The 123,300-nt window shown below is 35.0% G+C and overlaps 5 protein-coding genes across 7 annotated transcripts in view; 2 read left to right on the forward strand and 3 right to left on the reverse strand.

Annotated features, from left to right (window-relative positions):
- Positions 1-4,575, reverse strand: part of LOC138319127 (serine/threonine-protein kinase Nek9-like) — a 44,366-nt gene extending 39,791 nt beyond the window's left edge. For both annotated transcript variants that reach the window (XM_069262056.1, XM_069262055.1), the window contains exons 1-6: positions 4,416-4,575; positions 2,086-2,263; positions 1,533-1,585; positions 1,286-1,356; positions 866-971; positions 256-305 (exon numbers count right to left, since the gene is read on the reverse strand). In XM_069262056.1, coding sequence (XP_069118157.1) covers positions 256-305; positions 866-971; positions 1,286-1,356; positions 1,533-1,585; positions 2,086-2,263; positions 4,416-4,556 — 599 coding nt within the window. In that variant the 5' untranslated portion in view covers positions 4,557-4,575. The remainder of the gene's footprint in view (positions 1-255; positions 306-865; positions 972-1,285; positions 1,357-1,532; positions 1,586-2,085; positions 2,264-4,415) is intronic.
- Positions 4,576-21,220: 16,645 nt separating this feature from the next.
- LOC138319128 (lysophosphatidylserine lipase ABHD12-like) lies at positions 21,221-56,226 on the reverse strand. 2 transcript variants are annotated; one of them, XM_069262059.1, is made up of 12 exons: positions 56,162-56,226; positions 49,036-49,145; positions 47,751-47,862; positions 47,279-47,389; positions 38,131-38,207; positions 37,681-37,810; positions 36,611-36,648; positions 35,817-35,881; positions 32,318-32,400; positions 29,416-29,494; positions 22,422-22,540; positions 21,221-21,959 (listed from the first exon to the last, which is right to left on the reverse strand). In XM_069262059.1, the coding sequence occupies exons 1-12, from the start codon at positions 56,173-56,175 to the stop codon at positions 21,851-21,853; spliced, it is 1,047 nt and encodes a 348-aa protein (XP_069118160.1). In that variant the 5' UTR covers positions 56,176-56,226; the 3' UTR covers positions 21,221-21,850. The 2 variants fall into 2 exon arrangements, with proteins under 2 accessions (XP_069118160.1, XP_069118158.1); XM_069262057.1 differs by having other exon boundaries at positions 35,817-35,896.
- Positions 56,227-56,554: 328 nt separating this feature from the next.
- LOC138319130 (lysophosphatidylserine lipase ABHD12-like) lies at positions 56,555-70,847 on the forward strand. Its single transcript, XM_069262061.1, has 13 exons — positions 56,555-56,734; positions 58,179-58,309; positions 58,993-59,101; positions 61,454-61,561; positions 61,869-61,945; positions 62,358-62,472; positions 62,525-62,566; positions 63,220-63,257; positions 63,536-63,615; positions 64,010-64,092; positions 64,306-64,384; positions 64,820-64,947; positions 66,007-70,847. Exons 1-13 carry the CDS (start codon positions 56,604-56,606, stop codon positions 66,047-66,049), a joined length of 1,164 nt encoding a protein of 387 aa, XP_069118162.1. The 5' UTR covers positions 56,555-56,603; the 3' UTR covers positions 66,050-70,847.
- A 990-nt stretch (positions 70,848-71,837) lies between these two features.
- On the reverse strand, positions 71,838-96,287 carry LOC138319129 (uncharacterized). Its single transcript, XM_069262060.1, has 6 exons — positions 96,152-96,287; positions 80,652-82,059; positions 78,984-79,432; positions 78,441-78,603; positions 77,960-78,128; positions 71,838-77,578 (listed from the first exon to the last, which is right to left on the reverse strand). The coding sequence occupies exons 1-6, from the start codon at positions 96,215-96,217 to the stop codon at positions 77,392-77,394; spliced, it is 2,442 nt and encodes an 813-aa protein (XP_069118161.1). The 5' UTR covers positions 96,218-96,287; the 3' UTR covers positions 71,838-77,391.
- A 2,648-nt stretch (positions 96,288-98,935) lies between these two features.
- Positions 98,936-120,745, forward strand: LOC138319743 (exocyst complex component 5-like). Its single transcript, XM_069262877.1, has 18 exons — positions 98,936-99,103; positions 101,387-101,629; positions 102,026-102,223; positions 103,321-103,388; positions 103,843-103,871; positions 109,329-109,423; positions 109,628-109,672; positions 113,153-113,293; positions 113,574-113,650; positions 113,982-114,092; positions 114,349-114,444; positions 114,800-114,968; positions 115,433-115,541; positions 115,965-116,088; positions 116,331-116,523; positions 117,011-117,167; positions 118,285-118,445; positions 118,851-120,745. The coding sequence occupies exons 1-18, from the start codon at positions 99,080-99,082 to the stop codon at positions 118,935-118,937; spliced, it is 2,127 nt and encodes a 708-aa protein (XP_069118978.1). The 5' UTR covers positions 98,936-99,079; the 3' UTR covers positions 118,938-120,745.
- The last annotated feature ends 2,555 nt before the right edge of the window (positions 120,746-123,300 follow it).

The raw sequence follows: 123,300 nt of genomic DNA on the forward strand, positions 1-123,300 counted from the left end.
TCCAGTTTTGGTCTTTAATGACAAAAAAGTCTGTTAACATCCTCCAGAAAATCATATTTTATCTGAATATTATCAAGAGTTTTAGATATTTTTTCCTATAATTAAGTTATGACCAAGAAGAGCAGCTTCAACAATCTTCCATGTATTACCAATCAGCCAAAAAAATGCCTTAATCATCCTGGACAATGCACTGATTCAGAGATGTTATTGCATGTTTTAAAGTTGAAGTGACTATTATAAGGAAAGTCAGAATACCTTGCGCCCTGTACTATCTCTGGAGAAAGGTAATAAGGAGTCCCCACCACCTGTTACAGAAAACAATCTTTATCAATAATTCAGGAGAAAAAAATTACCTGGACCGTTTTAGATGATACAGTTTGACTGATTGGACCAAGTGGTTCATTTAAGAATTAAAGGCGGACCTGGTGATTTTATATTGTTTTCAGACGAGCCTTGACAAAGCCCTCACAGGCCTGTATCAAAAACTGCAGGTCCGTCAGGATTCACACTTGAAATGATGACTTTAACAAACTCAATTTCAGGTAATGAAAATGTTTAAGTTACATCAACATTGTTTAGTATATAGAATACTTTTGCTGGCTTTTATTGAAGAGGACAGGGGGTCTCAATGCCAGAGGAAATAAGAATACCATGTCTATTCATGTATGTTACTACTGTACTTCTATATGACTGTATCTTATATGTTTTTATCTAAAACAAAAATCTTATTTGATATCAATAGTTACTAAACTTTATTTCATCATAGTGAACACTTTTGAAACGCAAGTCGTAATTACTTCATCATCCATTTAGGAACACTTACTATGGGTTAAAAAGACATCCTCAAGAGCAATATGATACTTACAGTATCAGCCAGCTGTCCTTTGGATTCTAGAAGTTTTGAAATTCCAAAGTCACCCAATTTCAATAAATCTGTTTTTGTCATAAATATATTCATAGCTTTAACGTCTCTGAAAAAAAGAATGTTTTTAGTATGAAGCATTGACATATTGTAACAGAATGAATATCTTTATATCTCAATAAGAGCTATCTTACCTCATTCTCCAGGGCCCAGTTTCATGAAAATTCTATAACTCTAAGGAAATTCCTCAACTTCAAACTTTTCATAGGTTAAGGAAAACTCATTTAATACCTAAGATGTTTTATTTGAACATTCATTAAAATATTTGTACAAAAAGAACATTCTCTACAAGTAGATAATTTTTAATCACATGAATATTTTCCATTGATAGTTAATGATTTTTAAACTAGTAAATATACCCACCTGTGTATTATGCCATAGTTATGAATATGCATAAGGGCAGATGCAATCTGGAAAAGATACCATCTCACTAGCTGTAAAGATAAAACAAGCATAGATAAATATAGGTTACAATTAACATCAGAATAAAGATACAATAAAGTTTGTTAGGAGAATTAATGTGACCCTTTCCCATTGTCTTGTATAAATTATGATTGGGTTAAGTGGAAACATTTGTAACTTAGTACTAATAAAAATATAGGATACTTACATGTTCTTCAAATAGTTCTGTTTGAGTTGCAATTTTCTCATAGAGACTTCCTCCTGAAATTTTAAATATTAAAGTCCAATTTACAGACATTGTCAGTCATTTTATTAAACTATATTTTTTTATTTACTCTGTCAGCAATTTATCAGTAAAATTAAAGATATTAGAAATTGAGAAAATTATACTATGTTAAAAAATCCTTTTTTTTTTGTGATCTCATTAATTGTTTGTGTATACAGTTACAAAATATGTAATTATCATCAAATAATATTAACAATGAAACTATCTTATTTAATACTGCATGCATACATTTTTAAAAATGAACAATGTTGTATAATATTATATTTCCATAAAGTACTTATGAAAAGCACCTTACCCTTACCAACAAAAGAAGATGAAAATTACTTTTATGCTAAACTTTACTGGCACTGGCATATAAAGCTATTGTCAGAATGCATCGCAACTAGTACATGTAGTCGCATATAATTCCGTTATATTTGGTGGTGAATATTACAAGTGCATGATTTACATGATAAAACAATAAATGTTATCTGACCGTTTGCATACTCCATCTCTATGAAGAGAGTTTCCTGGTCCAGGAAATGATTGTAGTAGGTAATCACATTGGTGTTGTTCAGTAAAGATAAGATGTCAACCTCTTTCATGGCATCCCTTCGCTCCTTTTCTCCAAGTCGAGCAAGGTTCACCTCCTTCCATACCACAAGACTGTTGTCCTGCAACCAAGTGTCTGTTAACTTTCTTCTAAACTGCTATGATTGCAGTGTATCGGATAAATTTACAAATATAGACATAAAGGTTAAGTATTATGCAACCAAACCATCACTAGTCTATCATACAAGTTGCTTATTTTAGTTACTGTGTGGTTAATTTTTTTTTTATAGAAAGTTTGCATTCAAAAGGGTTGTTTGTGTAAATGCCTAACAGAAGAGGAGAATTAGAACAAATATACATACCCGGCCTACTATGCCTTTCAGCCGGGTACGAAATGGTCCCTACATGTCGTAGTGGAGCACCGCCTCAGAAAATCACTAAGGCACAGATTTCTAATTGTTGTTGGTTTCCAAATTATTTTTAGCGTATACATGCATTTATACATGCATTTATATATTATTTTTGTCCAAAAGAAACATAATGACCATTCTTAATATCACTCATAAGACGTCAAATTCCTAATTTGTAGACTTGCCATATAATTTTCCTTCGAAAAGACCATCATATTCATATGTGAAAAAAAAATAATGTCTCATTGTGAATTTGATATTTTAAATGATTCAGTTTTATTGCCAAGTAGGTAAATGGTATCAAACAAGTAAGATAAAATGCATACAGACGTTATGATAATGGTTTGCAGAATCATTTCTTTGCTCCATTTGTTGTAATAGACACCAATTGTAGCTCTAAAGACGACATCATTATCTGTCTAATAGTCTTTTGAGCTACAATATTGTAGCTAGAGGAGAATATGTGCTGGCCAGACAAGAGTTTGAACCCACGACCTCTGAACATGAGCCGAATGCTCGACTGACCTGGTCAACTTTGTGAAGTTTTAGACTAGCGACTGGCAAGCGACCATGCAGTTCTTGCCGAGTAGCAATTCTTGCCATTGCATATGTACTTGTATGATCACAGACGAATTTTGAGACATTTTTTGTGGAAATCAGCATGGTAGTGTCTTCTATCAGAAGAAGGCTTAATTGACTAAATTTGCTTAAAATCCATACAGATGCGATGGCGAGAATTGGTATTCGGCGAGAACTGGTCGCTGCTAGTACCATTGTAGCGGAGTAGTGCTATGTTAGTGTGCACAGTATTGTAAATTTATCCTGCAACTGTCCCACATACTGACCGATAACTACTGCCGGATAAATTTGTGCTTTATACATCAATACGAAATGCTTTATCCGTCAATACAACCGCGTAAATTTGTTCCACATCTGGTGAAATTTTTTCTTATTTGACCCAGAACTTTAACCTTCCGGTGAATGAAATGTCATTCAGTCCCTTTAAAAAGTGAAGTCACTGATGTCATTTTTACGATATCGAAAATCTCAAATGGCGGCGGCTTCCTTTTTTTTGGCTCATGGCAAAGGTATGTATTCTTAAGTAAGAAGCATTTCTTTGGGAAGAGACAGTGACTCGGAGTACAGCAGTGAATGAATGTGGTGATATATTAAAAGCAGTCGAACTTATTTTGCTGTCTTTGTTATTATTTTCAATGGTAAATCAGGTCTATACATATCTGATTTACGTTCGTCGAATGCAGTTACAAAATGACGTTGGATCAATGTCTAGCAACATTATTGAAACGTCGGGATCTGACGTCTGGACAACGTAAAACAGCTGGACAAAAATACGTCGATCCAATGTCATCATCTAACGTTGGGCCCACCTAGTGTCATGCATTAGGCCAACGTCTGTCCGACGTGTTGCTGCTAGCTGGGGAAGTAAATAACTGGCAATTTACTTTCGTTTTCAACTTTTGAATGTCATAATGGTTGCAGGATAAACAGAATACACGGGTAGTATCTTACAACACAAGTTTTATTTTGGTGCTCGACATGAAAATCCGGGATGACTCGGCACAGCATTGTCATCTCGGCTTTCCTGAGTCTCGCACCAAAAAAATACCCTTGTATTGTAAGATACTTAACCATGTAATGGATAGATGAAATAATTAATGCACTAAAAATACTTGACAAGACATAATTACATTCATAATCATCTGTCTGCAGGCTTTAAACTACAAACGACCACCATTGTGAAGCAGTATATGCGTTATAAGCCAGAGGCTTTCCGTTGCTGTGCACGTCTTCCTCGCAATACAAACTCCGTCGATATTGCACGCTGCACATCTGTGATACTCACCTCGGTCTTTCTGTACAAAACAGCTTCCCCAAATGCTCCCCTGCCTAAAACTTTAACAAAGAGATATGATGTCTCCTGACAAGGATCGTGCAGACCCGTAGACACAGTCTGCACGTCCGATGCCTCTAGTTCGGTCGCCATTTGTAAACAATCTACAGAAGGGAGGTAACTCTGTGATAAAATTTGATATTAGTCGAACGCACCTGTCAAGAGTGTGCTGACATTGAAAAATATCTAAAGAGCCAAACGCCTGTGGCTCTATTAAACGCTTCAACATTAATATCTTTTAAAGAGGATTGCCACGTTATACCGGTTTTTTTGTCACGCATACATTAAAAGCAAATATCGTCTCAATTACATAAGTCAACGGGTTTAGATAAAGAATTAATAAATTGTAACAGGAGAGGAGAAAATGTAGCGGCCAGACCGGGATTCGAACCCGGGACCCTCCGAATACTAGCCGAGTGCTCTACCGACTGAGCTACCTGGTCACCGATGATCGACCCAGTCCAATCCCGCTACACTCCTCCCTCCTTTCTCGAAGTCTTCGCCCTCGAAGACACACGAGACCCTTCCAAACACCACCACCGTGGGTTATTTAGTTGGGCGCCAATTCTGTAACAGGAGAGGAGAAAATGTAGCGGCCAGACCGGGATTCGAACCCGGGACCCTCAGAATACTAGCCGAGTGCTCTACCGACTGAGCTACCTGGTCACCGATGATCGACCCAGTCCAATCCCGCTACAAAATAAAGATAATTTCATCATTTTCACTTTGTACTTGTTGCATTCATATTTCTATTGCCCTACTTTTTCGGAATAATCTAGACATATGTTAATTAGTTTGACATTGTAAAATCGATCTTTTTTAACTAGAACAGTGGTCCAGGAGCTAGACCAATTTTACATCCCCTCCTTTGGTTCTTTGGATAAAGTCAGTTAAAAAAGGGGAGGTTACTCTAAATGTTCTGATATTACTTGTAAATCATGCGCATCTATACTCTGTAAGGGTTATTGTCACCAAGCCTGTTGAAATCCCTCCAATAGTTTAGGGGGAGTAGCCATTTAATTTTTTGTAATAAAGGCTGTATTTTTCTGAAGAAAAAAAAATATAGATTACTGGTATGCACATCTACACTGTATTCAGATTATTGCCACAAAATTTCTAGTATATAGTAGTCCGTTGATTATTGTGTCTACAGATGGACAACCTGAATCCAGTATAATCAGCTCCCCCGTCTACCAATCCCCCAAACACACCCCGGCTAACTTCATTGCAGGGGAAGGGGGGGTTACAAATACGAACAACAGGTTTTGATCTGTGGGTAGACACGCATATATCCGGTAATAACAAATTGTTTACTCCTCGATTTGTAATATCAGCTGTGTTTGTGGATTGATTCTCCTTTGTTGTTATAGCACTGATTAATTAAAAGGCCCACTACCTTTCGGGAGCAAAGCATAAAGGTTTCTTAAAAACATTAAAAACACCAGAAAATATATATCATTATTATATGACTGGTGCTTTTGCTATCTTTTGATTGGCCAATACGCTTCTCATAAGTATTCATCAACTGCGATATCAACCCCGAAATCAGCGGCGAAAAGCATGCAAGGTTACTGGACTCAGACCAGATACCTCTCGAGAGTCCAATAACCTGTGTCAAAAATAGATCGAGAAAAACTCCCTTGAGATGTGACGTCATAATCACTTTTGACGTCGAGTCGTATCCAAATATAACGTAATGGGAGTTTCCCTCATTCAATGACGTCGGGATAGTCTATTGTGACGTCATTATTATAGTCGGCAACATTTATGTCGGAAGGCAGCAAGTTACTGCGATCAACGGTGATTAACTGAACTGCAAACTACAATTTATGGAAAACGTTCAAGAATGCCAGAAGGGCTGCAGTTGATACAATATTACGGTTCTAATAGTCTACACTGTTACAGTAGCAAGGAGCATTTGGATATTTAACATTAATACCACATGTAACTACTGTATTAAATGCTGAGTTTGCAAATATCATCATGGTTTTTTGTTTTTTTTTGTAGTTAAGTCTTTTTGAAGAGCCGGATTAATATCATGTAACTGTCATATAATAAAACAGTTATCGACCTATTTTCAGGTGGATACGGTGAGTTATCAACCCTCGAAAATTATATACCCCTCGGCCTCAGGATATATCACTTACTCGGGTTGATATCTCCTCGTATCCACCTGAAATTAGGTCGATAATTGTATAATATATGATAACAGTGGAGTCATTTCACTGTTTGCCGTCTGGCACAGTGAGAGTCAACAACCGCGCAGTATTTCGGACGACGCCGGAAACATACTACGACCTGCACTTTCACATTTAACTTTTATTTATTTTAATTGAATTGTTTAAAAGGTGATGATAAGTGTAGTATTAACAGTAAGTTGATAACTTTTGCAACTCTACAAAATTATCAGTCTCGTTTTACATTCCCTTTTTAAAAATTAAAAGTAGTTTCGGAAAGAAAGTGGCCCTTTAATAACTAGAAATCAAGATACTTAATATTAATCAGGTCATTGCAATTTGGAGTTTACTGAAATACGTCAGTCTCGATACTCCTGGGGTTACTATTACTGACATTATATCCACCCATGGACTATATCTCATATTAAAACTAGAGGCAGTTCAGGAGAAAGAAAATGGCCAATCAATCACAGGCCTGCAGACACTTCATTTGAAGATTACAAAGAGAGCGACGCCCAACTTCAAAGCAACAGTGTACAGTTATACAATTTCTTTGATGTACATTGAAGGATCAAATTACCTATGTCATCTGTTGCTGTCAGTTTTACTATGAGATAGTTCATGGGTGGCTAGGACATCAGTGATAGTAACCCCCGGAGTATTGAGGATGGCAATACATGTACTCAATACAGAATGCAGTGTATTGAATCTGTAGCTCACACGTTATCTGACACAATGTTACAAACAAAGAACATTACTATATTCCTTAAGTAAAAGTCTGGTACACAAATAAATAAGACTTTTGATTACACTATAAGGCATTTCAGTCTTTATTATAATAAAAAAAAAATTATACTGAATGATAATACAAATGAAGACTGATTGTCAAACAGATACTTTGAACCCACATGGTACCAAAGGGACCAGGCACGATTTTTTTACCAACAGTACATGTATATGTATTTAGTACATCACATGATAATTACTAGGAATGCGATTGGATAACAGTCATGGTCTATTTTGCGACAGTTCCCTGTCCTTCTTGACTACCGGAACTGTACCAAATTATATTTCCCCGGGAATGAGCATGTGACCAAATATATGACATCATACATTATATGAGGGTTTGAAAAAGGCAATAACTAAATTATTTCTTGTCCTTAAAGAAGGTTTGAATATGACTTATTGTATCCAAAGTTTATTGATATGATTTTAACAGATAAACCTGGTAATAGAACTATGTACAAAACTTTAGTAAGCTCATGTACGCCCTCTGTCACAAGAAAATATATTTTAAAATGGAACTGTGTCTTTGAACTTGAGAAAGATGATATATGGTGGAGGAAAATAAATATGGATTATTTTAAGGTCACACAAGATACAAAGTTACAATGGCTGCAGTACAGAATTCTACATCATATATTGCCAACTAATGTATTTTTATATGGAAATATTTGCTCGAGTAAGAAAATCATAACATGAGTTAGAATCCTAGATACAAGAAAAAACTCCTTTATCTGTCAATTTGTCTCCAATTTCAATTCTACTTGGGCTGCCAGGTAAACAGTATATTGCTTTAAACATGGTTCTACTTTGTTTTAAACAATATGTATACAAATGTAGACTAAATAAAATGTATTTTAACTTTAAAGATGCTCCACCGCCGACACAGCACGAATGGTACCAAACATTTGAAGAATAATTGGTGTTAAATCGTGTATATATATGTCTTATTAATTAAAAACCATAATATAATTGATTTTCCTTCAGTGCATGCGCAATCAGTACTGCATTCCATATGGGACATAGTGCCACAGAATTTTTTCGGGATGCAATTAATTATTTTTAATATTTTTATCTTGAAGTAAAATAAGAAGCTCAGACTTTTCAATGGTGGTACTGGTGTAAAGTAAGTAACTTTTATAACTGAAGAAAAATACTAAATCGTCTGCTCCTGTTTTTGACAGAGAAAAATTATCATAATAGTTTGTTTTGCTTAATATTTCAATATTTTGAACTTTTATAATATCAAAAATAAATTCTTTCTACCACATGTTGAAACATATTACCGTATTGTAATAAATGTATCTCAATTTATTCGGTTAGCAACACACAATACAATGTTTGTAATAATCAGTCATCGGTGTGTACGTACGTCAAACATCATATCCTCCATGCTTTAATCAAGGATTTCTTTACTTGTTACGTAAAATTTCATTTTACAGTCACAAACTTTACAATTCACAATGTATAAAAGATACAGACTACAGGAAAATATTATCTAATTAAAGCTTATTCATTGCTGAACTCCTCTACAAAAAAAATCTGAAACTTTTATTTCTCTGCGGATTTTCTTTCATAATTACACGAAGATACCTGCTATTAGAGCATAAATTAGAGTATTTGAAACATAAAATTTCACTCTTTTAGTTATTTACATTCCAGCCAAATTATTATTATACAATTAACTACACTCAAAAGTAATCATAAAAAAATCTTTGATCGGCTTTTCCTGTGACCGTCGATGTAAGTGATAGCACATCAGTTATAGTACAGCTATAAGCCACGGACTATTATGACGTCACACTGTTTAGAGCTAGAAAATATGCATAATCAGGTGGTCAGAAAATTTGACCTCGATATCGACGGCTTACAGGTTATTCCGGGCACGGAGAGGTTTCTACTCGTGCTAATAAAGCCATTTCCAGCATAAACTGAAATTATCATTTTTGACTGCACAAATCCTTTAATGTACTAAAATCCCATATCATTTGTTATTATAAGGTGAAAAAGAATTTATACAATGAAAGAAATAATTACTCTGCCTTTCTTCATAGATGGGGTGGATGGCATGAACTGATGGATGATACACAAGTAACTAAAGGATAAGCTTCTTTTCCAAATACTTTAATTATAATTCATGTACATGCATAAGTACACTGAAAATAGTAATGGTGCATGTTGTGTTGTTTTTTCTGTTTCTGTTTATTGTAATGCTGTTCCTGTGGTAACATACATAGATGCATACGTACATTTCAAGGTTTAAATTGGAAAAAATATATTAAAACATTTGATCAGTAGCCCAATATATAAGCAATGTAACGGCAATTGATTATCTTGTATTTTCCTGAAACATTGTCATAAATAGTTGATATTAGACCAAATTAAAGTTACTATAATTGATTATCTTGTATTTTCTTGATACATTGACATAAATAGTTGATATTAGACTTATTCTTTACTTATTCCTGTCAGAGCTACAAGTATGTAAATTCCAATGTACCAATAAGAATTGTCCATTGTATGTACTGTACTCATTGTTATTATACTGTAAATTGTATTATTATGCTGAAAACTAATAACAAAATTTCATGAGAAAATTTTTTTATATGATGTCATAATCTAATCCAAGTAACAAGTACTCATTGTAATGGACACCATTACATAGTCCCCAAAACGCATCCCCAATTGCAACAAATCAAGAATGCAGTTCACAGTGTATATGAACATCTTGGGAGAATTTTGATGTACTTTTAAATAGGAATTCAGGTTCTCCTAAAATGTACATAACTACATAACTCGGTGATCATGACCCAGGACCTGGCCATGCCTTGTACCTGAGTATAGTGCACACCCCAATTTTTCTCTTGATAATTTATGAAAAAAAGTGCGCACTATACACACAAAAATACGGTAATACAAGGCTATTTTCAGAGGAATTGATTTGGCAGTTATCATGACTGTATGGCATCCCTTAAAATTTATTTTAAGTTAAAACCCCCATTTACCAATTTTCAATGAATTGCTGACAAAAAATTGAAAACAGGAAGTTGGCCCAGCGACAATCTTTTAAATTCTTTATCTTCTTGATCAGTATCCCTTAATACCCCTATATTCTAATTTTTATTGAAATCAGACCAAAATGTAAAAACAGGAAGTAAGCCCAGCGGGCATCTTGAAATATCAAAAATATTTACGAAAATGTTTTTATGTTGATCGTCATCCCTTAAAACCCCTGTACACCAATTTTCATTGAGATCAGAGATCGAAACCTGATGAACAGGAAGTGAGCCAGCGGTCATCTTGGAATAGCAAAATCTTTAAGAAAACGTTTGCATGTTGTTTGCCATCCCTAAATAATCCTATAGACCAATTTTCATTGAGATCGGGGACCGAAACCTGAAAAAAGGAAGTGGGCCAGCGGCCATCTTGGAATACCAAAATCTTTGCAAAAATGTTTGCATGTTGTTCGCCATCCCTTAAAACCCCTATATACCGATTTTCATTGAGATAGAAGACCGAAACCTGAAAACAGGAAGTGGGCCAGCGGCCATCTTGGAATACTAAAATCTTTATGAAAATGTTTGCATGTTGTTCGCCATCCCTTAAAACCCCTGTAGACCAATTTTCATTGAGATCAGAGATCAAAACCTGATGAACAGGAAGTGAGCCAGCGGTCATTTTGGAATAGCAAAATCTTTAAGAAAACGTTTGCATGTTGTTTGCCATCCCTAAATAATCCTATAGACCAATTTTCATTGAGATCGGGGACCGAAACCTGAAAAAAGGAAGTGGGCCAGCGGCCATCTTGGAATACCAAAATCTTTGCAAAAATGTTTGCATGTTGTTCGCCATCCCTTAAAACCCCTATATACCAATTTTCATTGAGATAGAAGACAGAAACCTGAAAACAGGAAGTGGGCCAGCGGCCATCCCTTAATACCCCTACATACCAATTTTCATTGAGATCGGGGACCGAAACCTGAAAAAAGGAAGTGGGCCAGCGGCCATCTTGGAATACCAAAATCTTTGCAAAAATGTTTGCATGATGTTCGCCATCCCCTAAAACACCCATAGACCAATTTTCATTGAGATCGGAGATCGAAACCTGAAAACAGGAAATGGGCCCTGGCAGCCATCTTGGACTTTCAGTTGGGAAAAAAAACTTTATGCACAATCCCACACCCTAATGAGTATGTATGTGAAGTTTCGTGATAATCGGCCCAGTAGTTTCTGAGAAAAGCTGCGGAAACCCGTGCGGCGGAAGAAAGTGTAAGAAATAAGAATAAAAATAATTAACTTACATAATACATAATAATAATAATAAAAATACTGTTAGAGGTATCTTCATAATTCCAGCTGTTTCGAAATCAGAATGATTTTTTTAGTGTTCCAGCAAAATTTATGTATTTTATTTATCTCACTTTTTGAGAAAATCAACTTTTTATGTATCTGTTCCCCCGATGCAAAAATTCACTTGGAAGGTTTTTATCACTACAGTGTTGATTCCTGTTGAAAACAAGCGTTCTGATGCCCTTCAAATTCGCGAATTCAAACTCAACAAAAGTAGCAGAACAATATCAATAAACCAGACATTTTCAGCACTAATATCGAGATAATCAGGCATAGAACTCAATACCAGGTAATAAGAATTTCCTGTAACAGTTAGCGATAGGAAAATATTGCGATTTGAGTAAATAAATGTTTAATTTCTTTATTCTGATTACCATTTCTAAATTTGACGATTTGATCCCCAACATTCCAATGACGTCACTTTTTAGTCCTCTATGAGCCCGGGTGATTCGACCTTGCAAGCTGGCATTTTGAAGGAATAAGCATTCATTTGTGGTATTATGGTGGCAATTTGCACTCATATACAGCATAACATAGTTCAAAATAAGTAAGATCTTAAAACATTTCATTATTTAAACATCATTTTGACAAAAAGAAAAAACAGTAGCCTATAGGCTACAATGTAAATCTTACAGCATTTGTGGATACAATGCTTCATTTAGTAGTTTTCTCCGTACCAACGTAACACGAGCCTGTGCTTCGTCTCGGCAAATTCTAACTCATTCCTCTCAGGGGTGTCTTCACCGACGTTCGAGCATTTCGGCAAAAAAACAAACAAAGATTATCGTATACCAGGTATATTAAAGAACAACAAAAAACTTTGTGATTTGTGATCAATGTGTTATTACCATTTTTTTCACTTATCTTCATGTTGAAACAACAGCTACACGCACATTACATTTACAAAAGTTTTTTCCTATTAGGAAATACTAAATCATACATCTTCAAATATTTGCTATTAAAGATAGGTGATTAAAATAACAATGTTATCTGCTATTATAAAAAAAATCACTGCATATAAAAAAGCAGAAATCTGGCTTAGTGTTCAAGTGCAGATCTTCTGATCTTTCGATTCTTACCACCGGCGGCAATTTTTTTTTTTTTCTTTTTTTTTTAATATATCATGCAAACATGCCTATTAAATCTATTCACAAAATCTGGTGAGGGCTACATGTACATGTAGCTATTACTACAAAATAAATAATTATATATATGAGGATTTACATCGGATACACGGTCAGTATCTTACAGTAGGCCAAGGATGTATCCTTGAATAGCCCTGTCAGTTTTATTTTGGTGTCGACATGGAAAGACGAGATGACTCCTGTCTCCTGGACATTAAAACAAATCATTTATTTCATCTAGGCAAATAATCATTTGAAAATTCCATATACCGCCTACAAGGAGACGTCCTAGGCCTATCGCTACCCACAATGCACTCGATCGTGGTCTTATACATATGTACATGTATTATGTAACTTTTTATCAATAATTTGATCAAGATATATCTGTCTTCGACAGTTATATTTAGAATTATGAATATGTGGAATGAACGTGTGTACAAGATAAAAAAAACCCATCTCAACTGCTATTCCGGGACCGTGAAATGTAATATTGGTCACCTCAGCCCAAGCACAGGGGCACACAAATTATTCATCATGTAAAATAATTGCTATGTATGTCATGTCCACATGACTGAAAATTGCTAAAAATGAATTATATATTTTGTAAATATTGGTTAGCTTGTAATAATAATGATAACAATAATAAGAAGAAGAAACGGAGCAAAATCAATATGTCCCCCCACTTCGTTTGGGGGACATAATTACCATATTTAATGATATAACCATTTATAGATGAAATTAATTTATCTTTCATCCCCTTGAATCCAATTTACTTTTAACAGAGTAACTAATTAATCTCTCACCATCTTACACACTAGAACTCATTTAATTTGACGTATGATAGTATCTGCATAAATATATATATATACATGTACAGTAAAATACAGTTATAGCAAATCTCTTGGGACCACCAAAATAACTTTAAGTATAGTATAGTAACATTGACAGGGAATGAAAATTACTGCTGCATGTTCATAGAATTACTGTACCTATATACGTCAAGCATGTACTTGTCAATCTATACATTCTACTAACCCATAATAGTTAATACAGTGCTCTTCACAAACCGAAAAACATATTGGAGTTTAAATCAATCTTATACCGGTAGTCATTGTATTTCTCCACATTATTTTTTTTTTTTTATATTTAAATGTATAATACTAATAAACTCAAACAAGAGGCCCATGGGCCTTAACGGTCACCTGAGTTAGAATATATAATGAAACAAATAATGAAATAAATTAAAGACATACAAACACTATATACTGGGCCTTGAAGTTGGTCAGTGATTGATAAATTTGACTTGTTAGACTATGAAGAGTATTTGCTTCCATCAAGCTGTGAACTTAGAGGTATTTTTTGAAATTTTAATCATTTTGACCCTGTTTGGTCCTGCCCCTCTGGTCCCCCAAGGCGTCATTGAGGACGGATATGGATGTTAAAATGCTATATCTTAGGCTAATAATTCTAATCAAATTTGACTATTTTCCTACGAAAATTGGGCAAATAATGTTCACAAATATGTTAAATGTGTTTTCCCTATATAAACTATAGTAAACTTGACCCCCTCCCAAGGGGGAAACGCGAGACCCCAGGGTCATATAATTCACAATTTTTGTAAAGGACCTTAAGACCTTTCTATTTATGAAAAGTATTTGATTCTACCATTTCCAGAATTTCAGAAGAAGATTTGTGAAGTTTTAGCCTATTTGACCCTTTTTTAGCCCCGCCCCTCTGCCCCCAGGGGGTCGGCCAGGACCAATGTGGATATGATATTAAAATGCTATCTTAGGCTAATAATTCTAACCAAGTTTGACTCGTTTCCAATGAAAATTGAGCGAAACATGCCCATAAATGTGTTTTCCCTATATAAACTATAGTAAACTTTACCCCCTCCCCAGGGGGAAACGTGAGACCCCAGGGTCATATATTTCACAATTTTTGTAAAGGACCTTAAGACCTTTCTATTTATGAAAAGTATTTGATTCTACCATTTCCAGAATTTCAGAAGAAGATTTTTGAAGTTTTAGCCTATTTGACCCTTTTTTAGCCCCACCCCTCTGCCCCCAGGGGGTTCGGCCAGGACCAATGTGTATATGATATTAAAATGCTATCTCAGACTAATAATTCTAACCAAGTTTGACTTGTTTCCAATGAAAATTGAGCAATACATGCTCATAAATGTGTTTTTCCCTATATAAACTATAGTAAACTTGACCCCTCCCCAGGGGGGAAACGTGAGACCCCAGGGTCATATGATTCACAATTTTTGTAAAGGACCTTAAGACCTTTCTATTTATGAAAAGTATTTGATTCTACCATTTCCAGAATTTCAGAAGAAGATTTTTGAAGTTTTAGCCTATTTGACCCCTTTTGACCCCGCCCCTAAGACCCCTGGGGGTCAGTCATAGAAAATTTGTTAATAGGATTAAATGGCCTTCTCATACTGATAATTCTGACAACATTTGACTCATTTCCTATTACAAATGACCAAATAATGCACAAAAATGTGTTTTCCCAATATAAACTATAGTAAACTTAACCCCCTCCCCAGGGGGAAACTAAAGACCCCAGGGTCATATAATTCACAATTTTTGTAAAGGACCTTAAGACCTTTCTATCTATGAAGAGTATTTGATTCTACCACATCTGTGAGTAGAGAAGAAGATTTTTGAAATTTTACTCAATTTTACCCCTTTTTGGCACCTCCCATAGCCCCCTGGGGGGTGGGGACCATATAATTCACAATTTTGATTGGCCTTATGCCTTAGAAGGTTTGTGCAAAATTTCATTGAAATTGCTTCAGCAGTTTTGGAGAAGAAGTCGAAAATGTAAATTGTTTACGGACATACGACGGACGACGCACGACGCACGAGGGACGACGGACGACGACGGACAAAAAGGCAAAACTTGAGACTTCGTCTCAGGTCCTAAAAAGTCATAAAATAACATCAAACAACCAAAACAACTGTGTAAGATATAAACAATATAAGTAAACATCTATAAAGCACAGATATATCTGCACATTAACTACATTGGACCAAATAAATGCTGAAAGTGGGAAACTTGAAGTGGTCCAAAATTACTGGAAACTTTCAAAAACTGATCACATGCCATGAATCAATTCTAAACAGGCCTAAAAAGGATAAAATATTTTACTAGGAGGTCTATTGGATAAAAATTGATAACAAAACAGTAAAACAATATTGTTATTATCATAGGTGATACCATTCAATCTTACATGGACACCTCCATATGTGTAATACAGACTCAATACTGAATATTAGAAGGTGTATAAGATATATTTTTTTTGTATGTAAGTGCATAAGAAACAAATTTGCAGTGAATTATTTCATGAGTTATCACTTAAGGAGAATTTTTTTTCTAAATCAAACTTGCGCTGTTTTTTTTATTGTTTTGGCGATTTCATTCTGATTTTGAAATCAAATAGCATGAAAAGAGATGGTTTACAGTTTTGTACATTTGTATTTACACGATGCTCATAATTATAATGCTCAACTGTCATCTACCATCTTGTATCTTTAATAATCGCATATTGTATTAATATTAATGTACATGTACTATCAATGCGTGGTTGTATTAAATATGAAGGTTTTATTTAAATGATTAAATTAATGTGTTAGTAATATAGAATGCAATGTTACATTTATATGTGAAAATACTAATAATATAATTTGAGTAACGTAAATGTAATATTATGCGAACAAGATCATGTATACGTAATGTAACGTAAGAATAAGATAACATGAAATAATATTAATGTAATGTGCTAGTAACGTTTAATCTTTTATAATATATAGTTAATACAATATAATGTATCAATGTAATGTGCGCTGGTTAATGAATATAAGATGAGTAACATGTAGATGTAATGTAAGAACATTATTGGATATAAATCGAGTAACATTCAAATGTAACATAGGATTATAAATGAATGTATTGTGAGTAAAATAGAGATATAATATGAGAACAATAATAAACAAGAGGCCCATGGGCCTTAATGGTCATCTGACTCATGGCACAAAACAACAAAGTAACAGTATAAAGTAGTGGTTAATAATTAATATAAGCAATACAAGGAACTCCTTTGATGAATATGTAAGTTTCTGAAATAGGTAAAGGTCATTTGTTGAACAAACTTGGTAGCCTTTCATCCATATAAAGTTGTAACCCATTCAAGGATTAAGGAGGAGTAAGATTTTAAAGCCAAATTTCAGCAAAGCTCCCATTTTGGACCTCCGCCATTCCATTCCCATGTTTGCATGTTGTTTGCCATCCCTTGAAACCCCTATAGATCAATTTTCGTTGAGATCAGAGACCGAAACCTGAAAACAGGAAGTGGAAAACAGGAACAGAAATACCAAAATCTTAACGAAAATGTTTGCATGTTGTTCACCATCCTTTAAAACCCCTATAGACCCATTTTCAGTGAGATCGGAGACCGAAACCTGAAAACATGAATGGGGCCAGTGGCCATCTTGGATTACCAAAATCTTTATATAAAATATGATTGTCCTTCCCTAATGATGTTTTACACCAAATATGGAAAAAAGCCACTCAAGGAGGAGTAAGGTTTTAAAGATAAATTTAATTGAAGTTCCCCCTTCTGAGCCCCACCCCTCTGTCCCAAGGGGTCAGACCTAACTCGTTCATATAGAATATGATTGTCCTTCCCCAATGATGTTTCACACAAAATATGGATGAAATCAATCCAAGGATGAAGGAGGAGTAGGATTTTAAAGCTTAAAATAAGAAAATTTGCCCTTTTGGGGCCCCACCCCTCAGCCCCTAGGGGTCGGACCAGGCTCATTTATAAAATTTATGATTGTCCTTCCCCACTGATGTTTCACACCAAATATGAATGAAATCAATCCAAGGATGAAGGAAGAGTAGGATTTTAAAGCTTAAAATAAGAAAATTTGCCCTTTTGGGGCCCCACCCCTCAGCCCCTAGGGGTCGGACCAGGCTCATTTATAAAATTTATGATTGTCCTTCCCCACTGATGTTTCACACCTAATATGAATGAAATCAATCCAAGGATGAAGGAAGAGTAGGATTTTAAAGCATAAATAAGAAAATTTGCCCTTTTGGGGCCTCACCCCTCAGCCCCTAGGGGTCGGACCAGGCTCATTTATATAAACAAGAGGCCCCAGAGGGCCTATATCGCTCACCTGGTTTGTAGTGCCAAGTAATGTTCTGCATACAGGTTCATTGTTTCTATTTTGAAGGAATTTGAATATTTACCTCTAATTCCCCTGTTGGGTCCCACCCCTCCTGTCCCCAGGGGGCTCAGAACCAAAATTTATACAAATTCTATTCCCCTTCTCCCAAGGATGTTTGTGGCTAAATTTGGTCACAATCCATGCAGAACTCTAGGACAAGTAGCGATTTATAGGATTTACCTTTATTTCCCTTATTGGGCCCAGCCCCTCCTGCCCCCGGGGGCTCAGAGCCAAAATTTATACAAGTTTTATTCCCCTTCCCCCTAGAATGTTTGTAGCCAAATTTGGTTCCAATCCATGCAGAACTCTAGGATAAGTAGCGATTTATAGGAATTACCTCTATTTCCCCTATTGCGCCCCGCCCCTCCTGCCCCCGGGGGGTCTGAGCCAAAATTTATACAAGCTCTGTCTCCTTCCCTCAAGGATGTTTGTGGCCAAATTTGGTCACAATCCATGCAGAAACTCTTAAGACAAGTAGCGATTTATAGGATTTACCTTTATTTCCCCTATTGGGCCCTGCCCCTCCTGCCCCCGGAGGCTCAGAGCCAAAATTTATACAAGTTCTGTTCCCCTTCCCTCAAGGATTGTTTGTGGCCAAATTTGGTCACAATCCATGCAGAACTCTAGGACAAGTAGCGATTTATAGGATTTACCTTTATTTCCCCTATTGGGCCCCGCCCCTCCTGCCCCGGGGGCTCAGAGCCAAAATTTGTACAAGTTCTATTCCCCTTCCCCCTAGAATATTTGTGGCCAAATTTGGTTGTAATCCATGCAGAACTCTATGACTAGTAGCGATTTAAAGGAAATGTTGACGGACGGAAGGACGACGGACGCCGCGCCATGACATAAGCTCGGGCCAGGTGAGCTAAAAATGATTGTCTTTCCCCAATGATGTTTCAAACCAAATATGAATGAAATCCATCCAAGGAAGAAGGAGGAGTAGGATTTTAAAGCTAAAATTACAAAAATTTGCACTTTTGGGGCCCCGCCCCTCTGCCCCTCAGGGGTCGGACCTATCTCATTTTTAAAAAATATGATTGTCCTTCCCCAATGATGTTTCATACCAAATATGGATGAAATCAATCCAAGGATGAAGGAAGAGTAGGATTTTAAAGCTTAAATTAAGAAAATTTGCCCTTTTGGGGCCCCACCCCTCAGCCCCTAGGGGTCGGACCAGGCTCATTTATATAAAATATGATTGTCCTTCCCCAATGATGTTTCACACCAAATATGGATGTAATACACTTAAGGGGTAAGGAGGAGTAGGCTTTGTATAAATAGTCTTACGCACGAAGCACGGCGGACGGCGGACGACGCACGACGACGGACAAAACATGATGACAATAGGTCATCCTGACCTTCGGTCAGATGACCTAAAAATAGAACGTCATATTTTATTTTTGGAACACAAAATGAAAGCTGGCCGAAAGCGAGGTTATAATGAACAACAAACGTGCTGACATGACAAGGAATATCAGTTTTCCACATTTTAAGATTATTTTTCTAGTTTACGATGGTTGACAAATGAAGTTTAAGCCATATTTGTTATAAAACAATTTGTATTTAGCGTAAGAATGATAAGTCAAAAGTCAAATGAGACTTTTCATTCGACAGGGCACTGCGAAGGGAGGTTCCTGACTCATTGCACATATATGTACATCATGCAAGTATAAAGTGGGAAGTTGCTCTCGTCTCTTGCATTTCAGTGATCCATTTATATTCACCTACTTTCCCAATCGTGCACAGTTACTGTCTCTTGATGTACACTGTTTTCTATCGGAATTCGTTTGTGTTCGCTTGACCCACGTTTTTGATCCACCATTTTGTTTACATATGCAGTGCATTGTGGGAGGTCACGTAAGTTCAACACTACTATACTATCGTTACAAAATTCGACCGGGCCGGTTCAAAATACAGAAAGATGGAATATCCATTATAATTATTTCATTTGACAAATTTGCACAATAACTGATATATATCATTAGTATGTATAAATATGTATTTTACTCAAATTTACATGGTTTATTTAGGTTCATGTCCCTTTAATGGTAAATGTTAATAATGGATGAAAATATAATATGAAAGTTTGAAAATAAATGTGACGAATGTAAATATATTGTAATGTGAGATGTCTCTACACTACATACGTGTACACTGCAAGTGTGTTGTGTATCTGTACATATTGTATTGTTTTTCCTGTCTGCACTGTATATATATATGCACTGTACTGATAAACCAATTGGTTTAAAGTAATAAAGAACTGAACTGAACTGAACACAGTCCAAATACAAAACAGATCTCTTAAGTAAATATAAAACTTTAAGTCCCAATATCCGTATCTGTCTGATTTTTTTCCTATTCAAAGATTTTAGACTATTTGACCCCATGTGACCATAAAAGTAGGTCAATGTCATTTATTTTACAACAACTTAATAGTGGCCTTATAATCCCAGCATGTCTTACAGGCCAAATATGGATACCCTGACCTTTGATTTAGGTTAGAAGAAGTCTATCAAAAGATTTTAGCCTAGTTGACCTCACGGTGAACCTTGACATTACGTCAAAAGTCATTATTTTTCACAACTGTTTGTAGCCCTTTCATACCCAGGCATGCTACAGGCCATATATGGAATACCTTACTGGACCTTTTTGTTAGTTAACAAGATTTAGAGATATTTGACCACCAATTTGTCCCATTTAAAAAATCCACACCAAAAATATGAGTTCTGATTTTCTATTTGACCTTATGATGTAGAGTGGATAGGACTAAATCGAAGTCAATATGGGCAATAGTGATTCAGAAACTTTTAATAAAAAATCAAATAAACATGGAACATGACTAAGTGTTTAAGCTTGCTTATCAAACAAGCAAATGTTAGCCGACATTGTAACGTCATTGCTGAAAACACCATGTGACTACATGACTAGGTAACTACATCACATCTTTCCTAACTCTTCTGAAAACCGTCATCAATTTTCCGACTCCTGTTCGGCAACAATCTAACTTCTATGGCAACCAGTTTCAAATGAAGGTAAGCCTATGAACCCCAGGAATAGCATTACAAGAATAGACTTCCAACAACTATTGTACCAAATTTTATTTAGAATTCATAATAAATATTCTTTAATATAGCTTATTTTAACTTCATCTACAAATACTTAATAATATCGGAGTGCGAATCTAACTTGGTTTTTTGTTGTTAGTTATTTATAGTGTGACTTTAATCTGTAAGTATGCAATGAATATGAACACGCCATGTATACATCTTTTTATGCCATAACAAAATGGCATTTTAATTTTTCAAATTTTATTCATTTTCTTATTGTTTTTTGGGGGACTAGGGGGTCTGTAATTGAAAACAGATTTCTCTACTTTTTTAAGTATGGATAATTTACATTTTGCAGGGATTTTTTTGTTATTTCAATCTAGATACATTGGATATCTTTCTACTATTACACATACAGGTTTGTTCATATTGCTAATAATCTCAATGGTTCATAGACAAAAAGTTATGGATAAATATAATAATATGATACAGTATGGCATGTGATATTCCCAGGTACAAATAATGAAACCCCACATTGTGTGTATGACAAGTTGCGATACTTAGTGTGTTCTCAGATTGTTAGAGTTTTGCCACTCAGATTGACAGAATTTTGCAACTCAGAAAGTCAAAGTTCCAACACTCATAAGGTCAGAGTTCCAACACTCAGATGGTCAGAGTTCCAACACTCAGTGCAGCCCAGTCTATATCTGTACTGCAGTATTCTTTATCACAGACAAACGATTCTCCACAGCCACAGCTCTTGAGGAACTTCCTGTATGCATGATAATATCATCATAATAAACATCATCATATGAAGAATTAATATCTTATTATAACATTAAAGCAGCTAAATGAATATTCCTGCTATGCAGGGTTATCTACCATTAAGTTAAAAGAAATAAGCATACTCTGCCTTTACTTTGTTCTTGGCAGAGTATGAATTCACCTCCAATGATGATTGTGTACTGAATACTTAATTCCCAAAATTATTATTGAGGTTTCATATGTACTCTATATCCATATTTATCTAATAGACTCATGATTTATCATTTTTCTCCCAAGAAAAAAAAGAGTGAAATATATATAAGGACTCAGGATTATCTAAACTTAAGAACTCATCATTTGATGATGTGTGCTAAAAGAAAAACAAATAAACAAGAAAAAGAAGAAATAACCGAGGGACTGAAATAATGTCAATAAATTAACATTTGATAATGTGGCTACTGATATTTACCTGACAATGTAGGGGAACTCTGGGGCCTGACAGACATGTATGTGTCCACAGTTCCTCAGGGCATAGAACTGTATAGAGCCAGAACCAGGACGTCTGCTCTTTAGAGCTGCTTCATATAACTAAAGAACAAAACATCCTTGTCACAATTAGTAAGTATGAAATAAAAAATTACTACATCACTCGACACTGTCACAATCAATAAGTGTGATATAAAGAATTACTACATCATTGTCACCATTAAAGTTATATGTTCCGTAACTGGCCGAAAATTTGGACATGTTATTTTTTCTTCAATTATCTATTTAAAACCATAAGTTTTAATTAATAGAGCTGTGAAAATCATTCAAATGGACAGACAAACATATATAATGCCTTATAAATGTTAGTTAGAACAAATAGGTTATGCACTGTGAAATTCTTGTTTTTTATGCCATATACATATTTAGATTGAAACATACCTTCAGAAATTACTTTACAATTACAACAAGGACATAGTCATTCAGATCCCCCGCCAATGGAGATATCAAAGCTGAAGTAAGTTTGATTGTGAAGACTTATGTGTATGAAAAAAACCCAGGAAAAAGGAAGTTGAGCTAAAGAAAGATGGAGTATAACTCAAGTAGAGCGGGGCTGCAATTGTTGAATCAGATATACAGCCTTGACATTTATATTAGACTATATACACAAAGATGGGTGGAGTTTTGCAAAGTAACATTTACCATTTACCATGATATTTTCAGCAATGTTTCCATGGTAACGGAAAAAGTGCAAAAAATGAAAACCTAAAAATAGCAAAAGGTACTACTAGACCATAAAAAGAAAGTGTCTATGAAGTTTCGTGGAAATATCTCTGCTTGTTTTAGAGTTATGCTCCGGAAATGAACCTGCTACAAAAATATGATATTTTCAGCAATGTTTCTATGGTTACAGAAAAAAGCACAAAAAGTGAAAACCTAAAAATAGCAAAAGGCACTACTAGACCATAAGAACAATGTGTCTATGAAGTTTCATGGAAATATCTCTGCTGGTGTTAGAGTTGTGCTCCGGAAACGATTCTTACACAAAAATCTGCCATTTTCAGCAATGTTTCCATGGTTACAGAAAAAAATACAAACAGTGAAAACCTTAAAATAGCAAAAGGCACTACTAGACCATAAGACTAATGTGCCTATGGAGTTCCGTGCATATATCTCAACTGGTTTTCCAGTTATGCTGCGGAAACGAACCTGGTACAAAAATATGATATTTTCAGCAATGTTTCCATGGTAACGGAAAAAGTGCAAAAAATGAAAACCTAAAAATAGCAAAAGGCACTACTAGACCATAAGAACAATGCGTCTATGAAGTTTCATGGAAATATCTCTGCTGGTTTTGGAGTTGTGCTCCGGAAACGATTCTTACACAAAAATCTGCCATTTTCAGCAATGTTTCCAAGGTTACAGAAAAAAGTACACAAAGCGAAAACCTTAAAATAGCAAAAGGCACTACTTGACCATGAGACCAATGTGTCTATGAAGTTTCGTGGGAATATCTCTACTGTTTAGAGTTATGCTCGAAACGAACCTGGTACAAAAATAGATATTTCAGCAATGTTTCCATGGTTACGGAAAAAAGCAAAAAATGAAAACCTAAAAATAGCAAAGCACTAAACCATAAGACCATGTGGTATGAAGTTTCGTGGAAATATCTCTACTTGTTTTAGAGTTATGCTCCGGAAACCATTCATACAGACGGACAGACGGACAAACGGACGGACAGACGGACGGGATAAAAAAATACTGTAAAAATGTGCAATGAAATTGGGGAAAACAATATGGCTTCATGGTCTGACCGTATGTACTCATTTCACTACACTGAAGATGTTAATATAATAATTTTGGCAGTAATGCCAAAAATCATTTTCAGCTCTTTTTTGTAGCTGTAAAATTAAAACCAATGCATTGAAAGTATTGTAATTCTCAAAATGTTGGTAACTTTTGGAGTTGAATAACATATCAAAAGCTCTTCTTGATTTTTGACTATGAAAAATTACGGCACATTTAGCTTTAATAAGCGGAAATAAAGAATTACTACATCACAGTCACAATTAATAAGTGGGAAATAAAGAATTACTACATCACTGTCACAATTTGTAGGTGTGAAATAAAGAATTACTACATCACAGTCACAATTAGTAAGTGTGAAATAAAGAATTACTACATCACTGTCACAATTAGTAAGTGTGAAATAAAGAATTACTACATCACAGTCACAATTAGTAATTGTGAAATAAAGAACTACTTCAGATCATGATCACAATTAGTAAGTGTGAAATAAAGAATTTCTACATCACAGTCACAATTAGTAAGTGTGAAATAAAGAATTACTACATCACTGTCACAATTAGTAAGTGTGAAATAAAGAATTACTACATCACTGTCCCAATTAGTAAGTGTGAAATAAAGAATTACTACATCACAGTCACAATTAGTAAGTGTGAAATAAAGAACTACTACATCACAGTCGCAATTAGTAAGTGTGAAATAAAGAATTACTACATCACTGTCACAATTAGTAAGTGTGAAATAAAGAATTTCTACATCACTGTCACAATTAGTAAGTGTGAAATAAAGAATTACTACATCATGTCACAATTAGTAAGTGTGAAATAAAGAACTACTACATCACAGTCACAATAAGTAAGTGTGAAATAAAAAATTACTACATCACAGTCACAATTAGTAAGTGTGAAATAAAGAATTATTACATCACTGTCCCAATTAGTAAGTGTGAAATAAAAAATTACTACATCACTGTCACAATTAGTAAGTGTGAAATAAAGAACTACTACATCACAGTCACAATTAGTAAGGGTGAAATAAAGAACTACTACATCACTGTCCCAATTAGAAAGTGTGAAATAAAGAATTACTACATCACTGTCACAATAAGTAAGTGTGAAATAAAGAATTATTACATCACAGTCACAGTTAGTAAGTGTGAAATAAAGAACTACTACATCACAGTCACAATTAGTAAGTGTGAAATAAAGAATTATTACATCACAGTCACAATTAGTAAGTGTGAAATAAAGAACTACTACATCACAGTCACAATTAGTAAGTGTGAAATAAAAAATTACTACATCACTGTCACAATTAGTAAGTGTGAAATAAAGAATTACTACATCACTGTCACAATAAGTAAGTGTGAAATAAAGAACTACTACATCACTGTCACAATTAGTAAGTGTGAAATAAAGAATTACTACATCACTGTCACAATTAGTAAGTGTGAAATAAAGAATTATTACATCACAGTTACAATAAGTAAGTGTGAAATAAAGAATTACTACATCACTGTCACAATTAGTAAGTGTGAAATAAAGAATTACTACATCACTGTCACAATTAGTAAGTGTGAAATAAAGAATTATTACATCACTGTCACAATTAGTAAGTGTGAAATAAAGAATTTCTACATCACTATCACAATTAGTAAGTGTGAAATAAAGAATTACTACATCACAGTCACAATTAGTAAGTGTGAAATAAAGAATTACTACATCACTGTCACAATTAGTAAGTGTGAAATAAAGAATTACTACATCACAGTCACAATTAGTAAGTGTGAAATAAAGAATTATTACATCACTGTCCCAATTAGTAAGTGTGAAATAAAGAATTACTACATCACTGTCACAATTAGTAAGTGTGAAATAAAGAATTCTTACATCACAGTTACAATAAGTAAGTGTGAAATAAAGAACTACTACATCACTGTCACAATTAGTAAGTGTGAAATAAAGAATTATTACATCACAGTCACAATTAGTAAGTGTGAAATAAAGAACTACTACATCACTGTCACAATTAGTAAGTGTGAAATAAAGAATTACTACATCACAGTCACAATTAGTAAGTGTGAAATAAAGAACTACTACATCACTGTCACAATTAGTAAGTGTGAAATAAAGAATTACTACATCACTGTCACAATTAGTAAGTGTGAAATAAAGAATTACTACATCACTGTCACAATAAGTAAGTGTGAAATAAAGAACTACGGTGGAACCTCCCGAAACCGATCATGGTCGGTGCATATAATTTCGGCCGGTTTAGAGAGGGTTCGGTTTGGAGAAGTGAACCGAATACCGATCATCACGATCCAGATTTAATCGATCGGAAGTCGTTTTTTACATTAGTGCACCGCATGTATGCCTAGTGTTCGTTAAAACCGACCGATATTGATTGTTAATGTGAATGTTATCACAAAAGAGAGAATCATACGTTTAAAAGGAATGGAATACAGCAAACTTGACTTTGTTACCTATTATAAACGTAGTTTAGTTAGTTAGTTGCGTGAATGTTCTTTGGGATGTTCTCGTCTGCAACCTACATACGACCGATCGCTTCTGGTTACGTCAAGAATCAAATTATATGGTCTAATTACACGATGATCAGTCGATGCCGGTCATTATATGACATAGTCATTTTCTAAAACAATACATGGCTTCGGCTTCTTCATACAGATAATTTACGTTATCCGACAACTACATATGTAAATAAAAAACCGTGTGATTTGAATACGAAACTTTCTCTTTATTACTAGCTCTGCTTGTTTTCCTACAGTAAACAAACCGCGTGCACATGGTATACCTTCGTTAGATATCTAAACAATAGGCATAATTAAATAATTACACCACCATCTCGGGTATAATTACTGTGTACCTATAGCCTTCCCATCGGTATACATGCCAAAGGACATGGCATGCAACAACTATGGTACAGGTATGTGTGTATTTCACGGTCGGTTGATCAGACCTCAATGCAATCTATCGGTGTCGCTCAGGTAAGGCCGGTTTTCAGAAGTGTATTTTAGTTACATTTGACTATTTCGATCTCAAAATCGGTCCGGTATTCGGAAATGGGAGGGATCGGTTTTGGGAAGTTTTATATACTATTAATAAAGAGGAATTCATTCCGTACATGACATCCATGTTCGGTTTCTAGAGGTGATCGGTTTTGAGAAGGTTCGGTTTTGGGAGGTTCCACTGTACTACATCACTGTCCCAATTAGTAAGTGTGAAATAAAGAATTACTACATCACTGTCCCAATTAGTAAGTGTGAAATAAAGAATTACTACATCACTGTCACAATTAGTAAGTGTGAAATAAAGAATTACTACATCACTGTCACAATTAGTAAGTGTGAAATAAAGAATTACTACATCACTGTCACAATTAGTAAGTGTGAAATAAAGAATTACTACATCACTGTCACAATTAGTAAGTGTGAAATAAAGAATTACTACATCACTGTCACAATTAGTAAGTGTGAAATAAAGAATTACTACATCACTGTCACAATTAGTAAGTGTGAAATAAAGAATTACTACATCACTGTCACAATTAGTAAGTGTGAAATAAAGAACTACTACATCACAGTCACAATAAGTAAGTGTGAAATAAAGAATTACTACATCACTGTCACAATTAGTAAGTGTGAAATAAAGAATTACTACATCACTGTCACAATTAGTAAGTGTGAAATAAAGAATTACTACATCACTGTCACAATTAGTAAGTGTGAAATAAAGAATTACTACATCACTGTCACAATTAGTAAGTGTGAAATAAAGAACTACTACATCACAGTCACAATAAGTAAGTGTGAAATAAAGAATTACTTCATCACAGTCACAAGTAGTAAGTGTGAAATAAAGAATTACTACATCACTGTCACAATTAGTAAGTGTGAAATAAAGAACTACTTCAGATCATGATCACAATTAGTAAGTGTGAAATAAAGAATTTCTACATCACAGTCACAATTAGTAAGTGTGAAATAAAGAATTTCTACATCACTGTCACAGTTAGTAAGTGTGAAATAAAGAATTACTACATCACTGTCACAATTAGTAAGTGTGAAATAAAGAATTACTACATCACTGTCACAATTAGTAAGTGTGAAATAAAGAATTACTACATCACTGTCACAATTAGTAAGTGTGAAATAAAGAATTACTACATCACTGTCACAATTAGTAAGTGTGAAATAAAGGAACTACTACATCACAGTCACAATTAGTAAGTGTGAAATAAAGAATTACTACATCACTGTCACAATTAGTAAGTGTGAAATAAAGAATTACTACATCACAGTCACAATTAGTAAGTGTGGAAATAAAGAACTACTACATCATGATCACAATTAGTAAGTGTGAAATAAAGAATTACTACATCACAGTCACAATTAGTAAGTGTGAAATAAAGAATTACTACATCACTGTCACAATTAGTAAGTGTGAAATAAAGAATTACTACATCACTGTCACAATTAGTAAGTGTGAAATAAAGAATTACTACATCACTGTCACAATTAGTAAGTGTGAAATAAAGAATTACTACATCACTGTCACAGTTAGTAAGTGTGGAAATAAGGAACCACTACATCATGATCACAATTAGTAAGTGTGAAATAAAGAACTACTACATCATTGTCACAATTAGTAAGTGTGGAAATAAGGAACTACTACATCATGATCACAATTAGTAAGTGTGAAATAAAGAACTACTACATCATTGTCACAATTAGTAAGTGTGAAATAAAGAATTGCTGCATCACTGTCACAACTTGTTAGTGTGAAACAAAGAATTAAAATGATCAGACAGATTGGAGTAAAATGCCATGGAACCTTGTTAAGTTAAACTCTGAGACAGAATTCCAGGACTTGTGTTGGTCATGACTAAACTTTCAGTTACCACATAAGATCAATGATTGACCTGTGTCACTCAATGCTTTCCACAGTCGTACTATATTTACAAATATTGGCTCGATGTATTGCCATCAACTGCATGGCTGTAATCAGGCAATGACAATTTCTATTTATATATCCTAAAGAGAAAATATTTAATTTACAGAAGTTAAGTTTTGCACAGAAAAAAGTCAATTTACCATTATGGTAAAATAAGTTTTACAACAATTAATGGTAATCAGTGGTATGAGTAATTACCTTCTTGCCGAGGTGAATAGGGACGTCCATGTCATCTCTGCAATGTACTATCATAATTGGTGTGGTTATGTGTGCTACACTGTAACAAAGGAAAACAAACAGTATACATATGTCTGTGTGGCAATAAATTCTCATCTGATCAAGTGTAAACTGATTGTCGAATTATATATATATTATGCTGGTAAAACAAATCAAAGTGCCAAGGCCACTCATACATGCTGTGATTGAAGGACTCAAACAAAGGAATAAAGAAATTCATTTTTCATTTTAATATTGAATTTAGTATACTAAGAGTGCAGTGTTGAATTTCGGAGTTTAACAAAATATATTTAACAAAATATATTTACGGTATACCGTATTTATTTAATGATATTTAAAGTTTTTCAAGAACAATAAGTTGAATAGCTCATTTTCCTGAAATAATTGTAATAAATTTTATATCTAAATTATTTCTGAAATAACAATTTCAACACCAATGAAATCGTTCAGAATCTGAGTATCATTTTTTATAATTCTGTATTAATTACTAAATTATCAATTTCATCAATGTCTCTTCAAAGACAAAAAAAATAATAATAAGTTAGCATATCTGTATCATAATATATTTTCGGAAAATATAACATTAGAAATATTACCATTTCCGGATATGTTTTGGTTTCCCTTTAAGACAAGAGATCCCAGAGGGATCTTGGCGCCCACCAAAGAATGATCTATGTCTGACAACAGAAAGAGGGATCTTTTCCCTGCTTTTCAAACTTTTACTACAGGCTATATATGAAACTTGAGAAAGATCCTTTCAGTACTTTCTGAGATATGTAACAGTAACAAACTTCAATTATCAAAATCAAAGATGGCTACTAGTCGATCATCTTGCTGACCGATAAGTCTGAAAATGCACTAGACCCCTTCAGGAACCTGCACATGAAATTTGAGAAAGATCCCTTCAGTACTTTCTCAGAAATAGCGGTAACAAACTTTAACTATCAAAATCCAAGATGGCCGTCGGTCGGCTATCTTGTTGACCGATCGCTCCCAAAATGCAATATGCACAACTAGGGTTCAAGGGGAACATGCATATGAAATTTGAGAGAGATCCCTTCAGTACTTTCTGAGAAATAGCGTTAACAAACTTTAACTATCAAAATCCAAGATGGCCGTCAGTCAGCTATCTTGTTGACCGATCGCTCCCAAAATGCAATATGCACAACTAGGGTTCAAGGGGAACATGCATATGAAATTTGAGAGAGATCCCTTCAGTACTTTCTGAGAAATAGCGGTAACAAACTTTAACTATCAAAATCCAAGATGGCCGTCAGTCAGTCGGCCATCTTGTTGACTGATTGGTCCCAAAATGCAATATGCACAACTAGGGCCCTAGGGGAACCTACATATGAAATTTGAGAAAGATCCCTCAAAACTTTCTGAGAAATAGCGGTAACAAACTTTAACTATCAAAATCCAAGGTGGCCGCCAGTCGGCCATCTTGTTGACCGATTGGTCCCAAAATGCAATATGCACAACTAGGGCCCTAGGGTAACCTACATGTGAAATTTGAGAAAGATCCCTTCAGTACTTTCTGAGAAATAGCGGTAACAAGAATTGTTAACGGACAGACGGACGGACGGACGGACCACGGACGAAAGGCGATTTGAATAGGTGGGCTAAAAACTAACATGTTGCTTTGACGACTTTTGACTAATCAATCATGGCCAGATACTTTTGCCAAATAAAATGTACATTATTTCATTACGTATATCACTCGGATTTCTTTTTAAATTAACAAGAACGCTAGCCGCTAATTATTACATCAAGAAAACTTCATGTAATGTATCGGACTTTAGCAAGTCTTCGTAAGCCTAACAGTAATCGGTTCCTTTGCTTTACCGATTTTTGACTTATAATAAAATATGGCCATATACTTTTGCCAAGTAAAAGGTACATTATTTGGTTACTTATAACACTCAAATTTCTTTTGAATTCATAAGAACGCTAACATCAAGAAAACTTCATGCAATACATCAGACTTTAGCAAGTCTTCGTCAGGCTACTGTTATATTACACGGCAATATTAGTTCATTTGTCACTTTAAGCTGCTCGTATATATATATATCTGTATTATCATTATATTTTGTAAGTTTATGTTGATAAATTTTGTACTTTTTCCCTTTCAATATAACACAGTTGTCAATAAACAAAAGACACAACTCCCTGTGACAGATCGGGGGAGGAAACATGTACTCAAAACTATTAACTTTTACTGCACAATAATATAGTGTATCATCGGATATAGTTCGCCAATGCAACCAACACAAAAAAACTTTATAAGCGTTATAAGAACTTTCTTTTGCAGTTACCTTCCTAACATTTGATTACAATAACTGATCAGAAGCAAGAATTACGTAAAATTTAAATAAACATACACAATCCAAAATCCACCGAAAGTCTGCCGCGGAGGAAGAGAGCAAAGAAGGCGTTGTTTGTGATTTTTGGGAGGCTACTGTTCTCGGAGTAAATAACATAGAGTCCCAACTGAACACTTAAAACACTCCATCCATGGTGTATATGTATGTACAAATTCAATGTCTGTGGTTTTGAATATTGGGGTTTTATTTTTTAATACCATCAAGTTATACGTGAAATGAACAAAACAACTTGTAATTTTCTTCGCGGAGTGGTTTCATTGTTTTGATGTGCACAGACTCGCCGAGCGTACCCAAGAATGCTGATTCACAGGATCAAAAACTACTATAGACTTCTATATATTTAATCTATAGTGTATCTTTGACTTACCAGCATACTAAATACCTATGGTCAAAGTAAACATGCATATGAAGTAAAGGATTCAGAAATTAATGACCTTCCAACTTCGTATGGGTAGTAGGAAGAAAAAATCTAAACTTACTGTTTGTCACTGTCAAAATGGATGTTCATCTGAGCAGAGGTATCCAGAAAAGCTTTCTCAAACCATGGTAAAAATCTAAATGGCTGAAACAGAAAATCAATCATGGTTTAAAATCTTCAAATTAATACATGAACAAAGACTAATATAATTATCAGCTTTGAAAGAACATGTTCAACATGTTCAACTTTTTTTACAGTGATAACATCACATTTTATTGTGAAAACAATTTAAACAAGAGATCCCAGAGGGATCTTGGCGCCCACCAAAGTATGATCTATGTCTGACAATGGAAAGAGGGATCTTTTCCCTGCTTTTCAAACTTTTCCAAACATACAACACATGAAATTTAAGACAGATCGCTTCATTACTTTCTGAGAAACATGCACAACTAAATCACAAGGGGAACCTACCCATGGAATATGAGAAATATCACTTCAGTTATTTCTGACAAATAGCGATAATTATCAAAATTCAAGATGGCAGCCGGTTGGCCATATTGTTGACCGACCGATCCCAAAATGCAATATGCACAACTAGGGCCCTAGGAGAACCTACATATGAAATTTGAGAAAGATCCCTTCAGCATTTCCTGAGAAATAGCAGTAACAAACTTTAACTATTAAAAACCAAGATGGCCACCGGTCGACCATCTTGTTGAACGATCAGTCCCAAAATTCAATATGCACAACTAGGGTCCTTGGGGAGTCTACATATGAAATTTGAAAAAAGATCCCTTCAGTACTTTCTGGGAAATAATGGTAACAAACTTTAAGTATCAAAATCCAAGATGACCGACAGTCGGCCATCTTGTTGACTGATTGGTCCCAAAATATGCTTAACTAGGGTCCTAGGGGTACCTACATATAAAATTTCAGAAAGATCTTTCAGTTCTCTCTGAGAAATAGCGGTAGCAAACTTTAAGTATCAAAATCCATGATGGCCGCCTGGTGGCCATTTTGTTCACGGATCAGTCCCAAAATTCAATATGCACAACTAGGGGCCAAGGGGAACCTACATATGAAATTTGAAAAAGTTCCCACAGTACCTTATGAGAAATAGCGGTAACAAGAATTGTTAACAGATGGACGGATGGACGGACGGACAGTCGGAAGGAAGACGAACCACTGACAAAAGGCGATTTGAATAGCCCACCATCTAATGATGGTGGGCTAAAAAAAGAGAAAAGTTGTTGCTTGTAAAATTAATGAAGACAGGTGATGAAGTCTAAGAAAACAGTTTAAATGTCATTTATGCAGACATGAACAGTTATATTGGTTTTTATTTGTTATTGAAGTGAGAGGCTGGATGGGCAGGAGTAAGGCAACCCGGTCGCACATTTGAGCATGAATATACACATATTTTTAGATCACTATATAAGCATGATGCAGCTTTGTCCAGTCAGTAGCTGAAGACAGAAAATGGCTGATGGACAAGATGCGTACGGTCAAGGACAGTAACATCTTTGTTTATGTGCATATCTAGTAATTTGATTCACAAGTTACCCACCACCTTCCCCATCTGCCTCCTCATTGCAACTTCTGTATTAATTACAATTATTGTTTACTTTGGTTACCTGTTTCAACTTTATATGCTTCAAAAATTTTGTCATACATAAGTTTGTAATATAATGTTTTATAATCTTTCTTTGTTTTATCATATGCACTTGTAGGATGGCAGATTTTGTTCCCCATCTAAGACTATTGTATGTTCTTGTATAAACTGTTATATAATGTTTTATAACAAAGAACACATATACTGTCGCTTATGGTTAAAAAACTGCATTTTTCAATTCATTTCATGTGTTTTAGTTTTATATCAATTTAGGTTGTAGTTTTACAAGCTTGCCATGGTGAAGGTTCTGTATAAAACAAATATTACTAAATATTACTAACATGAGGGCAACATGTTGTTTTACTGACACTTTATCCTCACTGTTCCAGATATAACATGTGACAGACCTCTCATATATTAAAGGAACTCTATGATGTGTGCCTGCTGTATGTTGTATTTATGTTGCCATCATTTAATCAAACAATCTCAATACTCCAGATAATACACAGGCCTTGGGTGAAATTATACTCACTATACCAAGTATCTCAATACTCCTGGTAATACACAGACCTCGGGTGAAATCATACTCAATATACAAAGTGTCTCAATACTCCTGGTAATACACAGGCCTCAGGTGAAATTATACTCACTATACAAAGTATCTCAATACTCCTGGTAATACACAGGCCTCGGGTGAAATTATACTCACTATACAAAGTATCTCGATACTCCTGGTAGTACACAGACCTCGGGTGAAATTATATTCAATATACAAAGTATCTGAATACTCCTGGTAGTACACAGACCTCGGGTGAAATTATATTCAATATACAAAGTATCTGAATACTCCTGGTAGTACACAGGCCTCGGGTGAAATTATACTCACTATACAAAGTATCTCAATACTCCTGGTAGTACACGGGCCTTGGGTGAAATCATACTCATTATACAAAGTATCTCAATACTCCTGGTAATACACAGACCTCGGGTGAAATCATACTCACTATACAAAGTATCTCAATACTCCTGGTAGTACACAGGCCTCGGGTGAAATTATACTCACGATCCAAAGTATCTCAATACTCCTGGTAATACACAGACCTCGGGTGAAATTATACTCACTATACAAAGTATCTCAATACTCCTAGTAATACACAGGCCTCGGGTGAAATTATACTCACTATACAAAGTATCTCAATACTCCTGGTAGTAAACAGGCCTCGGGTGAAATTATACTCACGATCCAAAGTATCTCAATACTCCTGGTAATACACAGACCTCGGGTGAAATTATACTCACTATACAAAGTATCTCAATACTCCTGGTAATACACAGACCTCGGGTGAAATCATACTCACTATACAAAGTATCTCAATACTCCTGGTAGTACACAGACCTCGGGTGAAATTCTACTCGCTATACAAAGTATCTCAATACTCCAGGTAATACACAGACCTCGGGTGAAATCAAACTCACTATACAAAGTATCTCAATACTCCTGGTAGTAAACAGGCCTCGGGTGAAATCATACTCACTATACAAAGTATCTCAATACTCCTGGTAGTACACAGACCTCGGGTGAAATCATACTCACTATACAAAGTATCTCAATACTCCTGGTAGTACACCGGCCTTGGGTGAAATTATACTCACTATACAAAGTATCTCAATACTCCTGGTAATACACAGGCCTCGGGTGAAATTATACTCACTATACAAAGTATCTCAATACTCCTGGTAGTACACGGGCCTCAGGTGAAATTATACTCACTATACAAAGTATCTCAATACTCCTGGTAATACACGGGCCTCAGGTGAAATTATACTCACTATACAAAGTATCTCAATACTCCTGGTAATACACAGGCCTAGGGTGAAATTATACTCACTATACAAAGTATCTTAAAACTCAAGGTAGTAAACAGGCCTTGGGTGAAATTATACTCACTCGTGACAATGGGTGGTTACAAGCAGCTTCTCGGAGGTTATTGAACGGAGATTCAAGTACAAGACCTGCAAAAGTTTGATCTGTGAATAAAGAGAGAAGGTTCTGAAGAGGCAACATAATCAAATGAACTAGATGAATTAAGTTTTAAATTTCACAGTGCTTTGGTATCATATTACTGGTATAAATTTCTAAATGATATAATTATTACAGTACCAGTACATGTATACGATATACCTGAGCATACAAATTCTGCAGTAATTCTTTATAATTCAATTTTGCTTGTTACGAGCATTTTCATTGGCTTAAAAATTTACTTTATTTGCCCATAAAGGAAAAAATGGTGTCGCTGTTTGTAACGTTGCTTCTGATTGGCTGAGATGATGGCGTAATGATTTCATAGACAAAAGAGTCCCGAATATTGAAGAGTATTATCTTTAGTAAAATGAAATATAAAAATAATTTTGAATAGATTTTTTATGTTATGGAGATATAACACAAAAATATGAGTGTACTGTCATCATAAACCGCTTCGCGGTTTATTTAGAGTATACACTCAGATTATTTAGAGTACGTATACACTCAGATTTTTGTGTTATACCTCCATAACATAAAAAATCTATTCAAATTAATCCTTAAATATTTTAATAAGCGATTGTTCAAACCCTGGAATCCCAATGACAATATGAATATGTCCATTTCACATACATTTGAGACTACAATGTATATTGTATTATGTATATGTTCCACAAACATCAAGGTTTTTAAGAAGGTTAAGATATTTTGTGTTTACTTACTTGTGTCACACAAATGCCTCGCCAGCCGTGTAGCAACCCTATGAAACACAACTCTGAATTCATTATTTATCTCAACATATACAAATCATTGGTACTTAATTAGTGTTTAACTTGAAAATTCAGACATTAAAGGTATATCAAATAAATCAAAACTTTTTGATCCAATTTGAAGCTTTAATTTCTTTATTGAATTTTCAGACTAAAGGAAAATTAGTTTTGAGCAAATATCTGTTACCTTACCAAGCAGTGAATGATCAAAGACATGGACAAGGAAAAATTTTGTAACACTAACCCTGTACCTAGTGTGTGACCAATGATATTACCCAGGGTCCTCTGCAGTCTGAACACTTACCCTGTACCTAGTGTATGGCCTATACTATTACCCAGGGTCCTCTGGAGTCTGAACACTTACCCTGTACCTAGTGTATGGCCTATGTTATCCCCAAGGGTCCTCTTGAGTCTGAACACTTACCCTGTACCTAGGTTATGGCCTATGGTATTACCCAGGGTCCTCTGCAGTCTAAACACTTACCCTGTACCTAGTGTATGGCCTATGGTATTACCCAGGGTCCTCTGCAGTCTGAACACTTACCCTGTACCTAGTGTATGGCCTATGGTATTACCCAGGGTCCTCTGCAGTCTAAACACTTACCCTGTACCTAGTGTATGGCCTATGGTATTACCCAGGGTCCTCTGCAGTCTAAACACTTACCCTGTACCTAGTGTATGGCCTATGGTATTACCCAGGGTCCTCTGCAGTCTGAACACTTACCCTGTACCTAGTATGGCCTATGGTATTACCCAGGGTCCTCTGCAGTCTGAACACTTACCCTGTACCTAGTGTATTGCCTATGGTATTACCCAGGATCCTCTGCAGTCTAAACACTTACCCTGTACCTAGTGTATGGCCTATGGTATTACCCAGGGTCCTCTGCAGTCTGAACACTTACCCTGTACCTAGTGTATGGCCTATGGTATTACACAGGGTCCTCTGCAGTCTGAACACTTTTCCTGTACCTAGTTTATGGCCTATGGTATTACCCAGGGTCCTTTGCAGTGTGAACACTTACCCTGAACCTAGTGAATGGCCCCAGATAATAATTGGTGAATCACCACAAGATTCTTTGACCCATTTGTACATAGAGAGGGCATCCTCCACCACTCCTTCCTCTGAGGGGCTCCCTGAGGAATCAGCAAATCCTGAAATATATTTACTAGGTACTCTTATATTGAATACACTGATTTCTCATTTTACTTTTCAGTGACTTCTGTTATATATATTCTGAGAGCATTACTTAATACGTGTACATACGGTATGCAGACCATATTACCTTATATCTTATAAGGTTATACAAACTGATATTTGTTAAACAAAAAATTTGCACAAAAAAAATAGTTAACTTTAATCCAATCAAGGTCATAATATTACCTATATTTCATGTTCACCTAAAATACCTAAACATGTTACCACAAACTGAGTAACCTACATTATCTAACAACCAAGTTTTGGAAATCTTTACCTCTGTAGTCTATAGAGAAAACATGATTATCCAAGGAAGAGAGCTGCTTAAGTAGGTCCATTCTATGTGTGTGTGCCCTGAAAGACAAAAACACATGACATGTATAACAACTAAAATGAAATGCTGTCTCAATGTCATTAAATAGTAATTTGTCTGATAAATGTCATAAGATAGTCAACTGTCTGTCAATAGAAAGTAGACTGTCTGATGAATGTCATTAGATAGTAGACTGTTTGATGACTGTCATTAGATAGGTGACTGTCTGATGAATGTCATCAGGAAGTAGACTGTCTTATGAATGTCATTAGTTAGTAGACTGTCTGATGAATGTCATCATATAGTAGACTGTCTGATGAATGTCATTAGATAGTAGACTGTCTGATGAATGTCATTAGATAGTAGACTGTCTGATGAATGTCATTAGATAGTAGATTGTCTTAATGTCATTAGATAGTAGACTGTCTGATGAATGTCATCATATAGTAGACTGTCTGATGAATGTCATTAGATAGTAGACTGTCTGATGAATGTCATTAGATAGTAGACTGTCTGATGAATGTCATTAGATAGTAGACGTCTGATGAATGTCATTAATAAGACTGTCTGATGAATGTCATTAGATAGTAGACTGTCTGATGAATGTCATTATATAGAGACTGTCTGATGAATGTCAAGATAGTAGACGTCTGATGAATGTCATTAATATAGACTGTCTGATGAATGTCATTAATATAGACTGTCTGATGAATGTCATTAGATAGTAGACTGTCTGATGAATGTCATTAGATAGTAGACTGTCTGATGAATGTCATTAGATAGTAGACTGTCTGATGAATGTCATTAGATAGTAGACTGTCTGATGAATGTCATTAGATAGTAGACTGTCTGATGAATGTCATTAGATAGTAGACTGTCTGATGAATGTCATTAGATAGTAGACTGTCTGATGAATGTCATTAGATAGTAGACTGTCTGATGAATATCATTAGATAGTAGACTGTCTGATGAATGTCATTAGATAGTAGACTGTCTGATGAATGTCATTAGATAGTAGACTGTCTGATGAATGTCATTAGATAGTAGACTGTCTGATGAATGTCATTAGATAGTAGACTGTCTGATGAATGTCATAGATAGTAGACTGTCTGATGAATGTCATAATAGTAGACTGTCTGATAAGTCTTGTATGTTAGATCATAGATAGTAGACTGTCTGATGAATGTCATTAGATAGTAGACTGTCTGATGAATGTCATTAGATAGTAGACTGTCTGATGAATGTCATTAGATAGTAGACTGTCTGATGAATGTCATTAGATAGTAGACTGTCTGATGAATGTCATTAGATAGTAGACTGTCTGATGAATGTCATTAGATAGTAGACTGTCTGATGAATGTCATTAGATAGTAGACTGTCTGATGAATGTCATTAGATAGTAGACTGACTGATGAATGTCATTAGATAGTAGACTATTTAATGAATGTCATTAGATAGTAGACTGATGAATGTCATTAGATAGTAGACTGTCTGATGAATGTCATTAGATAGTAGACTGTCTGATGAATGTCATTAGATAGTAGACTGTCTGATGAATGTCATCAGATAGTAGACTGTCTGATGAATGTCATTAGATAGTAGACTGTCTGATGAATGTCATTAGATAGTAGACTGTCTGATGAATGTCATTAGATAGTAGACTGTCTGATGAATGTATTAGATAGTAGACTGTCTGATGAATGTCATTAGATAGTAGACTGTCTGATGAATGTCATTAGATAGTAGACTGTTTGATGAATGTCATTAAATAGTAGACTGTCTGATGAATGTCATTAGATAGTAGACTGTCTGATGAATGTCATTAGATAGTAGACTGTCTGATGAATGTCATTAGATAGTAGACTGTCTGATGAATGTCATTAGATAGTAGACTGTCTGATGAATGTCATTAGATAGTAGACTGTCTGATGAATGTCATTAGATAGTAGACTGTCTGATGAATGTCATTAGATAGTAGACTGTCTGATGAATGTCATTAGATAGTAGACTGTCTGATGAATGTCATTAGATAGTAGACTGTCTGATGAATGTCATTAGATAGTAGACTGTCTGATGAATATCATTAGATAGAAGACTGTCTGATGAATGTCATTAGATAGTAGACTGTCTGATGAATGTCATTAAATAGTAGACTGTCTGATGAATGTCATTAGATAGTAGACTGTCTGATGAATGTCATTAGATAGTAGACTGTCTGATGAATGTCATTAGATAGTAGACTGTCTGATGAATGTCATTAGATAGTAGACTGTCTGATGAATGTCATTAGATAGTAGACTGTCTGATGAATGTCATTAGATAGTAGACTGTCTGATGAATGTCATTAGATAGTAGACTGTCTGATGAATGTCATTAGATAGTAGACTGTCTGATGAATGTCATTAGATAGTAGACTGTCTGATGAATGTCATTAGATAGTAGACTGTCTGATGAATGTCATTAGATAGTAGACTGTCTGATGAATGTCATTAGATAGTAGACTGTCTGATGAATGTCATTAGATAGTAGACTGTCTGATGAATGTCATTAGATAGTAGACTGTCTGATGAATGTCATTAGATAGTAGACTGTCTGATGAATGTCATTAGATAGTAGACTGTCTGATGAATGTCATAGATAGTAGACTGTCTGATGAATGTCATTAGATAGTAGACTGTCTGATGAATGTCATTAGATAGTAGACTGTCTGATGAATGTCATTAGATAGTAGACTGTCTGATGAATGTCATTAGATAGTAGACTGTCTGATGAATGTCATTAGATAGTAGACTGTCTGATGAATGTCATTAGATAGTAGACTGTCTGATGAATGTCATCAGATAGTAGACTGTCTGATGAATGTCATTAGATAGTAGACTGTCTGATGAATGTCATTAGATAGTAGACTGTCTGATGAATGTCATTAGATAGTAGACTGTCTGATGAATGTCATTAGATATAGTAGACTGTCTGATGAATGTCATTAGATAGTAGACTGTCTGATGAATGTCATTAGATAGTAGACTGTCTGATGAATGTCATTAGATAGTAGACTGTCTGATGAATGTCATTAGATAGTTGATAAGATAGTAGACTGTCTGATGAATGTCATTAGATAGTAGACTGTCTGATGAATGTCATTAGATAATGCATATAGTAGACTGTCTGATGAATGTCATTAGATAGTAGACTGTCTGATGAATGTCATTAGATAGTAGACTGTTTGATGAATGTCATTAGATAGTAGACTGTCTGATGAATGTCATTAGATAGTAGACTGTCTGATGAATGTCATTAGATAGTAGACTGTCTGATGAATGTCATTAGATAGTAGACTGTCTGATGAATGTCATTAGATAGTAGACTGTCTGATGAATGTCATTAGATATAGTAGACTGTCTGATGAATGTCATTAGATAGTAGACTGTCTGATGAATGTCATTAGATAGTAGACTGTCTGATGAATGTCATTAGATAGTAGACTGTCTGATGAATGTCATTAGATAGTAGACTGTCTGATGAATGTCATTAGATAGTAGACTGTCTGATGAATGTCATTAGATAGTAGACTGTCTGATGAATGTCATTAGATAGTAGACTGTCTGATGAATGTCATTAGATAGTAGACTGTCTGATGAATGTCATTAGATAGTAGACTGTCTGATGAATGTCATTAGATAGTAGACTGTCTGATGAATGTCATTAGATAGTAGACTGTCTGATGAATGTCATTAGATAGTAGACTGTCTGATGAATGTCATTAGATAGTAGACTGTCTGATGAATGTCATTAGATAGTAGACTGTCTGATGAATGTCATTAGATAGTAGACTGTCTGATGAATGTCATTAGATAGTAGACTGTCTGATGAATGTCATTAGATAGTAGACTGTCTGATGAATGTCATTAGATAGTAGACTGTCTGATGAATGTCATTAGATAGTAGACTGTCTGATGAATGTCATTAGATAGTAGACTGATGAATGTCATTAGATAGTAGACTGTCTGATGAATGTCATTAGATGGTAGACTGTCTGATGAATGTCATTAGATAGTAGACTGTTTGATGAATGTCATTAGATAGTAGACTGTCTGATGAATGTCATTAGATAGTAGACTGTTTGATGAATGTCATTAGATAGTAGACTGTCTGATGAATGTCATTAGATAGTAGACTGTCTGATGAATGTCATTAGATAGTAGACTGTCTGATGAATGTCATTAGATAGTAGACTGTCTGATAAAAGTCATCAGAATGGAGACTGCTTGATGAATGTCATTAGATAGTAGACTGTCTGATGAATGTCATTAGATAGTAGACTGTCTGATGAATGTCATCAGATAGTAGACTATTTGATGAATGTCATTATATAGTAGACTGTTTAATGAATGTCATTAGATAGTAGACTGATGAATGTCATTAGATAGTAGACTGATGAATGTCATTAGATAGTAGACTGTCTGATGAATGTCATTAGATAGTAGACTGTCTGATGAATGTCATTAGATAGTAGACTGTCTGATGAATGTCATTAGATAGTAGACTGTCTGATGAATGTCATTAGATAGTAGACTGATGATGAATGTCATTAGATAGTAGACTGTCTGATGAATGTCATTAGATGGTAGACTGTCTGATGAATGTCATTAGATAGTAAACTGTTTGATGAATGTCATTAAATAGTAGACTGTTTGATGAATGTAATTAGATAGTAGACTGTCTGATGAATGTCATTAGGTAGTAGACTGTCTGATGAATGTCATTAGAAAGTAGACTGTCTGATGAATGTCATTAGATAGTAGACTGTCTGATGAATGTCATTAGATAGTAGACTGTTTGATGAATGTCATTAGATAGTAGACTGTTTGATGAATGTCATTAGATAGTAGACTGTCTGATGAATGTCATTAGATAGTAGACTGTCTGATGAATGTCATTAGATAGTAGACTGTCTGATGAATGTCATCAGATAGTAGACTGTCTGATGAATGTCATCAGATAGTAGACTATTTGATGAATGTCATTAGATAGTAGACTGTCTGATGAATGTCATTAGATAGTAGACTGTCTGATGAATGTCATTAGATAGTAGACTGTCTGATGAATGTCATTAGATAGTAGACTGTCTGATGAATGTCAATAGATAGTAGACTGTCTGATGAATGTAATTAGATAGTATAGTAGACTGTCTGATGAATGTCATTAGATAGTAGACTGTCTGATGAATGTCATTAGATAGTAGACTGTCTGATGAATGTCATTAGATAGTAGACTGTCTGATGAATGTCTGATGAATGTCATTAGATAGTAGACTGTCTTGATGAATGTCATTGATAGTGAATGTCATGAATGTCATTAGTAGACTGTCTGATGAATGTCATAGATAGTAGACTGTCTGATGAATGTCATTAGATAGTAGACTGTTTGATGAATGTCATTAGATAGTAGACTGTCTGATGAATGTCAAGTCATAGATGGAGTAGACTGCTTGATGAATGTCATTAGATAGTAACTGATGAATGTCATTAGATAGTAAACATGATGAATGTCATTAGATAGTACTATCTGGAGGAGCCATTTAATCATCTGTAACAAAGGGACAGAACTCTGAAAAAGGTGAGCATCTTTTTGAGGGATCTTTATCTGTGATAAAGATTATGTACATCTAGTTCATTGTATAAGGATTATTGCTTACCGAATTATGTTGAAATTCCTTTGGAAGTTTTCGAGGAGTATTCAATTTGATCGTTGTGTCTAAGAGATGGACAATACAATTCCAATATAAGGATGTCAGGGCTCATCACACTGAGACAGTCAGAGGTCATCACACTGAGGATGTCAGAGGTCATCACACTGAGGATGTCAGAGGTCATCACACTGAGCTGTCAGAGGTGATCACACTGAGGATGTTAGGGTCATCACACTGAGGATGTCAGGGGTCATCACACTGAGCTGTCAGAGGTCATCACACTGAGGATGTCAGGGGTCATCACACTGAGGATGTCAGGGGTCATCACACTGAGACAGTCAAAGGTCATCACACTGAGGATGTCAGGGGTCATCACACTGAGGATTGTCAAGAGGTCATCACACTGAGGATGTCAGGGGTCATCACACTGAGGATGTCAGGGGTCATCACACTGAGGATGTCAGGGGTCATCACACTGAGGATGTCAGGGGTCATCACACTGAGGATGTCAGGGGTCATCACACTGAGGATGTCAGGGGTCATCACACTGAGGATGTTAGAGGTCATCACACTGAGGATGTCAGGGAGGTCATCACACTGAGGATGTCAGGGGTCATCACACTGAGGTGTAGAGGTCATCACACTGAGGATGTCAGAGGTCATCACACTGAGGATGTCAGAGGTCATCACACTGAGGATGTCAGAGGTCATCACACTGAGGATGTCAGGGTCATCACGATGTCAATCATCACACTGAGGATGTCAGAGGTCATCACACTGAGGATGTCAGGGGTCATCACACTGAGGATGTCAGGGGTCATCACACTGAGGATGTCAGGGTCATCACACTGAGGATGTCAGAGGTCATCACACTGAGGATGTCAGAGGTCATCACACTGAGGATGTCAGGGGTCATCACACTGAGGATGTCAGAGGTCATCACACTGAGGATGTCAGGTCATCACATGAGATGTCAGGGGTCATCACACTGAGGATGTCAGAGGGTCATCACACTGAGGATGTCAGAGGTCATCACACTGAGGATGTCAGAGGTCATCACACTGAGGATGTCAGAGGTCATCACACTGAGGATGTCAGAGGTCATCACACTGAGGATGTCAGAGGTCATCACACTGAGGATGTCAGGGGTCATCACACTGAGGATGTCAGAGGTCATCACACTGAGGATGTCAGAGGTCATCACACTGAGGATGTCAGAGGTCAGTCCACACTGAGGATGTCAGGGTCATCACACTGAGGATGTCAGAGGTCATCACACTGAGGATGTCAGAGGTCATCACACTGAGGATGTCAGGGTCATCACACTGAGGATGTCAGGGGTCATCACACTGAGGATGTCAGAGGTCATCACACTGAGGATGTCAGGGGTCATCACACTGAGGATGTCAGGGGTCATCACACTGAGGATGTCAGAGGGTCATCACACTGAGGATGTCAGGGGTCATCACACTGAGGATGTCAGAGGTCATCACACTGAGGATGTCAGGGGTCATCACACTGAGGATGTCAGGGGTCATCACACTGAGGATGTCAGGGGTCATCACACTGAGGATGTCAGAGGTCATCACACTGAGGATGTCAGGGGTCATCACACTGAGGATGTCAGAGGTCATCACACTGAGGATGTCAGAGGTCATCACACTGAGGATGTCAGAGGTCATCACACTGAGGGATGTCAGGTCATCACACGTCAGAGGTCATCACACTGAGGATGTCAGAGGTCATCACACTGAGGATGTCAGGGGTCATCACACTGAGGATGTCAGGGGTCATCACACTGAGGATGTCAGAGGTCATCACACTGAGGATGTCAGAGGTCATCACACTGAGGATGTCAGGGGTCATCACACTGAGGATGTCAGAGGTCATCACACTGAGGATGTCAGAGGTCATCACACTGAGGATGTCAGAGGTCATCACACTGAGGATGTCAGAGGTCATCACACTGAGGATGTCAGGGGTCATCACACTGAGGATGTCAGAGGTCATCACACTGAGGATGTCAGAGGTCATCACACTGAGGATGTCAGGGGTCATCACACTGAGGATGTCAGGGGTCATCACACTGAGGATGTCAGAGGTCATCACACTGAGGATGTCAGGGGTCATCACACTGAGGATGTCAGAGGTCATCACACTGAGGATGTCAGGGGTCATCACACTGAGGATGTCAGGGGTCATCACACTGAGGATGTCAGAGGTCATCACACTGAGGATGTCAGAGGTCATCACACTGAGGATGTCAGGGGTCATCACACTGAGGATGTCAGAGGGTCATCACATGAGGATCATCACTGAGGATGTAGAGGTCATCACACTGAGGATGTCAGAGGTCATCACACTGAGGATGTCAGAGGTCATCACACTGAGGATGTCAGAGGTCATCACACTGAGGATGTCAGGGGTCATCACACTGAGGATGTCAGAGGTCATCACACTGAGGATGTCAGGGGTCATCACACTGAGACAGTCAAAGGTCATCAGGTCATCACACTGAGGATGTCAGAGGGTCATCACACTGAGGATGTCAGGGGTCATCACACTGAGGATGTCAGAGGTCATCACACTGAGGATGTCAGAGGTCATCACACTGAGGATGTCAGGGGTCATCACACTGAGATGTCAGTCATCACACTGAGGATGTCAGGGTCATCACACTGAGGATGTCAGGGTCATCACACTGAGGATGTCAGAGGTCATCACACTGAGGATGTCAGAGGTCATCACACTGAGGATGTAGGGTCATCACACTGAGATGTCAGAGGTCATCACACTGAGGATGTCAGGGGTCATCACACTGAGGATGTCAGGGTCATCACACTGAGGATGTCAGGGTCATCACACTGAGGATGTCAGGGTCATCACACTGAGGATGTCAGGGGTCATCACACTGAGGATGTCAGGGGTCATCACACTGAGGATGTCAGGGGTCATCACACTGAGGATGTCAGAGGGTCATCACACTGAGGATGTCAGGGGTCATCACACTGAGGATGTCAGGGTCATCACACTGAGGATGTCACACTGAGGGTCATCACACTGAGGATGTCATAGGGGTCATCACACTGAGGATGTCAGGGGTCATCACACTGAGGATGTCAGGGGTCATCACACTGAGGATGTCAGGGGTCATCACACTGAGGATGTCAGGGGTCATCACACTGAGGATGTCAGGGGTCATCACACTGAGGATGTCAGGGGTCATCACACTGAGGATGTTAGGGGTCATCACACTGAGGATGTTAGGGGTCATCTGAGGATGTTCACTGAGGATGTCAGGGGTCATCAAAGTGTTATCTTGAGGATGTCAGAAGTAAGTCATCAGAAAAAGAATGCCTCATGGTCTTCAATATTCAGTAAATTAGCTGGCAGTCACTTTATAGACTATTATCATGTTATTACCTCGTAGCTGCAGTTCCATGAAGGTATATAATGATAGGTTTGCCATCCTGTAGTGTGCGGGTGTAGTCTTCTTCCTGGTGTGGTTCTGGTATACTCTCAGGAAGGATGTGCCTGATAAACAATGACCATTTAAGTGTTAATTATAAGTTTGTACTAAACTGCTGTATATGTATGAAAATATTGGTAAAACAGATTATTTATGGACAGATGTAATCAACAAAGCTTTAGCCCCCGTTATAACACTGATATCAGAAAGGGCTATTCAAACAGCAGTCACCTCACTGCCACCAGAACATTTGGACAAAGAAAGCTTGCGTATCAAATGATTTTAGCAGAGTGTAGACAAGATTCATTCTAAACTTTTAGATAACTGTTTATATAATTAAAACTAGAAAGCTCATTTAAACTTCAATTTAAAAGTTTTACCAGTAAATCAAATAAAGATTTTTGATGATTACAGAATTATACACACCAAACTCCAATGTTAACACTCCTTGTCACTGATAGATGGAAACTACGTCCACTTTTTAGATTTTTGTTTCCAAGTTTCTTTGGTTTAGAATAATCTGTGAATGGTGCCTTCACTACAACAGAGAAATAATTGATACATTATATAAGTTACGGTATATCAAATATTTATTAGTTGGTACATGCATAATATTATATATAAAAGGACTATATACAACATGTAGCTTGTGCTCTTTATGGCCTCCAAATCCGTCAAATTTCATACTTGTTATTCGGTGATTAAAGTGTTGAATTTCAAGTATCAACACATGTACACCTTTGATACAACAAATATGATGGTTGTGTATCATTGCAGCTTTAGTTGTTACGGTAATATGTGCATAAATTATGAAAAAGTGGAAATTTTGTCAATTTTGCAATCTACACATCATAGAGAGCATCCTTGAACAACCTTGGTGCATCTCCTAAATATGTATTTAAGTGTCTAGTTATCATCAGTAAATATGAAGTGTGTTCAACATTTTACTCTTCATTTGTTTCAGACAAAAACTGTCAAAAATATAAGAAACTAAAGCAGCAAAATTACAATTGAATCACAGGGATGTATGTACATGTACTAAATATTTCAAAAACAAGATTTTAATCAATTTCTTAACCTAATTTTTCAAAAAAATATGGATTTGGAGTTAAAAAAAAAGGCTCAAACCACCACATATATACATTTAGTCATTTGTGGATTACTTAAATTGAACGAACAGCTGGGTTTAACACAACAAGAGCTGTTGCAAGGAGAACAGCAAAGCTCGCCTATTCAGAAGAAGTTGATGTTCAATATTTACTATTTAAACATGGAAATATGACAAATTAACAGACTCAAAAACCCCCTACAGGGCCCCAAATTGGTTGTATTATCATGTTCAGCATCCATACACATTAGGAAAATAAAATCATAAACATTTATGATGACTTATGCTTAAACAATTGACAAAATAGAAACTTGCTCAAAAACTTAAACATGGAAATATGACAAATTAACAGACTCAAAAACACCCTAAAGGACCCCAAATTGGTTGTATTATCACGTTCAGCATCCATACACATAAGGAAAATAAAATCATAAACATTTATGATGACTTAAGCTTAAACAATTGACGAAACAGAAACTTGCTCAAAAACTTTAACGTGAAATGGGACGCCAACGCTGACGCCGACGCCGACGTGACAACATTAGCTCCCCCTATTCTTCAAATAGACGAGCTAAAAATGAAGCAGAATAAAGCGAGACTTACCAAAGTTAAGAAATACAATATAAGTCTGTAGCCATGGGTTGATGATCAGGGTAGCTGGAAGTACTACATAAAGTGCAAAGAAAAATGTCACTGGCACTGCTGCAATATACCTGTAACATAATTATACTCTATATATAGGTACGACTCAAGTGGATCAAGGTAGGCATTTCTATATAGCTATTGGCTTGTACAACAGTGCAGATAGAAAGCAGAAAGATACATGTATCTGGCAACTATTCAAATGTGTACCAGGAAAATGATTGTGGTAATTCCATGTTGACTCTGAAATTCAGTAATTGTTTTCGGAATCATAAACTCCATTCCAGTATATTGCAAAAAATCAAAGCTTAATTGTTTGGTACATGTCAAAGTAAATAAGAGTGCATTTTTTGCTTTACATTTCACTTCTTTAAGTTAACTGTGACAGTTCTCTACTGCGCTTGATCTAAAATGACTTTCATTCCTTAAATTAAGATGTACAACATTGAGAAATATCTGATATGGGAAAGTAAGACACAATACTAATTGTGCTATACCTATAAAGTTGTTGGACTGGTATATCATAACAAGAGCTGTTGGAGAATAGCAAAGCTCGCCTATTCAGAAGAAGTTGATGTTCAAGTATTTACTATTTAAACATGGAAATATGACAAATTAACAGACTCAAAAACCCCTTAAAGGGCCCCAAATTGGTTGTATTATCACGTTCAGCATCCATACACATTAGGGAAATAAAATCATAAACATTTATGATGACCGATGCTTAAACAATTGACAAAATAGAAACTTGCTCAAAAACTTTAACATGGAAATATGACAAATTAACAGACTCAAAAACCCCTTAAAGGGCCCCAAATTGGTTGTATTATCATGTTCAGCATCCATACACATTAGAACAAGAGATCCCAGAGGGATCTTGGCGCCCACCAAAGAATGATCTATATCTGACAAAGGAAAGATGGATCTTTTCTCTACTTTTTAAACTTTTTCAAACATACTACATATAGAATTTGAGACAGATCGCTTCAGTACCTTTTGAGAAATAGCGGTACCTAACAAACTTCAACTATCAAAATCCAAGATGACTTCTTGGTGGCCATCTTGTTGATCAATCGGTCCCAAATCACAATATGCACAACTAGGGCCCTAGGGGAACCTACATGTGAAATTTGAGAAAGATCCATTCAATACTTTCTGAGAAATAGCAATAACAAACTTTGAATATAAAAATCCAAGATGGCTGCCTGGCAGCAATTTTGTTGACCGATCGGTCCCAAAATGCAATATGCACAACTTGGTCCCTTGGGGAACCTACATATAAAATTTGAGACAGATCCCTTCAGTGCTATCTGAGAAATAGCCATAACAAACTTTAACTATCAAAATCCAAGATGGCGGCCTGGCGGCCATCTTGTTCACCGATTGGTCCAAAAATGCAATATGCAAAACAAGGGCCCTAGGGGAACCTACATATTAAATTTGAGAAAGATCCCTTCAGCACTTTTTGAGAAAAATCCAAGATGGCCGCCTGGACCAAGGGTAACTTCCATGTGAAGTTTGAACAAAATTCCTTCAGTAGTTCTCAAGAAATATCGATAACAAACTTCAACTACCAAAATCAAAGATGGCTGCCTGGTGGCCATCTTGTTTTTCCGATCACCTTAAAAATCTGTATGGCACAACTAGGGACCAAGGGTAACCTTCATATGAAGTTTGAACAAAATCCCTTCAGTAGTTCTCAAAAAATATCGATAACAAACTTCAACTGCCAAAATCAAAGATGGCTGCCTGGTGGCCATCTTGTTTTTCCGATCACCTTAAAAATCTGTATGGCACAACTAGGGACCAAGGATAACCTTCATATGAAGTTTGAACAAAATCCCTTCAGTAGTTCTCAAAAAATATCGATAACAAACTTCAACTGCCAAAATCAAAGATGGCTGCCTGGCGGCCATCTTGTTTTTCCGATCAGCCTCAAAATCTGCATGGCACAACTAGGGACCAAGGGTAACCTTCATGTGAAGTTTGAACAAAATCCCTTCAGTAGTTCTCAAGAAATATCGATAACAGTAGTCTCAAGAAATATCGATAACAAACTTCAGCTGCCAAAATCAAAGATGGCTGCCTGGCGGCCATCTTGTTTTTCCGATCAGCCTCAAAATCTGTATGGCACAAATATGGACCAAGGGGACCCTCCATGTGAAGTTTGAACAAAATCACTGCAGCAGTTTTTAAGAAATAGTGATAACAAGCATTGTTTACGGACGGACGACGGATGACAGACCACGGACGCAGGGCGATTTGAATAGCCCACCATCTGATGATGGTGGGCTAAAAATAAAATCATAAACATTTATGATCACTTATGCTTAAACAATTGACAAAATAGAAACTTGCTCAAAGACTTTAACATGGAAATATGACAAATTAACAGACTCAAAAACCCCCTAAAGGGCCCCAAATTGGTTGTATTATCACGTTCAGCATCCATACACATTAGTAAAATAAAATCATAAACATTTATGATGACTTAAGCTTAAACAATTGATGAAACAGAAACTTGCTCAAAAACTTTAACGTGAAATGGGACGCCAACGCTGACGCGAACGCCAACGCTGACGCCGGGGTGACAACATTAGCTCCCCCTATTCTTCGAATAGGCGAGCTAAAAAAATGAAATAATTAATGAAATAATATTTATAGAAATATAACTCTATTCTTACTTTTTTAAAATATACATAGAATCTAATTAACATAATTATAAATGATGTCCTATATACTCTTCGCTATTACTATATAGCTTCTCTCAAGTATCGCTACATTTTTTGTATATCCTGACAATCGATCTGCATAGGAATTTCATATGGTACACATTTTAATTAATTGACAGCGTACAGATTTGTTGACTAGTCCTGAAATTTAAAAGTTTCATCATCTTAATTTCCTCCAATCAAATGCCTTCAAATATTGGCAGCCATCTTGAATTCATAACTGAATTGTGTGATAAAAGATTAATTTGTTTTGTAATGAGTATATTGATTACCTAGCTTTCATATATATACCTTGATCTTTCCAAGTTTCGCTCCATCGGATAACAAATAATTGTTAATTATTCAAGAGTCAAGAAGTTTTATTTAGAGTCGCATACATGAGGAACATAATAACATTAGCACTGTAGTGCTATTCTTGCGGCAAACATATGTAAAAATATCACAGTACAAACAGGTAATATATATATAGACAGACAACAATTTAACTATAACAAGCATGCAATAGATACATGATATTTAGTTGGAAACAGCTATCACAGTTTAGCAGAAATAAGAAAATTTGATTTAAAGGTAATAACTTAATAATTACACCTGTATGTCACACAAATGTTACACAAAATAGGTTAAGACACTGAAGTGTAATGTACATAAATGCTTTTATCAGAGGGACCTGGCACGACTTTTTTAAACTAACGAAATGTCGTCTCGGCCCATTAGGGCACCTCAAAAACCAAGCCAAAATCACAAAATCTACGCTTGTGGTGGTAAACAGTATCCATAACTGTGTTCATCCACAATCTCCTTTGGAGGTGTCATGACCTGTACTTTGTAGAAACCCCATTTAAACATCGTGTAGCTCACTTACTTTACAAAAATGTAACCATGACCGCCATGTTCATTTGTTTTTCGGAACGCTTCTCGAGTTTACCGACAACCACAACATAACATAATTTGCGTAATGTAGTCACTTTATGTAAAGTCGAGAAGCGTTCCGAGAGAAAAATGAACATGGCGGTGACGGTTTAAGTAAGTGAGCTACACGATGTTTAAATGGAGTTTCTACAAAGTACGGGTGATGACACCTACAAAGGAGATTGTGGATGAACACAGTTATGGATACTGTTTACCACCACAAGCCTAGATTTTGTGATTTTGGCTTGGTTTTTGAGGTACCCATTAGAGCCGAGATGACATTTCGACCGGACAGGGAAATGTCTACCTAGCATATTTTTCGTAAATTTTCCGATTCATCAAGCCATAACTTCGTCAATACTTGGCCAATTTCGTTCATCAAGCACTCAATGGAAAGATAAATTATTTCTCTTTAAGGTAAGATATCTGTCAATGTTTTATAGAACCCATTTATTAAAATAATCACAGGTTTTTAAAAAATAGGTCCGTTTTTCTCGACCGCCGAGTTTATACCCTTGATACTATAATATATTATATATGTATACTATTGGTTAAAAATTTTTGTGCCAGGTCCCTGTGGCTAATATAGCAAAGTGTAAAAATTTAGTGTAAAAAATCCTAGGTGTGAAGCAGTCTGCAAAACGAATTGTAGTTTTCAGCTAGCCGACATTCATTTGGCAGACTGTTCCACACCTGAGAAGCAACGAAACAAAAAGATCTCTTTCCATAAGTGGAGGTGTTTACCCTTGGAATCTTTACCAGGTTTTCCTGTCTAAGATTATAAAAAACTTCTTTCTTCTCAACAAGATTTTGTAAAATATGAGGAGAAATATCATTTAAAATTTTAAAAACCTCAGAGGCCATATCTTTCATACGCTTTACATGTAAAAATTAAAGTTTGTGCCTCCTTAAAATATCGAAGACTGGGGAAACAGTCATTGTCAATAAAACAAAGTGCTATCTCCTGGACTTTTTCCATTTTCCTAGTATTTGTCAAAGTACAAAAGTGCCAGGCAAGTGGACAATAGTTGAAATTTGAAAGTATAAAAGACTTAAAAATGGTAATTTTCCCCTTCTTTGTAAGATTATTTCCCAGTTATTTTAAAACAGCAAGTTGTTTGGCAGCATTTTTACAGAGTCGAGATATGTGTGCATCAAATTTAAGAACAAAGACAATATCTACACCTAAAAGTTTTACAGTATCTTCACACATAATCTCAAGGCCATCGATGTTAAAAGATTTCATAGAATTTTTTGTCTTCTTTCCAAAACATATAGCCTGGAACTTCTCTGGGTTGGCTTTCATACCATTAAAATTAAACCAGTCTATTAGAACTTTACTCTCTTTTTTTAAGCAATCTTTCAGATGTAAAAAACTATCACCTATCTAAAGAGAGTATTATCATCTGCATAATTATATAAAACACATTTGTCAACAAAGATAAAAATATCATTCATAAAAATATTGAAAATCAGAGATCCCACAATAGAACCCTGGGGGACCCCCTTCTTCACATCTGTCCATTCGCTGGTCTCTGGCCCCAGTCTGACCTGCTGCGTTCTGTCACTCAGGTAGCTGCCAATGAAGTCAATAGCTGACTTACCCAGACCATAAGTTTGCAGTTTCCCGAGTAGCAGGTTATGAGGAATGCAGTCAAATGCCTTGGACAGATCCATCAGAATAGCTCCTGCATGCCGATGGCTGTCCAAGGCCTGCCTCCAGTCCTCAAGAGCTTGCAGCAGGACAGACTGACAACCATAACCGCTCCTGAACGCTGCTAGGAAGGGATTAAAAATTGACTTAAAATATTCACCTAATTGGTTATGAATAAGTCTTTCAAAAATTTTGACATAGAAGGTAAAATACTTACAGGCCTGAAGTTACTCTTATCCATAGGGTTGTTTTTCTTAAAAATCGGTAAGACCTGTGCTTTCTTCAGGGCATCAGGAAAATGGAAAAACTTTACACAATGGTTAAAAAGGGATGTTATAACAGGAGTAAAAGCTACTGAACCAGCTTTTAAAACTTTTGAGGAGATACCATCAAAACCTGTAGCTTTTTTCACAATCAACAAGGAAAAATGTTTTTTACATCACCCTCATCTACAGGCTGAAAATTAAAAGCATTGTTTTCATTTCCTTCACACATGGTTTTTGTAATATTAACAACACTTGGGTGGTCAGTAAAATTTGCATGAAGTTGTTTTACACACCCTCCAGATCCTTACCAATATCATCTGCAACTGTAGAGAAAAAACCATTAAACAGATTTGGCACAACCCTGCATATGGGTAACAGTTACCCATTTGAGTAACAGTTACCTGTTTGAGTAATCAATAAGTTACCCAAATGAGGAATATTGTTTAAGAAAAATGCATGAAGTTGTTTTAAACTTTTTTTATCAAAAAAGGGCGTAATAATTTTGACATGTTACCATTACTAACATAACATAGTACATTATTAATCAAAATGGGACAAAATTCATTGTCTCAATTTTGGTAAAAGTCACAAAAGAAACCACCTCCATTGCTTACTATGGTGCTAAAAATAGAACACAGGTAAAACTCATTTACGGTAACCATGACATTTGCACTGAATTTCCCTGATAGCTATACACTGAAGTCAATGGATAGCACCTAAATTGTCATCTTACAACAGAATTTGATATTTCACCCACAGAAACTTAAGAGTCTTTGATCAGTTGTAAGGCATTCTAAAAATTATGACGCCCTTTTTTGATAATAATTTTTATAACAACATTATGCGTTTTCTTTTCACATAATTACTCAATTGGGTAGCTTATTGATTACTGCAAACAGGTAACTGTTACTCAAATGGGCAACTGTTACCCATATGCAGGGTTGTGCCCAACCTGTTAAAAACATCACAAACTTCTCTCTGTCTGGATACAATGCATTCATCTTCTTCTTAAATAATTTTCTGATCATTAACACATTTGTTAGATAAAAAAGGCTTTATAGTAGGCCAAAAAAATATTCAAATATTCTACCATTCAGATGTCATGGCAGCCATATTGGATGCTTGTTCCATCCAAAAAAATGCGATAATTTAATAAGCACCACGTATTTAAGCTACATCAAAATAAAAGTGCCCAACCTGTTAAAAACATCACAAACTTCTCTCTGTCTGGATACAATGCATTCATCTTCTTCTTAAATAATTTTCTGATCATTAACACATTTGTTAGATAAAAAAGGCTTTATAGTAGGCCAAAAAAAAAATATTCAAATATTCTACCATTCAGATGTCATGGCAGCCATATTGGATGCTTGTTCCATCCAAAAAAATGCGATAATTTAATAAGCACCACGTATTTAAGCTACATCAAAATAAAAGTCAATGCATTGATATATCCAATTAAATATACATATACCCAAGCAATAAAAAACATTATAGATAACACAAGAATTAGGCCTATGTACCATACAAAGTCCATGTCTAGTCCTTCACAACCTCATGTTTTGCAAGACGTGCGTTTACGGCGCGGTGCGTTCGGTATGCAATCGATAAAAATGCAGAAAGTTGAAACACTGATAATTAATAACAACGAAACCTAATCAAACATTTCTATTTAATTAAATCATTAGACTGGAGACAAAGTGATATCAAATTCGTGTACAAATTGTAACTTGCAACTTAAAGGACACTTACAGCTAAACACTGGGACCGCAAAAATTAAATATCATTTGACAAGCACCAGCACGTGTTCCAATGTTTACAATTACCAATCGTGTTTATAACGAAGCATCTGATTGGTTATGGAAAGTGGTGTCCAATCAGAGCGCTCGAAACGCAGCTTGATTTACCTGTGTGTTTCTGGTTGAGGTCGAAGTACAAAGAATCGGCTCTGTGTAGGCCTGCAAAATGTCAAGTACTCGGAAAAGAAAACAGTCTCCAGTGAAAATACAAACGGTGCACAAAGAAGAAGAACCGGAAGAAGAGGTTCAGGTGTTGAACACTGATGTAGTGAAGGGATCTGGACCAGTCTTACCAGGGTATTTGTCTTATGTTCCTGCGTAAATAATGCTCGACCATAATGATGTGTGTGTTCACTCATGCGTTACATACAGGGGATGGTTTGTTGATATCCTACATGTAATAAGAGCAATGCTAACGGTAAAAATAATACGACGTATGTAGAATAGAACCATGAGCGTAGAATCAGACGACTGTCAATGCGGAGTTTTTAAATAATTGTGTTAAATGTGTGTAAATAAGCAGAATTCTTATCCGAATCCGATTATTTGGATTATTCTATACTTCCCGACTGTGTGTTGAATATTACATAATATCGCGTCGTCTGTCTGGAGCGGTCGGTGCCCTGTGGTGATGTGGGCCTAGCTGGCACATCATTACGTGCCATGTTAACTTGGTCTAGTTGGCAGTAATTTGCATGGTCTTTAATACGAAAAAAATAGCATCATCTAAAACGTACTGTACTACATTAAATGCAGTTACTTAGGCCGTTTGTAAACGTCATTATTTTAAGTACAAATCCTGACTGACCTGCAGTTTATGATACAGGCCTGTGAGGGCTTTAAGGCTTTGACTGAAAACAATATAAAATCACCAGGTCTGTCTTAAATTCATAAACAACAACTAGGTCCAACCAGTCAAACCGCATAATAGAAAACTAGAGAAAATGAGGGAGAGAAAAAAGTCCACAGCATAATTATTACTGATAAAAACAGAGAAGAGGGAACAATATTCTAATTTCTCTGATACATACATATTTCTGTATCAAAATTATATCAATTTATTATTGCATATATCAGTATATAACGATATACAAAACTAGGTTTTGCACTGATTATGCTACATATATCAAATTGAACATCTAACAATTATGTGACAAATATGATAAACTGTAAAAACTGTGAGTTTGTGCGCGTGTAATGAATCTTAATTATTTCTTTATTTTTCACCCTTTGACCTTTGACAAGTAAGCTCAGAATAAATAAGGTATTAATATATGCTAATTGGTGGTTGAGCCACTCTCCTTTCACCTAGCCAGCTGGGGTTCGATTCCTGGCAAGGATGTGAAAATGTCAGGGGTCACCTTCCCGATCACATAGGTTTTCCCTGGGCACACCAGTTTCCTCCCACTCTAAGACCCCTCGCACGCTTTCATCCGGGCCATCGAAAGTGATTTGTATAAGTTGTATAACTTGTTTTGCAATCAATGTAAAATAAATAAAGTTTATCATATATGCTAATTAAACGCTTTATCATCCAAACAATCATACATGTACTTATATTAAAGGGAAGCATTTAAATAGCAATCCTATTTTTTCCTGATATTTTAAGAACATGTACTTATATTAAATGGCTGCATTTAAATAGAAACCCTATTTTTTCCTGATATTTTTGGAACATGTACTTTTAAAGATATCTAAATCAAATTAACCTAATTAAAGGTATGATTTTTGTGTGTTACAGATGGTTATGGAGACTAATTCTACTCTCCATGAAGGTGACCTTGGGATTTTTGTTTTGTCTTCATGTACTTACTCCAGTACTTATCCTGACAAATCCTTGGATACAATCCAAAGCTGTGTTCCTCAATAACTGTAAGTTTGACTCATTGAATTCATGAAAAAAATTATCAGGTGATCATAATTTTCAATTCAACCACAGTTGTTATACATGTTGTAATATACTAGCATAACGGTTACGTAGATAATGGTTAGAATCTGGACCCTACTCCGGATATTACATTGTACTGTGTACTTGTGTATTACGTCACATGACGCTGAGTACAATTGGAATAAAGCATGGTCTAGCATGAACCAGTGTTCGTCTTTCTCACCGGGCTCATTACATGAAGCTGTATAGTCAATACGCTTCACTTGTAGTTTCTTTTTGTTATAGGTGTGCTACCACTCTGTTAACAATGATTATCGGAACTTGATCTAAGACACACACAGTACAGTAAAACATGCTTACAACAAAGTCATGGTTATAACATAGTAGTTTTCATTCCTTGTCAAGGTTCGTATAAGATGTCTGTGATATAAGTGTAATGAACTATGTTTATAATGAAGTGGTATGTATTTTCACAGTGAGCAGAAACACACATATCTCATTATATATTACCAGATACCAATTGATGTAGATTACATGTATAGTTATAGAGCTCAAGGTTTCTATTTGAACATTCAATATGAATTTACAGAGACTAGGAAACTAGATATCTGGGTGATTACAAATGTCATATTGTTCATTAAGTTGCAAATCTATTACTGATTGACAGTCCGATGGCCCCCGTTTATAGACGTTACGAAGCCAGACGAGTTTGGTCTAGGGCACTCTGTCAGGAACTTCTACTTACAGGTAGAGGAACACAGTAGAGTGGGAGTTTGGTGAGTATAGTGTTGTAAAACACAGCAGGGTGGGAGTTTGGTTACTATAGTGTTGTAGAACACAGCAGGATGGGAGTTTGGTGAGGATAGTGTTGTAAAACACAGCAGGGTGGGAGTTTGGTTACTATAGTGTTGTAGAACACAGCAGGATGGGAGTTGGGTGAGGATAGTGTTGTAGAACACAGCAGGATGGGAGTTTGGTGAGGATAGTGTTGTAGAACACAGCAGGGTGGGAGTTTGGTGAGGATAGTGTTGTAGAACACAGCAGGGTTGGAGTTTGGTTACTATAGTGTTGTAGAACACAGCAGGATGGGAGTTTGGTGAGGATAGTGTTGTAGAACACAGCAGGATGGGAGTTTGGTGAGGATAGTGTTGTAGAACACAGCAGGGTGGGAGTTTGGTTAGTATAGTGTTGTAGAACACAGCATGATGGGAGTTTGGTGAGTATAGTGTTGTAGAACACAGCAGGGTGGGAGTTTGGTGAGGATAGTGTTGTAGAACACAGCAGGGTGGGAGTTTGGTGAGGATAGTGTTGTAGAACACAGCAGGGTGGGAGTTTGGTGAGTATAGTGTTGTAGAACACAGCAGGATGGGAGTTTGGTGAGGATAGTGTTGTAGAACACAGCAGGCTGGGAGTTTGGTGAGGATAGTATTGTAGAACATAGCAGGATGGGAGTTTGGTGAGGATAGTGTTGTAGAACACAGCAGGGTGGGAGTTTGGTTAGTATAGTGTTGTAGAACACAGCAGGGTGGGAGTTTGGTGAGGATAGTGTTGTAGAACACAGCAGGGTGGGAGTTTGGTGAGTATAGTGTTGTAGAACACAGCATGATGGGAGTTTGGTGAGTATAGTGTTGTAGAACACAGCAGGGTGGGAGTTTGGTGAGGATAGTATTGTAGAACACAGCAGGGTGGGAGTTTGGTTAGTATAGTGTTGTAGAACACAGCATGGTAGGAGTTTGGTTAGTATAGTGTTGTAGAACACAGCATGATGGGAGTTTGGTGAGTATAGTGTTATAGAACACAGCAGGGTAGGAGTTTGGTGAGGATAGTGTTGTAGAACACAGCATGATGGGAGTTTGGTGAGTATAGTGTTGTAGAACACAGCAGGGTGGGAGTTTGGTGAGGATAGTGTTGTAGAACACAGCATGATGGGAGTTTGGTTAGTATAGTGTTGTAGAACACAGCAGGGTGGGAGTTTGGTGAGGATAGTAATGTAGAACACAGCATGATGGGAGTTAGGTTAGTATAGTGTTGTAGAACACAGCAGGGTGGGAGTTTGGTGAGTATAGTGTTGTAGAACACAGCAGGGTGGGAGTTAGGTTAGTATAGTGTTGTAGAACACAGCATGATGGGAGTTTGGTTAGTAAAGTGTTGTAGAACACAGCAGGGTGGGAGTTTGGTGAGGATAGTGTTGTAGAACACAGCATGATGGGAGTTTGGTGAGTATAGTGTTGTAGAACACAGCAGGGTGGGAGTTAGGTTAGTATAGTGTTGTAGAACACAGCATGATGGGAGTTTGGTTAGTAAAGTGTTGTAGAACACAGCAGGGTGGGAGTTTGGTGAGGATAGTGTTGTAGAACACAGCATGATGGGAGTTTGGTGAGTATAGTGTTATAGAACACAGCATGATGGGAGTTTGGTGAGTATAGTGTTGTAGAACACAGCATGGTGGGAGTTTGGTGAGTATAGTGTAATAGAACACAGCAGGGAGGGAGTTTGGTGAGTATATAGTGCAAGTGTCCTTTAGCCCTTTCTATGAAGGATATTCTCAGACTGGTAGCAATAGGTGTAAATCGATTACTCCAAAGAAATGTTTCTTTGGCCTTGAACCACTTCATACATAATTAGTACATTGATAACATGTACAAACTGTGGTTACAAAAGACTAGACTTGTCACTTGTCACAAGAATATTAAAAACATCACTAAAATTTTGTCGTGGCAACATGTCTGATTTTAAGTTTCAAACTAGGGGGAGATAATCTAGTATTCAAATTCTGCTGAGAAAACCTTGTCAACAACTTAGGGACTGGTAACAAGCTTTCTAATGAAGGGGTACATGTCAATGTTTGTTATGACCTACAAATCATTACCACTGTGTACATCAGAGAGTGCATGTGCACATTAGCAACCGGCCATTTATATCTGGTATGATGGAAATTAACACCTAGATAGGCAATACTGATAGCTTTATGTTAATGAGGAATAAAAAAAAAGTGTTTTGTCATGATTGCAATAGCAAGGTGTAGAATAAATTGATTTTATTGCATTAAGGTATCTGTTGTTACATTTTATTAGGCAGAGGTGAATTACCTGTCTTAATAGTAATGTTCTAAGCTATGTATATTGCAGGCATTTGATTCCCCAGTCAGAAGCTGAAGTAGAGTTTAGCCAGTATGAAAACTTACTCAAAGATGGTAAACCTATCTTCCTTTATCTTCATGGAACATCAGGATCAAGGTATATATAGAAATGAAGCATTTTAACTAACATATGGGTTAAAGAAAACTTTATCATAATACTGAACAAATCACTTGTCTTGTGTCAAATGACTTAGCTACATTTTATAATTACATTCTTCTGTGCAAGACTCTGAAGTAAAGGGAGCTTATGAGAGGATGATGAAAATTCATAATTTTCAGCAGTTACACCAAAAATGTATAACTTCAGTTTGACCTACCTGATGTGAAATTATAATGTAAATAACAAATTTGCATTCCCAAATTTTGATGAGTAATTAACTTAGTTAATGGTGTTTTACTTATAGAGCTGGCTGGCACAGAGTACAGCTGTACAAACTTCTGGTTTCCATGGGCTTCCATGTCATAGCCTTTGACTATAGAGGTAAGTTTGATCCTAGGCCTTTCACATTTTGACAGTCACCACACAAAGCCTATCAACAAATATCCTGTATACCTGAAACCTAACAGCATGATAATTTATCCATCCCAATTACTGTATTGTATAGGAGACATATTACATATAGCTCTTTTTGAAATTTTTACTTTTCCTACTTTACATATATATTTAAAGGTCATGTAGGTGAACTAATTGAATGATAAAATTAGCTTCATTGATGTGTAACATTTTAACTCTTTGATGTTCACCTTCAATCATACATTTGATTAATCTGTATGTTTTACATTGCTATGTATGTTACAGCTGAAGTGGACTCAGTTGGAATTTGTCATATAATCATAGTATGGACAGACTTGGTAGAATTAGCACTGAGTAAAAGCTAGTTTCATTATTTTAGGTTGGGCCGACTCGGTGGGAGTGCCTACTGAGGATGGGGTAGTAGCTGATGGCTACTTTATGTACAAGTGGATAAAACTTGTGTATTTTTTATGGGGACACTCTCTCAGGACTGCGTAAGTAACACACCTGTATTTTTGTGGGGACACTCTCTCGGGACTGCGTAAGTAACACACCTGTATTTTTGTGGGGACACTCTCTCGGGACTGCGTAAGTAACACACCTGTATTTTTTGGGGACACTCTCTCGGGACTGCGTAAGTAACACACCTGTATTTTTGGGGACACTCTCTCGGGACTGCGTAAGTAACACACCTGTATTTTTGTGGGGACACTCTCTCAGGACTGCATAAGTAACACACCTGTATTTTTGTGGGGACACTCTCTCAGGACTGCGTAAGTAACACACGTGTATTTTTGTGGGAACACTCTCTCAGGACTGCGTAAGTAACACACCTGTATTTTTGTGGGGACGCTCTCTCAGGACTGCGTAAGTAGCACACCTTTATTTTTGTGGGGAGACTCTCTTGGGACTGCGTAAGTAACACACCTGTATTTTTGTGGGGACACTTTCTCGGGACAGCGTAAGTTACCTTATTTAGGCAATTACTTAGGTAACCACATTTCCATTTCTCAACATTTAGATATGAAACAACAACATGAGACACAGAAAGTTAGTGCTGTATAAATCATAATGACATAGTAATCACTTGTGTTACCACACTGATACATATAATACTATTGTTGAGGGTCATCCTTCAGTAATACATTATGTACTCCTGTAAACATCTCATAGTAAAACACTGACACATTATATAACAAATGTATTCGTATGAATGAATTCATCTTACATCATCTTTTCAGAATTACAACTAAGTTGGCAAAGATGCTGTGTGAGAAAGGTATGTTGATTGTACATTCTATATTTATTCCTAGTGTACAATTTATTAGCTTATGCAAGTCTAAGCCCTTGTTGTTCTCATCAGAGTATTCAGAGTATATACATATAGACAACCATTTTGATTGTATGCTGTTTATAATCTCAATATATCAAGTCTATGAATTTTCACCTTCTGCTACAATAGTGTTTGTAGAATTCAAGTATATTTGTAAATGATATTTTGTAACATATAGAATAACTCATATGCTATATGATGAGACCTGATTTCTGTGTTACCAGGTGAGGAACCTCTGGGTGTGATACTGGAATCTCCATTTACTAATATAAGGGAAGCTGCCTCCAAACATCCATTCACAGCTGTAAGTTAACCTAATATGGTCTATGAATAATTTAATTTTCATGTTATAGATGAATTAATCAGACATTTCCAATGACTAAAAGTTTGATATAACAAAGTTAGCCAGTATTCATGTGTTTACAGAATTGTATGAGAGTGTACAGATTTTTAAATAACATATATCAAAGAGTGGATTTATCTGTGTAGATGAATTCATAGCTCCAAGATCTATTTTATTGTACTTGATCAATATTGTAAATAACAGACCATTTACTTCATAGGTTAATGGGTGTTTTTGAGATTCCACCTTAACAGCCTGTTCCAATCCAGTCTTGTTGAATCTGTTTTAGTAAGTCTGGATTTTGCTCTATTTGAATAAGATTTTACCATTATGTATCCTTTCTGTTTGATATCAGCCCTTCCGAATGCTGCCATGGTTTGAAGCTGTGTTCCTGGACACCATTGATCAGAATAATATTAGTTTCACCACAGACAAAAAGTGAGTATTACTACCTAGAAGCTATCAATGGTTGATATATATTTAGTAACAGGTAATTTATTTTCTAATATTTGTATTACTGTTATTGTAGTAAGAGCTCAGAAAAATTTTCTTTACTCAATTTTTGGACAATATTGTGTTGAAACACTTCGTAAATATAGATATATATTATATGTTACACGGTGCATGATATTTTGTTTTATTTGCTTCCAGCATTGCTCACGTGACAACACCTCTACTGATACTGCATGCTGAAGATGATAAAGTTGTGCCGTTTGAGTTAGGGGAAAAGGTAGTTGTTTATCTGGCTCATTGTTCCTTATGACTAGCTAGTGTGTCATGTATATTGTATAAATGTTCACTCTTATATTACTGTCCTCAGGACTATATGGGCTAGTGATTAAGGTGTCTCAATATTCTATCCTTTGCCCTCCATATCTGAGGTTAACGTTGGTAAACCACATGTTACTTACCACGTGCTGGATGTTAGTTACCATAAGTATAATGTATATAAATGTACACATGTTCACTCTCAAATTATTGTATACAATTACATGTTTCAATGAATGAAATAAATACCTGGGTATGCATTTAATAATTATGTAGGGAGGATTTTATTATTAGAACTATTGAATGTTAAGCATACAAAGTGTAGATTAACAAGGACAATCTGATATTCTGTTAAATGTAAATAACTAAGTTAATTATACAAATCTGACCTTTCCAGCTGTATGGCATTGCATCAGAGACACGTCCAACCAACAGTGGTCCACTGGACTTTGTCTCCTTCAATGCTAGCTATGGATACGGACACAAGCTCATCTTCATGGCTCCAGAGCTACCCAGCATTATCAGGTATTAATCTGTCACTGTATGTTACCAGTTTATACATAAGTTCACCAGATTCCAAAACTAGAGCCACTACAACGGTACATGGTATTGATATACCGATACCTCTACATCATTTGGTTCTACATTTACTTTGTTTTTATATTTAGAACTTACAAAGAACAACTACTTCTCCTTTTATAGGGAAAATCAACCTACTGGTTGCTGGACAGCATTTAGCATGTTTGAACTTTCCTATTTTACTGTTGAAGCAAAAAGAAATTGATTTGATATATTTTAATTTTTCAAGCTATCATTCATTTCCAACAAACAGCCCAGTGCTTAAAACTTTCAAAGAAGCTTCTTTCAGCTGTTTTGTGAAATTAAATGACATTCCATGAATGTCATTGCTTTATCTGTTAAAGGGAAAATTCAGTCTAAGAGTACATTAAAATTTGCACATATTTCAGAAACAAACCAGTTCTAATGGAAATTAAATTAGTTGGTTTTACTGTGATATGTCAGAAAAGCCCACTGCAGTGAAATGTAGAAATGTATGTGAAATGTTCAAACTCGCTTACTGTCCGCCATTACACATAGTGGTCAGATGTTTTGTATAACGAACCCTGGCCCTTGTCAGTATAGTAAAGAATTTTTGTCTAGAACTACTCAAATCGCTCTTACAGTAGTGTGTTTACCTTATTTGATGCATGTTCTTGTCTAAAAATAATTCCATCAACTCCTAAGTGGTTATGTATTGCATTAGTTTAACGTGCGTACATTGGCCCGGGTATGGGTACAGCGTAAATGTTGTACCTGCTTAATCGTATTTATCAACAATTTGGAATTTCAATGGTACAACAATCAAAATACTTAACAATTTCGTGAAATTTGTCAATATTTCTTGGTATATGTTTCATAAGATATGTAGAACAATATATTTATGTGATATTTTGCTTTGTGGTTATGTAACAGAATTAGCCTCACTGAATTGTCCCTTTAACACTAGCTAGGATACGTATACATACTATGATCAGACTGTTCATCATTTGCTCTGTCCTATTGAATCATGATTTTTCTTTACAGCAAATTTGTAGACACATGTGAGGAAGAAAAGACTACCCAGTAAATCTGGAGACTGACAATGCCACATATCATTAGATATCCAACATGTCATGGTGGAAGTTTGACTTGTCAGGGAGTGGACACCAGTTAAGGAGATGATACAAAGGCTTTCATTAATTTTACTGTAAACCAAATTTTTTTCACGACTACCCAATTTTACAATTACCATTTCCAATTCACTTTGCGGAGATTAGATTTCGCAGATTTTGAAATTTCATACATTGTACCTTTCAGTGTAAATGTGGTAGAAATTAACTCACAGAAATTAATTTTCACTTCACTTGCTCCAGAAGGAACTTTGGTATATGGTATGTGTCCAGGTACTGGCTAATAGTAAAAACAGAGAAGTTTTATAACACTATGTAGTATACCCAGAGATATTTTCTAGTGTGTCATATTGTGATACTGATGGAGGAATGAGTCTGTGTGTTGGCAGTGTTGGGAGCCCATTCATGCCTTAGATTTGTAATACCTTACTTGTGGTGCTTAGGTGTGCTGTTGTTGTTGTTGTTCTTTATTGTTTTATCTCAGGTTAATTAAGATTGTTAAAGTGTTTTTGGGTGGTATAAACGTTTTTGAACAGATCTGATTGTGATGGAAGTTATTGGTGTTAATGTATTTAAATGTCAGTGATATATTTTAAATGAGAGAGTAGATAGTATTCATCATTAACTTTACTAGTTAACCTACCTATAATTAACACATATATTAAACAATATTTATAGATGAGATTTTCTCTTACATAAAAATGTAATTCACAGGTGACATCTCAAATTAACTAATGGTTGATGTATACTGATAACATCTCCAATTAAGTGAAGTATTTAATGGTATTCATAGTTAAGATCTGAACAAGTATTTATAGGTAATTTCTCACACTAACTAAAGGTGTGTAATGAGACTTTTTACCACAGAAAAGACCAGATGTAAACATCTTTTGAGATCTGAACATTTTAGTATTTCAGAGCATATCTCATGTTTACATTGAAGTCTATTGCATTTTCTCAATGATTTTTTACAACAATAATATGTTTGTCATCTTTGCATTAAGCATACATGTCCTAGCAGTTTTCTTATTTTAGAAATGTTTATGATGTATTGCTTTAGATTATGTGTAATTAATCTTTCTTTATACAGTAATATTTATTACGTAGTTGTAGCACAAACTCATGATGCAAATTCATAAAAACCTGGAAATGAACGAAAATTGGAGTTCAGTGGTAACTGTTTGTTATATAGACAAACTGCCTATTGAATGTTACAGTTCATTTACAGAATCAGATCTGTTTATATCTTCTGTTCCGTTTTAGCAGCAGTTTATTAATCCATCAATTATTTAATTATTAGGTTAGAGGTGTTTTGGTGTGGCAATAAATCTAAGACTTCATTTTACTGCAAAAAGTAATGATTCTCATTCAGAGAGAAAATTCTTTATCATCTGTTTATAATTTTTTTCTGCTTTAAAAGCTAGATTTAATCCTGATATCATTGAAGCCTTAAATTGGTGCTCTACCGATAACAACTGGTGCTTGATTAGGGTTAGTACTGAGAAATGTCAGTAAAATGTCATTTTAAATCTGGTGCTTACAAAATACTGCAGTATATTCACAAGAAGTAGGGCAGCCTAGTATTTAAATCATGTAGAGTGTACTTTATATCTATTCTGGTATCTTATCCATACTCATACACTAAAATGGAGCTATTCCTCTCGTCTAAAAGATTTATAGGACAAAATATACTTATTTTTGACTAATACCGGGTAATACTTTTTTTTAAAAACAAATTAGACATTACTAATTGTGGCTTTTATTATATACATATGTATATTCAATGTAGTTATATACACAAAGCATTCCATCAGCACTTCTCTTCAGTAAAGTTGATGTCCAGACACCCTTTAATAGTATAAAGGAGAGATGTTATATATCATATTTTATCAATTTATCTTTTGTTTTTGTATCATTTTACTTGACTTACATCAACGCACATTTTAATACAGGTGTTATATATGTTTTCTTTTGTCAAGCTTTTTATACAATGATCAACAGATCAATGTAAATTTCATTCTTCCACCTTTTTTTATCTTTGAATAATTCAATTTTGCTTGTTACGAGCATTTTCATTGGCTTAACAATTTACTTTATCAGCCCATAAAGGAAAAAATGGCGTCGCCGTTTGTAACGTCGCTTCTGATTGGCTGAGATGACGGCGTAATAATTTCATAGACAAAAGAGTCCCAAAATGAATTTTAAATGTTGAAGAGATTATCTTTAGTAAATTGAATTATAAGGATTAATTTGAATAGATTTTTTATGTTATGGAGATATAACACAAAAATCTGAGTGTACTCTCATCATAAACCGCTTCGCGGTTTATTTAGAGTACACTCAGATTTTTGTGTTATATCTCCATAACATACAAAATCTATTCAAGTTAATCCTTAATTACAAGCTAAGGACAGACTAAGACAAATTACTATTGACAATTGGGTGTAAAGGTGTAAATTATTGCAAACAAAATGTTTTGAGCATAATTGTATTAAAGAAGAATACATGTGTGTGTAAACCTTAAAGTTGAACTTGGTATATATGTACTACATAAAATGATCTAAAATTGAGTGTCTTTATAAATGTCTTTCATTCTTTTATTGCATTTATAACCTGTTTATATAAGGTATATATGTTTTTGATATAATTACGTTTGCACTATCATTAAATTATTATGTGTTTATGATATATCCTAAGTTCACTAAGTGTAAGTATTTTATTTGACATTTTTCATATACCAGAATTCCATTAGTCATTGACAGTGTGATAGTGTTCTCTTTGAAACATTTTGCTTACTTAGTAACTTATAGATAAATCTATAAAAATTATAGCTCACATTATTGCATTGCAATCATTGTGACAAAAGGTATAATTTTAATTAGATTGCATTGAGTAAAGCACTTTATTTTCATGTACATGTGTGTACAATATTTCAACATATTCATGAATAATTACTGTAAATTTGCAATCAAGAGCTTTCTTGCAGAATTTATGTGAAAATTTCAATGTTGTAAAAATAGAGTGATTAGCTATTTTATATATGTAATATTCTCTCTGGTCAGCGTATTATCCTTTTTATATGATTATTGTGATAGTTTAACTTGTTTGTGAGACTCTGTGATTCTCGTTCTTTCAATGCAATATAATTTGTTAGATCTAAATTTTTACCTGTCTTTTAGCTCACCTTGTCTAGAGGACCAACATTAACTTATTGTGTGATGTTTGTTAAATTGTTAAGGGAAACTTCAAATGTTAAATGCTGTATTGTACTTGAAATTGCTGGTTTCCTATATACAGAGCATATTTGCAGTGATTAAAATCAAGGTTCTCTAATTCCTATAATTCTAAGTGCATCAATGTCTTTCTGAATAGTTCGTTGGTGTCAAGAATTTACAGATTTTAGTGAAAACATGACTACAGTGAAACTAAACCACCTACGATATTACACTGTTATACAGTACAACATTATTCATTTGAATCAGCTATAAGAGAGTGCTAGGTTGGATCTGAACTCCTTCCCATCTCCCTAAGTCAGACATTGGGTTATACATCGGTCATTATAATAAATCTTATAAATAATCTAAAATGGCTGAGATATCCAGCTGGTGGGTGATACAGGTCCAATAGGCCCCTTGTATAGCTGTTGTGTGATTGGTTGAACATGCATGTAAAGCTGTGTAACCCTGAAGTGTGTTCTGTTTTGAAAATCCTAATGCAGTATAGCTATCATGATAAATGTGTTGTGATTGTTTGTGACTGGTATGACCAAGATGTCATATGTTCCTATACGAAGACTGATCACAGAAACATTTCTTTTGAAAATCAAAACTTAGCTGTAGTGCATTTGTATGAAGTTCATATCCCAGAAAAAATAAAATCAATCTAATGATCTTACCAGACATTATCTAATGACTGATTTATTCAATGAATATGTTACTAAACGGAACAAATATCCTCCTTCATTGTTTTTACTGAACATGAAAAAACACTTAAATAATTCTGAAGTGCCTTTATTCCTTCATAGACGGCTCCATTCCCTCACAATTTTCTGTCACTGAAAGTGTAATACAGGGTTTTGAAATTATTTAGTATTATATCATTTTCTTTGCAATAAGAAATGATTTTTTTGCTTCTGAATATATTCTGAAAGTGTTTTAGTAATAGTGTATTTTAACATTTGAAGCACCTTGTAGTTGTGATGTTGAAAACTGTCTCCATTATGTACGTATATATATATATATATATATTTAGTGTACTCTTAAACTATTAGACTGAAAAGTACAGTTTTAAATGTAACATGAAAACTGGTTAGATTAAGATTTTACATGAACCAATTTCTAATCAGAGTTTCTTTTTTTTTTTTTTTTTTTCATGTTAATAGATTCACTTGGTTAAAAAGTTGCAAATATTTTGAAGTAACACAAAAATGTCTGGTGTTTTTTCATTGATTTCTGAAAAATGTCAAGATTTTACACAAAGCAGATATACTTTCCGGGAATTTTTCTTGAAAATTGATGTGTACAACTGTGATAATGTGCAGTGATTTATTTTTCAGTCAAAAATACCAACCTGCAGTATTATTGTTTGAAAAGATCTTATCCAAGGCGATGAAGTGAAAGTGCACTGCCGCAAATTCTTTAGTTTTCTGTTTGCAATTTCAATGCACTTTTTTTGCTAGCGCAATATTATTGTACAATCACGGAAGTCTTTTTATTATTATTCATTTGTTTTCATTAATAAAATATTCTCTTGAAATATTGTGTTATGTCTTAACTTACATTCTAATTGATCACATCCATAGTACAATATTACATTTATTTTCCCTGAATATGAAGGATAACCTAAGGGTTAATGATCACCTCTTAGAATAATATTAAATCCATCAAGGTGAGTTATCCATCATACTTCTATATTTCTTCCTCCTATCTGCTGATCCTTCTTTCAATTTTTGAGAGTTCTCTTTTCCTCCAATCCACTCCTGTGACTTGGAATGATTCCAAGATAATTTTTTTCTTAAACTTTAAGACACTAGTTATTTCACCTCCTATGACCTTGAGTTATGATCAAGATCATTCTTTGGAATACATTTTAAAAGCCTAATATCAGTTAGGTATGGGAAATTTGACAAAAGACGTGCTACACCATAACATAATTAAGCTCGCTAAGATTCCTTACTAAGGCATTGATGTCACTATTTGCCCTATTGGGCCCCGCCCTTACTGCCCCCAGGGGATCAGAGCCAAAATCTATACATACTCTGTTCCTCTTCCCCAAAAGATGTTTCTGGCCAAATTTAATAACAATCCATGTAGAACTCTAGAACTACTGGCAATTTAAAGGATTTACCTCTAATTCCCCTATGGGTCCCGCCCCAGGGGGTGTCAGAGTCAAAATTTATACAAACTCTGTTTCACTTCCCCAGGGGAGGTTTCTGGCCAAATTTGGTTAGAATCCATGCAGAACTCTATAACTAGTAGCGATTTAAAGGATTTACCTCTATTTCCCCTATGGGTCCCCTCCTTTCCTGCCCCAGGGAGTTCAGAGCCAAAATTTATATAAATTCTGTTCCCCTTCACCCAAGGATGTTTCTAGCCAAATTTGGTTACAATCCACGCAGAACTCTATGACAAGAAGCAATTTAAATTAAATCTTGACGGACGGACGACGTGCCTTGACATAAATATTAATTATAGTGCTATTATAACACTGGAATTCTCAACAGTTAAAAATAACTAATGACAAAGCTACCTGTGTAGTAAGTTTATTGGTGTCTAACCACATACCAGTAAGCTGTATCAATGACACATACCATCGAGACAGAGCAAAAGCAACAATTTTCATAAACATTCTGTCCTATAGAATTTTGAATGTTCAGCTTACTAAAGTCACTTAAAAATCTCTTTATAAATCTTCAATATTTTGGGGTTAAACTATATATAATTAATTAACATTTTTCAACTCTTTATTGTGTAAATACGTTGTAGTTATTTTTTGTTTTTGTCTTTTTGGCCAAGAGCAGTTTCATTAGATTTCAATAATGCCCATTTTACAGTCTCACTCTATGCAATCACCAATATTAACAAATTGTATACAAATATTGCTGGCACCTCAGCTAGGGAGACAGTATTGCGAAGTGAAAATCAGTGGCAGCACACAAGTGTTTGCACTTTCTAAGGTACATCAATTCATATTGAGTAGTTTTATATGGTCAAAACAATCCATGGTATTCTTCATTGTTTTCTATATGGCCTCAATAAACCATGGGGAAAATTCTGTATAACATGGCAAATTATTGATAATAACTTATATATAAGGTCATGGCAAAGACGTGACAAATCATAATCAAATCCTTATATAGACATGGAAACTGGACAATTTCTTGTATGAATGCATGAATGCATACTATGGACAACATCACAGTAATATGACAATAGTAGCTGTACAACTAATATCAAACAATTGAAAGGACATAGTCGCAATGTGTACAGAGAAAATGATTGTTGTAATCCACAAATAGACACTTTATCTTTAATATTAAATGCATTATTTCTCAGGCAAGCTTACTTTCACATACTTATGTAATTATCCCTGATCTTGAATGGCTGTCATTGTGAACACATTCCTCTGAGCAGGACGTTTTGAAGATTTACAATATGAATGTTAAAATATAACCTTAAGTAAAATAACTCCACTAACAAGTAGTTGGAAGATTTCCTACTACATTAAACCTATAAATTCTCTATAAAATGCTTTACCATGTTTAATTCATACTGCTATTCAGAAACAAAAAAATGCTGCGCTAAAATTAACAAGTAATTACAATCATAAAAAGAAAAATTAAGATAAAAATTTAAGAAACTGTTTTCCTTGCTCCACTATAACAGATACTGGTTTCATGATAAAACTATGGATCCAATAACAGACAACAAAAACAGATTAGCAACAAAGAGGTTAATATATAGATCACAGCACACTAGTAGGTTATCACCATTTACATGTCCACATACAAGCTTCTCTCCACTACATACAACAATAGGCCAAGCCTTCATTACTTACACCAGACTATAACACTTCCATATGAGAGTATATAGGTTACGGATATTCCATCCGAGATTTTACTAAATTAGACAAAGCCTGAGGCTTTCACCTAATATTTAGTGAACCTGAGGGTGGAATATCTCTTTCTTTCATACCAAGCATATGAAAGAGAATTTTTTTCTCTCATATCATATCATTTAGGAGGTTCAGCAAATGAGTTCACCATTTGACATCACAATGCATAAAACACTATATAACCATTGAGATGTCCCAATATCTGTTCAAAAATGATTTGGAAAGTGTTATAAAGAATCAATAATATTTGGAAGTCAAAAGTTTCATCATGATCTCTTTAACAAAATATCCACCGCATCAAACAAATAATGTTGGGTACAACACCTGGGATGGTTTTTTTTACCTAAATTCAAATTTAAATAAAAATGAAGCTTAAAGGTATAATTCCAGAATTATCCTTGAAAAGCTATGGGAGGCACTTCTATTAAAACCATAGTTTGTCAGTATTGATATACTTCCAGTAATATAATGTAGGACAGCTCTAATGACCTGAACCCAAAGGAATATTGCTAGAACTGGTCTAACAGCTGGAAATGGTGTATTGCCGGCCCATTTCCAGGTCTACTTAACAACAACAAATACATACAATTCTACTTTAACATTTTTCAGATGCAATGACTAGATTCCACATTATCAATAATATTTTGGTGTAGCAACAACACCAGGTCACATTGACAAACAATCATACCGGTAGTTTAGGTTACAACTCACTGACTAACAATCATACCGGTAGTTTAGGTTCTACAATATACAAATATACCTCTCGGTAAATATTCACAGTTTTATAATCTTTAGAACTCAAATTATTTCAAACCTGTCACCATATGAACGTTTTAAATCGAACTTCTAGGTGGATGTAACTACAAATGACCCATATGTACTGTTGTTACACGAACAGCTATAGAGGACCAACACATACATCTGTAAAATATACATTTAAAACAATGTACTAAAATCTGGAGTGCTACATAGATTTTACATCAAGATTCATGGGAAACATATTACACCAAATTGTCTATTTTAAAGTTTGAATTCACAAATACTAAAGAAATGGCTTTGAATTGATTACATTATGCATATGTAAAATACAAGCACTGGAAAAAGATAAATAATTTGAAAGGAAAATATTTTCTGATAAAAGAACGGAATGGAAACATCTAAAACTTAATAGAACATAAATATTTACATGTACAAGGGACTAGTCATTAGCAGTCTAAATATGCATGTAAGAACCATAACAACACCAGGATTTCCACAGAACACCAGACCATGCTAGATATCAGATACACAATACTAGGTAACACTCACCTCTTACAACAATACATTCACCTCATAACAAAATACACCTCAATTCTGCACCTTTCAACATCACTTGTCAGGCCTTTAAATCTATGTTTATAATGTAAATTATTGAAAAAATCTGTTTACAACAACTTTCACCTGGTTTTTTCCAATGAATTTTGCAGCACAACCTTAAACATCTAATTTAAACCAATTTGATGCAGCAGACAACCCTTGATGTACAATTATCAAAATAGCCTATTTTAAATCAAGCTGTTTTAAAAATCTATTTTCAACCCAGCATTCAGGACACTTTAAAAACAAGATACTTGGATATTAATATTACTATGGCTACATTGAAATCTAATGAAGGCTGCCACAATAATGGAAGTAATCATGCTGCTGTATCTCTGTAGGGGTGAACCAGTCAACATAATCCGTTAATTTAAGAGAACTAGACAGTTTTAAGTAAAGGATACATTTCAAATATCTAACACAATAAATAAAACTACCAAAGTAATTAGTTTTTGACTAAAAATGTGTAGTTTGCTATTCAACTAAAATACATTAATGACATGTAACAGGGGCAAAACATGTTTGACACATGTTGTGTTGAAAACGCCAAGTGTAGTGTTTTAACAATTTGCACAATTAAAAGTGATTAGCAAAATCTTTAATTACAGACACAATATGATTGGCCAACTCTTTAAATGATACCACATGCATGATTGATTAATTCTTTACAAGACATCACATGATTGGTCAATAGTGTGACATCAGTACAAATTGCAGTAGTAGACAAATAATTATCACACGATACTAGGTACTCTCATAAAATGTTTCAAAACAGGTGCATCACAAAAATAAAACTATCTCAATATGTAAGGCAAACACTCTATACCAGTAGATACAGATTGACAAACAGGTACGGATTGCATGAAATCTATAGCACATATAACAAATTCAGACAGTTTCTAACAAACATCCATTATGTTATCACTATTATTCATTCACACACATCTTAATCTCCGATGTACTATACCATCAAACATGTGTAATACTCGTGTAATACATGTATATAACACTACACACAAGACTAAACTTGGTGCTGTGTAAGTACATTCTAGCCCAATTACCTAGACATCATATTTACAAATCAAGGGATAAATCAATTAATTGACCCTATCAGCTTGTATTTCATTGCTCAATCTTCTAATTTGTTGTTTAAATCTCACACATTAAACTAAATATATGGTAATAATAAAATATGTAAAAGGCATCTCATAATTATTGCACTCATTAGTGTTTTCTACACACATATAATACAAGTATACCACTCTTGCCAATACAACAAACCCTACCAAATGATGTACAATCCCCAGTCTTCTCTTTATATAGTAGTTTAAAGGCTCATCTAAAGCCAAACCCTACTGATCACAAGGACTAAGTATTAGGTTTTTACTTGATAGTTAAATACTGCCGAAGGTTTAATATACTTTTGGACAGATAATTGTTCACCAAGTGTTTACTAGGATATATGGAAATACTGTTGAATGCAGACGTATTTTAGACAATAATTAAAGATAACCATAAGGAGGTTAACAAAAGCTAAATTAAAACAATCCCTAAAGCCCTATTTATGCTTGATTCACCTACCCCATGTAATTGTTCCCTAAAGCCCTATTTATGCTTGATTCACCTAAACCATGTAATTGCTCAATAGCATCTGACTAGATTTTCTATTTATAGCCACCAGTACAATTCTGTAGTAATCTATACAAATCCAATTTTAGGAAACGACAGGACAGATATAGACAATATCCTAAGTCCCCTTTCATTAATTTCTTGGTGTGAGCATGAAATTTTAGAAACATTAAAGTAAGAATTGTAAACCTGAACTTGAGCATAGGAATGGCAACAAGGTTGGCCTTACTGTCCTAAACAAGAAACTTTGTAGCTACTATGGGTAGTAACAAATAGAACCTGTAATATCACCAGAGAAACGGTCAAATTATTTGTAAATAGAGCAGATTCTATAAAAATTCCTATAATTTTGGAGATAAAATGCAAGGTGATTAAAACAACAAAAGCAAGCATTATAGATACTGAAAGTAGACATATTTTTCAAGGCCAAACTATAATGTAATCAAGATTTACATTATTACACAGGAACAACTACAAACTGGAAACGGATTCTAAAAACTACTACAGACCTTGTAAGCCTAGTTGACACAAGTTTTTAAAGCACATTAACAGATTTACAGTTTGTTTTAAGGGCAATGAAATAATTGCACAGCAACTATTTCCTATGGTCTAGCTACCAAGGAAATGAATGGGATAAGGATAGATTAATTAAGGGAAACATTTATTGAATCACTAGTATTTAGTAGCCTAAATTAATGACCAATACAACAAATGTTACTTGGTAGAAAAAGACGGTCGACTCTGGTTCTCTTTGATCTCTAAAATTTGTTATTGTTATGATACAGTGCAGACTCTTCAAGAGTGAACTAGTAGGATGGGAATGGGGAGAGTGACCTTGTATTTATTAGAAGTCGAGGAAAAGAGTGATCTTGAGCTTACTAATATGTGTGTGAAATAAGAGTGATCTCGAGTTTACTAAAAGGTCTGGGATAAGACGAGTGACCTTGACTGTGTTCAGAGGTCAGGAATATGGAGAGTGACTGACCTTGACTTTACTAAGAGGTTAGGAATAAGGAAAAAGACCTTGTGCTTACTTTAAGGCCTGTGAAATAAAGTTATCTTGAGTTTACCAAGAGGTTAGGAATAAGGAGAGTGACCTTGTCTGTGTTTAGAGGTCAGGGATATGAACGTTGACTGATGGTGCATACTGATGAGAAGTTTCCCTGAGGTTGTACATCATTCTGTAGGGTTTGTTTAATTGTCAGGAAGGGTTCTTGAGTATTCTTTTAAGTTTGAAGTCATACACCTGTCGACACAGATACACGTTGTTAGGGTCGCATCCCTGAGGAGGCAGTTTCCCGGTGCGTACGTATTCATCCTCCGGACTAGGAACAACCTTCGGCTGAGGGGGTATCCCACTCTCCTGTCGCTGTAGTTCTGCTCGGTACCTAACAATACAAATTGATATTTAATCATATCTCACTATGGAAACAACCAGTTAGTACCCAACAATACAATATAATGATCATATTAAACAATGAAAACAATCTCCTTAGCATTTACTGTAACAATGTAACATGACAATTAAAGCAGTATCCAAATATTACAAATATTTTAAACTATTCCTATAAGTTACTAGATTTTATTAATCAGTCTTGATGGCCTTGATGGAAGAACAAGAAATCATTTGAGGTAGGCAGTTTATATAGTTATAATTAGATGACCTTTTAACTCTGCAGTAAGGAGTTAATTTAATTTAGCTACCTAACTAGATATTAATTTATTAAACATGATGGAAGTTTAGATACAAAGCATGGTTTGTAGCCTACCGGCAGTACTCAGCAAATGTCAGCACATAGCCCTTATCATCGATACATGCCACACTGTTCTCGTCCTTGTGTTTGGAGGCGAACACTTCACAGTCAGCATGGTGAGTCTTGCGTCCAGATTCTGTGTGTTCTGGCTGGTAGTACCACAGCAGGCTCATCATCATCTCACCTGTAAAGGTAAAACTACTCTGTTAATCAAATGTACATTGTTGAGGGCAAATTTTATAAGCATCCACATACATTCAACGGCATGATGAAAATTACATGAAAGCATGTGGAAAGGATGATTGAGTTGTATGTCTTCAGGAGATTTCGGTTTATAGTAGAATGTCTTTCCCTGGAGCCCAGCCACAACAGTACAGACTACTCGATTTCTCCTCAAAACACAATCCACTACAGATAGTTAACATTAAACCAGAAATCTCACATCTTTACTTTTGAATAAGCAGACCAACTTCAATCAGTTAACTGCATTTCTTACCATCATGCGGATGCTCCCAGAAGTTGGTCACCTTGGCGACATATGGAATGTCTGTCTTTTTAGGTCCGGAGCACAACAAGACACATTCTCTCACCCTGATAACATCTCCATCAACATGGCGGATAGCCTGGTAACAGTTGGTCTCCACAGACATTCCAAGCCACTGAAAATCAAAACCATAAAAACTGTAAATAATATAGCACATTGTACAGTGTCTATATATCATTACAGATATACACTGCCATAAGTTCTGTGTTTGCCACAATCGAGTCAAGTCTTTCATCTGCAAAATGTGTTTCCATCTACACCTTAAAGCAGCCATTAACAGTACTAGTTGTTTCTGTACATTTTTTCTTGCTAGGTGAACATTCAGAAAAGCTAGAGGACAGCCATGGTACCGTCAGTAATGTACCTATAACAAAGCAAGAAAGGATTCTGGATTGGTCTGTAGTGACTGTGGCAACACTTCTCTTGTCAAATATTTCAAAGACATATAATCTGTGCTTTATCAACAACCACTGTATATATGGGAGAGTAACCTACCAGTGACATGACTTTCTTCCTCTCTGGTTCTCCATCAAACTCCCAGCCATGTCGGGATATGCTCTTGTTATATTTCGGTTTCTTTTTTATTTCCTTACTTTTCTGCTTCATCAATATTTTTTCTGCTGCCTTTTTAGCTCTGGGTTCCTGAACAGTCACCTTTTTCTCTGTTGATTTTTTCTGTGAGCTTCCCTTCATACTACTCACTGAAGTTTTTCTCTGAGACTTTTCATTGCTTGGTTCCTTCAGTGTCACTGATGACATGAAGGGTTTGATGTCGTCGGGCTCGCCTACGTCAATGTCAATATCGCTCTTGGATTCCTCAGACTCTGTGACATGTACGGGGATGGAAGAAGCATGACAGGTGTCATGGGGGAGGGGCTGATGGGGCATGGGTGTGGTTGTAGAGGGGTAGTAGATACCAGAGGCACTGTAACAGGCGGGACAACCTAGAGAAAAGACATTAATAATAATATCAGTTACACAACTACATGTATATATAAAGCAGTGAAGTAATTGATTACGTGTATATCAAATTAATTTTGGAGCTACATTTATTTCATGGTATGCATTATTTGAGAACCAATGATCATGAGTAATAGAGATACTTTTTGTCTATTTCAAACAAAAGTAACTGTAAGCCATATTGACTCCTGTGACCTTGAAGATATGTCAAGGTCCTGTCCTCTATTTTTTTTCAAAACATTTATACCTTAAAGTTTATTATGCAATGTTAATTTCTATGTATGTATACATTCATGTTATTCATATAGGTCAGACTTTTGTCATAGCAGGATATATCCTAATATGCTCCCCTGTATACTTACCACAGTGAGCATATAGGTCAGACTTTTGTCATAGCAGGATATATCCTAATATGCTCCCCTGTATACTTACCACAGTGAGCATATAGATCAGACTTTTGTCATAGCAGGATATATCATAATATGCTGCCCCTTATACTTACCACAGTGAGCATATAGGTCAGACTTTTGTCATAGCAGGATATATCCTAATATGCTGCCCCGTATACTTACCACATTGAGCATATAGATCAGACTTTTGTCATAGCAGGATATATCCTAATATGCTGCCCCGTATACTTACCACAGTGAGCATATAGGTCAGACTTTTGTCATAGCAGGATATATCCTAATATGCTGCCCGTATACTTACCACAGTGAGCATATAGGTCTGAATTTTGTCATAGCAGGATATATCCTAATATGCTGCCCCGTATACTTACCACATTGAGCATATAGATCAGACTTTTGTCATAGCAGGATATATCCTAATATGCTGCCCCGTATACTTACCACAGTGAGCATATAGGTCAGACTTTTGTCATAGCAGGATATATCCTAATATGCTGCCCCGTATACTTACCACAGTGAGCATATAGGTCTGAATTTTGTCATAGCAGGATATATCCTAATATGCTGCCCCGTATACTTACCACAGTGAGCATATAGGTCTGACTTTTTGTCATAGCAGGATATATCCTAATATGCTGCCCCGTATACTTACCACAGCGAGCATATAGGTCAGACTTTTGTCATAGCAGGATATATCCTAATATGCTGCCCCGTATACTTACCACAGTGAGCATATAGGTCTGACTTTTTGTCATAGCAGGATATATCATAATATGCTGTCCCGTATACTTACCACAGTGAGGTAGAGCTGACTGACTGGTGGGGTAGGAGATAGGGAAGGAGCTGCCAAAATGTTGTGGATAAGACACCACCTGTACAGAACTGATGCTGCCGATACCTCCCAGTGTATAGGACTGGCAGGGTGGGGTCGTGATCAGACCACTCCTCTGGGCACATCGTGGACACGCTGGCAGTGTCTGGTGGGGTACTACTGTGTTCACATAGGGTGATCCTTCCACGATCTGAACATGAGAGGGTACGTTTGTATAGGAGGGTGGATTGGAATCGAGGTGACAACTGGTTTCCTCAGGTACAATTTCACCTTCTTTGCCCTCACTAAAGTCAGACTTCCCCCAGTATAACTTTCCCTTAGATGAACACATTGCCTGTTGATAACAACCCATACACTGAACACCTGATGGGTAACGCTTTTTCGGGGCTGTAGACAAGTCAGTTCTTGCAGCCCGCTGAGTGTCTGTTTTCACTTTCTTCGTTTTAGGCTTTATCAAATCTTTGTCAGACAGTTTCCTTTTCTTTGGTTCTTTAGTAATCAATTTCTTTTTCTTGGCCGACTTCTTCAATGTGTTATCACTACCTTTGTTAGCCTTATTTTCATTTATCCGTTTGTATTTAGATACAATGGATTTGGTTTTTGTGTTTTTTGGTGACGTTCCTTTTTTATTTGGTGTCACTTTTTTACCTTTAATTTCCTTGTCTACTTTTAATTTTTTAACAATTGCTTTTGTTTTCTCTTTAGATTTTACAGATTCAATTTTTCCTTTAGTCTTCTTGTTTTTTTCACTCTCTTTATGAACTTTCTTTGGTAAACTTTTCTTTGGTGTGACATTTGTTTTTTTAGTAACAGCACTTCCAGTAGATGATATACTGGCCTTTCTATTGGCCTTTGGTGGTGATACCTCCTTTTCATACATGATATTAACGCGTGCTGCAGCATTCAAGCTAGCTTCTCTTTTCAACCTACGACCTGGTAGATATGTCTCCATCACATTTTTACTTGATTTACTCTTTTTCTTTTTTTCTTTCATCTTCTTGCCTTTTGATGAAGCATTTCCACCACTTTGAACACTGTACATATGTCCGTCACCAGATATTGCGATACGTTCACCGAGATGAACTCTGGGTTGCTTTGCTAACAGAGATGAAGGCAGTTCTACATCTATCCCTGAATCATCAAGAGTACGTTTGAATTTATAAGTCCTACCACTGGTGCCAGTGACTGTTTTGAATATGCGTCTGACTGGGGACAGACTTGAGTCACTGGCGGTGCTGTCATTACCTATACTACTGTCACTGGTGCCGCCATTGTTGTCACTAGATTCACTCAGTTCACTGTTTAGTAAGTCATTTGAAGGTTGTTCAGTTTTTATAAGTCCCTTACATAGATCAGCACCAGCTGGCTTCTGAAAATAAACAAGACATATTCATGACAATGCAATCATAATAAGTATAATTATCATAATAGGACACGCTTTTGAATGACAAGGTTTCAGAGAAGATATGTATAGCAGGTTACTTTTAAGGGTATGAAATTTTTTTGTAATTTCGTGGGACAAAGCACTAGCTATGATCATGAAATTTTAAATCCTGAGGATTTTGACTATCATAATTTTGAGTAAGTATTATAAATAACCAGCGCAGCTTTATGGTCATTGGTGTATATTGGTTTGTTAGATATACATCTTATTAACAGCCAGTGTCATATAAGGACATGCCAGGTTTGATGGTGGAGGAAAACTGGAGTGCCCTGAGAACAAGAGCTGTTTGAGAACAGCAAAGCTTGCCTCTGGCAGCCATTAAAGACATAAGAGACATTATCATGCAAGAAGAAGTTTACCTATTGGACCTCTTCAAATTCCCAATATCTAGCATTTTCTTCTCTAAAATGATAGCTCATACCTATTACAACACTTATAATCCTAAATTAATCAAGAAATCAACATCATTTGTTATGGATAACAATTTTTCAACACTTACACCAAAACCTTAAACTGGTGATTTCGGCCCTTTGGGCTCTTGAAATTATCAAAATCCAGCATTTTCTCCTTTAAAAAGATAGTTTATACCCATCACAACACTAACAATCTGTAATCAATGAAGAAATCAATGTCCTTTGCTACAGATAACAGTTTTTCAACACTTACACCAAAACCTTAATCTGGGACGTTGACACCGATGCCAGAGTGATTCCATATAAGCCCCTAGGCCTCTCTTCAGGAGGCCAGCTAAAAACAATCAACCAGCGGTTAGTACCTGGCAAATGCCACACATGGGATTCGAACTCATGACCCAGAGGTGGAGAGCTTGTGGTAATATGTTGGGACATCTTAAACACTCAGTCACTGTGACCCATTATTCATAGTCATACCAAAATCCAGATGACCAGTGACAAAAACTAATATAAAATTGAATGCTCAGCCAATAATACAGCCTTGTAATCATAAAGTCTAATGTAGTCTTTGCCAAAATAAGTAAATACCATCCTTGGCTAAATAAATATACATGTATATCATCACAAAGTTGAACAGACGTGTTGAGATGAGGATATACTGGTTATACACTGAGATGGCACGGAGTGGTCCCTTTAACAGACTGTATTGATCTTTAAACACAGAGTTATGTAGGAGCAGCGATCTATCTACACACACAAACTATATATCAGCATCGAGCTTCAGAGTATAAACACCACACAACAAAGCAAACTAGATCAACTATACTCACAGATTCTTATCACCATGACAAGCAGCTGTATATCATGCAATCTAAACAGCGATTACAACCTTTAATATATTTTATAGACATGTATATACAGAATGTACTGGGTTCTGTATTAATGACCTACATGGCTCTTGTGCAGTCCATGCAAAATAGTTCAATCTCCTATTATGATATTATTCCTGGCTAACATCCGACGTAAATAGCTACAGGAAGTTATCATAAGGTCAGTCCTGTGTAAACATATACATTTTGATATCTTGTACAAGGAACTAGTGTTGGGTTGCAAGCTAAAGTAGTGATCCTCAGACTCTCTTATTGGCTGATGGTCTACTTTCTTTACCAACCACATATTTTATCCTCATTCATAACGTAAAGCTAAACATTGAGTATATAGTTTTGATTTATAATATAATCTACTACTGAAAAACTTGAGACATTATCATAATTTGGAAAAAGGAAAATCCATAGGGACTCATGTATGTTTGAAACAGTGAGGAGTATGTATTAACTGGTCACAGTTTTATACATATTGTACTGTTAATGTACATTTCAAACTTCACTTTTGGGCTCCAAATTTCATTAAAACCCCTCTAACTTGGACTGGCATTCCTCAAATACCGTATTCGACCCAATAAGCGTCTCCATCCCTATAAGCGCCCCTCCCCTTTTTTAGGCTTCAATTTCACTTACTTTGAATTGAATGCAGACTGAATATATGAAAACTTTTCTTACCAGTTTCTTTTGCAAATTGATTTATGGCTTACTTTGTAGAATAATTTTATGAAAGGCTAGTCCAAAATTGTTCTATTAAGCGCCCCCTGAGTTGCTTCAATTTTTTAAGCGCACTGGGCGCTTATTGGGCCGAATACTGTATCCCTCAATTGTGGAACTGATTGCCAATCACTGTACCCTGTTAGTGTATAATGAAAATTTCATGTAACAATGTACCCTTGTTGGTCTATGTAACAAAAGCCGGGATAGCTTTTGGCCCTTTAGATTTTTTTATCTACAGCATTCCAATGTACATTTTATCCATATCTATGCATTATGAATATCACACTGTTTGAAAATCACTTTTATAGAGTAAAATGCTGTAAAACATGTAATGTTATATGGTGTCATAATTTGACATAATTTTTGACTGTCAATTAATTGCTGTAATTGTGAAAACTGCATGAAATAACAGCAGTTACAGTAATATTTGAGATTCCAAATTAGTCAATGCTATCAAATTAGTTTTTAGTGAAGACAATTTAATGAATACACATGATATTCATGTTCTAATTAACACTGTTAATTTGTTACATTAATATTTCTTCATTGAAAATACCAGATAACATTACAGTTTGAAGACAAAATAGGCCTTGAATGCACCCTTACATCTCTAAGTTAAATCTGGAACACAAACTGTCACTTGTCCTGTTGTATCTCTAAGACCTTGATTATATGTACAATCCTACTACTGTAATGAAGTATATAGATCTGACATTGGAAGCACAGCTCTTCTCTTTTCTCCATAGTATTGATCCATGTTTACAGTAAAGGATACACATATCGGGCCAGCATTACTTTATTATTAAAGACTTTTGTGTGTTTTTGTCCTACTTAATCAGATACATTATTCATGGTAAAATACAGGGTTTTATGGGACACACACATTCACTTATCCAGACAAGTTCAAACCTATGCTGGACAAGGAAACTCCCAATAAACCACCTTTATAATTGGGTCATCTTTGGAAACCACTGCTGTATGTCCCACAGAAACTAGCTATTGTAGCAGAACCTATTTCACAGATAGAGTCAAACATGCTTTATATGTTGATGAAACAAAATGTATCGCATGTACTATCAGATAATATTTTGTCAAACATTTTCATATAAAAGATACCAGATTTTGGTTACTGAGTTCATGTTACAGTCTTAGTCCATCTATTCCCATTCTACAGCAGCACAAGATGTGAAATTCCCATATCATAATACATGTGTAATACATTTTTTGCTCTTGATCATCATCCTCACCATGAAAAAGCTTTAATTCCTAGTGAGCAAATATACATGAAGTTTAACCAGAGACATCAAATCAGTGGAATCTTTTTGCTGTCCTATATATTTTATACAGAGTTCAATGAACAATAGATCTAGATCTATAGCTTCCACATCAGTCAGTGGCAAACACATCTTATATAGAACTCAACTACAGGGACAACCCTTCAGGCAAGCACATCAGTAACCTATCACTAATCATAAAGTAATTATAACCCATCAGTAATTATAGTTACCCATCAATAATTATAGGATGTAACCCATCGGTATTTGTAGTAACCCATCAGTATTTATATAGTAACCTATCAGTAACTATAGTAACCCATCAGTAATTATAGTAACCCATCAGTATTTATATAGTAACCCATCAGTAATCATAGTAACCCATCAGTATTTATATAGTAACCCATCAGTAATTATAGTAACTCATCAGTAATTATAGTAACCCATCAGTAACCCATCAGTAACTATAGTAACCCATCAGTAATCATAGTAACCCATCAGTATTTATATAGTAACCCATTGTTAATTATAGTAACCCTTCACTAATTATAGTAACCCATCACTAATTACAGAGAAATAATGAGGTAACAGAAACATCCATGGGAGATCATTGTTATAATGTCAGCTTTGAAAAGTATAGTACATTCAGTAGCCTTTAATTATAGTATTGCACCGAGTATAAAGCCTGGCTTATGTACCCAATGCATTCTGACCTTCCATAAAACTTATTTAATGTTTTTCTTTATAGATTAAAACAGGACTTTTGCCCAATATATATATTCGGTAAGTATAATATTTCTATAATTTAATTTGCTTCTGACCCCAACCCATCACATCATAATTATATATAATTACTTGCATCTCATGGATATTTATATAGGTATACTTTTCAGGAAGATACTGATCACTTTAATCTCATACAGATTTAATTATCAACCCAAAGTATCTATTTAGATAACAAATAATGAGAACAGCATGTTTTGGCACCTCCTTGTACCAGCTAGGCAGACTGAGTCCAGTAAATGGCTCCTATAACAAGCTGACTCCGATTTCTCTTTTATAACCTTGAAGATAGCCACAGTTGTAATCCTTCACCTTACAGCTAATCTGTTTTGACTTAAACACTATATTACACTAGAGCATCATATCACCGACCCAAACCTTACCCATACAGCTACACAGAGTAAGTCGGAGTAGAACACTACTAGGGACTACCAATTGCAAGCTTCATACTCGTGTTGTCTAATCTGTTTTAAGTTTCACTACATCAAACTTTTACAGACCAAACAGGAGTATAGACTGACCATGACTGTTAACCTGTCCAGACTTTCACAGTACTATAAATATATCATACAATCTATATTACATGTACATGTAGTTATACCAGTACACCAGATGTCTCGTTTTAATTTTCAGCATTCTTTTCTAGGAAATATTTATGATTATGATAAGAGTATGAACAGAGAATAAATGCAGTGCTTGCACACTTTTTTAACTTTTAAAAAAGTGCATTTATCGAAATCACACTTTTCTTTGACTCATTGCAGTAAACTAAATGTACATAGATTAACATTGTCCTGGCCCAGCCACAAGCCTGTTTATACATTGTCCTGGCCCAGCCACAAGCCTGTTTATACATTGTCCTGGCCCAGCCACAAGCCTGTTTATACATTGTCCTGGCCCAGCCACAAGCCTGTTTATACATTGTCCTGGCCCAGCCACAAGCCTGTTTATAAATTGTCCTGGCCCAGCCACAAGCCGGTTTATACATTGTCCTGGCCCAGCCACAAGCCTGTTTATAAATTGTCCTGGCCCAGCCACAAGCCTGTTTATACATTGTCCTGGCCCTGCAGCCACAAGCCTGTTTATAAATTGTCCTGGCCCAGCCACAAGCCTGTTTATAAATTGTCCTGGCCCAGCCACAAGCCTGTTTATACATTGTCCTGGCCCTGCAGCCACAAGCCTGTTTATAATTTGCCCTGGCCCTGCAGCCACAAGCCTGTTTATAAATTGTCCTGGCCCAGCCACAAGCCTGTTTATACATTGTCCTGGCCCAGCCACAAGCCTGTTTATACATTGTCCTGGCCCAGCCACAAGCCTGTTTATAAATTGTCCTGGCCCAGCCACAAGCCTGTTTATAAATTGTCCTGGCCCAGCCACAAGCCTGTTTATACATTGTCCTGGCCCAGCCACAAGCCTGTTTATAAATTGTCCTGGCCCAGCCACAAGCCTGTTTATACATTGTCCTGGCCCAGCCACAAGCCTGTTTATACATTGTCCTGGCCCAGCCACAAGCCTGTTTATAAATTGTCCTGGCCAAGCCACAAGCCGTTTATACATTGTCCTGGCCCAGCCACAAGCCTGTTCATAATTGTCCTGGCCCAGCCACAAGCCTGTTTATACATTGTCCTGGCCCTGCAGCCACAAGCCTGTTTATAAATTGTCCTGGCCCAGCCACAAGCCTGTTTATAAATTGTCCTGGCCCAGCCACAAGCCTGTTTATACATTGTCCTGGCCCTGCAGCCACAAGCCTGTTTATAATTTGCCCTGGCCCTGCAGCCACAAGCCTGTTTTATAAATTGTCCTGCCCAGCCACAAGCCTGTTTATACATTGTCCTGGCCCAGCCACAAGCCTGTTTTATACATTGTCCTGGCCCAGCCACAAGCCTGTTTATAAATTGTCCTGGCCCAGTCTCACAAGCCTGTTTATAAATTGTCCTGGCCCAGCCACAAGCCTGTTTATATATTGTCCTGGCCTAGCCACAAGCCTGTTTATAAATTGTCCTGCCCTGCAGCCACAAGCCTGTTTATAAATTGTCCTGGCCCAGCCACAAGCCTGTTTATACATTGTCCTGGCCCTGCAGCCACAAGCCTGTTTATAAATTGTCCTAAGTGTGTACATCCTACGATGGCCGATAGCAGCCTGACACAAATATATAGTAAAGTAAATGTGTCACGCTGTTTAACAGTAATACTATGACACAAAAATCTCAAGTAAAGTAAATGTGTACCGATAATTTGTACAGTAAACAGCATGACACAAAAATCTCTAGTAAAGTAAATGTGTACCGATAATTTGTACAGTAAACAGCATGACACAAAAATCTCAAGTAAAGTAAATGTGTACCGATAATTTGTACAGTAAACAGCATGACACAAAAATCTCTAGTAAAGTAAATGTGTACCGATAATTTGTACAGTAAACAGCATGACACAAAAATCTCAAGTAAAGTAAATGTGTACCGATAATTTGTACAGTAAACAGCATGACACAAAAATCTCTAGTAAAGTAAATGTGTACCGATAATTTGTACAGTAAACAGCATGTTACAAAAAACTCTAGTAAAGTAAATGTGTACCGATAATTTGTACAGTAAACAGCATGTTACAAAAAACTCTAGTAAAGTAAATGTGTACCGATAATTTGTACAGTAAACAGCATGTTACAAGAAACTCTAGTAAAGTAAATGTGTACCGATAATTTGTACAGTAAACAGCATGACACAAAAATCTCTAGTAAAGTAAATGTGTACCGATAATTTGTACAGTAAACAGCATGTTACAAAAAACTCTAGTAAAGTAAATGTGTACCGATAATTTGTACAGTAAACAGCATGTTACAAAAAACTCTAGTAAAGAAAATGTGTACCGATAATTTGTACAGTAAACAGCATGACACAAAAATCTCTAGTAAAGTAAATGTGTACCGATAATTTGTACAGTAAACAGCATGTTACAAAAAACTCTAGTAAAGAAAATGTGTACCGATAATTTGTACAGTAAACAGCATGACACAAAAATCTCTAGTAAAGTAAATGTGTACCGATAATTTGTACAGTAAACAGCATGTTACAAAAAACTCTAGTAAAATAAATGTGTACCGATAATTTGTACAGTAAACAGCATGACACAAAAATCTCTAGTAAAGTAAATGTGTACCGATAATTTGTACAGTAAACAGCATGACACAAAAATCTCTAGTAAAGTAAATGTGTACCGATAATTTGTACAGTAAACAGCATGACACAAAAATCTCTAGTAAAGTAAATGTGTACCGATAATTTGTACAGTAAACAGCATGACACAAAAATCTCTAGTAAAGTAAATGTGTACCGATAACTTGTACAGTAAACAGCATGACACAAAAATCTCTAGTAAAGTAAATGTGTACCGATAATTTGTACAGTAAACAGCATGACACAAAAATCTCAAGTAAAGTAAATGTGTAGCGATATTTTGTACGGTAAAATGCATGACACAAAAAACTCTAGTAACTAAAGTAAATGTGTACCGATAACTTGAACAGTAAACAGCATGTTACAAAAAACTCTAGTAAAGTAAATGTGTACCGATAATTTGTACAGTAAACAGCATGACACAAAAATCTCTAGTAAAGTAAATGTGTACCGATAATTTGTACGGTAAAATGCATGACACAAAAAACTCTAGTAACTAAAGTAAATGTGTACCGATAACTTGTACAGTAAACAGCATGTTACAAAAAACTCTAGTAAAGTAAATGTGTACCGATAACTTGTACAGTAAACAGCATGTTACAAAAAACTCTAGTAAAGTAAATGTGTACCGATAATTTGTACAGTAAACAGCATGACACAAAAATCTCTAGTAAAGTAAATGTGTACCGATATTTTGTACAAAACATAATGACACAAAAATCTCTCCAAATGAAAATGTGTCACGCTGTTTTACATTATAGCATGACACAAAAATCTCTCGTGTAAAAGGGGACCGGAATGTGTAGGTAATCAAACATGTCATTTTTGGACAAAGTGTCTTTTCGCGGAAATAGGTATGGTATTCCAGAGTGGCAGACAAATATTGGGATACTTCTGCCTACTGAAGCTACAAGAAGACGATAGACGTTTTTGTGTTCTAACAAAGGTGAAGGGACTTTACATACATGTTCATTGTTTTCATTTACAGGCATGCTTTTGACGTGACATGAATATGCTATTGTATGACGAAGTGACCCCCTTTTAGACGGACTTCCAAGATTTTTGTGGTCTTTTACCAGTAGCGTTAGTACTGTATCAAAACATTGAAACATAAAAAATAAGTGAAATAGACAACTACATTGTATCATCCTGTATTTTGAGAGAATCAATTCATATAGAAAAGAACATTTTAAATGACAGGTTCTTCTTTAACGCCTTTGAACAAATAATAGTTATTAAATTTACTGGGTATTTTCTACGAAAACTCGATATTACTTGCATATATACTTGTCTGGAAAAAAAGTACCTCAACATTACGCCATACTGCTTTTATGAAAGTAGAGCGATCTCCCAATATGATACTTTCTGTTTAGCATACTCTAAAAGGTGTCGGTTCATTGAAAACAAAGACTTTATACTAAGGATTGAAGAAAGTATGTCAGATTTATATGGATCCATATAAACTGTCCACAAATTGACAGGAAATACCATAATGTATTACGCTTGAGCATATTTATAAATAAATCATGTAATTAAGTCTGTCAATGCGTGATTGTTTTAATCAAATATGTTATAGCATATATCTTGATGTTCAAATATCATAATAGATAGGATAGGGTGTGAACATTAGGAATGCTGTTTTTAACTATTTTGAAAGTGTGCATTTATAATGACCTCTCAAAAAGTATGTAGAGATTTTTGTGTCATTATGTTTTGTACAAAATATCGTGACACATTTACTTTACTAGAGATTTTTGTGTCATGCTGTTTACTGTACAAATTATCGGTACACATTTACTTTACTAGAGATTTTTGTGTCATAGTGATGCTGTTAAACAGCGTGACACATTTACTTTACTATATATTTGTGTCAGGCTGCTATCGGCCATCGTAACATCCTGACCAAACAAATGTCGGCTCACAATCAATTTACTGGAAAATAAGGAAGATGATCCTAAAAAAGACATTTAGTAAAGCTTCCTTACAGTGTTTCCCATAGTGACACATCTCATACAAATGAAGGATGATTGGGTATCTGCAGCCTTCACCTCATTTAGGCTTCTCATCTCAAGCACTTACATGTATAATGTGAATTAACACATGCCCTGATTATACTCACTAAAACTTTAGCAGAATAAGATGCAAAGTATTTATCATAAAAACTAATGCAGATCTAGGATGCCGGTTGGTCACCAGCTAATTAAAACTACTTCACAAAGATTCCAGTGTCAAATAATCTCCACTTATGACCCTGGTTGGTCACCAGCTAATTAAAACTACTTCACAAAGATTCCAGTGTCAAATAATCTCCACTTATTTTGAAACCTATAATTCTTAAAGATGCTCCACCGCTGACAAATGGTATTTTTTCACTATCAAAAGCAGGAGCAGGTGATTTGGTATTTTTTCTTCAATTACAAGTTACTTACTTAACACCATTACCAGCATTGAAAAGTTTGAGCTTCTAATTTTACTTCAAGTAAAAAATATGAAAAATAATTAATTGCATCCCGAAAAAATTCCGTGGAACTATATCCTATATGGAATGAAGTATTGATTGCACATGCACCAAAGGCAAAATAAATTATTTTATATTATTTTTTGTGTTAATTAAACATATATATACACGATTAACACCAATTATTGTTCAAATGATGAATATCGTTTATGCTCCGTCGGCGGTGGAGCATCTTTAAACATCTTTATCACTTAGATAGAAATCATGCAACTCATTTTAATTTTTTTTCACTATATATTTGTATTCAAGATATGAAATAATTACTTTTTATCATTTCTTTATTATATCTACAATTCCAAGGGAACCATATATATAATAGACCCAATTCTGGTCATTTGCAATTTTACTGCTAAACCTTTCTAGGATGACATTTTATATATATAAAGCTGTGGAATATTGTTTAATGTTGAGAATATACTTCATATTATTTTGGATGTACTCATGTATCAAGCCTGAAGAGCAATGACAGATGATATAGCAGCCATACCACACAATGAGAAGATCAATTGTCCTCTTGAATAATTTAAAGCATGAACTTCAACTCCATTGTTGAAATTGCAAATGGAGCCCCGCTGAGGCTCATCAACTGGCAATGATTAGCATTGAATGTGACAAGAAGAATCTTACTCGCTCATGATGTCACAGAGTACAGTTTTACACTGACCTCACCATCACAATGTTATCCTGCAGAATACACTGTGGCATAGAACATCACAGCATACTGATCTGTACAACTACTATATAATCATTCATGACACTTCAGGTATAATATCCTAAGATATACATACTGAAAGATCCTATCAACAAGGCTGTGTTTGTCATAAATCCTTTAAACAACAGCTTAACACATCTAGACAGAGATTCTAGCACCTCTTTTTTTAATCCTGGCAAAATTTAATGTTAAATTGCAGTCAGATGAAAAATATTCAAGTAAAAAATACCAGTGCTGTCAACTGAGCAAACAATATCTTATATAGGCTTTTAGATTATTATCAATTTCAGCTATGAGAATAGAAAATATTTACATATATGTGAACATTTACAGATCATTTCAATGTACACAGTGTACTGCAAATATATCATTTCTGATTTTGAAATGCAGAATATAAAGCTTACTTTAATTTCCAGTGTTGGAGTAACATAATCAATAGCTCATCTGTATACAAGCTGATATAACTGGTCAATAAATACAATTTAAATATGAATACTTAATAATCAAACAAGTTGTATAGGCAATTTATAAACAAACATATAAATCTTAATAATGTAGCAAGTCATTTTATAGTGTCTTATTATACATGTATATGATATATAATAAAACAAAAAGTCTCAGTAAAAGATCAGATTTTCTACCTGAAGATTACAGAGTTCATAAAAATTTTGATTATATTTGGTCAGGAACTGGCTGATATGTTGATTTTATAGAGAACTTTGTTGTTACACTGTATTTTTTTCTATTTTCTTACTACACACATATTTTTCTTATATTATATCAGATAATGTCGGTGTACAGAGAACAGAGAAAAAAAAACAATAAAAAAATAAAAAGATTCTATCTGCTGGAGATGAATTGAACATGACAGGCAAAAAGAAAACTTGATTTTTGAAGCTCTGTTTTAGAAATCTCTGTTGGATACATATTACATACATACATGTAGGTGAATTTAGATTACTTATTAACAGTGAATTTTGTTCAAATTACATACCGTAGTTATAGTGTCAGGTCAAAAAGTCTTTACGCACAGTTATTTATAAGTAAATATTCCATTATAAATCCTATGTATTTTTTTTTTATAAGATTAAAAAAAAATCATTAAAATCTTATCTTAGATGGATTCTAAAAAATCTCATCTTTAGATGGATTTAAATTGCCTTAATGCCTCTAGATCTCAGCTAGCTCTAATGCAATTGTATATGTAATTTTCTGATATTTCAAAATTTCGCAATATCATTATATTTGTGCATCACATATATATACAAAACATTGTTTTGAAATAGTTTAGCATAAGGTAATATACAGATTTATACGCTACTTCAGCAGTTTATCATTTGCATACTACAGACAATTAGAACTTCATAATACATCATGTATGCAATATCGTTTGATGAGACAATATCTTATCAATTTAATTGTCTTTTTAATTGTAGTATTTCAAGAGTCTGAGCTAATTGTGGATCAGCCAAGTTTTCCAATGGTTTACACTGGTCAGGGAATAGAGATTCAAAAGGATTTTTGAGACATGATAATTAACTTTTCCAAAGAGTAATCTTTTCCATCACAAGTCATTTAGTGGAGTACCTATGTATAAAACAAGGATTTATAAGTGAGAAGGATTCGTGACTGTCTCTTTACACTACTGAACACCACGCGAGACGCCTATGAACCGGGAATAAAAACCGTTTTTCTCAACAAATACTTGTCTTATCGAGTCAAACGAAACACCAATGTAAAGTTTATTAAATTTCACAACGTTTATCACTTGTTTTAAGAATGGAATATTTAGGAGACATGTCTTAAATCTTCGTTAAAAAATACGACAGCTCATGAAATGACGGCCCTGCTTCAGAAAGTAAGACGGTAACCCTCGCACCCGGAAGCTACATCAAAGGCTGCGCCTGCGGATATCAAAGGAAAATCAGTCGCGGCCCAACATCACGGTCAGTGCACAAACACAAAAGCTCCTACGATGTACTCCCCCAAAACCCAGTGTGACTTATCCTTCTCTTATATATGTCCTTGGTATAAACACCTATAGCAGTATATATGACATTGAGAACTTATAAGTGCAGTAAATTAAGACTGCATATTTACAAACTTTACCTGTATGTATTGTCCCATTTGGCTGAATGAATTGTGAAACTGTTAATATGATACAGGTATACAATGAGCATTAAAAAAATCAACCAATAAATTAGTTCCTAATGCTGCTGTTTCATTTTTGTTATCCCATTAGGGAAAATATAAGAAGCTAAACTATATATATATTGCAACCAATTATTATAATTGATAATAATAAATAAATTAGTAGGTCGTAATGTCTTCAATTCATTATTGATTGTGATGATACCAACAAATTCTCTACACTTTTTTTGGAAAAATTATACATTAGCATATTTTTGATATGTTCTATTATTTCATCTTCTTTTTCAATACTGTTTTTCACCCGTTAAGCATCTGTCTCCCCTTTTTGAAACCTCAATTTCAAGTACCTCATTGAATACATGCTGGAAATTAACCATCAACACTTTCTTTATTTAATTTCTTATGCAAATTCATTAGCTTCAATTATGTTGGGCTGTTAAATTACTTTATCAAAAGATTGTCTAGATTTGGTCCTATTAGCACCTCTTATTCCCTTCAATTATTACTTTGCGCTTTTATTAGGTAGAATATGTTATGATGATACTTAAAATTTTTAACATCATTAAAAAAATGAAGCTCATAACATTCTTTATTGCTTTTTCTCAAGAAATCCTTTTCTGCCAGCTTTCAGTTCAAGGGGTACTACTACAGTTGAATACCATACTTACCTTGTAATTGAGATTGAATCATCCTTAAAGATCAATCCAACATCTTTACAATCTATTAGGCTTCTGTGGTCTATGTGGATATCTAATGACTTGCAGAACTAAATATAAATCTTACCCTAGTAAACAAGTCAGTTTTCCGTACGCGTGCTGGTGATATGTTATATGTTACATGTCATGATTCATCAAATCAAAATATTTCCTCGTAATTATGGTTGATCCGGATCTATCTTTGCAGCACATTGAGACAAGTTAGATCTGATCAGATTCGATCTAATCTGGGCCTTCTAGACAATATAATGCCTAATGAAGCGTGACCACAACAAAAACCGTAAACAACAACACTGCGATGTTACCACGCCTCTCACACACCACACCGTGGCGTAAGGCACACGAGTCACGAATCCAACACATTTTTATCACCTTGTAGGAAAAGTTCACTACGGATTCGTTATTCGCAATACAGCCCTAAAATCAATTTTGCTCCATTAATTAGTAAATAAATAAGATATCCATCAATGAATTTTCAAACTCTGACACAGGCTTTCGACAGAATACACCAAATCATGATGGACAGTGAAGAAATTATCGTCAATTTTCACCGTGTTTTGATATGGTGGGTCGGGAGACACCCTGCTAGCGGCCATAATATATGATTAACTTCAATAATTCTCATATGAATCTAAGGTCAAATGATGTATAAAGCTGAAAATAAACAAAATATTACCTCATCATCTTCATCGGAGGTATGAGGAACTTTTCCTGCGACCTCCTCGGTGGAGTCTGTCGCCATGTTTCCTACTGATGGCTTCGTTCCTGTTAAATCCGCGAGAGGGCGCTGTGGGTTTTACAGCCAGAAAACGTGGTCCTACGATAGGCCTTGTAGGGTCGAAACAATCGATAACGTCAATTTTATCTGTCCTTTGTCCTAACAATGTAAACGAATCAACAATTAACAGGAAGACATTAGGAAAATCTAAAAGCATGTTATTGTTACCAATGCTATATCTCTTTTTTTTTCTCTTTGAGGCCTATTTGTCAGATCGAAGTTTAGATAGACATTCATATCATCATGAACTAAAATAAATTACAAATTATTTAAGTGAATAACTCATTGGATTAGGCCTACCTACCAATGGTGTTATAAACCAGTAGTGGTGTAAATGATATTTTTTATTGTCATTTAGGGACATAATCGATCTGTTATTACTATGATTATGAATACCACAATATACATTTATCCACACAAATAAATCAATATTTTTATTAGCGTCGTATTGGTATACAAGCTAAACGTTATATAATATATTCATGGACATAATATACTAAATCTCTGGTTTACATGCAGCAGAAACATACACATTATGTTCATCATTTTGAACACAAGAAATCGCACAGATCTATGGCAAGCCAAGTTACTTTTTATTCTATTAATTCCGATATTGGAATTAGAATTTACAATATCGAAATTAAATTTCTGTTAATTTCCGATATCGAGGAGCCTAATTCCGTTATCGGAAATTCTATTTTTGATATCAGGAATTAGAAAACAATTTTCCATATCAGAAATTTAAATCTGATATTGGAGGTTCTATTTCCGATATCAGGAATTCTATTTCTGGTATAGGTCCTAGGGAATTCTATTCCCGATATCGGAAAATCTTAGTAATTCCTGATAACAGAAATTGAATTTCCGGTATCAGAAATTCTCTCTCATCCTGCTTGTTATATGAGCATGATGTATGATAATACAATTATCATGTAATACAATTTCTGATATTGAAATTTGTTTTCTAATTTCCGATATGAAAAATAGAGTTTCCGATATCAAAATTAGAATATCCGATATCAGAATTAGAATTTCAATATGGGAAATTCAATTTTCGATATCGGCAAAAGTATTGCCGATATCGGGAAATATAAAAAGGAACTTGGCTTGCCATACAGATCCAGTGAAAATGTAACAATGTAACAATACAGGCAGTGCTGGACAAACATATAACTTCATTTTGTATAACAAACTAGGTACATTGTACGATTAATATATTATGTGTTTATCAATACCATTTCATGAGACAAAATATCAATAATTTATAATGCACATTTCAAAACCTTGCAATATTAATTAACTTAAATTAGAAATTATAGTATCTCGTAGCTTTAAAAGTCAAATCTATATATTTTCCTATTGTTTTTAATTTCCTTATATTCTGGGTTGATAATAAAAGTACCAACTTGATTACACTAGAACGTCTATAATTATATGATCGAAACACCCCTAACAAACACACAAAGAAAAAAATAAAAATAAAAAAAAATACGACCCTGCAGGTAGGGTGTTAAATTTGTATCTGCTGCCCCTATATTGCATGATCGCAAGAGGCGACTTAATTTTGGATCTTATCTTTCCTCTTCTTCCTAACGCTCCCTTGACACCGCCTCAATTTTGGGCTTCTGTTAACCGCCCGCCTCTGTGAGGTAGGCTCCGGGTTCTGCCCTGTGGCCTATACGCACCAAAGTCTATAAAAGTGACCACCTAGTTTCTGCTCCTACTAAAGCGTACAATCAGATATGTGACCGGGATGTGTTGCTTGATGTCTTCGGCTGTTAGCACTATATTCTCCCAAAATACACACCCGTATACATGGGAGGCCGTTCTTACAACATGACCCTGACTGTAAATAGGACGTTAATTTAGCAAACAAACCAACTAAAAAAAGACTCGCTACAAAACCTAAAAGTTTTGATAGCACCAGTTTTCAGTTAATGAAATCAGAGATCTTCAGAAACACTTAGACTTTATTATGTATAGATCTATGTTTCTGATGTCTTTTCCTGAATACGGGCTGCAAACACAGGGATCTGAAAATTAGTTACAGTTTATACAAGGATTTATAAGTGAGATAAGATATACGTCCTTGGTTTATATAATTATTTTTTAGACGTTTTAGATAAATTTTCCGGTTTTTTTTATCAAGACACCTAACTGAAACGGCTGAAAAGGGTTCATGGTCATTAGAATGGGTCCGATTTTACTTAAACGGTGACTTATTTCCACGTCTACGAAGTAAACAGGGCTGCATGTTCTTGTTCACATGGTAAGTGAAAGATGCTCCACCGCTGACAAATGGTATTTTTTCACTATTAAAAACAGGAGCAGACGATTTAGTATTTTTCTTCAGTTATAAAAGTAACTTACTTTACACCATTACCACCATTGAAAAGTTTGAGCTTCTAATTTTACTTCAAGTTAAAAATGTGAAAAATAATTAATTGCATCCCAAAAAAATCCGTACCACTATATCCTATATGAAATGAACTACTGAATGCGCATGTACCAAATGCAAAATAAATTATTTTTTATTATTTTTGTGTTAATTAGACTATTATATACACTATTAAACACCAATTATTGTTCAAATGATGAATATCATTTTTGCTCTGTCGGCGGTGGAGCATCTTTAAATTTTACCGCGAAAAAATAAGGAGTTGCTTCCCTTTGATAGAACTCTTCAGGCGGAAATGGACAGCTAACAAAATTCTGTTATGATTCTGGAGTTGCCGATTTTACACTATTGTGGATGAAAAATGCTTTGCATAGCTCCATAATGTGACAAACCCCTATACGTTTACTGTTATTATTTGATCAATAACCATGTCGGTGGAAGAACTGGAACAGGTAATGGATATTTATGTGTACACTGGATGTTTTTGCTCGATACTTATTGCTTGTCAAAAAGGGGTGTAACGTTAGTTAGATCTAACTTGAAACAGTACGTAATTTCGCACACCTGACGATTTTTCGCAATCTTCCTTTAAATGTCAGAAAGATTTGCTCTGTTGTTTATGTTGTGACTAAAGGAGGCCTCTCACTGTGATTTTGTCATATTTAGTTAATTTTTTCAGGATAAGTTGGTTTTGAAAAAACGAAATCGGAACAATACGGCCCATCTCAGTAAAGAAATTTATAGAAAATAAACCACTTGACATAAAATAATTCTGGGTGATAAATAACTGATTCACGTACAAATATGTAGAGAAACTATCCTTTTTTTAGAATACATCGAAACCCGTATGAAAATCCATCAAATATAAGCGGAAAACAGATATTTTCTGCGGACACCCTATGACTTTCTTGACCTCGTTTACATTGTTTACTATAGGGAGCGGTCATTTTTCATATCGAAAATGGCGGCGAAATGTCACTTTTTCATTTAGAAATATAATTGTGTTTTGATGTCATTTCAAGATTGGAACTGTACTTAATCTTTGTTTATGATGTTGTTGGTCCATGAAATGTTTGAAAATGATTATTTTCTCCAAAAACAAGAAAGTTTGAGGTGTGTGCGAAATTACGTCCCCCAAACCCGTTCAACTACAGGTTAACATCAAGTTAATAACAGCTCCCATGCGCAGTGATACGTCTGCGCATATCCGGTTACATACTCGTGTGTTGTGAAGCACTTGTACATCTGCCGATGTAAGTTCAGCCTTTTTGGTTCGGAATGAAAGTATTTGAAATTCATTAAAATCAATGCCAAAAGTGTGCGAAATTACGTACCCCCACTCTAACGTTAGTTAGATCTAACTTGAAACATGTCTTAGAAAGGTCTGACTAGGCTAAGCAAGACACATTGAATAGGCAGAACAGAATGTTACTATTTGCATCATTCTGTATATTGAACGAACAGTAATAATTAAATTAGGTTGATTTATATAGAGAGGATTCAGTAAAACATTTGGAGACATTGACCATATAAAATAGCTATTTGACATCTGTCTATGACAATATCAATGCTTATTGCACTCATGTGCACCAGGCAGATCTGATTGAGATTTAATGTCCCTCAAATGCAGGACTATCCTGCGTATACAGGTGTGTACGTCCCCAACCTGATGATGATATAAATTGATAAAATTATAATAGTTAATCAGGTTTGCATCCCTATCAGCTTTTGAGAGATTCTGCATTACTTCCGCCATACTCCATATCTCAACAAACCACACCTGAGAACCAGTGGTACTATTACCTTAGACCTCCCCAATACATTTGTCAATACACTGTAGATGTTTTCTTCCAATGGCAATGAAAATTAAAAGTCATTATTGTTTTTATCAGAATTTTGATGACTTTTAGTATCAAAAACTCAAAAAAAAAAAAATCCATTACAAGATATCAACGTTAGATTCGCCAATTGAAATATAGTTAGAAAATAAATCAAATATCACATGAAAACCCAATTAATGGTATATGTTTCTGTATTTAGTAAACAAACATTTTAACATCCAACCTTCAAAGAACACAACACAAGTGTGGGTACATGTACAGCAGCCAGTTAGTACACAATGTCACATGCCCATATCAGGGGTTGTCTGAGAGGTAGTATACACTTCACCTTTTATTTTTTGTGTGCGCCTATGTGTCAGATTTAAGGTCGTCAAAATGTGGTATATACTACTGTTAAAGCAGTATATTTTTATTTAGAAAAGTAGAACCTGTATGAATATCATTAGGATGAATTGCAAAATAGCATTAAATCATGATCAGCACGTTCTAAATTTCCATCTACTGTACTATGTAGGTCAAATTTACCTGGTGATCAACTGGGGATGTACAGGCACATAGATTAATTTTTAGACAAGCACAGTTTCAAGTTCTTTTATATATATATATAGCTCTAGTTTTAAATATTCATGTTTGTTGAAATGTTGAAGAATTGAACAAAAACTAAGTGCAGATAATTCCATAAGGAATATTAATGAATGTTTAGGTTATAGAATGTTCTTTTTTACTGTTAAAAGGATAATGGGACTTTAACATCCTGTTCATGGTAGCATATTCTGGTGTGGTTTGTGTTGATTTGATCCCTGCATGGTAATTGTTAATGATATTTTGTTACATCAAGTATGTAACTGTTTAGTTATATAAGCTCAGCCTCTCATACTTCCATTTACTGTACAGGAGCCTTTCAATGCTCACGAGTTTGTGGAAAGACTGGCATGGCGTACCATGGGAACCAAGGGAAGAAGTAACCATGACGACTTTGATCCGATGTTGCTTCATGGTGCTTTTGAAAAGATGATTCAGGATTTGAAAGAAAAAAATGCACAAATGGAGAAAAAGGTTGAAAAACTAGAAGATGCCTGTAAGGAGGAAGAGAAGAGACATTGGCAAAGAGTGGCAGATCTTCAGAAACGCAATAAGGTTATCTAGCAATTATATATTAGAGTATACATAGAGTAGTTACATTGATGTTATAAACCATAAACCTTAAGTTTTATTTCAGTGATTGAACCATAAGTTAACAAAAGCAAGGTTTTGGGCTTATTTTGTTTAATGTCCTATTATGACAACCAGCGTCATTTAAAGATATTTCAGCTTAAGCTAATGGAGGAAAGCCAGAGTACCTAGAGAAAATCACTGACCTGCAGTTAGTACATGGCAACTGCCACATGAGTTTCAAACTTAATTACAACCCTGTGGGGAAGGCGTTTACACACTATTATCAATTGTAAACAAGTCATGGTTGCTAATTATGAGTTTATAATCTTAGAGAAAAATCAATAATCAGTCAATTCAAACTAATTTGCTGTTTTTCAGGCATCCTATTCTCACTTTCAAGAACTAGACGAGAGAATCAACCTGGTGGCAACAAAGGTTGTTCACCTAGGAGACCAGTTAGAAGGCGTCAATACACCAAGGGCGAGGGCTGTCGACGCCCAAAGACTCATGAACTTTTTTAATGAGTTCCTTAACTATGATGAGCCTAAGTCATCAGTATTTACTGACCCTTTTCAGGTAAGATCTATTTCAACATCTTTATAATAATAGTTTAATAGAACTTGGTGTTGATGCTACACTATATATCATAAAGACACAAAATACAGCATTCCTACACTACACCTGTTATCATACACACCTGTATATAGGGGAGACAATCCTTCAGTGTCTCTTTAGTTATACACGCACAAACAATCTCTTCAAGCATTATGATTAAGTTTTCTACTTGAGACATATATATATATACAGTATAACTTGTCTAGACCGGATGTGAACGGGACCAGACTATTTGTTCGGTTTATACAGGTGTCCGGTTTATAGAGGATAGAACCTTATCACAATATGTTCACATTGAAATCATCAGAAGAATTTTTTTTATTACATCACAAACATTTATTCTCACATATGTACATGGTAGAGCACAGAATTCCATCCTACGTTTTCTTGGTTTCTGAGGTGTACATGTACGATCCATTTCTCCCGGCATGCTACATTCAAATGAACTCTCAGAAGTTATGTGTATGTTTTATTGTTAGAATTGTAACGGGAGAAAACCTCGCCTGTTACAGAATTGACCGTGAAAAGTATTCACAAATACAATGTACATGTAACAAAACCGTCGAATGAAAAGTGAAAAGTTGTCACTATCTAGCCCTTAGTATACCGGTACAGGTAAATCCCCTTAGGCGCCTCATGATCAGTCCCATGTTGTGAAAACATTATTACCGGTTTGCCCAAGTTAATTTTACAAAGAAAGGTATAGTAACATTACCTAGACAGTTCCGTTTTCAGAGTAGACAGGTTCCGGATCATGCAGGTTTTGGTTACTATATTTCATTAAGAAATTTGCCGGGACAAAACAAATTAATCGGTATAGACAAGTTTCCAGTTTATACAGGGTTCGGTTTAGACAAGTTATACTGTACCTGGTATATAGATACAAATTCCATTAATGAATTCATAATAGATTATCATGTGACATATTCATTCATCATTCATCATTTGTAGCTAAACTATTTCACCTGTTTTGTGAACTGATTGCCAAATATTTCTGTCTGCATTTATTAGTAGCTATGGTTTTCCATCTAATGAAAATAACTATCTGATTTTTTTAGCTTCAATTGGCTGCAGAAATAATCCAGAAGTTATATCAGATAGCCTTAGAACTTCCAGCAGGAGAAAAGTAAGAACTCATACAATGTTCACAAAATCTACTATGAAATTCTACTGTAAAATGGAATCATTTGCAATGTGATTCACGTGGTTAATAAGCAATTTGTCTAGTGTTTCAAAATCTTTTTATTTTAACAAAAAAAAAAAAAAAAAAAAAAAAAAAATCAATTATGGCTACTTGTGGTACAATTACTTAGAGATGACAGACAACACTGATTCTGTTGATCAGTTCTGTTTGAATCTTATGAGGCTGCATGGTTTGAATTCAATGAAACTGTTAACGTTCAATTTGTTATTATATTGTTTCGGGTTGATTTTCATTGATACAATACTAGCCATGAGTGCTCCAATGTTAGTCATATCAATTTCAGACTTCACAAATTGTTTTTCTCATAGGTATACTAGTAATTTCATTACATTACTGATGTATTGTAGTTTTAATGAAACTATTCTTTAATCAACAGATTTGACAATGCCAGAAAGAAAATATGGGGTATGTATGATCATGGTGCTGTGTAAATGTACTATATTAATGTTAACAAGGCGTTGTACTGTGTATTTGAGAATTCGTTGTCTAATGGACAGCCAACCAAAAATTCTAGAAACTGTTAAATTTACATTAATGCTGTGGTTCTACTATTGGAGTCATTGTATTGTGAGAATGTATAGTTTCTTCATGGTCAGTGTGATGATCTGATCTTAAGTAATCCTAATTATGTTACTGTACAAGTATATCTTTGTCTTTCTAAAATTCTTATTGTACAAGTACATCTTTGTCTATCTAAAATTCTTATTGTATAAGGACATCTTTGTCTATCTAAAATTCTTATTGTATAAGTACATCTTTGTCTATCTAAAATTCTTATTGTATAAGTACATCTTTGTCTATCTAAAATTCTTATTGTATAAGGACATCTTTGTCTATCTAAAATTCTTATTGTATAAGGACATCTTTGTCTATCTAAAATTCTTATTGTACAAGTACATCTTTGTCTATCTAAAATTCTTATTGTATAAGGACATCTTTGTCTATCTAAAATTCTTATTGTATAAGGACATCTTTGTCTATCTAAAATTCTTATTGTACAAGTACATCTTTGTCTATCTAAAATTCTTATTGTACAAGTACATCTTTGTCTATCTAAAATTCTTATTGTATAAGGACATCTTTGTCTATCTAAAATTCTTATTGTATAAGGACATCTTTGTCTATCTAAAATTCTTATTGTATAAGGACATCTTTGTCTATCTAAAATTCTTATTGTATAAGGACATCTTTGTCTATCTAAAATTCTTATTGTACAAGTACATCTTTGTCTATCTAACATTCTTATTGTACAAGTACATCTTTGTCTATCTTAAATTCTTATTGTATAAGGACATCTTTGTCTATCTAAAATTCTTATTGTATAAGAACATCTTTGTCTATCTAAAATTCTTATTGTATAAGGACATCTTTGTCTATCTAAAATTCTTATTGTATAAGAACATCTTTGTCTATCTAAAATTCTTATTGTATAAGAACATCGTTGTCTATCTAAAATTCTTATTGTATAAGGACATCTTTGTCTATCTAAAATTCTTATTGTATAAGGACATCTTTGTCTATCTAAAATTCTTATTGTACAGGTACATCTTTGTCTATCTAACATTTTTATTGTACAAGTAAATCTTTGTCTATCTAAAATTCTTATTGTACAAGTACATCTTTGTCTATCTAACATTCTTATTGTACAAGTACATCTTTGTCTATCTTAAATTATTATTGTATAAGGACATCTTTGTCTATCTAAAATTCTTATTGTAAAGTACATCTTTGTCTATCTAAAATTCTTATTGTACAAGAACATCTTTGTCTATCTAAAATTCTTATTGTATAAGAACATCTTTGTCTATCTAAAATTCTTATTGTATAAGAACATCTTTGTCTATCTAAAATTCTTATTGTATAAAACATCTTTGTCTATCTAAAATTCTTATTGTATAAAGGACATCTTTGTCTATCTAAAATTCTTATTGTATAAGACATCTTTGTCTATCTAAAATTCTTATTGTAAAGACATCTTTGTCTATCTAAAATTCTTATTGTACAATGTTACATTTTTGTCTATCTAAATTCTTTTGAAGACATCTATCTAAAATTCTTATTGTACAAGTACATCTTTGTCTATCTAAAATTCTTATTGTATAAGGACATCTTTGTCTATCTAAAATTCTTATTGTATACAGGACATCTTTGTCTATCTAAAATTCTTATTGTACAAGTACATCTTTGTCTATCTAAAATTTTATTGTACAAACATCTTTGTCTATCTAAAATTCTTATTGTACAAGTACATCTTTGTCTATCTAAAATTCTTATTGTATAAGGACATCTTGTCTTTCTAAAATTCTTATTGTACAAGTACATCTTTGTCTATCTAAAATTCTTATTGTATAAGGACATCTTTGTCTATCTAAAATTCTTATTGTATAAGGACATCTTTGTCTATCTAAAATTCTTATTGTACAGGTACATCTTTGTCTATCTAAAATTCTTATTGTACAAGTACATCTTTGTCTATCTAAAATTCTTATTGTATAAGTACATCTTTGTTATCTAAAATTCTTATTGTACAAGTACATCTTTGTCTATCTAAAATTCTTATTGTATAAGTACATCTTTGTCTATCTAAAATTCTTATTGTATAAGGACATCTTTGTCTATCTAAAATTCTTATTGTATAAGGACATCTTTGTCTATCTAAAATTCTTATTGTATAAGTACATCTTTGTCTATCTAAAATTCTTATTGTACAAGTACATCTTTGTCTATCTAAAATTCTTATTGTACAAGTACATCTTTGTCTATCTAAATTCATTCTTATTGTACAAGTACATCTTTGTCTATCTTAAATTCTTATTGTATAAGGACATCTTTGTCTATCTAAAATTCTTATTGTACAAGAACATCTTTGTCTATCTAAAATTCTTATTGTATAAGGACATCTTTGTCTATCTAAAATTCTTATTGTACAAGTACATCTTTGTCTATCTAAAATTCTTATTGTATAAGGACATCTTTGTCTATCTAAAATTCTTATTGTACAAGTACATCTTTGTCTATCTAAAATTCTTATTGTATAAGGACATCTTTGTCTATCTAAAATTCTTATTGTACAAGTACATCTTTGTCTATCTAAAATTCTTATTGTACAAGGACATCTTTGTCTATCTAAAATTCTTATTGTACAAGTACATCTTTGTCTATCTAAAATTCTTATTGTATAAGGACATCTTTGTCTATCTAAAAATTCTTATTGTACAAGTACATCTTTGTCTATCTAAAATTCTTATTGTACAAGTACATCTTTGTCTATCTAAAATTCTTATTGTACAAGTACATCTTTGTCTATCTAAAATTCTTATTGTATAAGGACATCTTTGTCTATCTAAAATTCTTATTGTACAAGTACATCTTTGTCTATCTAAAATTCTTATTGTATAAGGACATCTTTGTCTATCTAAAATTCTTATTGTATAAGGACATCTTTGTCTATCTAAAATTCTTATTGTATAAGGACATCTTTGTCTATCTAAAATTCTTATTGTACAAGTACATCTTTGTCTATCTAACATTTTTATTGTACAAGTAAATCTTTGTCTATCTAAAATTCTTATTGTACAAGTACATCTTTGTCTATCTAACATTCTTATTGTACAAGTACATCTTTGTCTATCTTAAATTCTTATTGTACATCTTTGTCTATCTAAAATTCTTATTGTACAAGTACATCTTTGTCTATCTAAAATTCTTATTGTATAAGGACATCTTTGTCTATCTAAAATTCTTATTGTACAAGTACATCTTTGTCTATCTAAAATTCTTATTGTACAAGAACATCTTTGTCTATCTAAAATTCTTATTGTATAAGAACATCTTTGTCTATCTAAAATTCTTATTGTATAAGGACATCTTTGTCTATCTAAAATTCTTATTGTATAAGGACATCTTTGTCTATCTAAAATTCTTATTGTACAAGTACATCTTTGTCTATCTAACATTTTTATTGTACAAGTACATCTTTGTCTATCTAAAATTCTTATTGTATAAGTACATCTTTGTCTATCTAAAATTCTTATTGTACAAGTACATCTTTGTCTATCTAACATTTTTATTGTACAAGTAAATCTTTGTGTATCTAAAATTCTTATTGTACAAGTACATCTTTGTCTATCTAAAATTCTTATTGTATAAGGACATCTTGTCTTTCTAAAATTCTTATTGTACAAGTACATCTTTGTCTATCTAAAATTCTTATTGTATAAGGACATCTTTGTCTATCTAAAATTCTTATTGTATAAGGACATATTTGTCTATCTAAAATTCTTATTGTATAAGAACATCTTTGTCTATCTAAAATTCTTATTGTACAAGAACATCTTTGTCTATCTAAAAATTCTTATTGTATAAGGACATCTTTGTCTATCTAAAATTCTTATTGTACAAGTACATCTTTGTCTATCTAAAATTCTTATTGTATAAGGACATCTTTGTCTATCTAAAATTCTTATTGTACAGGTACATCTTTGTCTATCTAAAATTCTTATTGTATAAGGACATATTTGTCTATCTAAAATTCTTATTGTACAAGTAGACATCTTTGTCTATCTAAAATTCTTATTGTATAAGGACATATCTTTGTCTATCTAAAATTCTTATTGTATAAGGACATCTTTGTCTATCTAAAATTCTTATTGTATAAGGACATCTTTGTCTATCTAAAATTCTTATTGTATAAGGACATCTTTGTCTATCTAAAATTCTTATTGTACAAGACATCTTTGTCTATCTAAAATTCTTATTGTATAAGGGACATTGTTGTCTATCTAAAATTCTTATTGTATAAGACACTTGATTCTTATTGTAAGACTTTGTCTATCTAAAATTCTTATTGTATAAGGACATCTTTGTCTATCTAAAATTCTTATTGTATAAGGACATCTTTGTCTATCTAAAATTCTTATTGTATAAGTACATCTTTGTCTATCTAAAATTCTTATTGTACAAGTACATCTTTGTCTATCTAAAATTCTTATTGTACAAGTACATCTTTGTCTATCTAACATTCTTATTGTACAAGGTACATCTTTGTCTATCTAAAATTCTTATTGTACAAGGACATCTTTGTCTATCTAAAATTCTTATTGTATAAGGACATCTTTGTCTATCTAAAATTCTTATTGTATAAGGACATCTATCTAAAATTCTTATTGTTCAAGTACATCTTTCGTCTATCTACATCTAACGATAGAAACAATACACACAAAACTATCGTATTTTTCCAAATGCTGACTAATTTTTGTTATTTCCCGGATAGACCATTTCAATGTGTAAATTATCATGTTTTGCCATATTCCCTCCCCCCCCCCCCCCCAAAAAAAAATAAATCAATGAATAGGCAAAAAAAGGAAATGAAAGCCCATGGGGTCCTCGATCAAATTTTCACAATTTTGTAAGCTTGAAGTTGTAACTCACAACCCTACGCCCAAATTCATCCAGTGCTAAGATGGGTTATATTTGACTAGTTTTTGAAAATCATGACTCCAAAAAAAAACCCATTCCACATCAGTTCATATTTTTTGTGATATTACATCTTGTTTATGTCTGTTTATTTTCATGATTTTCTCCAAATTTTGTGTTTAGTAAATCTGTATGCGAATTTTTTTAGAAATTTGCAATTTTGGTGCAGACAGGTCCCCTCTTGTCATTTATTGCAGCAAATGTTACTTTCGTGTTTGAAAATCCATCCTCATTTAACACAAGGGCACCAAAAACAACAAGGGCAAGCAAAAAACTCAGAGATATCATCTAATTTTCACTTCATTGCTTTTATTTGATTTATTTAATGATTTTAAACATTCAATATTATATGTAGACAATTTTTACCTATTGCAAAAAATATTCAAGTGAAAAGTTGTAGCGTATCTAAAACCATTCTGGAATTCAAAACAACCTCCGCAGTTTCCAGTTTAGGGTCATATGAATTGGCGCGGTTTTCAAAAGTATGGACCTACCTTAATAAAATTGAATTGGAAACCATGATAAATTCAGCTGATATTACTGAGGATAAAAATATTTTTCAGTATTGAAACTTTGTTTATTATAACCTAATCTTAATTTCAAAGCTGACACTACATGGGTACACCTACAGAAATTATTTATCTTTCTTAGTCATAAGGTTTACAACTATTGTTGGATAATTTCAGGGCTATGGTGAATGTATTGATGCCTTCATTGAAGAATCTCAGAAAGTAAGTACTAAATGTACCTCCATCCACATCATTGTAACATGGGTAAAGTTGTAGGGACAGAGGTTCCGTTGAGTAAGTACTAAATGTACCTCCATCCACATCATTGTAACATGGGTAAACGTTGTCGGGACAGAGGTTCCGTTGAGTAAGTACTAAATGTACCTCCATCCACATCATTGTAACATGGGTAAAGTTGTAGGGACAGAGGTTCCGTTGAGTAAGTACTAAATGTACCTCCATCCACATCATTGTAACATGGGTAAAGTTGTAGGGACAGAGGTTCCGTTGAGTAAGTACTAAATGTACCTCCATCCACATCATTGTAACATGGGTAAAGTTGTAGGGACAGAGGTTACGTTGTATATTACATATAAGTACATAGTAAATATCCGTTGAGTACGTACAAAGTACCTTCCATCCACATCATTGTAACATGGGTAAAGTTGTAGGGACAGAGGTTACGTTGAGTAAGTACTAAATGTACCTCCATCCACATCATTGTAACATAGGTAAAGTTGTAGGGACAGAGGTTCTGTTGAGTAAGTACTAAATGTACCTCCATCCACATCATTGTAACATGGGTAAAGTTGTAGGGACAGAGGTTCCGTTGAGTAAGTACTAAATGTACCTCCATCCACATCATTGTCACATGGGTAAAGTTGTCGGGACAGAGGTTCCGTTGAGTAAGTACTAAATGTACCTCCATCCACATCATTGTAACATAGGTAAAGTTGTAGGGACAGAGGTTCCGTTGAGTAAGTACTAAATGTACCTCCATCCACATCATTGTAACATGGGTAAAGTTGTAGGGACAGAGGTTCCGTTGAGTAAGTACTAAATGTACCTCCAATCCACATCATTGTAACATAGGTAAAGTTGTAGGGACAGAGGTTCCGTTGAGTAAGTACTAAATGTACCTCCATCCACATCATTGTAACATGGGTAAAGTTGTAGGGACAGAGGTTCCGTTGAGTAAGTACTAAATGTACCTCCATCCACATCATTGTAACATAGGTAAAGTTGTAGGGACAGAGGTTCCGTTGAGTAAGTACTAAATGTACCTCCATCCACATCATTGTAACATGGGTAAAGTTGTAGGGACAGAGGTTCCGTTGAGTAAGTACTAAATGTACCTCCATCCACATCATTGTAACATGGGTAAAGTTGTAGGGACAGAGGTTCCGTTGAGTAAGTACTAAATGTACCTCCATCCACATCATTGTAACATGGGTAAAGTTGTAGGGACAGAGGTTCCGTTGAGTAAGTACTAAATGTACCTCCATCCACATCATTGTAACATAGGTAAAGTTGTAGGGACAGAGGTTCCGTTGAGTAAGTACTAAATGTACCTCCATCCACATCATTGTAACATAGGTAAAGTTGTAGGGACAGAGGTTCCGTTGAGTAAGTACTAAATGTACCTCCATCCACATCATTGTAACATAGGTAAAGTTGTCGGACAGAGGTTCCTGTTGAGTAAGTACTAAATGTACCTAGATCCATCCACATCATTGTAACATGGTAAAGTTGTAGGGACAGAGGTTCCGTTGAGTAAGTACTAAATGTACCTAGATCCACATCATTGTAACATAGGTAAAGTTGTAGGGACAGAGGTTCCGTTGAGTAAGTACTAAATGTACCTAGATCCACATCATTGTAACATAGGTAAAGTTGTAGGGACAGAGGTTCCGTTGAGTAAGTACTAAATGTACCTCCATCCACATCATTGTAACATGGGTAAAGTTGTAGGGACAGAGGTTCCGTTGAGTAAGTACTAAATGTACCTCCATCCACATCATTGTAACATGGGTAAAGTTGTAGGGACAGAGGTTCCGTTAAAGTAAGTTCTAATACTAAATGTACCTAGTCCACATCATTGTAACATGGGTAAAGTTGTCGGGACAGAGGTTCCGTTGAGTAAGTACTAAATGTACCTCCATCCACGTCATTGTTCACATGGGTAAAGTTGTAGGGACAGAGGTTCCGTTGAGTAAGTACTAAATGTACCTCCATCCACATCATTGTAACATGGGTAAAGTTGTCGGGACAGAGGTTCCGTTGAGTAAGTACTAAATGTACCTCCATCCACATCATTGTAACATGGGTAAAGTTGTAGGGACAGAGGTTCCGTTGAGTAAGTACTAAATGTACCTCCATCCACGTCATTGTCACATGGGTAAAGTTGTAGGGACAGAGGTTCCGTTGAGTAAGTACTAAATGTACCTCCATCCACGTCATTGTCACATGGGTAAAGTTGTAGGGACAGAGGTTCCGTTGAGTAAGTACTAAATGTACCTCCATCCACGTCATTGTCACATGGGTAAAGTTGTAGGGACAGAGGTTCCGTTGAGTAAGTACTAAATGTACCTCCATCCACGTCATTGTCACATGGGTAAAGTTGTAGGGACAGAGGTTCCGTTGAGTAAGTACTAAATGTACCTCCATCCACATCATTGTAACATGGGTAAAGTTGTCGGGACAGAGGTTCCGTTGAGTAAGTACTAAATGTACCTCCATCCACATCATTGTAACATGGGTAAAGTTGTAGGGACAGAGGTTCCGTTGAGTAAGTACTAAATGTACCTAGATCCACATCATTGTAACATGGGTAAAGTTGTAGGGACAGAGGTTCCGTTGAGTAAGTACTAAATGTACCTCCATCCACGTCATTGTCACATGGGTAAAGTTGTAGGGACAGAGGTTCCGTTGAGTAAGTACTAAATGTACCTCCATCCACGTCATTGTCACATGGGTAAAGTTGTAGGGACAGAGGTTCCGTTGAGTAAGTACTAAATGTACCTCCATCCACGTCATTGTCACATGGGTAAAGTTGTAGGGACAGAGGTTCCGTTGAGTAAGTACTCATCCCTGTACATGGTAAGTTGTGGACAGAGGTTCCGTTGAGTAAGTACTAAATGTACCTCCATCCACATCATTGTAACATAGGTAAAGTTGTAGGGACAGAGGTTCCGTTGAGTAAGTTCTAAATGTTCCTCCATCCACATCATTGTAACATGGGTAAAATTGTCGGGACAGAGGTTGCCGACCTCTCAGTACGATGTCTGTATAGCAGCATAGGATAGCTTGTTAGAGTCAAACCTGGAGACATATATATATCTTTGCCATCCAGTACCTGGATTCGGTGGATAATATCCAAGTTTGTCCAAAATGATAACCTTCAGTTACCCTCATACATGCATAAAATGTTTAAATACTTGTTCAGTAACTTGGAGGGTCATAGATATAGGGCCCATGGACTATAATACTCTACTGAATGGCAATGACCTTTGTTGAAGGTCATATATGCCAAAAGAAATTGTGAATACTGTTTCTCAGTCTCAGTTAATCTTGAAAAATGAATGTGATTGGTATTATATTACCAGTAGTATTTATTGATTTGGAATAAAGTGATTTGTTTTTTAAAATCTAGTAAAAAATGGATGAGAAAGTCTGCTTCAATTGATATAATTACATTACCAGGGGGCGTTCCAGAAGTTGGATCCATTTGATGATGTTGTAGCGTTGTGTACCAGAACTAGTGACCTTATCAGCACTGTGTTCAGTAGTCCTGACACAGTGATGGCCAAGTTTGTACAGACAATCTACAACACCAAACTACAGGTAAACCAATCAATCAATGCATGGGCAAAAATGTAGAAATGTTCATGTTACCAGAATGTTACCATGCAGATATTTTATTTAATTGAAATTTCTGGTTTCCCATATACAATGGTGGAGTGTATATACAGAGGAATCAAACAAATTTCTATATTTCCTGTTTTGGCTGGGATGATCGCTTTTTGAAAACCCCTTAAAAAGTTCAGATAGATCATGTTTAAATATACAGTATATGGGGAACATGTTCCTTGCTTTATTTGATGGAGAGCTTTTCTCTCAACAGACACATATAGCGTCCAAACTGGAGTCCAAAGACGATCCAGAGGAGTACCTTATAACACTGTTTCAGCTTTACACAAGGTACGCTTGTTGATCGCTGATGTGAATTATTCACCCTTAACCCTAATTAAGTTACCAACAGTTTGTTGTAAATAATGCCTTATTATCTTGTATTCTGTGGTAGTTTGATACATTTCTGGTAATCAAAGATTTTTTTAGTCTTCTTTTTTAAACTTCTTTATTCAATATCAATGAAAAATGTCCAGTCTGCAGAATTTAATATTGATATGAACAGTAACATTGTCTATTTTCAATATCAGTCAACTGATAAGACTGGAATGGTTAGACTTACGATAATGTTTGATGTATAAATTAATAATTGTTAAAAGGTAATTGTTATTCTTTTATTTAGGACGGTGAAGCTATCAGAGGATTTGTCTGTATTTAAGATGGGAAATGACAGTCTGTTCCTCACCAAACTCACCAAGAGTATATTCCAGAAACATCTAGAGGCTTATATTAAGTAGGCTGATTCCATATAACATGATGTCAGATTTTATGTACAAAGAAATTTATGCAGTATTTGATTTCTATTAGCTTTCTTTTGAAGGCTTATTAACATGAAGAGAAGTTATTATTTATGTTTACCCTTACATTTGCAAGCAAAATTAATGGTCTCTATGTACAAGGAGTAAAGTAGTTTGTTCTGCAATTTTATAGATAAAATAATTGTTCTGATATTCACCACAGACAGTTGTATGTAATATTTTCTTTTGCAGTTTTGAAACCAAATATTTAAAGGAACGCTGTTCAGCACATTTACAGCGATACTACGACGGTAAAGAACACACTAAGAAACAGATCCAGTCAGGAGGGTAAGTTATACCCTACCTTTACTGTGTGTAATACCATGTGTGTCTGGTATCATTTCTACCTGTAGTCCTTTGAGAATGAAAATGTACCCATCTCTTTGTTTTGACCACTTCTGACTCTAAGCTGAGAAATGCTCATGATCACATGCTTACAAAAGGTTAGGTGAATTAGAGAATAGCTATAAGATGTCTGTAATAAAATGATATACATGTACATATAAATGATAAATGATAAGTATCTTAGATTACGCTTATAAATGGGACCATATTTAGAGATTACAATGAATGAAATTGATGTCTTATTAGCAATGATGCTTTAGGAAATAAAATACCCTGTATGTACATTTTCCTTTATTAGCTTGACAGAACTGAGGAGAGACTTGCAGGCCAAGATTGGGACAATGACCAAAACTAACATCAACATTGGACCCGCCATAGAGAACTTCGGTGGCGAGACATTTCTGTCCCAGGAAGTAACCATTAGTCTACTACAGGAAGCGAAGAACGCCTTCAAACGCTGTCAAGTGGTAAGACTATGTCTCCTCCTTGTCAGAAAAGCCAAACCAATACTACTGTTCTAATTTCCATGTTGCTCTAGTTTTCCATTTCAAAAAGAAATTAATTAACAGTAAGATAAACGATCAATTCAATGGAAAAATGAAGTCATTTTGAAAGAAAGATTCAAGTGTCCTTTGATAATGATTCTTTTATTAAATTAGAGTTAGTGAATGATTTAAACTTATTATCCCATTTATTATTTTAATAAATTGTATTTTAAAAATCTTAAATTTAATTCATTTTATAGCTAATCTTGTAGGAAAATATTGTTTTTCTTCTAAAATTTGCCAAGAATATTTATAATCATCCTTACATAAAAAAAAATCACATATAAAAACAGGATGATATTGATCAAAAAGAAAAGATAGTTTTTTGAATGATTGGGGGATATCGCTATCACTGGTTGCTAACAGATCTTGTTTCTGACCTTTAGCTTTCCAGTAGCTCAGACATGTCCAGTAATGCTGTACAGATCTTTGAGGTTTTGGTCCAGTATCTGATCATCGAACATATAGACTATGCTGTGGAGCTTGGGCTTCAAGGTAAACCTGAATGATTTTTGGGTGCATACCTACAAGATGAATCTGAAGTAAAATATTTCTTACATTATTATTATTAGAAGTCAGACATTTTGTATACCAAGGGAAAATTATGTTCCATTTAAAGCAGCAAGATCCAATTTTGTTGTCCCATGATTAATGTCAGAAAGTGTATTATATCTCAGCTTGTTTCAGATATAATGGAAGTTGTTGACTTGAAATCTAATGTTTACGGTATTTGATAGATGTAAGATGATGTGCACTGTCCTGTTTCAGTTCATTACCTTCATACAATTTAATTATAGCTACTGTTGCATGAGTAAATTCTTTATCAAATAGTCAATATGTTATCTAAGGAGATCACCCTATCTATTACTTACCTTTAAGCAGCTATTACACTCCAGTGTCCATGTTCTTTATCCACAGCCATCCCGCTACCAGACCCAAAGTCCCAGCCCGAGGTGTACTTCTTTGATGTGGTCGGCCAGGCCAACACATTATTCCACCTGTTTGAGAAACAGTTCATGGACAGTCTTGTTCCTCTAGTCATGTAAGATATCATTTCTGATTAAAGTAACTTGTGAGTGCTACCAATTGTAGTTAAGGCCCCTTGTATCATATAAAAAAGATAGTTCAATTGCTTCTCCTTTATCAAAGTTTCACAAAGTTTTCACAGAAACATGCCTTTGTAGTTTTTCTTCATTGTTTAAAATTTTGATTTGAAAATTGTAGACATAGAATATGAAGATGTTTGCTATGTCCATACATCAGACGTATACAATCTTATTTCAGTTCCTCTCCTAGGCACAGTCAATGTTTACAGAGAAAGAGAGAGTTACGAGAACAGGTAGAGAATAAGATAGACACTGGTCTTGACCGGTCCAATGCAGCCATCGCCGGCTGGGTCCGGAACATTCTAGCTGCAGAGCAGAAGAAGTCTGATTTTAAGCCCGAGGATGATGATGCCATGCAGATGGTGTCCCCGGTGAGTAATGCCCATGGACATTTGTTGTCAATTGTTGTATTAAAACAAAATAACATAACTTTATCTTCAGGAAGTTTCGGGTGTGGTGGGTTTAGTATTGAGAATGACTTTGGAATATTCATGTCAATGGGAATGGTATGTGTAGTGGACTTTCTAATATAATATTGGTATATATTACCAATATTATATCAGAAAGTCCACTACACATACCAATCCCATAGAACCTAGCTATATGATAGGTTCTATAGTCTCGTTATGAGCATATATATATATAAACATGACTTTTTATTAATCGCTTTTCATATAGAAATTAGATGGATACAATTATGTGTGTCTGGCGACCAATTCTCGCCAACAACCACTTCTCTCTAATGCATGTGTATTAGTATCATATACATATGTATGGCCTTGGCAAGAATTGGCACTTGGCAAGAAAAGCACATTTTCATCAGGAATAAAATTTCAGATGCTATGATCTTTCCTTCAGGCCTGTCTCAAGGTTGTGAACTTCATGAGGACAATCTCTGGATCTATCCATAGTAGTCTGGATGGTAAGAATGTAGACGCTGTGTTCACGGATCTGGGGATAAGGCTACACAGAGTGATCTTTGACCATCTTCAGGGATTTGTGTACAATTCTCTAGGTAGGTTACGTGGAGAATTCTCTAGGTAGGAAAAATATCGGGACTATTTGTACATGTACAACTAGGGCTGCCGCGGTTAACCGGTATATTGGGGTATTGCAATACACCACCAAAAAATATTGTACCGCGATACAGTTTACCTGTACCGGTTTTTTACGATATATTTTCTTAGTATTATAATTTCATTAATTTGATATAATTAAAACGTCCTGTCATTAAAACAAAACCAGCAAGTTGTATTTGTTTTCCTTTCCGATAATATGAAGCCATGTGGGTACCCCTTTTGTTTTCATTCGATTCAGATGTCGGTCAAATGTTTGTAACTAACGTGTATAATGTTCAAATGATTCAAACATTTGCATGACGTTGAAAATAAACAATATGACATTAGGCTAGTTTCTGAAATATTATCAAGCTGATTCGCTCCATTAATAAAAAATACCGGAATATATAATTCTCTAAACACATTTAAGGCCTGGTGAATACATGGCTGCAGGGATTTCGCCAGCTATTTCAGGCTTCATCGTCCGCTGCCATTTTCGAATTCCTACACGTGTCAAAACAACACTGCAAGCCGATCAGCCCTTTGAAGTTTAATCACGATCGTAAGCTTATTTTGCTAGGACAATTGTACGTAAAATTTGTTCATTATTTAGGTTCAAAAGTGTAAATATTTGCAGATATTATGTTATGTTTAGTTATTGCATTATTAGGTTACGATCGTCTGTAGCCTAGCTTTTTTACAAACAGACTCGTATTTTTTAAAACAAGAACCTCACATTTGAACATTTTTGTTACTCAACAACACGGTTGAAATCGATGTAAAACTACATAACATAGCACTGTATGTTTGTATATTGTAAAGGGTGTTTTTATTATGGAATATATACAAAATAGACATCACATATGTTAAGGTAAAAATATTGCAATACATATCACAATACAGCTGTTGTGTATCACAATATATCATGGTACGCTTCTGCTGTATTGCGGCAGCCCTATGCACAACCATAATTTTATATTATATTGATCATTTTGAAAGCTTCCATAAAGTTTCAGTAATTTTCAGTATCATGTTCGTATTTTCTGTACCTAACATGTTGGTTTTGATCTACAGGTGCCATGTTGGTGATTTGTGATGTAAATGAGTACCGTAAGTGTGTGAAGGACTTTAAGATTCCACTTGTGACTGAACTGTTTGAGAAACTTCATGCTCTGTGTAACTTGTTAGTCGTGGTCCCAGAAAATCTCAAACAAGTCTGCAGTGGAGAGCAGTTGGTAAGTAAGCGCGGAAATTTGTTATCTCAAATATTTCTCAATATCTCAATGAGAATAGTTGACGAGTATACATGGATATTTTTTGTTATTGTTTCTCAAATATTTTTCAATATCTCATCATTATTTCTTGTTTGCATTTGAATCGAGATAATAGATAATTGTATTGGAAAGCTACACTACATTGAAGACATGTTTCACAAAAGCTATTTACAAAATATTTGTTGATTTCACAATGTAATTTGATAATTCAATGGTGTTGGTTTATTTAAAAGTTTTTGCATTTTCAATGATTTCTGAATTTTGAAGAACAAAATACAATTAAAAATGGTGCTAAAATATGAAAAACTGCATAATCCATCATATAACTGATATTTTCCTTACTTTCATCTGGTGTTTATTCTATAGGCTGGGGTAGACAAGACAGTGCTCTTATCCTGTATCCAGTTAAGGACAGATTTTAAATCTGCAAAACTGGCCAATATTTTGAAATGAATCTTGTTACTATTCTATACAAAAAGAATGGTATGTACACATATGGACACAACTCGCTGCTGAGGAAGCTTTTACAGCCAGGCTGTTTTGTACAAGTCCGGCGTCACCTTTTGTGGTGTGAGACAGTATTTCTGTCGGAGAGACTTCTACTGTGGAACTTATTCCTGTATCTTGAAATCAAACTCTTGACTTATAATGAAAATGCTTACATACATGGATTTCCATGTAATAGGTATTGTGATATATCTTTGTGGTTGACTATAATTTTAACATTTTTCAAAACCAAATTAAATCATGTACAAGAAACCTTTTATAACACCATTCCCTATTAGAGTTTTACTTAAACCTTGAGTATGAGGAAAGCTGATGTTACAATGAGATGTTTTTAGTTCTCACTTAGCTGTACTAGAACAAGTCCTTATGTTTTAATCCCTGTGTCTGTCTGTGTCATTTTATTATCTTATACACGATTTGTTTGGTTTTTTTTTCTTTTTCTGTTTTTTAGGTATTTAAACAAGCATTATTGTACTTTTCTCTTTCACAGTGGTTTGATACCTTAAACTGGTACAATGTATGACAAATTGTCCTATATGTACATTGTTTATTATAAACTGGTACAATGTATGACAAATTGTCCTATGTGTACATAGGTTATCATAAACTGGTACAATGCATGACAAATTGTCCTATATGTACATTGTTTATCATAAACTGGTACAATGCATGGCAAATTGTCCTATATGTACATTGTTTATCATAAACTGGTACAATGCATGACAAATTGTCATATATGTACATTGTTTATCATAAACTGGTACAATGTATGACAAATTGTCCTGTATGTACATTGTTTATTATTTTCATCTGTTGTTATTCAATTTTTTTGCATGGAATTTGTTCCTTTTACAAATTTATTCATCTTTGCAAAGATTTCACAAATTTTTTTCTGTTGATAAAAGTTATCATGGGGATTTTATTAAATAAATACATGGACATTAAATTGTTTCCTTTAACCATTTTATCAAATATACCTATGTACCCTAAATAAGCCCACCCATCCCTTTCCTTGTACAAAAAGTAAATTTTGCATTTATGACTGAAAAGGTAAATTACCTAAAATTCACCAAAAAAATTCAATATGAATCATTGTGTCAAAAGGGGTCAGATATTTTTTTTTAAAGCAGTGAATGAATGTTTGATCAGCTTCAAAGTCTATATCATTGCTAATGAGAGTTGTATCCCTTGTGTCATGTTTTATGGAAACAGATTTATTAATTTGTTTTGTTTGATTGTGTGAGCCCTAATTAACAGAAATTGACCATTTAAGGTCATACTTAGATTATAGCTTGCTATAAGATGTAATAAGAGTCTCACACATTTCAAAGATCTTTTAGATGTATATGTCATCTCAAAGATGAGGAAAATGTCCGTGAAATATGTGGATAGGGGAAATATTGATCTCCTAGAAGATATATGAACACATTATCTCCTAAAAGGTGAACCCTATCCTTATGACCCTATCGTATATCTGCCGTTCACCTGTCTATTGTGGTTAAGCTTATTCAAATACTTGTGCTTAACAATGGCTAAAGTGCTTCCATTTGACAACTGATATAGGTCAGATAGTTACGTTGGCATTAGAAGAGTGACCAGTTGTTTGAAGAGTAAAATGTTGCTGGTTTTACATTGTCCATTTCTGTGTTGTTTTTGGTGATGATAACACTTATGGTGCAATGTGCAGCTATGGATGCATTCCTATACAAATGTGCAATATTCATCCCACTTATTAAATTGTCAGTTCACTCTAATGTTAGTCGTTTGTGTTTTATAGTTGGCTTTATTTAAAAACTACCTGTTGTACACAATGCTAGCTCTGTCCAAGACACAAGTTTTCAAACCAGTTCAGGGTCCAGATGTTATTGGCTTGATCACAATTTAGCGACAATTTTCAAATCAAGATAAAATCATTTCTGGTAAAAACTAACTTCACAGAATTTTACCAGATTCTTAAGAACTGTACTCTTTATCTACCTACTTACTTTAATGAAGATATGATTACACGTTTTGCAGCAAATGAAAAATTAAAAACTTCACTAATAAAGTGATTAAGCTACTCACTTTTGAACAACCAGTCCCATGATGTCTTAACATATATTCTGTAATTACACAGAGTAAACAAGTACTTGTCTCATTTCTTTCCGATTATTACTTGCTTGCATGGTAATGGGCATATTTTGATGTCAATAACTACTGACAGTACATACCTGTTTTGCCCATGGTCTAAACTGCCCATATATAGAAGTGACTGTACCTTCATTCAAGTCTAAAAACACGCTGCCTGATCTGTCCTCGGTTCCATATACAATTGAGCATTACATGTCCATTTTACATTTAAACCCTAAACAGGAAATAATAAATCCATTCTGAAAAAATTGGATCAACCATTTAACTTCAAGTCAAAAACGAAGCGTATGCTAGAGTTAGTATACAGTCTTCTCGGAAGGAACAGGTATTTTACATAAGTGCACCAGCTACATATAGGGGTCTGACGGACACGGAGTTCTCGGAAGGAACAGGTATTTTACATAAGTGCACCAGCTACATATAGGGGTCTGACGGAAACAGAGAAAAACACCACTTACCGTTTTGTGAAACTCGTTTGGATAGAAAAAGGAACAAGAAGTGACTCTTCGATAAAGCCCTGTCATCAGAGATGGCAGTGGATTTGGACAAGAAGCTTGCCATCCCGATATTAATGCTACCTGTATAACAAAGCTATTCGCAGACGATACCAAACTATACTCAACTTCAAGTTCTAAAACACAAATGTATGAACTCCAAAGCAGCATAGACAACATAACTAAGTGGACAAACACCTGGCTTATGGAACTCGATCTAGACAAGTGCAAACATATGGAAATTGGAAATGGAAATAAAATTCTAAATTCACTATTGGAGAAAGGAACTTGAAGATAACAATCAAGAAAACAACATCTGAAAAAGACCTCGGAGTGACTATAGATCACAAATCAACTTTTCTAAGCACGTAAATAACGCAACAGCGAAAGCAAACAAAATATGGGGGTAAACCTCAACATTCACATATATGGATCCAGACGTATTCAGTATATTGTTCAAGACACTGTTAAGGCCCCACCTAGAGTATGGATCAACTATATGGTCACCTATGTATCAGAAAGATAAAAGAGCTACTGAAAACGTCCAGAAAAGAGCAACCAAAGGGATACCCTCCCTAAAGGACTTCCCATACGGTGAGAGACTAAGAAAACTCGGCCTCCCAACGATGGAGTATAGGAGAAATAGATTCGACTTGATTCAAACCTTCAAAATCATCAATAAAATAGATTCTATAGACTCGAGATAAATGTTCTAAAAAGCAACATACACAGCTACTGGAGGAAACGCCAACAAACGACTAAACTCAAGCAGAAACTTCTTTTCCAGCCGTGTGGTAAACCTGTGGAATGGATTTCCTAATGACGTATCGAGTGCACCAAATGTTAATATCTTCAAAAGCCGACTGAACAATCATTGGAAACATCACCCAAGCAAGTTCGCCTACGACTGATTCTGTGTGTTAAATAAGTAAAGTTTTTCGATCAACCAGATACAAGGCCAAATCAGTTTAGTGACAATCTAATACTGGCCTACAACTCTAAGTATCATATATCATCGATCACGAATTTAAGACAGTGTGACTACTATCAATCTATACTATACTAAACCGGTGTTAACAGATGTCTGGGGAAAGGCCCGTCACTATTATCACCATTTTTATATCAATGCCGAATACTATATTATGAACAGTTATGATGACATTTAACCTCAAGAGAAAACCAAATTCTATATCTTTCAGGCTCCACTAAGTATGCTATATTAACATTTTTAACTTGTATTATATGTACTGTAAAAACTATGATTTTAATTGCGCGTGCAACCGGAACTCAATTCCTAGTCGGTGTAGGGAGGGGTTAAAAGACACCTATCGGTCATTGCATGCACGGAGCCCCATCAATGCCTCTCTACAAGCCCCTTGATTTTCAATGAGGCCGAAAACCTGAGAATTACCTGCGAAAAAAAATGTCACAATGAAAACACCCCGTCACAACATCAATGTCTGTACCAAGGGAAGCTTGTGAGGATGTCGATGAAGAGCAAGAATGCAAAGAACGATGGGTTGTTGGAAAGGTCAAGGATACGAGATGAACTGTGCGACTCTTCCCTATGGAGGTGGGCTGCAGGAGATTGTCTGCTGAATCCGCTTGGAAAATGCTACAGACACAACGGAAGTACACCGTTGACATGTATAATCTACCAAGAAACGATAGAGAACGTAACATCA

The sequence above is a fragment of the Argopecten irradians genome, chromosome 3, assembly GCF_041381155.1.
Source record: "Argopecten irradians isolate NY chromosome 3, Ai_NY, whole genome shotgun sequence".
NCBI lineage: Eukaryota > Metazoa > Mollusca > Bivalvia > Pectinida > Pectinidae > Argopecten > Argopecten irradians.

Bases quoted from the DNA above. Each gene is read 5' to 3' on its own strand.
- LOC138319128 (XM_069262057.1), bottom strand. The intron at 32,401-35,816 runs GTGAGTATAATT...TTTCTGTTTCAG, and splicing joins GTAACCACCCATTGTCACGA to CCATTTAGATTTTTACCATG. The intron at 21,960-22,421 runs GTAAATATCAGT...TCATGCATACAG, and splicing joins GAGTTCCCCTACATTGTCAG to GAAGTTCCTCAAGAGCTGTG.
- LOC138319130 (XM_069262061.1), top strand. From the start codon at position 56,604: ATGTCAAGTACTCGGAAAAGAAAACAGTCTCCAGTGAAAATACAAACG. The intron at 56,735-58,178 runs GTATTTGTCTTA...TGTGTGTTACAG, and splicing joins TCTGGACCAGTCTTACCAGG to ATGGTTATGGAGACTAATTC. The intron at 63,258-63,535 runs GTATGTTGATTG...CTGTGTTACCAG, and splicing joins AAAGATGCTGTGTGAGAAAG to GTGAGGAACCTCTGGGTGTG.
- LOC138319129 (XM_069262060.1), bottom strand. From the start codon at position 96,217: ATGGCGACAGACTCCACCGAGGAGGTCGCAGGAAAAGTTCCTCATACC. The intron at 82,060-96,151 runs GTAATATTTTGT...GTTTATTTTCAG, and splicing joins CCTCCGATGAAGATGATGAG to AAGCCAGCTGGTGCTGATCT. The intron at 78,129-78,440 runs GTAAGAAATGCA...TTACCTTTACAG, and splicing joins CTGGGAGCATCCGCATGATG to GTGAGATGATGATGAGCCTG.
- LOC138319743 (XM_069262877.1), top strand. From the start codon at position 99,080: ATGTCGGTGGAAGAACTGGAACAG. The intron at 99,104-101,386 runs GTAATGGATATT...TTTACTGTACAG, and splicing joins CGGTGGAAGAACTGGAACAG to GAGCCTTTCAATGCTCACGA. The intron at 114,445-114,799 runs GTAAGTTATACC...TTCCTTTATTAG, and splicing joins AAACAGATCCAGTCAGGAGG to CTTGACAGAACTGAGGAGAG.